Source organism: Myotis daubentonii, chromosome 1, assembly GCF_963259705.1.
Source record: "Myotis daubentonii chromosome 1, mMyoDau2.1, whole genome shotgun sequence".
Lineage (NCBI taxonomy): Eukaryota > Metazoa > Chordata > Mammalia > Chiroptera > Vespertilionidae > Myotis > Myotis daubentonii.
The window spans coordinates 193,437,895-193,582,073 of NC_081840.1; the positions used below are offsets into that span (position 1 = coordinate 193,437,895).

The 144,179-nt window shown below is 37.0% G+C and overlaps 1 protein-coding gene across 1 annotated transcript; it reads left to right on the forward strand.

Annotated features, from left to right (window-relative positions):
• Positions 1-25,587: 25,587 nt before the first annotated feature.
• Positions 25,588-107,919, forward strand: TECRL (trans-2,3-enoyl-CoA reductase like). Its single transcript, XM_059682382.1, has 12 exons — positions 25,588-25,821; positions 53,572-53,623; positions 69,024-69,068; positions 74,754-74,857; positions 83,494-83,609; positions 86,727-86,832; positions 88,233-88,305; positions 88,668-88,711; positions 103,277-103,334; positions 106,208-106,293; positions 106,827-106,872; positions 107,791-107,919. Exons 1-12 carry the CDS (start codon positions 25,588-25,590, stop codon positions 107,916-107,918), a joined length of 1,092 nt encoding a protein of 363 aa, XP_059538365.1. The 3' UTR covers position 107,919.
• The last annotated feature ends 36,260 nt before the right edge of the window (positions 107,920-144,179 follow it).

The window sequence follows — 144,179 nt, forward strand, 5'->3', positions numbered from 1 at the left end:
ATTTTTTGCCACTCCCTTCTGGCCTGCATAGTTTCTGTTGAGAAATCAGCTGACAGTCATAGGGGTACTCCCTTGTAGGTAACTAACTGTTTTTCTCTTGCTGCTTTTAATATTCTTTCTTTGTGTTTTGCCCTTGGCATTTTAATTATGATGTGTCTTGGTGTGATCCTTTTTGGATTCCTCTTTTTGGGGGTTCTCTGTTCTTCCTGGACTTCTAAGTCTATTTCTTTCACCAGGTAGGAAAGTTTTCTGTCATTATTTCTTCAAAGAGGTTTTCAGTATCTTGCTCTCTCTCTTCTTCTGGCACCCCCATAATTCAGATGTTGGTACGCCTGAAGTTGTCCCAGAGGATCCTTACACTGTATTCATATTTTTGGTTTCTTTTTTCTTTTTGGTCTTCTAGTTGGGTGTTTTTTGCTTTCTTGCATTTCAAATCATTAACTTGATTCTTGGGATCCTCTAGTCTACTATTGAATCCCTGTATATTATTCTTTATTTCAGTCAGTGTATGCTGAATTTCTGACTGCTCCTTTTCTATTTTTTTGGCATTCTCACTAAGATCCTTGAAGGTCTCACTAAGTTCCTCGGAGGTTTCTAGAAGATTCTTGAGTAACCTTATAACTGTGGTTTTGAACTTTATATTCAGTATTTTATTTTCATCCATTTCTTTCATTTGTGACATGTTTCTTTGTTTCTGCATTTTGACTGCTTCTCTGTGTTTGTTTCTATGTATTGGGTATCTGCTAAATCTCCTTGAGTTGATAGAGTAACCTTATATAGTAGATGTCCTATGGGGACCAGTGGCTCAGCCTCCCCAGTCACTGAGGTGGACACTCTTGGTGCATCCCTTTGTGGGCTGTGTGCACAGTTTTGTTGTAGTTGAGCCTTGATTGCAGTTGGTGTCACTGGGAGGAATTGACCTCCAGGCCAATTGGCCGTGGGGACCAGCTATGACTACAGTGGGAGAGCTGCTGTGCAGGAGACACCCGTATGGAGCAGGAGTTGCTTCAGTGGGGCTTTGGTGCTCACTGAGTCTGCCCCTTGAGTGTGTCACTTATGGATGTGAAGAGTTGTAATACGGTATGGTCTCACACTGACCTCTGGGTACACTGGCTCTTGGATCTCCAAGGAGGTGCGAAGTCAGCAACTGCCTGGGGCCACCCAGCAGGAGCTACAGAGAGATCTGCAGATTCCTCCTCTTTGTATCGGGTTTGGAAGTGCCCAGATGAGGCCCAGCTGTGAAGCAAGGCGGGCTGGTGCTAGTGCTCGCCTTGGGCCTTTTATTGATAGTTTTGGGTCTCCCTGACCCAGCTGCAGCTTGTTTGATAGGTTTTAGGTTGAGAAAGGACAGCCATTCATATGCAAAAGCCACTGCATATAGCTTGGCTGGGGTTATAAATTGGGTGGGGTGGGGTCTCAGGTAACCACCAGGGTGGAGCAAACAGAAATGGTTGCCATTCAGCCCTGCACTGGGGAGGTCCAAGCATGGGAACAAGCCCTGCACTGGGGAGGTCCCAGCATGGGAGCACCACTGTCTGGAAGGAAGCTGTCCGCCACACTCCTTCCCTGATGCCATACAGTCCAGTTTCTTCCCATATGTGTCTGGGTCCCCCAGAGCTTTGCCCTGCACTGGAGCTCAGAGGAAGTGGGAGCTTGTAAATTCAATTCACAGTGCCGGCCTTTTAAGAGGAGCAGCTGGGTCTCCAGTAGCCTCTCTGTCACTGACCCCCAATCCACACCAGTTTTTACAGTCCTTAGTTCTTACTGCCTACAGCGACTTCTTTCCCCAGCTCTGGGACCCTGGGCTGGGGGATCTGGTGTGGGTCTGGTACTCCTTGCTCCTCCAGTCGGCCTGCAAAGAGGTGATCACCCTCCTGATTAAAAAAGCAGCACATCCGGGTGCCAGCCCAGCCCATTCTGAGCCTCTGCACCTCCTACCAGTCTCAATGCGCTTTCTTCTTTACCTCTCTAGTTGTAGTACTTCCATTCAGCCAGCTTTCCCATGATTCTGGATGATAGTTGTTCTGTATTTTAGTTGTAATTTTGATGGGGTTGTGGGAGGCAGCAAGTACAGGTGTTTACCTATGCTGCTATCTTGGTTCATCCTCTGTTACCATTCTTAATGCAATGTTAATTTAAGGCATGACTGAAGCAATACTATTTTCCCCCCAATTGACTTTGCATATATGTAATTTTCCTAATTTAATTGATAGACTTTAGATCAATCTTAAGACTTTTCCTTCTGGCTTTATACAATAAAATTCCCAATCACTTCACTTTTAGTACAAAATAAAGTTATATTAGTGATTAAAACAGCTACCCATGTGTAATAATTAATTATATGGGTTAACTTTGGTTGGTCATGATACCCAGAAACTACCAATCTAGATGTTTTTTCTGTGAAGGTATTTTTAAGATAAGATTAACATTTAAACCCATGGACTTTGAGTAAAGCAGACTACCTCTGATTCTATGGGTGGGCGTCACACCAATCAGTTGAAGTCTTTAACACAAAAATGATAGTTCTCTGGAGGAAAAGAAACTGCAACTCTTCCTGGGGTCTACAGCCTACTGGCTTAGCCTGCAGATTTTGGATTTCTCAGCCCCATGATTACATGAGGTAATTTCTAAAAATCTCTCTCCTGATAGATAGATAGAAAGATAGATAGATAGATAGATAGATAGATAGATAGATAGATAGATGATAGATAGATAGATAGATTGATAGATAGATAGATAATAGTTAGAAATAAATATATATATACACATTACATACACATACATCCTATGCTCTGTTTCTCTAAAGAATTCTGGCTACTACATAATGAGCAAACTCTGAATTCCATTTCAAGTGAAATTTTCATTCTCTTTTTTCCCTTGCCTGTTCCATTCTGGACACCTGAAATGGGTATAATTGGTTTTTCCTCTAATTTCCACCACTCTTATGCTTTTTTTTTTCTCACAAGTTCTCCAGCTCGCTAAGCATGGCTAATGATTCTTTCAGTGTTGGAGCAGTGGCCTGGCCAGGTCCCGGTTGACCAGTACTGTCATGATCTGTCACTGATGTTCCCTAAATTTAGTAGGTAATCAGACTCTATCACTTGTGGAAAGATTTGTGAACTTTCAGAAGCTGTCCTCCACTGGGGATCCCTCACCTGTATTTCGCATAGGGAAGTTAATTTTTAACCTGATGGCCACTTAAAATTCCTCCCCTATCTCTTCTGATATGCTTCCTCAAGGGGGCATTTAAAAATAGCTCCCTCAGCAAAATCCTCTTTTTCACTCGTGAGATACGGCTGAAGCATTCTTTGTCCCAACACATTCTAGGAGCTGTCATCATGAATGTACCTTTTATGACACTCTCTTCAAGTCCTCATGACCCCTCCTGGTTCAGTAAGCAGACTGCAGCAGACGAATAGCAAGTTCTCTTTGTCTTTTCATAAAGCCCTTTGACTAGACTTGATGTTAAATTAAAAATAATTCTGTTCCTTTTCCCATTGTGAGAAAGATAATATATCACAGAGATGTGACATTTGCCAAAGAAATTCTAACATACAATTTACTAAGGTTTTAATTTACATAATTTTACATCCACAATATGAATGAGCCACTTGTGTTACAAAATATCATTGTTAAATTAAAATGAAGCAACATGTTTTCTTTTTATAATGTGTTTCTTCTGTGTACCTCAGAATTATAAATTCTAATTATAATGCTATAATATGTAATTTTAAATATAAATATTTATCTGATTCTTTGTATTCCAAATAAGAATACTGATTACAGAGTACTATTTGTTTTTTGGTGTGTATGTGTGTGTTTATTTCCACTTTTAAATTTGGTCATTTCTGGTTTAACATTATTCCCCTTTATTTCCTTAGAGTTTAATTATGTAATTCCATCAACCGTTTTGAAGAAAAGTACATAAATACATAATGAGAATAAACTTACATAATTTAGCAATTGTGTAAGGATCTTGGCAGTTTATGCATAGGACCTAAAATATGAATGAACAATGATGAGTGACTTTATGGCCACTCAAACTTAGAGAATGAAAGAGGGACTTGGGCATGAGGAAGTTTATATAAAGAATGAAGTTTTTGCCCTAGCCGGTTTGGCTCAGTGGATAGAATGTTGGCCATCGCTGAAGGGTCCCGAGTTTGATTCTCGTCAATGGCAGATGCCCAGTAGGGGGCATGCAAGAGACAGCCAATCAATGATTCTCTCTCATCATTAAAGTTTCTATCTCTCCCTCTCCCTTCCTCTCTGAAATCAATAAAAATATACACTTAAAAAAAGAATGAATTTTTGAGACATTAATAATAAGTGAAAAATGAATTTCTGTTAAAAACTAAAATATACATTTCTCTTTTTGAGTGCTAGAATAGATATTTCCTTTCTAAGAAGTTTTCATAAAACATTTTTGAAAGGACTTTGGAAGAGGGTGTTGTTGGTACCTACATTCACTTAATCATATTATCTTTATTTCTGTGTTAAGATTATGATGGAAACAATTCTCAACTGGAAAAAAATCATTAATATATGCATTATGAGCATGAGCGATCCTGTAAAAATATGCAATTAGTACTTCTCACAGCCTGTGTTTTCATCAGACTGTAATCAGATGCCTTGTCTTCTAAACTTAGCCAGAGGATAACCTGTTTGTCAAGGAGTAGAAGAAGGACAAGGGATAAATTTCTTAGTAAAATTGTACAAAGATAAAAAACATTTATATATAAAATTAGTGTATCGATTTATTTGGCTTAACTTTAAAGCAAAGGGTATTTTGCTGCCTATGCTACCATCATTACTGTTAAGATATAAACTGACAGTCTATTTTATTTTTCTTCAAAGTAATCTATCCCTCTCTCTTTTTCTTTCAGGTTGCTTTTATTTGGTTCTGAAGTTTCACTAAGATATATTTGGCTGTAAATTTTTTTTTTAATTCATCACTTTTGGGAATCTCTTGGTTAACAAACTGTGAGACCTGGTGTCATTCAGAACAGAAATAAATCAAATAGAAACTAGAAAGATAATAAAAAAGCTCAACAAAACTAAGAATTCTTTTCCTAAAAAAAGATAAAAGTGGCAAATCTTTAGCTAGGCCAAGAAAAAAAGAGAAGACTCAAAATAAAAATGAAAAGGGATACATTACAACTAATACAGAAATATAAAGGATCATAAGAGACTATTATGGGCAATTATACACCAACAAATTGAGTAACACCCCCCCCCCAAAAAAAACCTCCTAGACACATACAACTTACTAAAACTGAATCACAAATAAATAAATTTAAAAATCCAAACAGATCAATAATGAGTAGAGAGACTGAAAAAGCACAAAGAAATCTCCCAAAAACAAAAATTCAGGAATAGGTGGCTTCTAGAAACTAATGCCAATCCTTCACAAACTCTTCTAACAAATTGAATAGGAAAAAATAATTCCAAACTCATTTTACAAAGCCAGTTTTACCTTGATACCAAAACCATGTAAAGAACTACAAGAAAAGCAAACTATTGGCCAATATGCCTGATGAATATAAATGCAAAAATCTTCAGGCTGGCCCAAGATGCTGGTGCCTTGTGCTTTTCTAAATCCCTGCCTTTGTTCTTTGTGGGTCCTCAGAAGATCAGTGTGTGCAGAGTCCAGTCAGTGCCCCAAAGGAGGGGAAATCCAACATGCACACGCAGGCTCCCAGAGGACTAATCGCCTGCCCTGTCAGCTCCCAGACACAGGCTAATTGGAAGCCTGACTGTGAGGCAGCAACTGTGAAAATCCAGGACATCAGATATGCAGTCTAGCTTCTCTGAGGGAGGAGCAGGGGGCTGGGTGTTTTTGCCCACTAGCTCTCTGCTAAGCCTGGGGAATAGCCACTAGAAGTGCTTATGTGTCCATATAAAACCGCCTCTCTGTTTTCTGTGTCCTGGGGGACTCACAATTACAGAGCTCTGTCAGTTCCCAGAGTGGCGTGATTTGGTAGTCAGTCCCTTGGGTGGCAGCCTTATTAGTTGGGGCTCTTTGCATGTGGACATGTTCCTACCAGAGAGAAGCTGAAGACTGTTTTATTACTGGGGAGTGCTTAGAAGAGAAATAGGGGAAGTGTCCACAGCCCTTTCAGGCTCTCAAAGGATTTAAGTCAGCTCCCAGCTGAGGGCTGATGAGAACCTGAACACTGACAGCAGCTGGGAAAGTTTGCAGTCAAACCCCACCCTGCTTGCTCTTTTTTGCACTGGTGGTGGTGGTGGTGGTGGTGGTGAAGAATTTTGTATAAAACTGCCTCTTTGTTTAATGTGGTCCCTGAGTGCTTTGCAAGTGCAGAACCTAATCAGGTTGTTATCATCATAACTAGGTAGTTAATATTTAAATAGGAAGAAAGCAAAGAGGAAGCCGGACGTTATAAGCATGGTCATCTGGGCAGCTTCACCAGGAAGCCGCAACTTTACACTCCCCAGGGAATCACAGGCACTTTCCCTGCAAACCACTGGGGTAAGGAATATGAAGTTGGGTACACAAGGAAGGTGCTTGCCTGTAAGTCTAACCTGGGAAAAGATAATTGCTCAGAGTGGTGTAGCTGCAAGCAAATGAAACCCTGAAGGATTCATTGGTTAAACTCCTGGTGAAAATCCCCAGAAAAAAATCATCTCTTGTTCCTCTTGCTTGTTTGCTCCTGCATCCTTCCACCCCCTTGCCCTGTGAAAGGAGTGCATGGCCCATGGCCATGAAGACCCCACACGCGATGGACTACAGCTGGGAGCACAAGCTAAGCTGGCCAGATGCTGGACTGACATGGATTTTAATATGGAGCTAAGAGTCTGGGCAGTGGCTTTAATCCTAGCCCTGCTGAAGATAAGGTGGGACTTTTTCCATGGCAAGATGGAAGGAGATGGGACCTTGAAAGGGAACCCCCTTAATGTTACCCATCAATAAAGCTTTCTGCAGCACCTCATCCTCCCATGGGGCCTCCTGTGGCACCCCAAGAAGCCCACTTCCATCAGTGACAGTTGGGGACATAGAGGCTGCCCCATGATAACAAGGTGATTTGGGAGCCAGTTCTTCGAGTGGCAGTCATAAAAGTTGTGGCGCTAAATGTGTAGTCCAAACCCTTGTTCCCTCTGAGTGTGAGGCTCTTCATGGGGGGTGGGGATTATATTACTAGCCTGTCTCAGCTTTTCCTACTTTTTCCAACATGGGTATTTTCTTAGTCACCCAATGTGTAGAAGTCACCCAACTAGTTTTTTATTTTTCTCAGAGGGAATTGGTTTATTCATGTGTGGATGTTTATTTTCTGTGTCTATGAGAGAAAAGAAAGTCAGGAGCCTCCTACTCCACTTATTCCACTTTCTTGCTGGCATCTCTCTTACTGTTTATTTTTAAAAATGAGTTATGTCCAACTCAGCAAATTAAGGAAAAAAAAAAGAAAAGAAGAGCAATGTAAGAATTAAAAGTATTATGTGAAGACAATTCAGAAAAAACATATGAATTATAAGAAAATTATTAAAATGAATAAAATATTTTCTCCAAATTTTAATTATAACACAAGCCTATAGAATTTTTCAAAATATTGATAGCATAATTCAAAAATTAATATAAAAGAAAGAAGCCAAACATATACAGGGTATACCTACAGGACAACCAAAGAGAAGGATTTTTCCTAGTTCACATTATGACTACTTATATGGCGATGGTAATAAAAAATACTGTTATAATTGTGCAGGAATGTGTAATTTTTTAGTTCATAGAATCAGGTCATCATTTATTTATACAGAAAATTCATATATACAGAGCTGTTATTACAGTGGAATAGTGGAGTATTAAATAAATGGTGTTGGGTCCATTTGTTACCCATCTGGAAAAAACATGGATTTTTCATTATAACATAAAAATATCAATAACTAATGAATATCCATATCTGGAAGGCCAATTTAAAAAATCTTAGAAGGAAAGCTTTATTAATTCAGCCAATAGAAAGACTTACTAAAGATCCCAATATAATTAGGCAAATAAAAAAAGATTACTTTGAAATTAAAAATTTATGCCTAATAAACACACTATCAAGAGCAAGATGTGACAAGTCAAAAGACTAATGAAGATATTAACAGTACACATAATCAATAAAGGATTTAAATACAATAACTATAAAGAGTCACTACAAATTATTTGAAGGCGCATTCAAATCAACAGAAAATATTAATAAAATATTGAGCTTGTTTTAATAAAAAAGAAAAACACATAAAATTTTGTGAGAATATGCTTACCCTCATCAATAATCTCAGAAATGAAAACTCAGATCACAGTAAAAATTATTTTACACACACTGTGTTGAAAAAAAACCTGTATGATAACATTAAGTGCAGAAAAGGCTAGGCAACAAAGGCAATTTTTGACACCCCTGCTGAATGTTTAAATTCATGCAACAACTTTGGAAAACAATTTTCACTTCACAGTACAATTGAACATGCCTGAATTTATGACACAGCCATTGTATTTCTGGGTGTTCAATGTAGGAAAATATTTTCCTGTGCATACCAAGAGTCATGGACATGCATTTTAATTGCAAATTGTTTGCAAAAGAAAAGAATTCAAAACAAAAACCAAACCCTGACAAACATAATAAAAACAGTGTCACACTTAAGTAAATTTTACTACATACGAGAAATGAAATGATATGCTCTGACAATGGCAAAGTCTAATAATTGGTGGCCATTTTTTCTATTGGAGTCACTGCTGACAACATGTGTGAATATATCTAACTCTCAAAAATGGAATGTTTGTGAGAGCATTCAAATCACAAAAGAATAAACACTGTTCATATAAATATCAAAAAATGGCCCCCAAAACTCCACACAGTATGTTGTTTAGGGATAAATAATTAAAAATTAAGGAAAAATTAGCTGAGGGAGAGAGCAAGATGCTTTTGTGGAATAGCACAAAGAGATGTTAAAATGTACAGGGTGGGGCCAAAACAGATTTATAGTTGTGAGTACATGAAACACCGAGTTTATTCTTGATTTATTATTATTTAATTATTGTATTATTTTCTATATAAACAACTATAAACATAATTCCCCAAACCCTGCATTTTAAAAAATGTTGTGTCATGTGCTATGAGATAATTCTTGCTTTTAATATAGAAAGGAGTATAGCTATGTTCTTGCTTGATGATACTTGATGATACTTGTTTTATTAATACACTTTAAACTTTAAAGCAATGTTATACATTGTATTTCATATTTATAATATATTTCAGAAATAATTGAAAGCCACATATACAATCACATATCTAAATATGTATATCTATTTACACTATACCAATGTAAACAAACACAAACATAAATCCTTAACATATAGCTTCCATCATATAGGGAAATCTACATTTTGCTTATAACCATTTTTTACTTATTTGCTTAGTTTCTACTGAACAAAGTTTGGAGTTGAAATACTTTTTACCAGGAAGTCATTAATTTTTTCTGAGAAAACTTGGCGTACAGCTTAGCTGTGCCCTCTATATGTTTATTAACTTGCTTAACCATCCTGGTTGCAGTATCTAATTCTATTTAATAAAGATAAAACCAATTACACATGATTGCGTTGAGGGGCAATAAACATGATTGTTTGTTTGGGGTGTATATGAAATTGCACCACAATAAGTGTACAGATTTTATTTGCTATTTATTTTCCCACAATGGGACACCTCAGCAATATGTATTTCTCAGCAAGCTCTATCCTTTCCTGCAGTCCATTTTGAAATTGTATTAACGTATTCTGAAGCAAGAACATAGCTATTCTCCTTTCTATATTAAAAACAAGCATTATCTCATAGCACATGACTTAGTCATTTGCTAAAGTAATGATGACACAATCAAAATATCTCAATGTTCTGGGAGCATTTCCACACAGTGGATTTTTCAAAGTGCAACATGAGCTGCCACAGACAGTTGAAGATTATGATTAATGATAGTGCCTGAGAACTTATTAAAAAATGTCAGTTTATCTGTTTCATATTGGCAGTGGATCTTTAATCAAAATGTGTAGTTATAAAGTATAAAATCACTAAAAGTACGTATTTCAGTTTTTCAAAAACACAATCAGTGAAATAGAATGTACATTCAAGTATGATGTTTAAACAATATTTTTTTAAAAGGAGCTTAGTTTTTTCTAATTAAATTTCAACCAGAAGTATAAGATCCTATTTTTGATAGGACTTTTCTGAAATCTCTTCAGACTTAGAATTTATGAAAAACAATATAAATGAATATTAATTGTTCTACTAATCTAAAGAGTATATATCTTAAAAATATTAGCCAGACTTTAAAAAGTAGACAAAAAGTAGCATAGAATGAAATGATGATTTTGAACAGTATGCTTGTATAATGAATATGTTATTTTACTGATGTAGGACTTTAACACTTTAAGATAATACCATTATATACCATAAAACCACTAGAGATGAGCTCATAGGGGAAAGCAGTTTCAAAGAGAAAATTCTGAATCTTCTGAAGCAGCCTTTACTACTAGTTTTGACTCTAAAAATACATGGCCACTCTGAAAAGCCTAAGCAATCAATGTTTTAGTGCTGGGGGAATAGTTTCATGTCTCCATGTGTCCCTTACTGTGTCAGGCAGTATATTTATTTTTCTATATAGATTCTAAATTTTCATGTCAATATTTTATTCAATAAAATAACTGGATTAGAAGATAATTTAGTTTTGCCAATCCAATAAACACCAATGTTGAATATATAAAATACTGAAGAATGACTGAGGATGAGTTTTATGACAGCAAAATTAATGTTTAGAAATGTGGTGAAAGAACTGTTATATAATTACTAGGGGCCCGGTGCATGGAATTCGTGCACTGGGTGTGTGTGGGGGGGAGTGTCCCTCAGCCCAGCCTGCCCCCTCTCACATACTGGGAGCCCTCAGGCGTTGACCCCCATCACCCTCCAATCGCAGGATCGGCCCCTTGCCCAGGCCTGACGCCTCTGGTCTAGGCGTACGGCCCGGGCAGCAGGGACCTGCAGTGGCAGCAGGGGGTGCTGTGATCGCGCGGGCTCCGCCCCTGCCCCTGCAGGAAGCCTCTGGCTGAGGCGTCCGGCCCGGGCAGCGGGGGCCCACAGCTGCAGCAGCCCCACGATTGTGGGCTTCGCTTTAGGCCGAGGCAAGGGACCCCTAGCTCCTGGGACTGCCAGCTTCGACCATGCCCAGCTCCCATCGCTGGCTCCACCCCTACTTCCTGCTATCACTGGCCAGGGTGGAAAAGGCACCTGATTCTCCGATCATGGCTGGGGGGCAGGGCAAAGGCGGCCCCAGCTCTTAGCTCCCCCCTGGGTTTCCAATCACTGTCAGTGGCAGGGGGCTTCTTCCTGCTTTCCCTTTCGCCTCCCTGCATTGTGCCTACATATGCAAATTAACCGCCATCTTGTTGGCAGTTAACTGCCAATCTTAGTTGGCAGTTAATTTGCATATAGCCCTGATTAGCCAATGAAAAGGGTAGCTCGTACGCCAATTACCATTTTTCTCTTTTATTAGTGTTGATGATGTGGATTAGGGGAAATCGAGAGGCTGGGAGATGGTGCATTAACTAGAATATGCATTACATAATTTTTAAAACTGTTTTATAATTAGTAAAACTTTTTAAATGAATTGTGACATATGAACTTTTTTTAAAAAAATTTAAACTATTGCTTAATGCATTTGTGTTTGTTCTTAAAACCAGGAGGGCCTATATTCTTGTTTATCTCCCTTATTTTGGGGGGAAATTCAAGATATCTGCTTAGATTGATAATCAATAAATATTGTTATTGCATATTATTCTCTTGCATAATATAGTCTGCCAAAAAATCAAGAAAAATATTCTAGAAACTCTTTTAAAAACAGTCAAAGGTATGAGAAAAATAATAGTTTCTAGTCTAACAGTTTTTCTTTTCTGTCCATTCTGATAGCAGCAAAACAACTAATCTTAAGACTATTTTCAACCATAGTGATTTATAAATCATTTAAACTTGTCTGCTTTGCTTCTTATGTAATTCATTTATGCATTCAATACATATTCTTCAGATGGTTCTTATACCCCTGGTAATTATTCTTGGTGTTGAAGATGCAATTAAAAGATATACTAATTCCCTGTGGAGCTTACATTTGAGTGGAGGTGGGAGGGAGATTTTAAAAATCCATGTTTAATGTTTCAAATGGTGATATGTGATCACAAGAAATAAAGGAGGACAAGGACTCAGACTTGTGTCCAATAGAGATGGACAGGTGAGGAAATGCTTTCTCTGAAATAGTGATATTTAAGCAGAATCCTGAAACAAATATGTTTAAGTAGCCTTGCAATTCTCTGAGAACTGTACTCCAAGAAGAGTGAAGGCAATTACAAATCTGAGGGGAGACTTTTTTGGTGTTTTCTCCAGACAGGTAGGCCAGAGTGAAGGAGTGGAATGAGAAAAGGGAACAGTGGGGAACGACGGGAGATCAGGCGCCAGCAACACAGGACTCTGCAGGGGAGGGTGTCATTTTCATGTTTACTCCTCTGGGAGATGAGAAGAGCAATTGGATTACGCTGGGATTGGCTTTAGAGAAACAGGATTAGATCAAGGGGTAGTGGTTTGGAGACTAATGTCATATTCAAAGTGAGAGATGATGACGTTTTCTGAGAAGGTGGTGAAAATGCTGAGCCTCTACATATCCATCAGCATTTTCATATGGACTAGCACGTGGGTGTGGGAAAGCAGAGATTAGGTTAATGTATAAATTTTGGCCAGAAAAAATGAGAATAATTACCATTCTCTTAAATTTAAATAACTACAAGGAGAACATTTATTGAAGAAACTTAATTTAAAAAAAGTTTTATTTTTAGAATGTTGTATTTGACACGCCTCTTAGGTTAGCAATCCAAGCAAGGTCAGGGACAAAACAGAACCGGGGCAGATGGGATCCTAGAGAACAACAGATGAAGGTGCTTTGGGGGATGTGAGTTAACTTGGTTAAAGACTGCAGACTGGTTCAAAACTGAAGACTGAGGCTTGAAGATTTGATTTGCAAAAATGAACATCAGTGATGATCTTGTTAAAAAACAACTGGGTATCAGCAACAGGCATGTTACATGATGCCAAAAGGGAATAAGTGTAAAGGAAATGGGACAAGGATTCCAGATAAAACTTGCAAGAGTTTCTATATAAAAAAGAAAATAAAACTTAGGAGTAGCTAGCTGAAAGAAGATATGGGGTAAAGATAGTTTTAATGTAAGTGGTATTATGATTATATATATATATATATATATATATATATATATATATATATATATGCACACACACACACGTGTGTGTGTGTGTGTGTGTGTGTGTGTGTTGATATTAATGGTTGAGTAAAAATTAAATTATAATACAGTAAAGAAGGGTTAATCGTTGGAAAAATGTTTTCCAGGCAAGAGGAAATGGGATTCAGTGTACAACTTGGAGGTTTTGACTTCAGGTGGAAGAATGGACAGTCTTACAATGTGAATACAAAGAATTAGGAATATAGAGGCACAAAACTGGTTTATTGACAGGTATGGAACTTCTCTTACCACTGCTTCTATTTTCTTATTGATATGTGAAGAGAGGAGTGGAGTTAAAGAGTTGGAAGAACAAGAAATGAGAAAGTCTCAGACACTCAGATGTGTTCTGCAAAATACTGATGTGCAGGAAGTCAAGTGTGAAGTGTAAGGATTAACCTCCAAACAAAATTTCTTCCTATACATATTGGAGAGAATAGAAATTATTTTATAATACATAGGAACTTTCTGTTAACTTTGTAATTAAGAAATTATTTTGTATCTACACTTTGATAAATGTGAATATTTTACGTATGTAAACACAAATAATATTTTCTTTTAATTAGCATTTATCCTTCAAAGTTTTAATTTATTTTCATTGATTTATTTCAGTTTAAGTGATTTTTTCCTTATTAGTTGATATTCTAGTGTTAAAAAATATTCTTCCTTATTTATGTGATTGCAAAGACCAATAAGATAGCAGATACAGAAAGTGCTGGAATGATATGTCTTCCTGATACATGATTTTTAATTCATCTATTCTCAGACCATAAGACAGGCATGGCAGAGTTAGTTTGACTATTCTTGACTGGGCATTTCTTTTCTAATATAATGAAAGGAATATTCTGATCCCACATAAATTTTAGCCCAATATTGGTATTCACTGTGCTTATTAACATAAAACTACATTTTACCCATTCTTTCTATGATGTCTGAAGCATAATTATTATATTCCCATTTATTCATTAAACTTAATTGAGTGCCTGACATATTATACACTAAGTATTGTGCTGGATTCTTTCAAAAACAGATTAACTAAGATAAATCCAAAGATTTAAGGAAAATATATTTCCTTTACAAAAACTATATAATACATCAACTAAATAAATAAAGTTAATATTCAGAACAGGGCAGTTTCTTATATAGAAAACATAATGACCCTGTGGTGGCCTACTTCAGACCTTAAGAGAATTATGAAACTCTAGGGATCATTGTGGCCCAAGAAATCCCTGAATGACTGGGCCCTCTATGAATAGAGGAAAAGTGACTAATGGGGAAAAGTTATAGTGAACGATAGAGCAGCATGAACCTATGTATCAGTAATAGGTCTGTATTTTATTAAAAGCAAGCTCTCCAAAAAGCAATACACACACACACACACACACACACAAATACACACACATGCATTTGTACACAGAGACATATACATAGGTGTTGTGTGTGAAGCATCCCTAGGTTTTGAAATTTTGCCACTTCAAATGTGTTTGCGTTGTCTACCATTTTGCAGTCACCATTATATTTTGATATTACATACATATATCTTGTTGAATAATTTTAACTATGTAATGATGCATACTACACCTCTACATATATGTATTTAGCTATGTATGTGTATGCCTGACCAGAAAAGATGATACTGGGAAGTGAGTAAGTTTGTGAGCAATTGTGCAATTTTTTGACTATATCATTTTGGTCAAGTTTCTTAAACTCTCTGTGCCTGTTTCCACATCCATAGTATAAACCACCTTACGTAGTTGCTATGTGTATAAGCACCGAGTCCATTGACTGGAACATAATACACCTCAGGTGATCATTGGCTATTTTCTGTGAATACCAAGTACTTTAGTTTAAACATAACTTTGTTTTCTAAATAGATTAAATTATGCAAATTGTGGCATACGTGTATAAAAATAAAAACAACATGAAAATCCCAGAGAATTTTAAAATAAGTTGATATTTCAAATACTAAAAGTCAATCTCTCTGCCTCAAACTTTCATTTGAGGTGAAAATGTACCTCAAATATCTCAGTTCACCTTACTTCTTTAAAATGTGCATTGAAAATCTGAATAAAAATAATATTACTGAATTTTAAATTATGAGGCTGTACTGTTTTAGTCATACCTATTTGATGCATTTTAAGTTTTCTTGAAGACATATGAAACCAAAGAAATGAGCTGTCCTCAATCCCCAAGCCCCCCAACAAACAAATAAACAAAAATAAAACCCCAAACAAGTACATATAATAAAAAGTAAACAATGTTGTTAATTAACAAATTGAACCTTAACTTTTAATTTGATTATGATTTCCCCACAACTTACCAAAATACAGAGAAAACTGCAAAGAGGATGTTTAATTTTGTTTCTAAATAAATAGGTCCCAAATATTGGATTTCTTTTTCAAGTTCTTCTTTCAACCTTGGTAAAGGAGCTCAACAATCCACATTATTCAAGGTAAGAAATCCCTGAAAGGAGGAGAAATAGGCATGGTCTCAGCTCCCAAAATAAAGGGCAGTATGTGCCAACATGGCATCAGAGAATGACTGTGATCACAAGACAGGCCTTGATGAGGGGCAGGCCTGAAGGATCTGGAAACTCTCCAGGGATGATTTAGAGAACACAAGAGAGGGCAGAGCCAACCGCCCTAATGAAAGCATAGCATGCAATTAAGGACAATGAAGCAGGCAGAGCTGAGTTAAAGATTGAGATTAAATGGTGTTTTTGTGATTTATAATGGTAATTTTTTAAAATTTCATTAAATTTATTGGGTGACATAGGTTAATAAAATTATATAGTTTCCAAGTGCTCAATTTTATAACATATCTGTATATTGCATTGTGTGTTCACTACACAATAAGTTTGTAATTTGTATACGTGGTTCAAAGAAAACATTTTAGTAAATATTTAAAAAAAAGACAAGATAAACACAAATACATGGTCTGAAGTAAATTCTGTCATCTTTTTATTTTTTCTCTTCCATGGATATTTTAATTTTATAAGAAACTTGAACCTTATATACATACAAGATAAGACTATGTTTTCCCCAATTTTCTTGAGAAAGATTAAATCTCAATCCAATCATGTGCTTTTTAGGAAACCCTTTAATTTCACCATAGTCTTGCTGAAGTATAGACTTTCACCTCAGTCTGATTTGCTAATTCTATGTAATAAAAGCCTAATATGCTAAGTGTCCAGTTGACCAGTTGGCCGTTCAACCAATCAAAGTGTAATATGCTAATTATATGCTAAGGCCACTCAACCACTCACTATGGCATGCACTGACCACCAGGGGGCAGACACTCTGACCAGTAGATTAGCTTACTGCTGGGGTCCAGACGATGGGAACTGAGCAAGATGGGCCGGACACACCCTGGAGCCCTCCCGTGGTCCCTCCCCAGCTGACCAACCTTCTGCATCTCTCCCTGGTCCTGATCTTGCACAAGTGGGGTCCCTCGGCCTGGCCTGTGCCCTCTCACAATCTGGGACCCCTTGAGGGATGTTGGAGAAGCAAGCCAGGCTGAGGGACCCTACTGGTGCACGAATTTGTGTACTGGGCCTCTAGTTAATAACAATGTCATAGGATTTCACAATACATATGTACATATATTACTTTAACTGTACAATAACCCTGTGGAGAAGGATTGTTGTACAGAAATGACAGGTTTCATTTCTACTTATTTTTTATTATGGTTGATTTTAAACAGGAAATAAACTTAAATATTACTTGGAAATCATAGATACAAGAGTCATTAGATCATGTTAAGAATGTGCTCATTTCATGAATGATATAGCTAGTATTAAGAGAGGTTTCCTGGTTACGCAATATCACACAGCACATTTTGGTAGAGTTAGAACAAGCACCTCTAACTGTGACTTTAATTTCAAAGCACTTTCCCCTACATTTAGCTGTACTATGAAATCATATATATATTGATTTCAGAGAGAGAAAGGGAGACGGAGAGAGAGGTAGAAACATCATTGATGAGAGAGAATCATCAATCGGCTGCCTCCTGCACATCTTCTACTGGGGATCAAGCCCACAATCCAGGCATGTGCCCTGACCAGGAATGGAACTATAACCTCATGGTTCATGCGTCAGTGCTCAACAACTGATCCATACTGGCTGGGCTGTACTGTCTTTTAAAATAGAGCAGCTATCATCTATAATAATAAAAGGGTAAAATGCTAATTTGACTGGATGTCTTCCGGACATCATTCTGGATGTCCTTCCTGACGAAGCCAGGGCTGAGGGAAGCCAGCCTGGGTCTCAGGTGCCAGAGGGAAGCCAGTACTGGCATCCCAAGTCCTGGGTGCCAGAGGGAAGCTGGTGCTGGCAGCAGGGGAAGGAAGACCTACTCTTGCACAAATTTTTGTGCATCTGGCCTCTAGTTTATCTATAATGTGAGCTAATTTATTCATCATTATTTCATATTTATGATTATTTTAGATCAACTATTTTAATCTATTTTCCAAAAATGTAAAAGTGAAACTCTGTCATGGTAAGGATACCAGTTTGTACTTTTATCCTTTCACAAGTGATTTATTTTATGTAACCAAAATAATTTTTCAATTATTATGTATAATCTTTCAATTATTATGTTTTAGTTGAAATGCTAATATTAGTGGTTTTGACCAACTTGTAGTTTCAGGACTTTCTAAAGTTTGAGTAACAGTTCGGGCTATAAGGAAAGCACATATACTCTGGAGCAGGGGTCCTCAAACTACGGCCCACGGGCCACATGCAAATACAAATATTGTATTTGTTCCCGTTTTGTTTTTTTACTTCAAAATAAGATATGTGCAGTGTCCATAGGAATTTGTTCATAGTTTTTTTTTAAAATATAGTCCAGCCCTCCAACGGTCTGAGGGACAGTGAACTGGCCCCCTGTTTAAAAAGTTTGAGGACCCCTGTTCTGGAGACTCAGAGAATAATTAATTTTGTATTGTTAAGTCCTTTCTATAAACCTTAAGCCTGCTGTTTTACAGCCCATTTCATAGTTCATTGGTATCACTAAAATTGGGAAAATTGAAGAAAAACAATAAGACAATAAAACTTTATAGGGGAAGAGGATGTAATATACTTGCAAATATTTGGGGGAGTCAATTGAACTAGGTTAGGAGCATGTCTGCGCATCAATGTGGTTATTATGTAAATGTCACTTTCCTGTGAACTAGTATAACCATTTGGATTGAGAAAGGTAGAAAACAGGTATAATCTGAATGCTTGAATAGGGTGATAGGGTGAAGAAAGGCTTAGATTTAATTTGGGGAGGCATAAATCTGATTTTGGAGGCCAATGTTTAGGAAATACATTGTATGTACATATTGAATGGTCTCCTTTTTTTTTTTAAAGAAACTTATCTATTAGCTTTGTATGTATTCTATTAGATTTTCATAAAAGTCTTGTGAAAGTCATAATTTGATCAAAATGACAGATAATGAAAAGCTGAAGATTACATATATGTTTAATTAAAACAAAAAACTTCTTGAACTCATACTTTTTCCACTAAACAGTGCTATTTCCTAGACAAAATTACTGCTTATGTATTTGCCTAGGTCCAAATATAGTGTATCTTCATATATATGTTGACATTCTCCTCACACTTGAACTTCCTAAACTCCTATTCTTTGTACCTAACATATAAGATTTTTTTCATTTGCATTGAGAAAATAAGTACCTAGGACAATTGGTTTGTCTTTGGCTTTCTATTTTGCTTTCACTTTCACCCATCTAACCCCAAGTTTGGTGACCTCCAGAATTTACTGTGGTAACATTTAGCATAGATTAAAAGCATCATTTTTATTATGAGGTTTTTCCTACTATCAAAGATGTTCTTAAATTCTGTGGTCACCTTACTGTGATATCATTGATTAATATTTAAGAAAATCCATTCATGTGGTTGATCATTCAATAAACAATATTATGTACTTACTGTATACCAGGAATTATACTATTCCTTGAAGGTAGAAGGATGGGCAAAATTAGATACAGTCTCTGCCTCGTGAACCTTATGGTCTGGTGAGTGACAGAATCATTTGTTAAATGTCACAAACATGTGTGGATAATTAGAATTCCATTATTTGACTAGAATGTTGATAAAAAATGTAATTATAACCTGGCTGATGTGGCTCAGTTGGTTGAGCACCGGCTCATGCACCAAGAAGTCACCGGTTCTATTCCCAGTCAGGGCACATGCCTGGGTTTCCAGCTCAATCCTCAGTATGGGGCATTCCGGAGGCAGCCAGGTGATGATTCTCTCTCTCTCCCCGCCCCTCCCGCCCTCCCTCCCTCCTTTCCTCTCTCTATAGTCAATAATAACAACATTAAAAACTTAAGCTTAAAAAATAAATTACAAAAGTTCTGAACACATACCTCACCAAAGAAGATAGAGAGATGTAAAGTAAGCATAATAAAAGTTGCAAAAAAATAAAAATAGAAAACAAAAAAACAGATGCCTACTAGCTGGTTTTGCTCAATGTATAGAGCGTTGGACTGCAGACTGGAAGGTCCCGGGTTCGATTCCAGTCAAGGGCATATACTTGGGCTGCAGGCTAGATCCCCAGTAGGGGGCGTGCAGGAGGCAGCTGATTAATCATGGTCTCTCATCATTGATGTTTCTATCTCTCTGTCCCTCTCCCTTCCTTTTTTAAAACTATATTAAAAAAGAAAAAAAAAACAGATGCCTCCCATCATTTATTATTAGAGAATTGCATATTTAAAAAATTAAAATATCATATCACACCTATCAGAATGGTGCACATCTGGAATACCAACAACACCAATACTGGATAGGATGTAGAACAATAGAGTTCTCTTATTCACTGCTGATGGGAATGCCAAATGGTACAGCCACTTAGGAAGGCAGCCTGACAGTTTCTTGCAAAGCTACACATAGGTCTACCATTCATTCCAGCAATCACACTCCTAGTTATTTACTCAAATAAATTGAAATATATATCTACACAAAAACCTGAACCTGAATGTTTATAGCAGCAACCAAAATGTCTTTCAATGGATGAATGAATAAACTGTGAAATGGATATTATTTAGCAATAAATAAAAGAGTTTTTCAGTTATGATAAAGCATGGAGGAAACGTAAATGTACATTGCTAAATGAAAGAAGCCAGTATGAAAACACAACATATAGTATGATTCCAACTAGTGATATTCTGGGAGGCAAAACTATAAAGACAACAAGAAGATCAGTGATTGCTAGGGGTTCAGGAAGTTGATTCAATCCTATCAATCTCCATTACAAAGGTTAGGGCGTTTCCTATCTCCATTCCAGGGAGAAAAGATTATGTAGTTTAAGCATGATTGTTCGTAGTTAAAGGGATTAATTACCCGCCTGGCACTTAGTTGAGGGGTTTCATTCCCTCCACAACTCCAGGGGGAAAATCCCTACCTGGGGAAACAACCTTTCCCGGAGAGGTGACCCTGGTTAAAACACAGCGCCAAGAAGGCGAGCAAACATATTAAGAACAGTATTCCATATTTGCCAGGCCCTTGAAACAGCAAGGATGGACCGGCTCCCGGCAAATTCCCCCTTTTTTATTTTTTAAAAGCAGGCATTAAAAAGAAAAACCTCAAATGCTCTCTTATGTCCATTTTAAGAATAGGATTGGCGCTTTCCGCTATTATCTGAGTCCTGATCTATCACCCCAGGGAGAGCTTGCCAATCCTGCACTTTCCCGGGGTAGAAAGACTGCAATGGGGTTAAGGATAAGGCTCCTTGGGCCTACCTTCTCCCATGCCATTACATTTACCTTTCCTTCCTCAGAAAAGCATGGACATACTTCTTGTATAAAACGTTCTGTCTGACTGGGAGTAACCTTAATTCCTCTGCTAGCAAGCACATATGTTAAAAGATCAATACAGAGTCTTTTTTCTTTAGACTCAGTATGGCACATCTTCTTAATCTAAAGATCAATACAGAGTCTTCTTTCTTTGGACTCAGTATGGCACATCTTCTCAATCTAAGTTCTGTACTATCCACCTTCTTACCCTACTTATCCTCTATAGGGGGGTCTGTAGCACCCTGGTGGAGTCCTATCCGTCCCGAGTGTGGGGGTTCTCAATGGGGGGGGGGCTTACCTAAGGGAATCCTTTTCCAGGTGTTCCCAAAGGTGTGGACGGAGTCGGCGAAGACTATCCACCCTTTTCCTATGGTGGAGTCCTATCCGTCCCGAGTGCGGGGTGCTTACCTAGGGGTCCCTGTTCGGGCGCCATATGCCGGGGTCCAACCCCAGCGGGGTCCAGGGGTCCCCAAAGGTGTAGACGGAGTCGGCGAAGAAGGAAGGGTACGGAGACAGCGTTCAGTTGATCATCATAGCCAGGTTCCTCTAGCCAGGTTCAGTAGCCAGGTTCTAATCAGGTTCTCTTGCCATGTTCTATAATCAGGTTCAGTCCAGGGTCTATTGCCATGTTCTCCAGCTAGGCTCTGTCTCTCTTGGTCCTGTCTTCCAAGCCCTGTGTCCTTAGTTCTGTGTTCTAAATTCTGTGTGTTTCTGTCTTGTTACAACTGTATTTATACCAGTTGATTCAATCCTATCAATCTCCATTACAAAGGTTAGGGCGTTTCCTATCTCCATTCCAGGGAGAAAAGATTATGTAGTTTAAGCATGATTGTTCGTAGTTAAAGGGATTAATTACCTGCCTGGCACTTAGTTGAGGGGTTTCATTCCCTCCACAACTCCAGGGGAAAAATCCCTACCTGGGGAAACAACCTTTCCCGGAGAGGTGACCCTGGTTAAAACACAGCGCCAAGAAGGCGAGCAAACATATTAAGAACAGTATTCCATATTTGCCAGGCCCTTGAAACAGCAAGGATGGACCGGCTCCCGGCAGGAGGAGGGATGTTTCAGTGAATTGCAGTGTATTTTCAGGTCAAACTATTCTATATGATGTATTGTGGTGGATACATGACTTTATGCATTTGTCAAAACCAATAAAACTATACAATATAAAGTCTAAACTTTAAGATATAGGCTTTAGTTAATAAACATCAATGTCGGCTCATCAATTGCAACAAATATTCCATACCACTGCAAGATGTTAATAGTAATAGCAAAAATTGTGTATTACGGGAGGGAGGAGGGAGGGGGTTCTGTACTCTCAATAACTCAATTTTTCTGTAAATTACTTTAAATTAAAATTGTTCTACAATTAAGTCTATTAGTTATTTAAAATGATATAAGAAGAAGTAGCACTTCGAAAGGAAAATAAATTGAAATAGAATGCTTTCTGTCAAAAAGATATGAAAAATACAAGGATAAAAAGCAATGATAGTCTAATTCACCTTTTACATTTTACTACTGATAAATGCAATTAGAATAGAGATTCCCACTTGAAACTCTACCTTTTATAATAGTTTTTCATTTAAATATATTTTGATATTATAATCTAGTTTACAAAGTGATGTCCAATTGTAGTATTAAATAAACCTTAATTCAGGGTGTTATTTTCATTATGATCTAATAACCTTAGAAGAACACCTTAGAGAATATAAAACATTTTATTTTCACAACAACTTCAAAAATAATAATGAAATAATAAGTAGCATAATATCTGAAATAATATTTATTCTCCTCCAAAATGCTTTACCTTAGTTGACTGGTAGAGACTACAATTTCCCCCTGTTAAATAATGCCTTATACTCTCATTTTTTTTTCTCCTCAATTCTTTTGTGTGTGGGGAGTGGTAGTAGTGTTTATGTTATGCTTTTTATTTTGCAATAATTTTACAACAACACTGAAAAGAAAAACCAGAGGTTTTTTTGGGTGAACTTTCAACTCAGCTTCTTAATTTTAGCATCTTCCATAACCTTAGTATATCTATCAAAACTCATTACTTATCATTGATTCAGTATTGTCAATTAAACTATAGGTGTTACTCTTATTGTTTTTCCCTTAATTTATTTTCTTTTATTCCAGGAAAAAAATCAGAATACCACATTGCATTTTCTAGTCATGTATCCATATAGTCATTTTCCATCTGTCACAGTCTCTGAATTTTTCCACAATGGCAGATTTTTATTTGTTTATTTTTTTTACCACCCCAAGTCCAGCCTCCTTCCATCAGCATCCCAGTCAAGGCACATACCATCCCCTCTTTACCTCCTTCGACCTCCCCCCAACCTGCTCTCCCTCTGGTAGTCACCGTACTGTCATCTGTTTCTTTGAGTGTTTCTTAATCTGTTTTCTTTATTTTTTATATCCTTGACAGTTTTTAAGTGTTAGGTATTTTGTAGATTTCCTCCCAAGTAGTGTGTGCCTGATGTTTTCTCACGGTTAAGCTGAGGTCAGGAACATTTGGAAGAATATGACAGATGTGAAGTGTCCTCAGTTTATATCAGTGGGTACATGATATCAACATGACTTTTCATGGTGATATTAGACTTGGCCTCTTGGTTAAAATACTGCCTGTCTTCCAGTTTTCTCCACTATAAAGTTTCTATTTTCTTTTTCCATTAATTAATTTTTGTCAGTTTGTCATTAAGTGAACACTACACTCAAGGGGGAAGTATCTTTATATATTATTTGAAGTTCTTGTGTAAGAAAATTCCATTTCTTGTCCCTATTTATTTATTTATTTATTTATTTATTTATTTAATCAAGTATACTAATAAAAGGGTAATATGCTAATTAGACCGGGAGACCTTCTGGGAGACCTTTTGGACATCCTTCTGGACAAAGCCATGGTGGCGGGACTGAGACAGAGGTGATTAAGGGCGATCAGGCCGGCAGGGAGGGCCATTGGGGTGAGCAGGCCAACTGGGGGGGCAGTTAGGGGTGAGCAGGCCGGCAGGCAGAGGTGGTTAGGGGCAATCAGGTAGGCAGGCAGACAGGCAGGCAAGCAGTTAGGAGCCAGCAGTCCTGGATTGTGAGAGGAATCCGGCAGTCAGAAATCCCCTGAAGGGTCCCAGGTTGGAGAGGGTGCAGGCCGTGCTGAGGGACACCCAGCCTTTCATGCACGAATTTTGTGCACTGGGCCACTAGTGTATTTGTAATGGTATGGACTGTTATTATTTGAGTTTATATTGTTCTTTGAATTAGAATATGTTATCATCAGTATTTATTTTCTTACTTGAATTATTGCAGCTTTGTTAAGGAGAGATCTATAAGTTTGGCTCCTGTGTCCTTTTGACAATTCCCTTTTTTAAATAGAAACTATCTATAAAGATACATTATATGAGCTGTAGTTATGTCATTTTAATATAATGCAATAGTAGTTTACACAAGCCATACAATTAGCATCACATCTTTCTCCCTATACCCTTAATATACACTTATTAGTGATTGATTGATTTAGTACATGTTTATTGTGCACCTACTGTGTGCCAGACATGATTCTAGGCACTGGAGACAGCTTAGGGGATGAGATCAGAGATTTAACAAGGTGCTGATGAAGCAGATCCTTGTGGACCTTTGAAGAGAACTTTGGATTTTTTGTTACATAAGATAGAGAGCCCCTGCAGGGTGTTGAGCAAATCATTGCATCATCTGCTTTAATATAGACAGACATTGATCACTGTAGCTGCTGTGTTAAAAAGAGACCATAGGTGGGCCAATGTTGATGCAGGAAGACAAGTTTGGAAGAGCAATTATAATGCTTAGTACTGATATTGCATACAAGTTCAATGTTAAAATCAGGCTTAATTCCTTTTCATTAAGTTATAAAATTGCTTTCTGCATATTCTAATCTAATAGACAACTTGCCACCTTCTGATCCTTGTATGGAGGGAATAATTTATTCATTTTCTGTCAGATAGATGTACATTAAAAACATGCCACAGGACTTTATCTTAGGCAGCATATATAAAAATTATTATATAATAATGTATTACGTGTTTCTAAATTTAACTATGAGATTGCACTAAGCTAATTTCCAATACTTTTAAATATGAATATGTGCATAATAATATATGTGTTTGAAGATTAGTGCATCCAGAATTCAGAGATAATAAAAAAAATTGTCTAGCCCATTCTTGCTTTGGAATTTCAGATACCATTTTAAAAGCAGAGATAAAAGGAGAAAGCAAGGAACAACTTGAATGCTGGTAAAGTAAGCCTCTACATTGCAGCAGTTCACAACGGTGTGTTATATATAGAAAGAAGATCAGTCATTGGTTTTAATCCTGCTAAATAAAACGGAACTATTGGAATGGCATGCCACTTGACCTTTCGGATTTCAGAAGCAGTATATAACTGGTGTGAAGGAAAAACACTTGGAAAGTGTCTTCTCTGACATGACAGATTCTCCTGGAGGTTCACACAATGTTCAAAAGGCAGAAGTCCCTTGTTTCAGAAAGCAGGAGAGACCTTTCTTCCCCAGGAGCTACAAGGTCCACAGCGAAGAATGACATGAGAAAATTTCAGTCTTTTTCCCAACTTATACTTTCAGCGGGCCCTCTAAAGTCAGCTCCAGCAGTGAAACATTCAAAAGCAGCTCACTTTGAGATTGAAATACTTGATGCGCAAACAAGAAAGCAGATATGTATTGTGGATAAGGTGAGTTTGTTTATTTAAATGTCTCTTCTTTGCTACAATGATGATGAATCTCTAAAATGCTGACCAGACTGTAGTAAAACACATTCCTGGCTTTTAGTGCTTTTCTTTTTTAATGAGCAGGATAGATACTTTATACATAGTTTCAGTAGGAGAAATTTACTGCATTTCGCATAATCAATTTAAATGGTAGCTAATAAATATTAACTCGACCATTGTCAGGAGGCAAAATTTTCACTGTTCGCCTTCTCATTGTACATGAAAAAAATGCCTCCACATTTTTCTCTTCATGCACTTGAATATTCATATTATCAGAGAGTTGTAATAATATTTGTAGAAAATAGCAAGCAAAGGTCACTGAAATTACTAAAAATTCTATTTAACATATATGATGAAGTCTCTCCATTAAAAATTATTTAATATTGATTTAATTATTTGTCTTGAAAAACGAACATCTTGCTTTTTATAAAAGGTTTACTTATTTCAAAACCACAGTTTCTTGCTTTATGTTACCCACTTATATTCAGAGCACAGATGTTTCACTGAAGATAAAATATATACTTTCTAGCTTACATAATATTGTGTACATTGTAGATAACATATGCATGTATAATATTTCAAACACTTTTAGTCTTTCAGAAGTTTGAAAAGACATGAGTAGTTTAACTTATTATGAGAAATATTGATATTTTAAATAAAATGTTCATTTATTTTTCTTTACTGAAGTTTAGTTTTTGCTTTTGTTCTAAAAATAAAAGTGAATCACTGATTCCATTTAACTAATCTCTAGCCTTGTTTCTAGATAAAAAGGGAAGAGAAGTACTTGTTTACTGTTTTAATTGGCAAGAAAATAATATATATTCTCTTATTTAGTAATTATAACTTATTATTGGTTTATTTTGAGGTTATATTAACTTTTAATTATTGATGGAAATGAAAAATAAAGCACTTTTTCAAGTTCATAGAGGACATAAGTGCAACCTAGAATTAAAACCATTTTATGCAACTCTGAATCATATTATTTTTATTTAGTACCATTGGGGCCATATATGCATGATGAATATATATTTTATGTATAAACAATTATAACTTATTAATTTCATACACAGCATAAGCTATTCTGTCATTTCAGTAAAGATTTTATATTTTTGCATTATACAAAAGCAAGACAAAAATAATATAATCTGGAAGTTGCTGACACGTTTTGAATGCTCACCATTCAAAAAGCTTTAAAATAATACACTTAAATTAAGGGAAATATGGCAATCAATTTGATGCATGTTAAATTGGTCAAGGATTTACAAAGATGAAGATCCTAAAATGAGACTGGTTATTGTATGCGTTCTGATATGTATTTAAACCTTGACCAAAAATCGACATTAAAATACTGAAAAGCGGATGTGCTCCTAATTGTTTTCCTCACATTTATATCTCATGTTATTGTGATTTCATCTGAAGCTAAGACATGGTATTTTACATTCTAGCAATATTTAAATTGCAAAAAAATTAAGCATCCAGAAATCCAGCATTTTGTGGAGATATGTATTTGGCTCAGGAATCTCATATTTGAAATGTAAGATTCCTGGTATTTGCAATTCCAGTAGCAAACTTTTAGGGGAAACTCAGTAAGCTAGACAGGATATTAGTTTTGAATGCCTTACCAACCTTTATTAGACAATCAACACCATATGATATACAACTTACTACATACAAACCTTTGTCTTGCCAGTAGAATTGGATTTTATTTAATCTTATTTTAATTTTGTAATATGGTAAATTATCTCACAGTGATAGCATGACTTTTAAAAGAAAAAATCTTAATTTACTTTTTTGTTGTTGTTTCATGATTCTTACTAGTTCATTTTGTAACCATGAGAAAGATTTATTGCGTTTGCTCTTCAAAATATTGTTTTTCTTAGACAAATTAATAGTTATATTAACAGTAAGGTCATGTTAAGTGCCTTTCATTGCATTTAGCTCTATCCAGCATATAAGAGAAGTGTTGCTTATGACGTAGTCCTTATCTTTCAGTAAGTACTGTCTAATAAAGTTACAGGTCATGTACTTTGGAAGTATGCATAGCTGCACCGAATCCCTGCCACATCAATCACATTTATCAAGGTTCAGGAAAGTCACTGAGTTGCTGAACCCAGGACCATTATTTAGAATATAGGTTAATAAAAATCTATTTGTAAGTGCATAGTGAAGAGGAGGAAAATGATATTTAACAGGCTTAGCATAGTACCTTGCACAGAATAGGAAAAATATTTTTGTAGTTTTAATAATCATTTACAGAGATAAATTTAATGTATGTAAAAATCTAAGAAAAAATAGGTTCACCCTTGTCATACTGACACAGAATCAGAATTTCAATTTGACTTCTTAATGATTATACATTAACATGATTTATTAAATGTAAATGTTTAGGTATCTTGAATAGGATGTATGTTCTTAGTAATATATGCTGAGCTCTGTAGAAATTGTGTTTGTATCTAAATATTATAACATCAACCTCAGAATGGATAAAGAATGTACTAAGGATATTCATGAGACCAAGCCATTGAGAGAATTCCCTGGATTAAAGAAAATATATGGAATCGTGTTCTTCTACGCGTGCTCGCGCATGTGTACACACACACACACACACACACACACACACACACACACACACACACACTAAACACTTTCAATTGCCTTAAATATCTTCTTTAGCTTGTGCCCCATTTCCCTCACTATTTTCATTTCATCTTCCCATCATTTATCTTCTATTTTATCCTAACCACACTCCATTCAGGTATCTTCCTCTGTTACTTTCCAGGATATGAACTTGCTGAGGTCACCAGAGGCAGTGGTAAATACCTTGCTAAATCCAAAGGTCAATTCTCATACTTCATCTTACGCAGTATATGAGGAACTTATGAGCATTTGCCATTGTTAAGTACATCCTCTTTAAGACACTTTTGCTATTTGAGTTCCAGGATAATACTACACAGATGGTTTAAAATCAACTTTATGGGCTCCTCCCTTTTCTCTTGCTTCTTCTTTATCTGACTTATTAGGTGTGGACTGTCACCAACTCAGTCATCAGAACTTCTCATATTAGGTAATCATCTCTCTCTCTCTCTCTCTCTCTCTCTCTCTCTCTCTCTCTCTCTCTCTCTCTCTCTCCTATCTATCATCTCTCAGCAATCTATTTAATCTATCTACCTATCTATCTAAATGTTTACTAGGCATCTCATAGTTAGCATATCCAAAACTCAACATTTGATCATCTCAAAAACTGTTTCCACAAGATTTTTTAGGTCACTAAGTGGAATCACATTTTTCAAATAGCTCAAGGCAAGCACTTAGAGGCATCACAACTTATCTAATCTCACAACACATATGCAATCCATCTTCATGGTTGTGCCTTCACATATATCCAGACAATGAAAAATTTTAACCACCTCTCCTGCTAGAACTCCTGGTTTTTTCTTCTGTTTCAGCCCTTAGTACCTTCAAATATATTCCCTACACTGCAACAGAACAAGCCTGTTATATTGTATCAGATTATATCATTCACTACTCAAAACTAGTCAATGTTTTCCTTTAGGTCTTGACTCAACTGTCACTTCCTTTCTTGTGGCTTTTCCTTACTACTTACTTAAAATTTCAAAATCTGGCAATATATTCCATTACCATTCCTTGCTCTATTTCTTTAATAGCACTTATTTATTTTTTCATTTTGTTTATTATTTTGCCTACTTTTTTATGCCAGCTTCACAAAGTCAGGGATTTGGTTTTTATCACTCCTGTATATCCAACATTTAGAACAGTGTTTGGCACAAATAAAACATTTAACCAATATGTACTAACTAAAACAATTACCCTCTAAAAGATATGTGTTTTTTATAATGCACTCTTGTTTAGCACTGATAGTGTTAAGATAGAGAAATATAGTATTTAAAAATAGATTTTACTATTTTCTAAATCAAATTGTCAATGGAATAAATGTAAATATATTCCTAGAAAAAGCATTTAAATCATCCATTCTACTAAATGCCCAAATTCCTCTTGGCTTGCTACAAACAATGATGTATATGATTTAACTTTGAATTAGTGTATAACTTGCTAAACAGTTACATTATAATTACAAAATCTAACAAGATTTTCACAAAGGTGACAATACAGATGGGGATATTTAACTAATTTAGTTATTTCCCATGAATGATAAAAAAATGACTAACCAAGAATAAGGTAGAGAATAGATTTATATATTGTTAAATATCATTCTTAAATATTTATTGGAACATCAAAAATGTAATGAAAATATTAATTTTAAAAATTTAACAATGAATTATTTCTAGTTGCTAATTATCTCTGTCTCACTTCTATTTTGTAAAATGTCAGAAGCTTATCTTGAGATAAGTCAATGATTCAAGAGCATGGCTAGAACTCTAAAAGCTTGGGTTGATAAACGTTTCCAATATCATCCCATTCTTTTTTCTTTAATTTTTTTTCCAAGGAACTTGACCACAGGAGCCCTCTTTCTCCTATTGTTTAATTTGTTTTATGTCAAAACTCTCAAAAGCCTTTCAAAAACTCTTACAAATAAAATAAAGCCCCCAATAAATCTCCAATCCTTCTTACAGTAAAATACCAGCTCTTACCAGAAAATAGTAGAGAGAATTATAGTGCAGTAAGACTACATAAAAATTGCACTTTTAATACTTAGTTAGAAATTTTGAGAATCCTTAATTTCTGACATTACCACTTTATTATTGCCTCTTGGGCAAGCTACTTAGCACATCAGTGCTCCCAGTTGTTCATCTGAAAGGGGGAATGGCACCTGTTTTAAAATGGCCTCATGACAGTTTTCTGAATTTCACATATAAATTACATTATTTACTTTTATTTCTGTTCTTCTCCATCATCATCCTGCTCCTCTTTTTTCTTCCATATTTCCTACCCCACCCCTTTTTCCCATCCCTACCTCTTTTTCCCCCTCCTCCTCAGTGCCCTTTCTCCTACTTCTTACTATGTAGCATAATATACTAATAGTTGAAAGCTTATAAACTTCGGATTGAGTCATAGCAGAATTTATGTCTGACTGCTTTATCTTTTTCCATGGACATGATCCAATATCTCTGCACTTTATTACTATTTTCTATAAAATGATTTAAGTATCATTATTGCCCTTTATAGGAGAGAAATTATGGTGCAGAGAATTGAAATGAAGAACTTAATGTGTGTTAGAACCAAGTTATGAACCTGGCCAGTGCATGTTCTGTGCCTTGCTCTCAACTATTATACACCCACTTGACAGATAATGAGTTGTCATGAGCCAAAATTCCCATGCTCAGTTTGATCTCATGACTGAGCAGTCTGACTTCTGACACAGACATTGTGTTTCAGGATAAAGATGATGTTTTTAAGGGATGTCTTCTTGCCCTTTTATTTGAGACAAAAGAAAGTTCTTAAGCATTTTTCCTATCCACACTAATAATAGACAAATATGTAAATTGGCCATACCTCCACGATGCCCCACAGCCAATCAGGAAGGAATATAAAAATTAGTGGGACAAAGATGATGGTAGCCACAGAGCTAGTCAGAGTTGGGGGAGGCTTGGGTCACCCTCAGCGACGGAGGAAGCCAAGCTTCCCGCCTGCCTGGGCTGGCCACTGAAGGAGGTGCCTGTGGACAGTGGCCACAGAGCCTGCCTGAGCAAGTGGGAGGCTTGGGTTGCACAGGCAGGCAGATGAGGGAGGGGCCTGCAAACAGCCCTCAGCCCCTCATCCAGGCTGGCCACACCATCATCGGTGTGAGGGTCCCCAGTGGGGGGCATGGCCAGCCTTAAAACAGCCATCAGCCCCTCACCCAGGCTGGCCAGGCACCCCAGCAGGGACCCCCACATTGAAGGGGGTGTGGCCAGCCTGAAAATAGCCCTCAGCCCCTTACCCAGGCTGGCCATGCCCCCATGGGGTGAGGGTCCCCGCTGGGGGGCGTGGCCAGCCTGCAAACTGCCCCAACCCCTCACCTAGGCCGTCACTATCCCTGGTGGGGACCCCCACCCCAATGGGGGCATCGCTGGCCTGCAAACCACCACAGGCCCCTTGCCCAGGCTGCCCCACCCCGCAAGGGAAACCCCACCCTGATCTGGGATACCCTTCAGGCAAACCAGCCAGCCGCCACCTGTGTACCAGGCCTCTATCTATACTAAGAAAAGGGGAATATGCTAATTAGACTGGGAGACCTTCCAGGAGACCTTCTGGACATTCTTCTGGACAAAGCCATGGTGGCAGGGCCAAGGTAGAGGCAGTTAGGGGCCAAAAGGGGAGGGCAGTTGTGGGTGATCAGGCCAGTGAGAGGGCCATTAGAGGTGATCAGGCCAGCAGGGGGTCAGTTGTGGGTGAGCAGGCCATTAGTGGGGGTCAGTTGGGGGAGATCAGGCTGGCAGGGGGGCATTTGGGGATGAGCAGGCCAGTGGGGAGGGCAGGTGTTGGCAAACAGGCCACCTGAGGGAGTAGTTGAGGATGAGCAGGCCGGCAGTTGTGGGCAAGCAAGCCAGTAGGCAGAGTGGTTAGGGGCAATCAGGCAGGCAGACAGGTGAGCAGTTAAGAGCCAGCAGTCCCGGATTGTGAGAGGGATGTCTGACTGCCGGTTTAAGCCTGATCACACCAGTATCGGGCCTAAACTGGCAAGCAGACATCCACTGAGGGGTCCCAGATTGGAGAGGGTGCAGGTTGGGCTGAAGGACACACCCCACCAGCACGAATTTTGTGCATTGGGCCACTAGTTTTTTATATGTAGACATAAAATAACATTAGTTAACATTCAAACCTAGAAATTAAGAAATTTATTTAAAGTCCCTTTTAATAATAAGTTAAATACAAAATGTGCTATCAAGATTTGTATCATTAAAAGTTACAAAATTGAGATTTTTTACCAAAAGAGATGATGAAGAAAGTTGTTTTCTGTGAAACCAGGGGAGCTCCAACATCCACCCCTCTTTTTGGATGTACTTGGGAATTTCATAATACTGCAGGCAGTTCTAATTTTAAAAGAATTAGTGCTCTTAGATTTATCTCATAAAATGTAATTTTATTATATTAACAGTTATATGTCATGAGAGGAAATGTGGCACAGTGGTTTATGTTCTGAGTGCAGATATATTTGTGCCTTTATTAGACACAAATAATTTTTTGCAAAATATTATGTAAATTCTCAAATTATTGTTTTATTATCTATGTTACTGAACTACTCTGACTCTTGGTATTCCTTTATCAAAAGTAGGGCAAATATCTGTCTTCCAGGATTAAGTAAGGATTCTATATTTGTAACTAAAATGTAAAGCCATGTGTGCACATGGTTAGTTGTGCACAAATGAATGTAATATTTTAGATAATTCCAGCATATTACAAATATGATTATTCCACTGAAGTGAGGAAAATAATGGAATTAATGCATCTCTAATATGACTATAATATTTAAGCACTTTTAGAATGATAGTCATTATTAACATTTTTTGAAATGATTCAGAAGCATTTTAGAATTGGAAAGCATAGTCACAGAGTCAATCTTTGTAGTATCAATATCTATCTTTTTATAACCAACTCTCTTATCCCAAATAATATCAATCTGTTACTTATATTATGGTATACCATGAAAGATGCCAGTGAAGGTATAACCATTGCATACAATGTAACAGTAGGGAAAAAATAAACTCTAGAAAACAATGCATGAATAACATTTACAAAACAAATTTTAAAAAGCTATTTTTATTTATGCTTAAACTATAAAGAAGACATAATTTCTATCTACTAATACATGAGATACAATGATACTCCATTTAGGAAGTCTACATACATAAATAAGTTTTAGAGGATGCATCTAGAAGAGTTGAACTTTACCAGATTCAGTGGCTCTCAAACTCTCTGTTATGAGACTTTACAGGGGTCCTCAAACTTTTTAAACAGGGGGCCAGTTCACTGTCCCTCAGACCGTTGGAGGGCCGGACTATAGTTTTAAAAAAATCTATGAACAAATTCCTATGCACACTGCACATATCTTATTTTGAAGTAAAAAAAAAACAAAACGGGAACAAATGCAATATTTGTATTTGCATGTGGCCCGCGGGCCGTAGTTTGAGGACCCCTGCTTTAGAATATCACAATGAAGTATTTATTAATTCTTTAGATATTTGTGGAGTTACTTCTCTAGTGCTCTATTAGGTGTTTGAGATAAGGCATTCACTCATACAAATGCAGTTCATATCTTCATCGATTTTATTCTCTCCTGCAGAAGTCAAACAATGTAGATCTAATTCTAAGTGCAAAGATATCTCTATAGTGAGAGAAAAAACAAGGCAATTTTGAGTGGTAAACAGAGATAACTTTTTGGTGAAAGGAATATAATATTGCATTATCATTTTATTTTAGTTAAATTAAGTTTAAGTAGGACTTTACTGTTTGGATATATAATATATTAATAACTTCTACGTGTAAAACTGTTATGAAATTGTCAAAATAATAGTTGCTAAGTGGAGAACATGTTGCCAGAAGTTGAGCTGTGGTTCAACAATAGACAAGAGAAACTGAAATAGCCAAATTCTCACAGGTCCTGGAGGAAGTACACGCCCTACTCTGAGGGCTAAATGGAGGTCATGGCAGAGTGCAGACAGAGAGGAGGCAGGATCTGCGGCACATGCCTCTTTCAGGGTCCATGGATGGAATGCTTTCAGATTCCTGCGCTAAAACTGAATTGATCAATTCAAAGAGCAGGATTTTAGTAAACCCCAAAGGGTCTTATCTAAGGCGCACACAAGGACAATGGACTGGGAGGCAGAGGGGCTGTTGATCACAGTGCTGCTGGGAAAATTATATCAGGAATGTACATTTACTTGTGACTCTGGGGGCCACTATCTAGGGCAGGGTTGGGCAACCCCTGGCACGCGTGCCAAACATGGCACGCCAGTAACTTTTGCTGGCACGCGAAACACTCTCTTATAATCTTCCATTTACAATTTTTTTCTTAATATCGACTTTTTAATTTTTTCGATAAATTCAGTGTAGGTGCATCTTAGATAAATCAATAATTTTACATAACAAGTTATCTTAAAGACCATAGATATGGATTGATGAGAGAGGGGAAGAGCAATTTCTATGCCTCTGCCTTAACTCTCCCTGTCTTCCTAGATCTGACCAGTGTTTTGGTTTCATCCACATGCGCTTGTGAATCTTTGTTCTCAGTGATGAATTTTGTTAAGTCTCGTAATAGGAGTAGCCTGACGGATGAAAGTAGTAGCTCGTGCATATCTCTGAAGGTCACGAAATATAAACCTGATGTAAAATCTCTGTCATCAGTGATGCAGCAGCAAAAGTCCCACTGATGATATCAAACGGAGTCATAAAGTTTTCTGTCGGACTATCAGTGTACATGTATACATTAAAAAATAAATGTATTTTTCATCATCATATACTGTGTTTTTGTCGCTCGAATGAATTTTATTATTTCTTCAAGGTTCTTCACATATGTACAGCTTAAGAGATATCAAGTAGGCGTAACACGTTCTCAAAAAATTAGGGTTGGCACCCAGAAGAATTTTGAGTCAGAGATTTTGCTGGTTTTGGCACGCACTCACAAAAAGGTTGCCCACCCCTGATCTAGGCTGTGTGCTAGCATGAGGGGCTGGTGTCAGTTTAAAGTCACTGTAGGCTGTTGATACTAAGGTAGCAGTAGCATGGAGTAGCTTAGCTAAACTCTTGATAAAACATGAAGATGTGCATGCTGTACAATTATCAAAAAGTTGACGATGAAGGGATTCATAGTTCTTTTAATATCTAACAGCTCAAACAGAAAAGATAAAGACAGTGCCTACATAATACATTACTGGGAAATACTTTTGTTTTGACCTTCTGTTTGTTTTTTGTTTAGAAATTAAAGGCAAGTGATATATTATGCATCTACCATGTTAAGATTAACATTTTACTGGTACTTTTTGGAACCTTAACAAATAACTATCCAAATAATTACTTAATTTATTTCTGTGACCTTAGTGAATTCTTAACACATTTCTATTGTTCCTCTCATGCATCTTAGTGTTCAAAGTTATTACTGACAAAGTTATTACTTCCCTGTAACTATTCCTCATAAAATTAAGAGTTAAAAAATGAGCAATAACTTAAGGCAAAATGAAGAAACACAAATTCCATCCCTAGCCAGTTTGGCTGAGTGGATAGAATGTCGTCCTCTCACATTGATATTTCTCTCTGTCTTTTCCTTCCTCTTCCACTCTCTCTAAAAATCAATGGGGAAAAATCCTCGGGTGAGGATTAAAAAAAAAAAATTTCATTACTTTATATTTTAAACTAGATGCCTGGTGCACGAATTTGTGTATGGATGGGGTCTGGCCCGCCCTGATCTGGGGGTGGGGGGCACAGGAGGTTGGCCAGCTGGCCCCGCCCTCGATCAGAGTGGGGGGGGCTTAGGGGAGGGGCCATGGCAGTTTGGCCAGCTGCTCTGGAACCAGTTGGCCTGCCACAGTGCACATCATAGTGACCAGTCATTCTGGTCATTCCAGTCGCTTGGCTTTTATATATATATAGATTAAAGACTTCAGAGAGAGGTTTGAAGGGGCAATATTGCAGCAATTGGACACTAATATTTATACCACATTAAGACTTTTCATGCCCTCACACCTCATGTTTCTGGACACAAATGTGGCTCACTGAGGTCTTAAGTCTGCATTATCAAGAGTATAGGCATAATGATATATTTTTGCTAGAATTTGTATAATAACTGCATCTAAATTCAACATAGCCCTAAATTATACATAAACATAAGTGATCTTTGATTCATGTATATTAACATTTCATCTTACTTTCTGCTGTGAAAATTATGCTATTTGCATGACTACATTTCAAGAGCTCAAAAGTTTAGAGGGCAATCATTGTTTGAAGTTGGTACCCCTAAAATGTTTTCACAGTTGATTATGATTAAGTATAAACTACAAGAATATCTTACAGGAACATCATCCTAGAACACTGTAAATCCTTCATGTCTCCTTTGCTCTCTTTTTCTCTTCTTTCCTGATTGTTTTTTCCTTCATATCCATTAAAAAATACAAATTTTTCAGTTGTTAGGCACAGACACTGTGAGCACCAGGATGAAAAACAAATCAAACAAACCAAATACAGGGTGGGGAAAAGTAGGTTTACAGTTATGAGTACATAAAACAGAGTTTAGTTTTGTATTATTGTTTATTAATTATTATATTGTTTCCATATGAACAAGTGTAAACCTACTTTTGCCATATCCTGTATATTCCTTTCCCTTAGATGTTCACAGTATTGTGATTGGTAATAACATGTAAGTAGTCCCACACAAGATAGTATAACACAAACTAAAACAGGTATGAACAAAGTGGTGCTGAGCCCAGACAGATAATATTCTTTTCTTTTGACGACATTGAGAGTGGCTCTAGAAATCTCTTCCAGTCATAAACAGTCCCAGCACACTGGGGGACCATCGTGGGGATATTTCTAAGAGTAAAGTGTCATCTCTTAAAGGAAACACGATCTCCTCTCAATGCCTTCCATCCTGAGCCTCTCAGGCTTTGACTGAAGGCACATTGCTAGAGAGACCTCTATGGAGAATTTAGGAAGGGATGTGAAGATGAGTTCCCTACCCACTTAAGTTTTTCAAAGGTGCAAATGTGTCAGGCTCCATCCCATTAGTATATTATATTTTATTAGTGGATTTTTTATACTGACAATCATCAAATAATTTTCAATCCCTGTTGATCTACTGGGATTCAACTGAGTAATCTGAGCCCAGAAGTCTGTAGCCACATAAAGCCTATGAATGTCACACTCGTTTATTTCCCTATGAGAAGTTAATTCTCTTTGACAGATTTATTTTGAACTGCCTATTACATCTAGATAACAGATATTTTGAGAATTGATCTTAGTCTTATATCAAAGAAGGCTATACCTCTGCCTTCTTATAAACTCATCATTCTAACATCATTTTGTGAAAAGAGTAAATCCATTATTACCTGTCCTTTTTTTTTCTTATTGCAGTTTAAGTGTTCTCCTTCCACACTTTTACTGCCTCCAAACACTTAATATTGCTTCATGTTTGGGTGTTTCTAACTTTGCCATTATTGGTTATTTGATTTTAAAAAATCAAAGTGTAATATAATTTGTAATTTATTTTAGCAAAACACTGGATGAGTTACTGGCTGCCTAATTGAGTCCTTTCATGGTCAACACTGGTCTCCCTGCCATTGAATATAGATTTATTACCTGCTTCTCATAAACTTCATTTAATAAGATTATGTTATAATCCAAATTTAATTTAATCAGGAGTTTAACACAGAACCCTGAGGCCTTTATTTAGATGACAGGCTCCTCATTTTTATAGATAGGCAATTTCAAAAAGCTCTCACTCTAAAATTTTTCATAAATTACTTTGATTTTAAGAGATATCTTATGTAGAAAAAAATTTAACTCTTGATATGGTAAGAAAAACATAAACAACAGAATAGCCACAACTGAGCTGTTCATTGCTGAAATAAAATCTGCTTTATTTTAAAATGGTAACAAAACATTTGAATACTTTTTTATAATTAAAAATAGATTAATAAATACACTTATTTGCTTTTATTTTATTTTTAATTGATTCTTAGAGAGAGGAAAGGAAAGGGAGAAGGGAGAGACAGAAACATCAATGATGAGAGAGAATCTTTGATCGGCTGCATTCTACACACCCCCTACTGGGGATCAAGCCTGCAACCCGGCTTGTGCCCTGACCTTTTTCATCTCATGGCACACAAACTAATTACTACAATTCTGGGGCACACCAAAATATATATTTTTTTGCCAATTTGACAAAAAAAAATGCTGTAATTTTGATTTGTTCACACCAGATGGCTACTGTTGTGTTGGCTGTTGCCATGCTTTTACCTGAGAATCTAAGGGAAAAAAGGTCAGTGCCCCTGACTAAATAGTCAGTATTGCATGCTTTTAACATTTTTGTGTTACACCAGTCAGTTGTGGCACACTGATTAAAAATCATTGATTTAGAGGAGAAAAGTAAAAGTAAAACGTAAGTAAAAATGCTGTATAGAGACATTTCACTTGATAATGACCTGAATTAATCAATCTTAAAATATGATTCTCTAGGCTAGTTTAGTTCTATTTCCTGTGTCCCCAAACTGAGACATCAAGAGCTCTTGCCAGGTAGAAGCTGTACACTGGATATTATGTGTGTATGTGTGTGTGTATTTTCACACCTCTGCAGCTAATTATTTCTATTCAATTTATCTTATATTTTATTTCTCTCTGTGTCTTCATTGTTGAACACATTCCTTTTCTTCGCAAAGTTTACTGACAATTTTTGTATTGCACTTTGCCATTTTTCTGTAGAGTGAATTTCATGTGGTGGTTGTTTATTTTCCCTTACTAATTAAATTTCATTTCTCTAAGTAGGGTAAACAATATTCTGGAGACATCTGCTCATTTCAAGAAGTTCCTGAAGAAGTTTTAAAAGCAGCAATAGTACAAATTTTTATTTTTTATGTGTGAACTGTTGCCTTTGCCTAATTATGTCTTTTCTAATTACTCACATATTTTGCATCAGTCCTAAAATGAGTAGACAATGTGCCCAGCTCTAAAATACATAATGTATAGGTGATGGAATGAGCAATGTTTTAAGATATGCCCATGCTGTAGCCTCATGACTATTTATCTATGAGGTTGAAGAGGCCAAGACACAGCAAGTGATTGCAAGACCAAAGTCTCCCCTCCAATGGAGAATCACCTATGGGACTAATTATTTAATGAGCTATAGAAAGAGTCCAGCCTTAGTTTATCAAGCTGCCAACTCTCTAAAATCTCTTCCTGTTTGGACCATATCCAATTAAGCAATAAATCATTTTATTCTATATCTCCTCACTGAACTGTTACCATCCTAGTCACCATCACCTCTATAAGGTGGACTGATCTAAATGAGTCTTCACTGGACACCCACAGTGTATGTAGGAACACAAATACATACGCTATAGTTTCTATCAGATGTAGTTACAGCCCATCAGGTTCTACATTATCACCAGGTAAAATGCCATTTGGAATTCATCAGTGCATGATCATTTTAATTGTCACCTAGATTCTGTTTAATTTACAGAAGCCAGATTGATTCTTTTGTAAACCTAAGGTATCATGTCATTCCTCTGAAAAAAACCCTCCACCAAGTACACAATTCACTCATATCTCATATTCTAAAAGGTTAGATCTTTGCACCCTATCTCTCTGGTCATATCTTTATTCTATCTCTAAGTCACTCTACTGCAAACCCACTGGCCTGCTTGCCATTTCTCAGACACTCTTAGCATGGCGATCCCTTTGAGAAGTGGAGATGAGGAATACAACAAACATTTGCCAAAATAATCTATTTTGCTATAGAGCTTCAGTTTCCAAGAACCATTTAAATTATTCTTCTCTTGTTAGGACAAGAAATATATTTTAGAAAAAGGAGTGTTCTAATTAGATGGATTATAATATTATTTTTAAAGAGGTAGGTAAAAATCTTACTTTTTGAGAAAACCGGCTACCCATATTAGCTCATTTCCCAAAATATACTCTGTCTTAGTGTGAGCATTTCCTTGAATCACCAGTGGAATAAACGACACATTTTAATATTTTATGCATGATAAGTTTGTGTGTGTGTTTTTGCTGAAATTCAGTTTTACTGTTTCGTGAACTTTTTCAAAAGCAAATATAAAGTATCTTGAATACTTATGTAAATGTCAAATATTTGTGAATCAGAAGTAGTTACAAAATGAAATGCATGGCATGTTTGTTTCACAGTGATGCCATTTTTGTACATAAAATTTAAATTTTTAAGTGCCTTTTTAAAAGTTACATTTAATCAACATGTCTCTTAAAATGCCATCAGTAGAACAAAAAATAAACAAATTAATTAAACAACAGAGTTTTAAACTTATAGTTGATTTACAAACCTGATGTAAATTTTTGAAAGGTGAAAGTCACCCTCCTGAATTTGTTTGCAGCTTTTACAATGAAATAACCAAGCTACAGTCATGAACCACTTAAGTACAGGGATACCTTCTGACTAATGCATCATTAGGTGATTTAGTGAACATCATAGAGTGTGCTTACACAAACCTAGATGGTGAAGCTGACTACACACCCAGGCCATATGGGATAGCCCAGTGGTCAGCAAACTGCGGCTCATGAGCCACATGCGGCTCTTTGGCCCCTTGAGTGTGGCTCTTCCACAAAATACCACGTGCAGGAGCACACATACAGGGAACGTTGTGGAGTGAAAGAAGATGTAGTGTCAAGGATTGAGAAAGGTATGTTGAGATGGTTTGGTCATATAGAGAGGATGAACGAAAGGAGATAGACGAAACAAGTATACAAGACGAGTGTGGATGGGAGAGTTGGAAGGGGTCCACCTCAGCGAATGTACCTCAATCAGATTGAGGACGTTTTTAGCAAAGGCCAGCTTAGGAGTACCCTAATTAAGTTAATAACAATGTACTTACCTATATAGTTTAAGTTTAAAAAATTTGGCTCTCAAAAGAAATTTCAATCGTTGTACTGTTGATATTTGGCCCTCTTGACTAGTGAGTTTGCCGACCACTGGTATAGCCTATTGCTTCTATGCTTCCAGCCTGTTAGGCATATTACTGTACATGGTAACATGAGATTATATTAAGCACAAGAGAAAATTGTGCAGTCTAGAGACGAGATGGACACAAGATGTATGAGGCATACCATTTTACAGCAAACTTTTTAATATGTAGAAAAAATACACTCTAAAATAATGATAAAATGTATAGTATAGTAAATACACACACCAGTAACAAAGTCATTTATCATCAAGTATTATGTACTGGTGCACAATTGTATGTGCTATACTTTCATTTGCCTAACAGGTTTGTTTACAGCAGCATGATCACAAACACACGACTAATGTGTTGTGCTATGTCGTTAGAAGCCTACGATGTGTCACTGGGCAATAAGAATTTTTCAGCTCCATTACAATTTTGTGGAGATCATCATCCTATAAGCAGATCATTATCAATTGAAATGTCTCTATACAGCATTTTTACTTATGTTTTACTTTGACTTTTCTCCTCTAAATCAATGATTTTCAATCAGTGTGCCACAACTGACTGGTGTACCACAAAAATATTAAAAGCATGCAATACTGACTATTTAGTCAGGGGCACTGACCGTTTTTCCCCCTTAGATTGTCAAGTAAAAGCATAACAACAGCCAACACAACAGTAGCCATCTGGTGTGAACAAATCAAAATTACAGCATTTTTTTGTCAAATCAGCAAAAATATATATATATATTGGTGTGCCCCAGAATTGTAGTAATTAGTTTGTGTGCCATGAGATGAAAAAGGTTGAAAAATGCTGCTCAAAATGATTAATTTTTAATAGTTCTTTAGTTTTTGATAGCAAACTACTGAAAAACTGAGTATCTTAAAACAAAGACCATTTATTTATATCATTATTCTGTCATTTTATGATTTAGTTCTCTGCTGGGCTCACTCAAGTATGTGCAGTCAGTTGCCTAGTAGCTGGGTGACCCTCATCAGGGTGTTAGCTGGGAAGCTAGGTCAGGCTTCTCCACATGGTGCTGATCGAGGGTGTGATCAGAAAGAGTAGAAATATATGTATGGCCTCTTGTGTCTTTGATTTCCAACTTGGACAGCCTCACTTCAACACATGTTAGTAATCAAAATACATCAGAAGTCAAGATAAATTTAAGGTCTGAGAAAAAATTCTACCTCTTTGATGGGGGAATCTGCAAAATCCTGTGGCTATTTTTCCACTCACCACAAAGTATAATATAGTATAGTATAGTATAGTATAGTACAGTACAGTACAGTACAGTATAGTATAGTATACATTTATTACTAATAAATAGTATATATACATATACACAAAACTGATTGATAGATAATACTGTGACAATTATTTTACTCTTCCTCCCAAATCCTACTAAAACTGAGCGAATTATTACTTATCACACTCATTATTTTCACTATATTTGTGCCTTTACTCAAAGTATAATTCATGGCAATACAATTGAAGGCATGTATAAATGCTATATTTTCCTTTTAAAACTGAAGCAAAAGTGACTTAGCAAATGTCCCTGTCATTTTTACTGCAAATCATCAAGTACAAACTAATTATGCTTTAATCCATAAGTTTTCAACAGACTTACCATTTCTTATTCAAAAAAAAAGCCTTTTTTATCCTGGTCATCATTAGGCAATTATATCAGTTAAAATGAACCCTGAGATATTTTACAGATTATAATTAAGGAAATTCAAACTAGATTTAAAATTTACCACTTAGAGATTTTCTCCCTCCAGTTTCATCTGCATTTACATTTTAATAAACTAAATTATATGTAGAATTTTTCTAGTTAAGAAATATCACTTTTTCAACAAAATAAATGTAAATTAACTTGGAGTATGCACACATACATTTTGTCCTTTTCCTATTATCATGATGCTAAATAACTAATCCATGGGTAATAGACCCAGTCATTTGTTACTGTCTTCATACTGCAGTTAACTTTCTTATAATAATACCTATGAGCATTTGGGGCGGAAAAAATGACTGCCATTTGATTACTAGCGTTTTTTTAAAAACATATTTTTATGATTATTTCTTAGTTTCACAGAGGTAATACTATTTTATTTGAGATGGTCCTTCAGGGTTTATACAGAAACCATTTCATTTAAATATGGCTTGGGTTTACTTATTTATTCCAGTAATACCATGTCGCACATAAACTTTCCTGCGTGCAAGCACTATTTTCTTGGTTTCACAAGTTGCAATAGAAAAACATAATAAAAGTCATCTGAGAAGTAATTATAAATTTTAATTCCAGTAGGCTTTTATTTTATTCTTAAACATATCCTCTCAATTCTGTGGTCTTTATAAACTCATCCAGTCCTAAAGTATTCCAGTAGGTTTCAAAACATATATACTAAAAATATTCACAAAGAGAATTCACCATGAAAAATTTTGTGTTCTCAAAATCTGAATTAGTTTCTAATTTGTAAAACATTTCTCCTTTTTATATTTTGTTAGGATCTCAAAATCTAATATCAATTAAATTTTTAAAAAATATTTTAAATATGTTATAATTATATATATATGTGTGTGTGTGTGTGTGTGTGTGTGTGTGTGTGTGTGTGTATTTATTACAGTATCAATAATGTCTGGCCTACATACCTAAATAAAATTTACATGTAATTTATTGTAAATAAAAGTATTTATATAACTGAAATTTATTTAGATAAATATATTTTTAAATATATGGTGAATATTTTAAGGAAATTAATTTATAGGAGGAGCCAAGATGGCAGCATAGGTAAATACCTGTACTTGCTGCCTCTCACAGCCACAACAAAATTACGACTAAATGACTAGAACAACTATCATCCAGAACTGCAGAAAAGCTGGCTGAGTGGAAGTTCTACAACCAGAGATAAAGAAGAAAGCACATTGAGACTGGTAGGAGGTGCAGAGCCCTGGAACGGGCTGGCACCCCGGAGTGCCGCTTTTTAATCAGGAGGGAAATACAAGCTCCTGCTTGCTCGGAGTTCCAGTGCCAGGTGAGACGCTGGGGGACCCAGACACATACAGGGAGAAACTGTAGTGTATGGCATCAGGACAGGAACGGGAGGGCAGCTTTCTTTCACACAGAGATGCCGGCAGCGGTCATTTTTCCTGCGTTGGGACTTCTCTGATGCAGGGCTGACTGGCAGTCATTGCTGCTTGCTCTGCCCAGGAGATTCCCTGAGAATCCGCCCCACCCAATTTACCACCCCACCCAAGCTGTCACAGCGGCTTTTGCATATGAATGTCCTGTCATTTCTCAGAGTAAAATTTGTTAAACAGGCAGCAGCAGCAGGAGCCTGCCTTGCTACTAAGCTGGGCCTACTCTGGGCACTTTCAAACAAAGAGGACAAATCTGCAGATCTCTCTGTATCTTCTGCTGGGTGGCCCTAAGCAGTGGCTGACTTTGCACCTCCTTGGAGATCCAAGAAGCAGTGTACCTAGTATTCAGTGTGATACCATACCAGATTACAACTCTTCACATCCATAAGTGACACACTCAGTGAGCAACAAAGCCCCACTGAAGCCACTCCTGCTCCATAGGGTTGTCTCCTGCACAGCAGCTCTTCCATTGTAGATACAGCTGGTCCCCACAGCCAATTGGCCTGGAGGTCAATTCCTCCCAGTGATAACAACAGCAATCAAGGCTTAACTACAACAAGACTGTGCACACAGCCCACAAAGGGGTGCACCAAGTGTGTCCACCTCAGGTGACTGGGGAGGCTGAGCCACTGGGCCCTATAGGAGACCTACCACACTAGGCCACTCTATCAACTCAAGGAGACTTATCAACTACCCACTACATAGAAACAAACACAGGGAAGCATCCAAAATACAGAGACAAAGAAACATGTCACAAATGAAAGAAATGGATGAAAGCAAAATACTGGATATAGAGTTCAAAACCACAGTTATAAGGTTATTCAAGAATCTTCTAGAAACCTCTGAGGAACTTAGTGAGACCTTCAAGGATCTTAGTGAAAATGCCAAAAAATAAAAATAAAAATGGAAAGGGACCAGTCAGAAATTAAGCATACACTGACTGAAATAAAGAATAATATACAGAGATTCAACAGTAGATTAGAGGATCCCAAGAATTAAGTCAATGATTTGAAATGCATGGAAGTAAAAAAAAAAAAACAAAAAAACCCCCAAAAACACCCAACAGGAAGAGCTAAAAGAAAAAAGAATCCAAATATATGAAGATAGTGAAAGGAGCCTCTGGGACAACTTCAAACACACCAACATCTGAATTATGGGGGTGCCAGAAGAAAAGAGAGAGCAAAATATTGAAAACCTATTTGAAGAAATAATGACAGAAAACTTCCCCTACCTATTGCAAGAAATAGACTTACAAGTCCAAGAAGTGCAGAGAACCCCGAACAAGAGGAATCCAAAGAGAACCACACCAAGACACATCATAATTAAAATGCCAAGGACAATAGACAAAGAGGGAATCTTAAAAGCAACAAGAGAAAAACAGTTAGTTACCTACAAGGGAATACCCATTCAATTGTCAACTGATTTCTGAACAGAAAATTTGCAGGCCAGAAGGGAGTGGCAAGAAATATTCAAAGTGATGAATAGCAAGAACCTACAACCAAGTATACTCTACCCAGCAAAGCTATCATTCAGAATTGAAGGTCAGATTAAGAGCTTCACAGACAAGAAAAAGCTAAAGGAGTTCATCATCACCGAAGCAGTATTATATGAAATGCTGAAGGGTATTCTTTAAGAAGAGGAAGAAGAAGAAAAAGGTAAAGATAAAAAATTATGAACACCCCAAGCCAGTTTGGCTCAGTGGATAGAGCATTGGCCTGAGGACTGATCAAGGGCACATGTCCGGGTTGTGGGCTCAATCCCCAGTGTGGGACTTGCAGGAGGCAGCCAGCCAATCAATGATTCTCTCTCATCATGGATGTTTCTATCTCTCTCTCCCTCTTCCTTCTTCTCTGAAATCAATAAAAATATATTAAAAAAATTTATACACAACAGGCCGCCCTTACCCGCCCCTCCCCCAGGCCCTGCGCCCGGGAGGGGCCCCTGCATCCCAAAGCCGCCCCTCCCCTGTGGGGCAGAGGGACCCCAGGCCTGCCCTTCCCCTGCCAAGACCAGGTGCAGCCCCTCCCCCAGGCCTCCGGGGAGGACTTGTGCCCCCATCCAGCCCCTTCTCCACCTGAGGGACTCTGAGTCCTGGCCCAGTCCCCCACCCCAAGCTCCCCATGCCCCCCCCCACCCTGTCTAGGCAGGGTGAGGGGATCGGACATCCCACTCCTCGCTCTGAGCCCTGTCCCTTCCTGTGGCCTCCAGGGAGGTTGGAAGGGAACACTGGCCCACCCGCACCCCGTCCCAAATGCAGCCTTTACACTGCTGCCCGGGGGGACGGGGGGGACCCGGTCCAAGCCCCCACCCCAAGGTGTCCCTAGGAGAGGGGAACCCGGGCCCGTCCTGGAGAGTTCCCCTACCCCACCTCAAAGGGAAAAAAAATTATAAACAACAAAGTGACAACAAATACATATCTATCAACAAGTGAATCTAAAAACCAAATGAATAAAAAAATCTGCTGAACTGAATAAACTGGTGAATCAGGGGCATGGAAAGGGAGTGGACTGACAATTCTCGGAGGGAAGGGGGTGTGGAGGGTGTGGGAAGAGATTGGATAAAGAGCTTACACCTATGGATGCAGACAGCGGGGGCGCGAAGGCCTGGGGTGGAGTGGAACTGGCTGGAGGGGAGCTATGGGGAGGAAAAAGAGGGACATCTGTAATAATCTGAACAATAAATATTTAAAAATAAATAACTAATAAAAGCAAAAAAAGAAATTAATTTATATACTAATGCTATTTTCTTTTTGAACTGAAAGGACAATAACCAAATGTGTTATCTATAATAATAAAAGCATAATATGCAAATTGACCCAAAGGCCGAACAGCAGAATAACCATCTGGATGACCACGCTATGACAACCACTGGAGCCAGGCCAGCCAAGGCGAGTGTGATGTGACTGGTCAGGGGCCCAGTCATCACCCCGTTATCACCCTGCAGAGGGAGGCCCAGGTCAACAGCCAGCAGGGCAATCGATCAATCAGGGGGCTTCAAGATCGCCCCAAAGAGGGAGGCCCAGGCCACCGACCAGCGGGCTGTGGCAGGTGGGCTGGGCCTCCCTCTGTGGGGCGCAATCAATCACTCCAAAGAGGGAGTCCCACGCTACCCTGTGGCAGCATGGTGGCAGGTGGTCAGGGCCTACCTTTTTGGGGCTATCCATTGCAGGGCTCCCGGACTATGAAAGGGCACAGGCCAGGCTGAGGGACCAACCCCCCCTGTCGAGTGCATGAATTTTGTGCACTGGGCCTCTAGTCTATATATATAAAAGTCTAAGTGACTGGCCAACTGGCTGATGATTCGACCGGCCAACCAGTAGGTATGATGTGCACTGACTACCATGGGGCAGACACTCAATGTAGAAGTGGAAACCACAAGCATGGGAACATGGAACAGACTGATGAATCTCAGCGGGAAGGGGGGAAGGAGAGGGCAGAAAGAGATTAACCAAAGCTCTTATATGCATACTAGAGACCCAGATTTGTGCACCAGTGGGGTCCCTCAGCCTGGCCTGCACCCTCTCACAATCCAGGACCCCTGGGGGGATGTCAGAGAGCCGGTTTGGGCCTGATCCCTACAGGCCAGGCTGAGGGACCCCACTGGTGCACGAATCTGTATACCAGGCCTCTAGTTGCTATATATAAAGAAACATTTGCTATGATTAAAAAAATCTAAAATCTACTAGTATATCTGAGTGTGTGTGTATATATATATATATAATTTTAAATAAACAAAGAACTCATTTAAATAATCCATTGTGATATGTAAATAAATACAATTTATATGACATAATGTTCCAATTTCTTATAATTATAAACAAAATCCAGTTTAAAATATTTAAACCCATTAATACTGATTTTTTTTTTTGCACAATCATACTGTGGTATCAATTTTATTTATATTGAAAATCCTTGGTATTCCATAAAATACCATACATATTCTGAGTTTATAAACAAATTATATAGGCAGCTTACTTATATTTTAGTTACAATCTGAAAATTATTATAAAATAACATTTGCTTACTCAGAAAACTCCCTACCATTCTCAGTTAAACTCGGGTAACTACATATCCTATTTACTAATATAAAATATTCTAATGGAAATTCTCAGGGATATTTTTCCCACTTTCCTGAATTAATCAATCTTAAAATATGATTCTCTAGGCTAGTTTAGTTCTATTTCCTGTGTCCAAAATGAGAAAGCAAGAGCTCTTGCCAGGTAACAGCTGTGCACTGGATATTATGTGTGTGTGTGTGTATGTATTTTCACACCTCTGCAGCTAATTATTTCTATTCAATTTATCTTATATTTTATTTCTCTCTGTGTCTTCATTGTTGAACACATTCCTTTTCTTCGCAAAGTTTACTGACAATTTTTGTATTGCACTTTGCCATTTTTCTGTAGAGTGAATTTCATGTGGTGGTTGTTTATTTTCCCTTACCAATTAAATTTCATTTCTCTAAGTAGGGTAAACAATATTCTGGAGACATCTGCTCATTTCAAGAAGTTCCTGAGAAAGTTTTAAAAGCAGCAATAGTACTAAATTTTATCCTTTATGTGTGAAATATTGCAGGACCTGTGGATGGGGGAAATTCAAGCAGAATCTAGTTTGTGAAAAATTTTTACTATATCCATCAACTTAAATGTTGGGTAAAGGAACGATGATGAACCAAACCTCAAATACGACCAGTTAAAATTTACAAGTACACTTTTTATTCAACTAAGAAGTATAATTTACTTGTCTACTTAACATTGTAAGATGATTTTTTTTCTGACGAGAAAAATGTTAATGAGAATTTCAGGATTTCAAATTTCTTCCCTCAGCACAATTAATAGTGATATGCAAAAATGATAGTTTGTCCTGTCTAAGTGGTTGTAAAACTGGCTAAAAAGTAAAAGTTATTATGAATAAACTTTCTGATGATGCTACTGAGACATGAATCTAGTAATCATAAAGCCTTACATGCTCTATTAATTGTCATGCTTTCCTCTCTTTCTGCTCTAAATACAACTAAAGCCGTGAAAGAGTTGATCAAGCAGTCTTGTGGTTAATTAAGCTTAGTTGTCTAAAGCATTTAGTGGTTAATTATTACATTTTTTTCTGCTGTATTTGACTAAAATTGCTACAGAAAGGGCAGTTTTCAAAGGTTTATTCAAAATCAGCACTTTTCTAACATATGAAACTAAAATGTAATTAAAAATGAAGAAAATTTAAAACTTTGTTAAAAGCTTGCAATTAACAACCCTCTTTCACATGTAGGTTTCTTTCAGAAGTACATACTCTTAGTCTTGAAAGCTGGCAAATTCAGAGAAAAATGCATATGTCAATTAGAAGATTATAATTTAAATTATTCTAGTTTTAAGAAAAGCATACAGCTTTCCTACAGAAATCTATTTTTGAAAGAAATTTCATATGAGATTAAGGAACTTATATCTGTTTTCATTTGACTTTGCACTCTCAGCTTTACTTTTCACTTCAAAATAAGTTACTTTAAAATTATTTTCTAACTTTATTTTTACTGTTTACATTATTGCAGATATCCCCATCCCCCCAACCCTAATCCCACCTCCACTGAGCCCTCCCCACCCCTGTCCTTTGTCCTACACCACACTGTTGTTTGTGTCTATGGGTTATGGTGCCATTAATTTTGAAAGGCAAACTCATGAATTTTTCAATATAGATAAAGAAACATTTTTAAATTTCTTTTATTTTAATATTAGAAATGGTTAATTCTAGTAAATTAGGTCCAAATAATTGTTCAGATCCCTATGCACATAAAAGAATCCAAATAATATATCTAACATGGATTTTGTGAACCAACAGTAATTTTGGATGGGAGTTTTAACAACACAGCTAAATATAGGGTTTAGATAGGTCTTTTTTCTCATGATATTCTCAAGTAAAATTTCCCTTTTTGTCCATATACATTAATTTCAAATTCTCAGGCTTCTCTGTTATATACAGAGTGGGGCAAAAGTAGATTTACAGTTGTGAGTATGCAAAACAGTGTTTACTTTTGTATTATTATTTATTGTATTATTTTCCTTATGAGCAACTATAAACCTACTTTTGCCCCACCCTGTACACACTCTTTATCTTCTATTTGCTTGGTGTGCTTACTTATCTTTTAACAGATAATCTTACTTATTTGAAAACCAGAAACTGAATATTATGCACAGAGAAAATTCAAAAATTCATTTTAGAGATATAGATTAGGATGAACTCATATAATAATAATACCATTATTACTATATTTAAATTAAAAATTTGGATATATGCTAATATGCTGTGTCCCTCTGACCATCCAACCGGTAGCTATCATGCACACTGATCACCAGGGGGGAGACACTCAATCCACCAGGGGGCAGATGCTCAACACAGGAGCTGCTCTGACATGCACTGCTCATTTACAAAGAAATGGCATCGCAAACCTGGTGGATAAAGCAAGACTCAGCTTCCCGCAAGTGGAACACAGGCCCCACCAACACCCTGGAGCAACATCCCACCAAATCGCAGCCAACGCCGCCAAGGCCTCATGGCACAAAATGCGTCCCATAGTCCAGCTCAGTCAGGAAATGGTCGCTGTGGGCTCCCCGTAATAACGTTACGTAGCAACGCCCGGCTTCCTCTCTAGCTGCTATAGAGTCTGGCAACTAGCCTCCTTGGAGTTTCTTCAGCCCAAGAACACAACTTGCTTTATAGCCAGGTGCAAACATTTTACACTTTAAGCAAATGTCTGTTAAGTGTTTTCCTGTGGCTCATCTCATTTGATCCTCTCAGAAGTCCTGGAGTAAGGAGATAGGAGACTCGGTAGAATCCTATTTTCTTTTCATTATCCAGATAATGGAGATTTAGAAAGCTCAGAAACTTGACCCAACTGAAAAGAAGTAAGAAATGGTGGACCTTGAAAATGACTTCAGGTTTTCTCACTGTGCAGAATATAGTCAAACACTGCTGTAGTTAAATATGTTACCCTTTGTTCTCCCTGAGTGATCTACAATAATAATCTACTTCATGTTGATATTTACTGCTGTGTTGCTGACAATTACCTGAAAGAGAAGTTGGGGTGCTTTACTGGGCTGGGAAAATGTTTAGCTAAATTAGAAAGCAGGTCTCATTAAGCAAGTTTATTCCATTTGTATAAAGGGTTAAGTTGACTCACGCATTCGCAATACATATAAAGCTCTTGCTGGCAGTAATCACATGCGTGTGTTTCAATCTGTCATTATTGATCATGAATTTGGTTGAAACTTCTATTATAGAGAAAGGGCAAATAGCTATATTAAAATATTTCTTATAATTAATTTCCTTTCAATCTTCACGAATCCGTGCACCAGGGCACTAGTGTGTGTATATATATATATATATATATATATACTAGAGGCCCGGTGCACAAAAATTTGTGCACTCGGGAGGGTCCCTCAGCCCGGCCTGTGCCCTCTCGCGGTCTGGGACCCCTCGGAAGATAATGACCTGCTGGCTTAGGCCTGCTACCGGGTGGCAGAGGGCAGGCCCAATCCCTAGGTGCAGCCCCTGGTCGGGTTCGGAGCAGGGCCGATTGGGGAGTTGGGGTGCCGCCCCCTGTCATGCACATAGCAGGGCGGATTGGGAGGTTGTGATGCCACCCTCAGTCACACTCAAGGCAGGGTCGATTGGGGGGTTGGGGCACCATCCCCTGTCACACCCAAGGCAGTTTCGATGGGGAGGTTGCAGTGCCACCCTCAGTCACACGCAGAGCAGGGCCAATCAGGGGGTTGGGGCTCTGTACCCTGTCACACACAGAGCAGGGCCCATTAGGGGGTTGGGGCACCACCCTCTATCACCCACAGAGCAGGGCCGATCAGGGGATTGGGGTGCCGCCACTCTCACACTCAGGGCAGGGCCGATGGGGAGGTTATGTCTCTACCCCGTCACACACAGAGCAGGGCCCATGGGGGGGGAGGGGTTGGGGAGCTCCCCCCATCAGGCACAGAGCAGGGCTGATAGGGGGTTGGGGCGCCTTCCCCTGTCACGAACAGAGCAGGGTGGATAGGGAGGTTGTGGCCCCATCCCCTGTCACACACAGAGCCACAGGGTGATCAGGGGGTTTGGGCGCTGCCCCCTGTCACGCTTATCCCGGTGCCGGGAGGCCTCATGGCTCCGCTGATCCCGGTGCTGGGAGGCATATTACCCTTTTACTATGTAGGGTAGAGGCCTGGTGCATGGGTGGGGCCGGCTGATTTGCCCTGAAGGGTGTCCTGGATCAGGGTGGGGGTCCCCACTGGGGTGCCTGTCCAGCCTGGGTGAGGGGATGATGGCTGTTTGCAGCTGGTCAGACACCCTTCAGGGTGGGGATCCCCACTGGTGTGCCTGGCCAGTCTGGGTGAGGGGCTGAGGGCTGTTTTCAGGCTGGGGGTGACTGAACCTCCCAACTGCTCCTTTTTTTCTTTTTTTCTTTTTTATTCTGGGCCAGCTTTAGCTTTGAGGCTTGGCTCCAGCTCTTAGGCCTCCGCGGCTGAAAGTATGTTTCTGGCCTTTGCTTACAATGTTGCGATTCTGCTGGCTGAAGTCCGGTGGTATTTGTTACAGAGTTTCTTAAACTGCCTGCTCAGAGGCCTGCAGCTGCAGGCGGGGAACGTTGGTTTCCTCCGTCAGTGAGGCAACCAAGCCTCATGTTAGTTTCAAGCTGCCTGGCTGCCAGCCGCCATCTTGGCTGACAGTTAATTTGCATATCTCGCTGATTAGCCAATGAAAAGGGTAGCGGTTGTACGCCAATTACCATGTTTCTCTTTTATTAGTGTATATATATATATATATATATATATATATATATATATATATATTATATTTCAAGTTGTCAAAGCAACAATGACTAAAAAGTTAAACAAAACGAATAGACTATTTTGTAATAACTTTACACTTCAAACATATTGTGTTTTCTTACTAAATATACAGCAAACAGATAAACACCTTTTCCTTACAGTAATTTTTTTCTATTTTCTTTTCCTTTGCAGATGATGCAAACATCTACTATTCATGATATTAAACAAAAGTTTCATAAAACATGTAAGTTTTATATATACATTCGAATTTATATTATAGACTTATTTTTATCAAAGTGGTTCAAAATTATCTGTAAGAATAAGTTCTATATTATGATGGAAAGAATGTGTGGAGACCATATCTTAGCATGGAACTCAGAAATAATATTATGCTAAACTCGAGGTTCGATGCATGAAATTTGTGCAAGGAGCTTGGCTCTCGCAACCCCAGCTTTGTCCAGAAGGTCGTCTGGAAAGTCGTTTAGCTGTCCGATGTAATTAGCATATTGCACTTTTATTATTATAGATTTCTCTTGACCATGAACATTCTTGCATCTTAATCTTATTCTTTTTTTTCACAAAACTGTTTTCCAGCTAATATTTGAACAATTTTTGTTCTAACAGCATTAATCAATACAAAGTATAAAAAGCATTAATCAATGCTAAATATTCCTTTATATTTAATCAACATTTCAATCAAAGTTTTTTACTTTGTTTTATATTTATTGTTGTCAAATTGCTTCCACATAAGAATTATTTATACATTTAAATTATATTATTTAATTTTAATTATAGATAAACATTAAGAGAGTTCATTATCTACTTGAAATATTTATATGAAGTTTGTATAAATTTGAATTTTATTTTTAAAACATTTTAACAAAGTTTACTCATAAGCATACTGAAACTGTAATTGCTAGGAAGAATTTTTCGATAAGCATTTTTAGAACAATTTGATAGGTTCATAGGAAAATTGACAGAAATGTAGATATAATTACAAATTACAGCTTCTATCTCCAACTCTCTTACTGTAGGAATTATTATGATCCCTGACAAGACAGAGCTTTGCACCTTCCATCTGAAGTTTGTTAAGAATAGTTGTCAATAATGTAGATATTTAAATTTTGCAACCATAAGTAAGCATACATGATTCAATAAATTCACATCAGAATTTTATGACTGTTACTAGATTGTTGATTACATATAATATTAAAAAGAAATCTTATAGTTCACACTTAATCTAATCAATGCTCTAATAGCTTTTTAAATAATTGCCTAGAATAATACTTTTTCTAGCCCCAAATAAAAATGTTCAGTGTTTGTAAAACACTACGTTTTATCTCACACATATTTCTTCACACATTTCTTATTGTTTTTTCAAAAAAAATTTAATATATATATGTTATTGATTTCAGGGAGGAAGGGAGGGGAGAGAAAGATAGAAACATCAATGATGAGAGAGAATCATTGGCTGGCTGCCTCCTGCATGGCCCCTACTGGAGCCCACAACCTGGGCACGTGCACTTGACCAGAATCAAACCTAGGACCCTTCAGTTTGCAGGCTGATGCTCTATCTATCCACTGAGCCAAACTAGCAAGCATTGACATTTTTTATTAAAAGTAGCTGGAGAAGGGAAAAATATCAAAAGAAAAAGGTGGATTCGACTTCCAAAATGGTGACCAGCAGGAAGGTAGGGAGGGAGAGAGTGTGAGAGCACAAGGAAGTGATAGAGGAGTGTGTGGACGCCTGTGGTGTGTGTGTATGAGCTAGGGACAGTTAGATTCTGCAGGTCTTCTAAGGGGCTGCTAAACCGGGCAGTCTTAGGCTGCGGAGTCCCGCTCCCTGCGCGGACACTCCTGGGCGGCCAGCACAGGCACGGCTACCGCGCCATCTTGGGAAACAGAGCTGCTTGAGACTAGGATCCTGGCCTCAGCACCACCCAGTCTGATCTCAGATGCAAACCAGGACCCTGCAGCCACTGGGGACAGAGACCTGTGACCACAGCTACAAACCTGAGGACACCAAAGGTTCAGAAATTCGTGAGTAACAGAGCCCATCCCCCCTTCCCGCAGGCTTGTGGACAGCGCCAGAGTAACTAACTGATAGACCCACCCCTTGCCAGGGCCTCAGCGCTCCAGGAACTTTAGCCTGGAAGTGCGCGAGCACCTTGGAACTGATCCCGCATAGGGCCGGGTTCAGGAGTCCTGGGCTGGGAGCAGCGCACGAACCCCAGGAACTGAGCCTAGGCGCACTGCCGGCTTCGGAGCCCTGGGCTGGGAGCAATCGCGCCAAGACCGGGAATTTGTCCCGTGTATCACAGGCCCAGGGACCCCGATTCTCTGGGAAGGAGGCAGCACCAAGCACCAGTGACTTGACTGTGTTTCTTTTCACCTGCGCCTGAGATCCTGATTTCCTGTGCATTCATACTAAGAGCCAGTGACTCCAATTCCTGGTGCAAGGGCACACAGGGACCCTGATTCTCAAGGCAAGGGCACATGAAGCAACAGAGACTCTGATACTGGATTCTTGGGGAACTCTGACTCCTGGCGCACGCTAGGGGGTTCTGGTTTTCAACACGCTTCAGGGGGGTCTCTGTTTCAGCACAGTGCAGGCAGGGTCCCTGATTCTAAGGGCGCGTACCAGGCCACATTGAGCGCTGACAACACTGACTCTGAGCGAGCCTGGTTCCCACCAACCCACCACAACCACACATCTTAGTGTCAGAGATCTTCAGTGACACTAGGGTGGTGGGAGACTCCCACTGCACACGGCCCAGGCCCACGCAACTCGACGTTTGAACCATCGGGAGATAATCAGAATGAAGAGACGAAACAACACCCAGAGGAAAGACAATGAGGAGTCACTAAGAAAGGACATTAATGAAGTTGAAGCATGCAACATGACAGAAAAAGAATTCAGAATAATGGTTGTACAATTCATTCACCGGATGGATGAGAAAATCAACAACCTATGCAAGAATCAGGAAGAAATGAAAAGTGATATAGCTACAATCAAAAACACCATGGAAAGTTTCAACAGCAGACTAGAAGAGGCAGAGGACCGAATTAGTGAATTAGAAGATAAGGCAGAGAAACAAGCTCAATCTGAACAGCAACTGGAGAAAAGAATTAAAAAGCAGGAGGAGAGCCTAAGGGAGCTTCGGGACAAAATGAAACGAAGTAACACACGCATAATAGGGCAGCAGGAAGGACAAGAAGAGCAGCAAGGATTAGAAAATCTATTTGAAGAAATAATGTCAGAAAACTTCCCAGATATGGGGAAGAAAAAAGTTACACAAGTACAGAGAGTCCCAGGCAAGATGAACCCCAAAAGACCCACACCAAGACACGTCATAATAACGATGGCAAATGTACAAGACAAAGACAGAATCTTAAAGGCTGCAAGAGAGAGACAGAGAGTTACCTACAAAGGATCCCCCATCAGATTATCAAATGATTTCTCAACAGAAACACATCAGGCCAGAAAAGAATGGACAGAAATTTACAAAGTGATGCAAAGCAAAGGACTGAATCCAAGAATACTCTATCCAGCAAGGCTATCATTCAAAATTGAAGGGGAAATAAGAAGCTTCACAGACAAAAAAAGACTAAGGGAGTTTATCACCACCAAGCCAGCAATGCAAGAAATGCTAAAGGGACTGGTGTAAAAAGAAGAACTAAAAAGCCCAGAAAGAAAACAGCCACACACACACAAAAAAATAGAAATGGCTACAAACAAGTACCTTTCAATAATAACTTTAAACGTAAATGGACTAAATGCTCCAATCAAAAGACATCGAGTGGCTGAATGGATAAAAAAAACATGACCCATATATTTGCTGTCTACAAGAGACCCACCTCATTAGAAGGGACTCACACAGACTGAAAGTGAAGGGATGGAAAAATATCTTTCAGGCAAATAGAAATGAAAAAAAAGCTGGGGTAGCAATACTTATATCAGACAAAATAGACCTCAAAGTGAAGGCCATAACAAGAGACAAGAAAGGCCACTTAATAATACTAAAGGGATCAATACACCAAGAGGATATAACCCTGATAAACATATATGTACCCAATGCAGGAGCACCCACATACATAAGAAAACTCCTGAAAGATATCAGGGGAGAGATCGACAACAATACAATCATAGTAGGGGATTTTAATACACCACTGACATCACTGGATAAATCCGCTAGACAAAAACTCAGCAAAGAAACAGCAATCCTAAATGACTCACTAGATCAGATGGACTTAATTGACATCTTCAGAACACTTCACCCCAAAGCCACAAAATATACGTTCTTCTCAAGTGCTCATGGGACATCTTCGAAAATAGAACACATATTGGGTCACAAACAATGTCTCCCCAAATTCAAGAAGATTGAAATCATACCAAGCATCTTCTCAGACCACAAGGCCATAATATTAGAAATAAACTACAATAAAAACAACTCAAAATACTAAAACCACAGTTTTAGCCCTGAATTGTATGACTCAGTAGGTTGGAGCTCCATTCCATATACCAAAACTCTAGGGTTTGATTCCCAGTGAGGGCATATACTCAGGTTACAAGTTCGAGCTCTGGTTGGGGTATATATGTGAGGCAAGCAATCGATGTTTCTCTCACATCAATGAACATGTTCTTGGGTGAAAATTTAAAAACAAATAATGCAAATATGACTAGAAAGTGCTAATGAAATTTCTCTTGTGAGACTAATCTGAGAATAGTGTATGAACTTAAGTTAAAAAAGAATGACAATCAGCTAAAGTGTAATTTGTGCGTTAACTGTCATAAAAGTTTCTGAAAGAAAAGAAAAATCATTTTGCCTGTGGCTTGTGTGTTGCCTATTGGTTGACAACACCATAAAGCATTTCAATGTTTATAATCTCCTGGAGTACTTGTCTCTGCAGTTCCCAGGAAAGCCTTGGGAAGAAAGCAAGAGAAAGAACAATGAAATTAGCAGAGCGAATGTAGTTTTAGCCACATGAAGGTATATATAATTTATTGTGACAGTTGAAATGCATATAAATCTTGCCAAAAAGCCAGTAAAAATATAAACAATGGTAAACTTTGAAAGGTTCCAGGAGAGTAACTCAAAACAAAGATAACAGACTAGAAGGATTTATCACATATAGTATAGAATAATGACTATTCTGTAGTCAATTTAAAAGGAGCCTCCTGGACCAGGCTGCAGAATTTCCTGATCTCTCAACAAAAGAAGCTCAAAAAATGATAAATGCAACCACAGAAAGAAGTGGCAAAATGATTTTCTTAGAAAAAGCCCTTTGTTTGTAACTCAGGAAGTAGCTAACATTCTCTAATAGTTCATCTGGCAAAAGGAATTATGAGCTTTGTCAATAATTTACAGGGAAATGTCATTATAATGCAGTGTTCATGACATAGTATTGTACTATATTTCATTAGTGTTTGCTATTTTGAAATTTAGCTAAAGATGTATAGAATAATATAATTTTTTTCCAAGTATTCTTAACTGCCTTAATTATATCCCTTAAATTTCTTACTTAAGCCAGTGTTTTCTTTATGCCTTTAATCTAAATCACAATATAAACCACTGGCACATATTAGTATCCCAGTGTTGAAAATGTACTTCCTTTCACTGTGACGACTTTAGAATATTGCTCATATTTACATTGCTGTATATTTAATATCATTGGATACTCAGAGAAGTGTTGAGGATTCTATTTACCTATATGTTATATGATATATGATTGTTTACAGAATCTTATGAGATCAAACTGTTAGGAAGGGTCAGTTGTTTTGATAGTCAAGGTTCATGTAATAAAACTGTCATAACTAATAGCCATTCCTAAAATGCATGAGGTGTTATCCTGTCTGTAAATTATTTTGTCCCTCATGGCACAAAGCATTTAAACCTGTGAATTGCTGTGCAATGTCAGGGTTATTTTGATCATCTTTTATGACATTGTAATGTTACCCAAGCCTGATTCTATAAAATAATTTTGTTTCATAATCCTCAAGCATCAAAATGGTTGGGTTAGCAACATTTAAACTTGAACAAATATGTACATTATACATGTTTCAAATATTAGAGCAGATAGTCTATCTATAGCAAATAATTGATTTCCATTTTATATTTGAGTATGTGACTGTATGACAACATTTAAATTTCCAGGGGAGATAGATGACTGGAGAGTGAGAAGGACTGGCTATCATATTGTAAAAAGGAATCTATATATATAAAAACCTAAGCGACCATTACAACTGAACGACCTGAACAAACAGATTGACCAGTCTACCAGTCACTATGACAAGCACTGACCACCAGGGGGTAGACGCTCAATGCAGGAGCTTCCCCCTGGTAGTCAGTGCACTCCCACAGCCAACCTCCTGCAGCTGGACAACCACCTGTGGCCTCTCCCCCTGGCCGGCCAACCCCCGATAGGCCTCAATCATCGGCCAGGCTGAGGGACCCCATCTGTGCATAAATTCATGCACCAAGCCTCTAGTAGTCTCAATAATATGATTTCAGGAAGCACACAGAGCACTAAAACCACTGGTACAAAGATTATATATCAAACTTTAATAAATATTCAATTTTTTTCTTTTTTATATATTTTTATTTTGGCAGCTACTGTTTCTGATTTAAGTTCATTCATTAACAGGATTATGGACAGGATGTATGATGAGTAATATAAAAAGGCAAGAAAGCCTATTGAGATGTAGCTTGAAGCAGCATTAGTCTCCTCTCTTCTCTGAGATTTTCTTCCTTAAGGAAATTTTCAGAAAGACACAAAATGCATCACAGTGCAATTCTAAGTAAACAATATAAAAGCAAGCACATGAGCTTTTAAAATGCTTTAATGACTGCATTATTGTAAGAAGATGTCATAAAGAAGGTTATCTGTTTTCACATTTACCTAGTAAGTAAAAAACATCATTTTTATATTTTACAAAAAAGTTTATATTCAAATAGTTACTCAGATCCTATTATAAATTTCTTGAAAATGCAAATAGTATCATTGCTAAATCCAGACATGCTTAATTATATCACACTATTTTCTATAATTCCAAAAGATAGTAGTGTGCCAATGCCCCATTTTCATGTATGATTTTTTTGACTTGTATATAAGTTGTTGGCACAACATTAGATTAAATAAATTATTCTTTTTGCAAGATAATAACCTCACTCTTTATTATAATAAAATACAAGATAAATTTCTATTTTCAGTTTTTACTTTTTGATTTTTAAAGAGGGGGGAGAGAGAGAGAGAGAGAATGGCATCAATGTATTTTTCTACTTATTCATTTGTTGCTTATTATATGTGCCCTGTTCAGGAATTGAACTGTAATCTCGGAATATTGGAACAACGCTCTAATAACAGCCACCTGGCCAGGGCTCAAGATAAATTTCTAGAATGCAAAAACTGATAAAAAATAAAACATTATCCACCAATTATTAACATTTTCACCAATGTGGAAATACCTCTGGAGATACCTCTGTGTTCCTATATACACAATTTTAAATATTTTGATAATTATTCTCTAATAGATTTCCCTATAAACATATTTTCTTGATGTATTTTTGTGTAAAAATGCATTTATCTACATGATAAATATTAATGGAAATATAGTATACTTTTGCTTGGGTTTGTAATACACATTCTCTGGACACATACTTTAATTGCTTTTATCATAAAGTACTATATGCTTATTTATTCAACAATATTTGGTGAATATTAAAAAAATACTTATGGAACATTTACTATGTACTATGCATTGTGGTATTCACCAGAAAAATATATGTTTGTGAACTTATTTAACTGTATTTGTAAGAATATTTTTTTAAAAAAAGCTTTTATTAAGAGCTAGAGGCCCAGTGCATAAAATTTGTGCACTGGGGGGGGGGGAGGTGTCCCTCAGCCCAGCTTGCACCCTCTCTAATCTGGGACCCCTCAGGGGATGTCCAACTGCCAGTTTAGGCTGGCCTGCCTGCCTGCCTGCCTGCCTGATTGCCTCTAACTGCTTCTGCCAGCCTGATCACCCCCTAAGCACTCCCCTGCTAGCCTGATCAATGCCTAACTGCTCCCTTGCCAGCCCGATTTCCCCCAACTACCCTCCCCTGCCAACCCAGTCACCCCCAACTGCCCTCCCCTGCAGGCCTGGTTGCCCCCAACTGCCCTCCCCTGAAGGCCCAGTCACCTCCAACTGCCCTCCCCTGCTGGCCTGGTCACCCCTAACTGCCCTCCCCTGCTGGCTTGATCACCCACAACTGCCCTCCCCTGCTGGCCATCTTTGACCACATGGGGGCAGCCATCTTGTGTGAGGGTGTGATGGTCAATTTGCATATTACCTGTTTATTATATAGGATAAGCCCATTTGAAATCCTAACATGTATTGCTAAATTTCTTCCAAGTTTACTTCAGGATGTCTTTTTATTCCTTTTCTTCAATAACACTCAATATAACAACTTAATTTTTATAATGATGAGTGGAAAAAAGATTTCATTTAGTATTAGATTCAATTTATTACATCACTGGTGAATTACTTTTTTCATACTCTTAATTATAACTTATAAGTATATTTCTGGAAATTGCCTGTTCATTGTCTTTACCCACATATTTCTCCATTTAGTTGTTTTCATTGTTATATGAATAAAGTCTTTATAAATTAATGTACACATCACAGACACACTTTCCCAATTTGGCTGGAAAACTAAATTTTATAGATCTAAATTAATTAATTATTCATTTTGTATTTTCTTTAGCCTATATAAAAGTATTTTTATCTAATCTTTAAAAATGTTGATTTATGTTTTATTCTCACTTTTTTTCCTCTGTGTGTGCTCTCAATAATTTTCATGATTTAGAAACTATCACTAATGAATGAAAAATCAAAACTGTTTCCTTCCAAAAATTTGTGACTGTATATTAAACAGCCAATGTGGCATCTCAATATCTGATAGATCTTCCAGACACTTTTGCAGAATTCATTAGGATTTGACTCACAAAGCTGCAGTAATAGATTCATTGTGAAAACATTCCAGTTTCTTTTCCAAATTCTAAGCATTGGTGAAAATTGAAATGAAGTAACTCTTGAGAAAATAAATAGGAAAATGTATTTCACAATGAATTATCTTGCAATGTGCAAGTACCATTAAAATTCCTGAGGGTTGCCGTAGCCAGCCTGTGCACTGAAGTGTCCCTGGTTAGATTCAAAACTATGCCTGAGGGTTCACGTGGAAGATTTTCAATATCAGAACTGTTTATCTGCCTTCCCTGAAAATTGTGTTTGGATTTATTAGTATTTAAAGTATTGTGATAGTGAGAAACCATATTCACCCCGACATCTTGTTTTGCATTGAAGCTGTTGGGTTTGGAAAATGAAAAATTAATATAAACTTGTCTAATCCTAGAATAAATGAAATATCTTATTTATAAGAACAAGTAATTGTGTATGTATATGGCTGTGTAAGTATGTATATATGGTAGCCATATTATAAGTATTTTTATTAAAATTCTTAGTGTGTCACAATATTGTTATTTGAAATGGGTCTCTGGCTATTAACTAAATGACTATTAAAAATATTACCAATTCTATAAAATTGGTAATCTGAAATCTCACAACCACACTTTAAATATGTGAAATTTTAAATACTTATAATAGTCTCCTGTTTGATACATTTTCTCATATAGCGACCTGCTCTATATCCTATCCCTATCTCCCTACTACCTCCAGTATCACGCTCAAGTTCCTTATGGCACATATGGTCCTCATAATGTGTGTATGTGGGTATTTATTCTGGTGGGAGCATAAAAGAAACACAAAAAAACCCCAAACTATTCAGTGATAATTGATATAGAAGTTCCTGCTGTAAAGTGCATTCGGGGAGCCTTAGAAAGCATGGAAATTTGGACAGTTAAGTATAAATAATGTTCAAAGTAATATTGGGAGAAGTGTCTTGGTGATGATGGATGGTCTGGGAGACTTGGACAGCTAATGGTGTCCTATGTAAATGGCAATACAAGCATTAATATCAATCCCGGTAGTTCCCTAGGACTATGGTGGGCAATTAGATGAGCAACCTGATTATAAACTTAAGCCAGTGAAGATAAAGACATAGTGAGGTTATACTCTGTATGCTCTTCTTTTTGTTCCTCATTATTTTTGCTTTGTGTCTTGTATTTTACTAAATATATTTGTGAAATTGGCTTGTTACTTTATGCCTCTCATTTTCATACTTTTTTGAATATTGGTTCATACAGCTTTAAAATTTTCCATTTTTAGAACCACGTCTGTTTTCCTGCAGAAGCCTTGCTGCGGTCGCTGATTATACAGTGCTATAGCACTCTGTTTTTCTTGCTTGAGTGCTTTGTAAGAGTAAACTCTAGCAGATGCATTTTCTTCCCAAGGTCAGCAAAATTACACATGTTGGGTGCTGCTTTGAGTGTTAAAACTTTTGTTGTTGTTGTTGTTGGGTATGGTATTGGAAACCGTTCTGATTTTTCAGATACATAAACACTATCATACATATCATGCCTTACTGGCTTCCTTGAATTCATCTTAGCTAGATCACTTAATTATATGTAGGTGGCATTTTTAAAACTGCAGAGAAATGGTTTACAGAGAATAAAATGGTTCATTTAGTTTCAGTGAAGTAATGTGGTAAGTGAATCATTTCTAACAAATAAAACAACTGATTTAACAATATTAAATCACCGGCAATTATTTTAGTACATTAAGGCAGAGTTTTGTATAATAATATTTGATGTTTATTTCTTAAGATAATAGAAACAGAATTCATGTGCCTGCCCTTTTGTTAAGACTTTTAGGCTTTTAATATTTGGAAACACTAAAACAATACTGTAGTAACTAATGAAGCAATATAACCAAAGTGCTACTGCAAAGTGCACAGGCAGTCTGTCATGCCATTATGTTCCTGTCTACCATCCCTTCACCTGGTGAATACTTCCTGCCCCTTAATTTTGTTTGTACACATGAGAACTTCCTATTGGAGCAAGTCCTTCCCTGAAAGAAAAGGAGAAAGTTGTATACAACTTAGGATAACAGAGCAAGGAAATTGGTGGAAGCTATTAAGAAAAGTTTCATACTTCATAGAATTATGTAATTTTATTAATAAAACTGTGTAATTTAACATCCTGTTTATCAAAAATCTAAGATTCATCCTTATTTCTATATTCTTCCTACTTACAGAAATATTCTTTCTACATTCAGAATACTTTAAATCCAAACACCTTCCAGTGTACGTTATTGTTGTCCAGCATCTTATTTATTTGTGTATATTAATACAAATTACCTGGTGTCATTATTATCTGCATTATTATTTTATATAAAATTATCCACATATACAGATGTTTCTTTGCTTAACATTGTTTTGTTTATCTCATCTGCTAGGACCATAATCAATTTGTTTTTCTCAAAATCGATCCATTAGAAGGATGTTCATCTACGAATAGAAAAGGTCTACTGGGTATAAGATTTGGCACTTTAAATAATAATGTGCTTCCTTTACATGTTCCTTCAAGGACACCACATGGCGCTTATTTCTCCTACATGAATTTCTGGAATCTTGAGAAATTGAACTAAGCCATGTAGAAACGTATAGAACATTGTTTTGTGTTTTTTCTACTAAACTCTTGAATAGAGCCAGCTCTGCATAGCATACTTTTCAGAATTATATTCTGTTTCTATTTACACTTCATCCCATCTTACCACACCAGCTACAGAGAGCTCAGATTGTAAATAATAAAAATTGGTCGCCAATTTCTTTCTCTATGGTTCATTATAAATATTCCATCATTTAAATTAAGTAATGTCTTTTGTTTAATTTTTTTTAAATTACAGGTGACATGTAATATTATATTAGTTTCAAGGGTACAACATAGTGATTAGACATTTATATAACTTATGATCACCCTGATAAGTCTAGTACCCATCTGATATAATTCATAGTAATTGCAATATTACTGACTATATTTCCTATGATCTACTTTATATCCTCATGACTACTTTTTATAACTGACTCTTAACAGCTCTTAGTACTTATCCTTCCTAGTAGAATTGGTGATACCAAGAAAGGGTAGGGACAAGGGAGCAAGTTTTACATAGAGTCTTAAGTGAGGAATTCAAGGTTCTAGGTAATCAAGGTTATTAATTATTTCTGAAAATGCTTCCACTATTTTTATGTCTCTATTTCAGTAATATGAAGCATAGATTTCATATTATAATCAAGAATTATCAATTATCTTACAAATTATATCCTCACTAAGTTACTTCATCTTTATAAATATTGGTCTGTATTTTTTGATTACTAATAGGGTCTATATCTGCATGCCACCATTAAGTCAAGAATACAATATTTCACTTGTCTATTGCCAACTTTTATCATGTCTAAAATTGGACCTATGAAAATACAAGTTGTGCATTTAAGTTAAAATATGTACTGTTGACCAACTTCCTATAGAAGAAGCACTAATCATAATAAAAATGATAGCCTTAACATGCTCTTAGGTTAAAAGAAAACAAGGGCAGGCATCTAGCCTATGTACTTAAGCAAATCTGGCTTATAACATAATTTAGATGATTTAAATCTAATATAATTTATATCATTGCCCTCTTCCTTAATAATTCAAAATTTTAAATCTTTTTGAAGAAGTAAAATATTTAAACCCTTTAAATCTATTTTATGTTAGAGGATTTCATTAAATCACTGAGGATAATTTTTTTATGTAAAAGCTGTATAATAAATAGCTTCAGGACATTTTAAAAATGTATTTTTAGATCCATGGAATTAAAATATTTTTATTCTGATCGAGAGTATTAATCTTATAAAAACAAAATATTGAAACTATTGAAACAAAAGTTCAAAAAACAATGCTTAACCTATCTAAACAGAATTTATTCTAATGTGTTGCATCCAGTGCTATGACACTATGACAATCTATTTCTACTCCAGCCTTCCCATGCCCTCCCCTCCCCTCCATCCCCTCCCCTCCCCTCCCCCCTCCCCTCCCTTTCTCTCTATAATGTTGAGAATAACATACTGATTACATTTTTTAACTTACTAAAGAGTCACAACCAATAGTTTGGAAAATGCCACCTTTTTAAAATAAATATATTTGAATTACATGGATACATTACATATTTAGAAAGTTATTACATAGTGATATGAACAATTCCACTTATTAAGGAAAAAAAACTCTAAAGCTTGGCTAAAATATGATAAGAGTTATACAAATCAAGTTCAGCATCTTAGATAATTTAAGATCCTGGACAATTAGGTCTACTACATAATCATAATTCAGCTGTCAGACAGTTTTTCAAGTTCTATAAACTCAGCATTATAAATAATATTCTACTCATGCTGCTAAAAATCCTTTTTTAACCTATGTCTTTTAACCTTTATAGTCTTTTTCCCCACCATTCTTCTAGCCTATGCTATCTCACTCCAACAAGTACAGAACTTTTCAGATAATGTATATTTTGTTCTTTTAAAAGATAACTGAGGGAATTAAAAATAACTGAAATGAATCTAAAGGCTGACATAGGCAGTTAATAACTCTCTTTCACTAGCATACAGTGTTCAAAGATTACAACCTATAAATGCCAAGTGTATTTCATAAGTAGTTTTATAGTTTAGCCATGTTGAAAGAATTGGAAAGACATGCATTTTCCTGAATGTGTTTAGAGCTTCTAAGTTCTAATTATTCATCATCATTGTGGATTCTGTCAGTATTCACTTATGTGGTTCATAGACATATATATTTGCTTAGAATTAGAGATTTAGTTTTACATTGACATTTCCACCATTAAAGGCATCATAAAGTGGTACTGAAAATGATGTCTTACATGAATATTATTGGAATGGTCAGAATATGATAGCTTATGTACATTAATCACAGGTGCTCAATGACTATTTGTCCAATATAACTGGATTCTCATAAGCTTTGTATTTCTTCCAATATCCAAGATGGGAAACTCAATTAAAACTATAGAAGTCTTTCTTGAATTTATTTGCATTATATGTTTTTTGGAAATAGATATTCACTATGAGTAATAAGGTAGCTATTTTTAAATATTTTTCAACAAATAATATTAGCATATATTCCAGGACAGCAAGTGGTTATATAAATAATAACAATTGTATTAGTAAATAAAAATAAAAATAATGTGCCTTTATCTGCATATTTTCTAATTTAAAAAAATGAAATGCCAGAGTTAAACATGTACGCCTTCTTCATTTGCCATTCTATTACATATTATATGTAAATTTTGTTTACATATAATCCTAAATAGCTTTTTACTAGTGCTTATAATTTTTGACTTATGAGTTATTTTATCATTAGTACTTCCATTTATAAATTGTCTTTTTGCAGTAAATTTAGAGAGAATTGATTGTAATAGTCTAGTTATGTCACATTATCATCATTCTTACTGGACACTTTAAAAAGTAATGTTTTAAAAACAAAATAATTGTGGGATATTTCTTTAGTAATACTCTTACTTTGTTATTTATCAAGTTTCTTTGTTTAAAAGTGGATCACATAGTCAAGAATTAAGTTTTCAATAGACTTTAAAATAACTTAGAATTCATTTTAGAAGAAAATAATTATATTCTGGTAATTTTAGTATGGCAGTATATAATGAAGATTTTTATTTTCTTATCCAGATAGAATTCTTTAGTAATCTATTTATTCTTAATGGTAGTATAAGTAGGAGACACTAAAGTGATGTCTCTACTACGATCAATATGCCCATAATATTAAAAGTCAATAATACATATTATTCAGATAAAGTGCCTTACTCTTACTAGAGACAGTAACCCACTTTCACATGCCAATATTAAATACATTTTACATGAGCTCAAAGTCCTCCATTTTTTTTTATCTTCACCCAGGGATATGTTTATTAATTTTAAAAAGAGAGTGGAAGCCAAATAGCTGGTTTGGCTCAGAGGATAAACGTTGGCCTGAGGACCAGAGGGTCTCAAGTTAGATTCCAGCCAAGGGCAAGTACCTTGGTTGCAAGCTCTTCCCTGGGCCGGGCCCTGGACCAGGCTCCTTCTCTCTTCCACTCTCCCTAAAAATCAATGGAAAAATATCCTCAGGTGAGGATTAACGAGAGAGAGAGAGAGAGAGAGAGAGAGAGAGAGAGAGAGAAACATTGATCAGTTGCCTCCTCTACTAGCCTTGGCCAGGGATTGAACCCACAACTTAGGTGTTCCCTTACCGGGAATAAAACCCACAACCTTTTTGGTGTATGGGATGACACTCCAACCAACTGATCCACCAGGCTGGGGCAAGTCTTCCAGTTTTAAATGAAGATGTTTAGGCTATTTACTGGAGAATAACTTGTACAAAGTGCGCAAGGCATACATAGATCACATACCTTGGTACATGTTCACAGAATGGATGCATCTACATCCCAGTCCCTAGATCTAAAAGCAGAAAATCACTACCCCTTAAGCTTTCGTCTTGCTTTCTTCTCAGCACCCTGCAAGGGTAACCACTATTTCCATTTCTGACAATAGGTAACCATTTTACTCACAATCTAAAATCTAATCTGTCTTCCAATGAAAATTTCTAGATTTTAAAATGTGTTTTACATTTGTACTGACCGTTAAATGTTATTTTTCATTTAATAGATCCTAAGTGGTGCCCTTCCCGAATTGGCCTGCAGCTAGAACATGGTAAGAGCCAACTTTCACTTATGTATTCATTTAATCTGGAATCCTTTTTTTGTCATCAATAGCTCATATTTATCACTCTTTAAATGGCAAGCATTGTAGTAAATGCCATAAATATATTATTACATATGATCCTTCCAACATGCCAGTGCTCAACTTTTATGAATGAGGAATTTTAGTCTCAAGGAGATAACTTTGCTACTCACTGTCAGTAGTGTATTGGAGGCAGGATCTGAACTAATATCTTTCTGTCCCTAAAGCTTTTATTGATCTAATAGAGGTCCTGGTGCATGGATGTGTGCACTTTGAAAGAAAATTAATTCGAAGAAATATTTTAATATTGCTATTCACCCTTTCTCTATAATAGAAGTGTCAACCAAATTCATGATCGACAATGACAAATGGAAACACAGGTGTGCAATTGGTGCCAGTGAGAGCTTTATATATATAGATAAACTTGCTTAATTAGACCTGCTTTCTAATTTAGCTAAACTTTTTCCAGCACAATGGAGCACCCCAACTTCTCTTTCAGGTAATTGTCAGCAACACATCAGTAAAGATCAACACAAAGCAGATTATTATTGTAGATCACGCAGGGAGAACAAAGGGTAACATATTTAACTGCAGCAGTGTTTGACTATATTCTGCACAGTGAGAAAACCTGAAGTCATTTTCAAGTCTACCATTTCTTACTTCTTTTCAGTTGGGTCAAGTTTCTAAGCTTTCTAAATCTCCGTTTTCTGGCTAATGAAAAGAATATAGGATTCTACCAAGTCTCCTATCTACCTACTCTAGGACTTCTGTGAGGACCAAATGAAATGAGCCACAGGAAAACACTTCATAGACATTTGCTTAAAGTGTAAAATGTTTGCACTTGGCCATAAAGCAAGTCGTGTTCCTGGGCTGAAGAAACTGCAAGGAGGCTAGTCACTAGGGAGAGGACGCTGGGCGTTGCTATGTGACATCATTACCCAGCACCCACAGTGACCATTTCTGGGCTGGGCTGGGCTGTGGGCCGCATTTTGAGCCATGGGTCTCAGCAACATTGGCTGTGAGTTGGTGGGGTGTTGCTCCAGGGTGGTGGCAGGGCCTGTGCCCCACTTGGGGGAAGCTGAGTGTTGCTTTGTCAGCGCCAGGTCTGTGATGTCATTTCCTTGTAAATGGCCAGTGTACATTACGACAGCTCCTGCATTGAGTGTCTGCCCCCTGGTGGTTAGTGCATATCATAGTGACCAGTCGGACAGTTAGAGGGACACTTAGAATATTAGCCTTTTATATATATAGATGCTTCTGCCTTCTATTATGTTCTCAGGAATTATCTCTTTTTTTTTTCCAGTTTTTGCTATATTAAACCATGATAAGTGAACTAAACAGGAGCAGAACCAATTAAATTACAGAGGGGATTATTATATCCATTATTAAGCTTTAAGTTTTAATTCCTATTCTCTATTTTAAAAATTTACAAAAATATAATAGTTAAAAATGAATCCTGCTAAGAATTACTGTTATTGACATTGGACTAACAAGCCCTTGAAATTTGATTTGTTAAATAAAAGTTGTGGATAGATTGTAAATTTTAGAGGAATACTTAATCAAAGTCCACAATAACAAGGAGCATCTATTAAGAAATTCCAATCTCTAAATTTTTCAATACAATGGTGAACTGCATATTTTTCTGGTGCTTTTTAAGTATTTGGACTACCATTTTTCAGATAACATATTCACATTTGGAGACATAATAACTTCCTTGCATCTCTCTCAGATGTTGCAGTTGTTCTCATTGCTATGGTAGACATTCTTCCTTTGCCTGAGACCTCTATCTTGAAAACAAAGAAATCCATGTTAGAATCACATGTTCTTGATAGTCTCGAATTCTTCCAAGTTCAAATGTTCAAGACAAATTCTCTTCTGGCTAGAGTTTAAAAGGGAAATCATTGCCTTGCTTATTTTTGTCTTTGCGGGGCCCAGTATGTGCCAGGCACATAAATGCCTTTCAACACATGGATTGTGAAATAACAGAAAATGAAATAGGAGTAGTATTTTCTGAAATTGACTCATATAAAGAAGACTCTAAGAATGTCACAGACATCAATGTCAAATGTAATTGCAATTTGAAGGGCACTATAAGGGACTGGGAAATATGTGTCAGTTCAAACTTCCTGGTGAATGTGAACTTTTTACTTTCCCCACACATTTATTTACCTAGTTGAGTGTACCAGTATGTGATCTGAATGAAATTCAGCCAAGTGTCCTTGGATATGAATGTGATGATGTATATTAAAAAAGAAAAAAAGCCTCAATTAACTTAGTAAGATAAGTATACTATGGTTCAAAGAAGAGTTTATTTGGGGTAACTAAGAATTTTAAAGCTGACTCTCTGCTTACCTATCTACAGAGTCTTTTTTGTAAAGTGGAGCTGATAAAGAACCTAACTTATTTTTTGTAAGATTTTATTTATAAAACACTGTTGTTATGATTTGCACATGGTAGATGCTTTAACAATCATAGTTATAACTATAAACACAGTTATAATATTAAGAAAAAAAACTTAACAACAAAATTATTCAAGGCTTGAATATTTATGTATATATTTACATATATAACAGAATATATTTGCCAGAATGATTATACTACAAACAATGATATCATGTGAATTTAGTCTTTTACAGTTTCCCCACACAAAACTCTTCACTAAAACATAAATAAATTGCAAGCATTGATTTTTATGGGGTAAACAACAAACATTTATTGAGTTCAATGGCTCTGCTAAGCTTGGGTAGATGGAGTTGGCCTTACTTGGCTAGGCTTACTAGTAGTCATGCAGCTGTAATCAGTTGATTACTTGTTGGGGACTGATTGTTCTAGGATAGTCACAATTGCAACCACTGCTCTAGTTCTATGTGGTCTCTCATGCTTCAGGAGAGTATTATGAAGTTGTTGTCATGGTGGAGTCAGGGGTATAAACAAATAAGCACAAGCACTCAAGAATTCCTGGGGCCCAAGTTTGGAACTGGCATCTGATTCCTTGCCTTGCATTCTGTGTGCTAAAGCAAGTCACTAGCCTAGCCCATATTCAAAGGGTGAGGAAATAGACACCAATTCTTATTAGGAGGAATTAAAAGCCATATTGTAAGTTGATGGATATGGAAATTGTGAAGAATCACAGCCATGGTTGCAATAAATCTGTCATACAAACTGAACTCAAATGTGTGCTCCCTTCTCACTTCATTAATTATCAGGACTTCATAATGTCCTGGAAGTAGAGGGTTGAATTTCTGATTCCAGGAATCATTGGCTTTCGACAATAGAAGGGTAAAGCATGGGTAAAGTTGGCCCATGTCTTCCTATCACTGCTCCAACCATCCACACCCTTTATACAACAGCTTTGACAAACCCTTAGGCTCAGAGGTATACACGTTAGTATCTGGACCAGCCGTGGGCAAACTACGGCCCGCGGGCCGGATCCGGCCCGTTTGAAATGAATAAAACTATTGAAAAAAAAGACCGTACCCTTTTATGTAATGATGTTTACTTTGAATTTATATTAGTTCACACAAACACTCCATCCATGCTTTTGTTCCGGCCCTCCGGTCCAGTTTAAGAACCCATTGTGGCCCTCGAGTCAAAAAGTTTGCCCACCCCTGATTCTGGACCCTTATTGAGAGGAAATGCCTGTGGAAGATGTATTGCTTGAGTTAACTTATGCAGAAAACGCAAGCGCCTTAATTGGCCAAATTGACATAGGAAATAATGGTATGGGCTCACATTAGACATGCTCTCTTGACCCCACATATTCCTCTCCCTTTGGAAAAGGACATAGGCATAGAACACCAAAGACAGGAGTCCCTGATAACTGAGTCTAAGAGTGGTATAATCTATCTATCTATCTATCATCTATCATCTATCATCTATCTATCTATTTATCTATCTATCTATCTATCTATCTATCTATCTATCTATCTATCTATCATCTCTCATCTATCATTTATCTATCTATCATCTATCTATAAAAGCCTACATGACCATTATGACCTGATGACCGGATGACCAGCCTATAGCTAAAACATGCACTGACCACCAGGGGGCAGATACTCAACACAGGAGCTGCCCCCTGGTGATCAGTGCACTCCCACAGCCAATCTCCCGTGGCTGGCCAACCTCCTGCGGCCCCTCCCCCTGCCTGGCCTGCCTGATCGGCCCTGATCAGGACTGCGTAAGATGGTCTCTATCAGCCCCCATCACTGGCCAGGCCAAGGGACCCCACCTGTGCATGAGTTCATGCACCAGGCCTCTAGTTAATGATATGTCTGGATTCTATCAGGTTGTTTTATTCACATATCATATTGATGGAACCACATTTTAAAACATAATGAAAGCACTCTGTTCCTTGAAGTTAGCAAAAAATAGATCAAAGAGTAGAAACTGATCGCCTCCCCAAGGATGTCCATAGGGCCATGTTGGAAAGATGTTTTCAGTACACTTTCAAGGAATGAAATGCCATCAGAATTCTTTTTTTTTTTTTCATTATTAACATATCATGTTGTTATACATGATTGTCACACCAACATTGCTGACCATTTGGATATCAAAGTCTTTACCTTGATACATACTTCCCATTGATGTGCAACAAATTATCACAAATTTAGCAGCTTAAAATAACATTTATTAGCTTGAAGACACAATGTGGCTGGATTCTCTGCTCAATAATCTTTGCTGTATATTTCTCTACTTTGAAATTCTGGAGTGCTAGAAAGTTCTGTCTTTGTTTCCATTGTCTTCTTTTAAAACTGAATACATAAATAACCTCATCAAGCCTCATGATTTTAAATTTTAATGATTTTCAAGTATCTATAGAAACATCTACCCAACTGCCTACTGAACAGCTCCCACTTACTAGTAAATGTCTGACTGTTACCACACACTTACCACACCCTAGCTAAAATCTTAATTTTCACCCACAAATCCTGCTCCTTTCTCAATCTTTTTCATGTCAGTTAATGAGGTTGCAATGCACCTAAGTGCTCAGGCCAAATATCTAAGGCCAGTATCTCACTGAATCCTTTCTTCTCAAGTTAAATCTACTCTATGTTTAAAATACATCTGTGACTGGTGAATTTTTAACATTTACACAACTGCCACTTTAATCCAAACAAACATTATTCACCTCTTGACAAATTCTAAGTTCCTCCTAAATAATCTCCTTGCTCTTTTCCTCCCTTTTTCACACAGTATCCACTGTGGTCTTTTAAAAAGGTAAACCCTGCCACTCCGCTGCTGCTTTGCAATAACCACTGAAATCATTTACCCCAAATAATTTATCCTAGAATAAAATCATTTAGAGAACAATTGAGATGTTTATGTACTGACACCCAAAATTATACTTTAAAAGTACCTTATATCATATTTTATCATGACATTGTCTGATGTTACATTTTCTTAGAACACAATAGAATATTAGCTATTGGCAGTCTACTATGTTTAGATAGCATTGGAAAATTACTGTGCATTTGCAAATTTGCTAGGTATATTTTATAAGATGGGTATATTCACATTTTATTTCACTTCAAAAATGTACTATACATCATGATTTCTGTGTTAAATTCATCTTAGATTTTGTTGGTTGCTCATAAAATTTATTTATCACTTTGCTTTGAAATTGAATTAAAATAATATTTCTTATTATTTAAGGTGGGCCTTTTCTGAAGGACTACATAACCATTCAAAGTGTTGCAGCATCCTCCATTGTCACACTCTATTTTACAGACCTCGGTCGGCAGGTCAGATGGACTACAGTAAGTATTAGTTTAAAATGCAATGTAAATGCCCCCACATTATGATGCGAAATATTTGCTGATGTGAAATATTTCTGTCAAATAATTTATATTGAAACAAAATATTGTACTGAATGGTGTGTTAAATTGTCCGCATTTACCATGAGCAGTGGCTAACATTCCATACAAGAATTGGAACAATGGAAGAAGGAACAATTGAAAGAAGGAAGATAAATTTCTTTTTATATGTTAGTCTATCCAGTGACTGATGGCCTCATTTCTGCTCCCTCTATGTCTTGTCAGTTTAAATGGTATTTATTCAGCTTTCTTTCTAGGAGCCTGGTGATAAAAAAGATCTTTTTTGACATTGGAAAGAAGGGAGATAAAATATTCAGTAGAAATGGTCTAATAGGGAACAGGCATTTTGGAAACTAAGAGTAAAGTAGTAAGACCTCTTTGGATGTTGTTTGGGCTCTACTTGGAGGAGAAGCTATCGAAGTGGTAGTGATTATATCCAAGTCATTAAAAGAATGCAGACTACACTAAAAGACTTGGAGGACTCAGAAACAGAGAAAATACTTGACACCAGTTCACAAGTTTTGTGCTATTTATGAGTAATGGAATATATTCAGTAACAAGAAATACTATGTGATCTTTAGAAACAGAGGCAATGAAATGTTTAATCTAATAAATACTTTTGACACTGATATACAAAGAATAATGCAATCATTATATTTTTCAGTTAAATAAAACTTATTTATATTGTTTAGACTTTAAAGATTTTTTCTGATTGTATTCTGTTAGATATCTGCGATGTGATTACACTTTTAATAATTTCTATTCAAAATGGCTTTCCATTTTGCCAGCATTAGCAATCAAGGCTATCATCTATACTGCTTTGAGTTTTCCTTTTATATAACAGCAATCAGTTTTTAAATTATTACAAACAAGATTTTTTTGCATTATTATTTAATTCTCAAAAAGGGAAATTCAAGTTTGTGTTCATTCATTAAAATACTGTCGTCTCATTCTCTATTTTTCTAACAATTTCTCCTTTAACATATATAATCTTCCTGCATATTATATATGTTACATATACATTCATTTTTTTGTTACTTTAATTTCCAAAGTTTTTTGAGCTTTTGCATATTAGTTTGATGCACTAAAAACTGAGTTTATAATCTTTATGAAGTGTATTATAATTTTTATAAAACAATCTATTGACAAAGGCATTGGGTAAGCAAAGGGTTTAATACTTAAATGTGATATCCACAGATGTTTGCTAAAAGAGATTTTTGAAAAGCAGATTTTGATCTGCAAAGGTTAAAATATTCAGAGTCTTTGTCTACATTTATGATGAAAAGGGAATTCTGTCTACAGAAGTTGTCGAAAGAGTAAGTGGCATTAACTGTGAGTTCATTAGAAACCCCAGCTGCACCTTTGGATAAGCACTGAGGAGAAAAAGTGCTAAGGTGGAATTCTATGAAAATGCTACTAGAAAATTATAGCCTATCTGAGAGGAGAGTCATTTAGGTGACAGAGAGAACTCTGGAAATAGACTAGATATTTTTAAATCAATCCTATCGTTCACATAACCTTTTCCTCCAAGTGAGTCACTCCTATTAAATGCTAAAAATATGCACATTACCCCCTCTTTATATCAACTAAATTATAAATAAAAGAAATACTTTATCGCACATAACATTCTTGCTTATTTATAAAATATTAACATGCACTCTTAGAAGAGAAGCATTATCATAGTGAAGTTTTTTGTTTTGTTTTTGTTTTTTAGAAACAATCTCTTTAATTTAGCAAGGTCAATAACAACACTTAATATTTTTTATCAAGTAAGAGTGTGTTGTCACAGGATTATTGAGAAAATTACACTTATTGAAATACTTAGGAGAACAGGTTAATATTATAAACTTCACTGTATAAATGCTAATAACTAAACTAGACTAGACTAAATATCTTACAGTTTTCATCATTGTACATTCATTCATATTGCTCTGTGCAATTTATCTGTTGCATAGATTCATGTATATACCAGCAATACCAGATACAGAATTTGTCCTTGCCCACAGAGGACTCCCGCATGTCACCCAATGTATGTTCACACACTCTCTTCCCTACCCTGGAGCAACCACCAATCTGCATCTCTATATTTTTGTCATGTGGTGAAAGCTATATAAACAGAATCAGTTTTTTGAGGTTGATGTTTATTTTTCTAGAAGTATATACCTTTGGGATCCATCTGGTTGTTTTTAAGTATCAATACTCAGCTCTTTTTTATTTAATAGTATTCTGTTGTATGGATGTAGCAGAGTTTGTTTAACCATTCAGGCATTGACAGACATTTGGGTGGCTTTCAGTATTTTGCTATTACAAATATAGGTATTATATTTCAGTGTATATAGGTATTTCTGTAAACATAAGTTTTTATTATCTGGGACACAGTGTTGAGTTTCAAGAGTACTTTTTCTATTCTAGATACAAATTCTCTATCTGACATGTGGTTTATGAATATTTTCTCTCACTTTTTAACTTGTTTTTCATCATGTTAACAAAATTTTGTTGTTACTGTTATTGTGCAAAATGTTTTCAACTTTAATGCATTCTAATTTATTGATGTTTTTTCTTAAGGATCTTGCCTTCCTTGTCATATATAAAAATGTTGCCTAGTGCTGAATCTGGCAGTTTTGCTCCTATATTTTCTTCCAGTAGTTTAATAGCTTTATATTTTACATTTTAATCATAGTTTCTTTTTATCATAAAGGATTACCTATTTTTTATTGCCAAAATTAACATTTTCTTTTAATTTGCCTCATGTGTTTCATAATATATTTTCTCTTTTTTTTTCCTTGCCCAATTTTTGATTTATTCTGGAACTTTCTTTTCTTTTAGATTCCCTATTATTTTTGTAGTTATAGCTTCTTTTTTAGTAACTCTAGTGGTTACCCACATCAGTACAATATGAATCTTAAAATAGTAAATACTAATATAATTTGCTTGATATAAGTTTACTAATGGGAAGAGACTTCATAGATAGTTGAACAACTTTTAACATATTTGAGCTCCTCCTGGCTTATGTCCTATTGTTGTGATATAGTCTAATTTTTCTAATTCTTTATATTTAAAGCAACATTATATGGCCAGATTTTATTTAGATTTATCTTTTTATGACATTTCAGTTCTTCTTAATGGTGAGCTTACATGTAGAAAAATTATTCTTCCTGAGTAACATCTTTAGTGTTTATTTTAGTTCTGCCACTAATGAATTCTCTCAATTCTTGTTCATGTTAAAATGTGTTAATTTAACTTTTATTCTTGAAGAATATTTTTGTAGAAAATAATTTCATATTGGCAGTAATTTTTGTCTTTATTCACAAAATTTCATTATTTTGATTTTTGATATCCATTGTTTCTGTTAAAAAGTCTACTATATGTCTCTGAAATTAATGTGTCTGACTTTATAATTTTCTTTTGATTGATTATCAGTATTAGACTATGGTGCTCACAGTTATGTTTATGTTTCTATTTGTCCTACTTTGGTTTTAGAGTGTAATCCTGAGTCTATGGTTTTGCATATATATTTAACCTAAAAAATAGTAAGGATATTCTCTTTATCTTTTGATTCTTTATTATTCTCTTTGTAATCTCCTTCTGGGGTTCATATTACATTTCAATATACCTTGTTTAATAGTTTTCAAATACCTGCTAAAATTCTCAACTTTGTCTTTTATTTCTTTTTTAAAAAAATATATTTTTATTGATTTCAGAGAGGAGGGGAGGAGAGAGAGATAGAAATATCAATGATGACAGAGAATCATTGACAGGCTGTCTCTTGCAGACCCCCTACTGGGGATTGAGCCAGCAACCTGGGCATATGTTCTTGATCAGAATCGAATCTAGGACCCTTCAGTCTACAGGCAAATGCTCTATCCACTGAGCTTAATCGTCTAGGGCTGCCTTTTGTTCTTTTAAACATATAAAAGACAAGTTTCTTTTTCTTAGTATATCTCTGATAATTCTGTTAGGTGAATCTTCGGTTCATTTATTTTGAATTTCTGCTTTTTCTCTTGGTTTTGGTCACAATACCTACACTTCTTGTATAACTGCATATTTCAGCCTTAGTGAAGAAAAATTTGCAAAAAAAAATTAAAGATAGCATGAGGCTGAGAGTAATGTTATCTTCTTTCAAAGGTAATTTATCATCCTACAGATGGACCAATGGCACTATTGGGTCCCGGTTATTTTATTTTATTTTATTTTATTTTATTTTATTTTATTTATTTTATTTTTTTTATTAGTTAAGGTATTACAAATGTGTCCTCATCCCCCCCCAGGGTCCCGGTCATTTTAACCCAATCAGTGATTCCAGCTGAGCTTCCGTCCCTGCAAAGATAGATCTATTTCAGATTTATCTTCACTCCTATGTACGCCCCTACCCAACATTATGTAGATTATATAAGGCCACCTTTACCTTTAAAAGATAACAAGCAACAGTTTTAAATCCTTGCATTCTCAGATACCTTCAAAAGATTTGGTGGTCTTATCAGACTATGATTAGGCTTCAAGTCCCAGGTCAATCATTACAATAAGGCTCTGTTTAAAGAGTCTTTTAACTTTCTCATTTTTCAATGAGTTAGTAACTCTTTGAAGCCTAAAAAATATTTTGCTCAGTTTTTCTCACTGATCTCATTGGAATGCTTTGTTTGAATAGCCTTGAATAAAAGTCTGCATTATATGTTATTCATATAGTGGTTCAATTAAACACACAAACAAAAACCTTCTTCTAATATCACAGTAGCTTCAATAGTACTCATGAGTACAATGTGATATTACTATTGGGAAATGCTCTCATAATTTTAGTTTGTAGGTCTATCTTCAGAAGATTACAGTTGGCATTACTTTATTTTCAACACTTGCAATTCATTTTTTTTTCTCCACTATAAATTTCAATTTTAGAAGATAAGTAAATCCAGCAGCTAATAATTAAAAAGTTTTTTTTCAAGAGAGAATGAAATGCATTAAGTACAGCTTACACATAGGGATTCTGTTATTGCCTATTTCCTTTTTCAACTTAGACACATAGCCACTTGAATGTTCCATAGAAGTTCCAAGAAATCACAATTATCTACTTTTCCCAGTAGAAGTAGTGAATTTAATGTTTAAAGCAAGACATTAGTCTAAGACACATAACTTTCTATAATGGAGAAACGTGGATGTAATTCGATATTGGAAATAAATTGGAATTTACAAGTGAAGATCTTCAGAGAATAAAGCAAGTGCATCTGCTTTTTCTGATTATAGAAACTCTATTACATTTTTGAATTATACTAGAGTTTCTAGGCCTTGTAAATTTGTCTGACTTGCATGGGCTTATACCTCGCATATTTGCTTATTATTTTGGTTTTGGTTTTTCTCCTTTTTTAGAGGAAGAACAATTTCTTTTTCAGAAGGCTATCATTAATATTTGTCTATTTAGTCCTTCTTTTTATTTATTCTGAAACTATTTTCTGATTACATTTCGTGTTTATTAAAGCATATCTTCTCTCTTTTATTTGGGCCAAATAGACTTTTTCTTGAAAGATGCATTGTCCAAATGTTAGTTCTGGTCATTTCCAAGTGCTTTTTTCTTGAGTACTGTTTTAACCCCATGTTTTAGCGTGAACAGTACTTTTGATAGGATATCAGGCCTTCTAGAACATATTATTATAAGCTAGCTGTCTCTCTCAATTTATTTTTAGGAGATGATGGAGAGAAGATTGAAGTTTAATTTCCTCTGATCTAAAAAAAAACTTCACGTTTGTGATGGCATTTTGATTAAACTAATAGAGAGTGGTGTTTGGTCCAGGTTGACTGTTGTTCACAACATTTTTCATATCCGATGTATTAGCAAGAGCATTTGCTCAAAATTGTTTTGATTAGATGGTGTTGAAATAAATATTTTAAACTTTTTCTTATAATAAACAATCACTTTCCTCATTATTTTAGAGTATTAACTAGACTCTATTTAGTAGACATTCAAAAGTGGTAAATATTTTTCTTCATATCTGAATAATCAGGCATGTTGCATGCCATAAATTAATATTATCTTTCATTAAAAAGGTTGCTTTTATACTGAACTTATTAGATGTTGCATCATTTTACATTTTTTATTTATTGATTTTAGATATAGATAGATACAGGTAGAGAGAAACATCAAGTTGTTGTTTCACTTATTCATGCATTCTTTGCTTGATGCTCACATGTACCCTGACTGTGGGATTGAACCCACAACCTTGGTGTATCAGGACTATGCTATAACCAACCGAGCTATCTTGCTAGGGCCTGTTGAGTAAGACTCCCTCCACGTTCTGCGTGGAGTAGGGTTCGGTATCTGAAAGAAGAGCCGCACAACAAATGAGAGAAAAAGACACGAGATAATTTTGCAATATTGGGGGACCAGGCGGCAAGTCCCGAAGGACTTCCCCGGTGCTCAGGCCTCACCAAGCTTTTATTGATCTGGGATGCACCTATAGCATAGCCCTTAGGCAGGTGACGCCCTAGTAACAAGCAGACTAGCCCATCAGCAAGGATTTACATAATAATAAATGGGGGAGTAGTTTCAGCTACCACTGTCTGGACAAACAGAGGTGGTGCCTAGCTCCGAGCTTTGCTAGGGCTTCAAAGGCACCCAGCCTTGGGGGGGTGGGGGGGGTTCGGTGAGTTCTCTGTCTATGCTTATCAGATAGTGAAGGCAATAAACAGTTTCCCACAAGGGCCCTTAGATGTTACATTGTTTTTACCCTCATGTACAAGTCTTCCTTGTCTTCTGAGATGATAAATATTATTAAAAGGGATAATTATAACTAGAAACACCAACATATATAAATAGCTATTTATATGTGTATGCATATATACATATAATTACATATATGTATGTGCACACATATAACATATATATCATCAACACTAATAAAAGAGAAAAATGGTAATTGGCGTACGAGCTACCCTTTTCATTGGCTAATCAGGGCTATATGCAAATTAACTGCCAACTAAGATTGACAGTTAACTGCCAACTAAGATTGGCAGTCAACTGACAACAAGATGGCGGTTAATTTGCATATGTAGGCACAATGCAGGGAGGCGAAAGGGAAAGCAGGAAGAAGCCCCCTGCCACTGACAGTGATCTGAAACCCAGGGGGGAGCTAAGAGCTGGGGGGCAGGGCAAAGGAGGCCCTGGGGCTGCCTTTGCCCTGCCCCCCAGCCATGATCAGAGAATCAGGCGCCTTTTCTGCCCTGGCCAGTGATAGCAGGAAGTAGGGGTGGAGCCAGCGACGGGAGCTGGGCACGGTCGAAGCTGGCAGTCCCGGGAGCTAGGGGTCCCTTGCCTGGGCCTAAATCGGAGCCCACGATCACGGGGCCGCTGCAGCTGCGGGTCCCCGCTGCCCAGGCCGGACGCCTAGGCCAGAGGTGTCCGGCCTGGGCAAGGGGCCGATCCTGCGATTAGAGGGTGATGGGGGTCAACGCCTGAGGGCTTCCCAGTATGTGAGAGGGGGCAGGCTGGGCTGAGGGACACTCCCCCACACACACACCCAGTGCACGAATTTCGTGCACCGGGCCCCTAGTATATTATAACCATATAACTATACAAAATATTCACCAACTACTGATAAAAAATACAAGTTGTACTTAATGTTCACAGTTGCATATTTGAGAAAAACATGCACAAGTCTTCTTTCTTGGAAATTAATAAAATTGGCAAAGACAAGGTAGGAATGGCAGTCAAATTTATCATTGCCATGTGTGTCTCCTTTCTCCTCCCCATGAATGCATGCAGGTAAATTACTTTCCCTTCTTTGAAAATTCCAGGGAGTAGCTTTAACCTGGCTTTAGCATAGGAACCAAACTGAATAATGGACAGTTACTGGATTGAAAAAACTATCAGAAAGCAGTTAGCTGGATAATTTTTTGCAGTAATATGGTGTGGTTTCTAATAATATTTTCAAATCTTCTGATTGTCTCTCCATAGGTGAGATATTTGTCACTACATATAGAGTTGTCCTCAGCTCCAGAATCAGAGAGAAACCCTTTAAATTACCCATTCAGACTCAGAATTAAAGTCTAAAACTTTCAAAAGAGAGAACTGTATTATATAAATTTGAATCAGGGTAGAATCAATTGTGTTCAACATTACATTGTCATAAAAAGACTAAAAAAAAACAAAAAAGATAAGTCAGGAAGGCACAGTAGCCTATACCATTCAGTGACAGGGACAGTTCCCATAGAAAATGGAGTATATATGTGTCTGGGAGACATGAAGAAATGTATTTATAACAGTTTGGTTATTTAAACAAAAACTCCCTGCACTACTTATGAAGAAATCATTACATTAGGTTTAATATTTATTTTTATTTAAAATTTACTATGTATATTTGTCCACTTTATTTCTTGGCTATTTCTTCCAAGGGAGAATTCTTGTTATTTGCATCGCCAACTCATGCAGTAGGCTAAATCTGTAAATATACCTATGGACAGAGCAATCCTTAATAACATCTATAAACATTTATTGTTTATTCTAAATTACTTTCTTATTTTCAGGTATAATATCTAAACCTTAATAAAATCTATAAAAATGAGTTATTTAATCCAAATCACCTTCTTACTTTCAGGTATTTTTGGCTGAGTACACAGGACCCCTGTTATTATATCTCCTCTTTTATTTGAGGATCCCATATATATATGACGTGAAAGAGAGCTCTAGAAGGTCCCGCCACCTAGTGGTACAGTAAGTAATACATATGGCACATATAAATTAATGCGTTGAACAAGGATACAGATATTATGTTAATAAGTGTTGTTTGTACAATCAATTACCATGCATTCAATTTTAGGGAAATATATTTAGGTAATCACGAATAATGTTTACATACCAACTTGCAAATTTATAAGCAAGGAATTCAATGCAATTTAAAATAGAGGTAATTTAAGTTATTAATACAATTAGCAAGAGAAATCTGGAAATTTAGAAATATTAAAAAAAGCTTAAAATTATAAAGTGGAAAGGACTTGTATAGAGCATAAAATATAAAATATTTCTCTAAAAATATGGACAACATTGCATAGGAAATACATGATTACCTAAGTCATAAACAGGGGGGAGGGAGGATTTTTACAAGTTTCCTTTAGTAAGTAAAAATCCAAAGTAAAATTTTACTTTGAAATAAGACATACAGGAAAAAAAAAAGAATGGGACAGTCATAAAAACAAAATAAGCAGAACATACAACTATGGCATTTTGTGGAAATAATTTGCCTCTCTCTCTCTCTCTCTCTCTCTCTCTCTCTCTCTCTCTCTCTCTCTTTCTCTCTTTCTCTATACCAAATTAAAGAGAAACATTTTTCAAGATACTACATTGAGATGTAAAAATGTAGGATTAGCAATTTAACACAAAGAACCTGATTAAATGAAAGCATTCTAAGTGAGTTAAGCAGATTTTAGGTCTTAGGGATGCTCGAAGACAGAGAATGACTTGACTGTGAATTTGTCATCTCAAATCAGGCTTTTCCTTGCCCCTAATGTCTGTACTCCAGCCGCGCTGACCTCCCTCCTTGTCCTTATACCTCTCATGTTCCCCTTCACATCAGGCATTTACACATGCCATCTCTATTCCTCTATCCGCATCTCCTCCCTCTTCCTTATCTCTCACTCAAACTTCAAATAGAAGCTCAATATTTCTTACTTTAGGGTAGCCATTGCGATTCCTTCCATGACAAATATGCTACTAAAGTGCTTTTCCTTTATACATTTTAACTTTAAAATTATATGTTCACGATCATTTGTCTTTCCCTCTATAGAGTTAAAGTTTTATCATGATATACTTTGATGTTCCATCTATCTTCACTGTTTAACACATTGTCTGATTTACAGGGAATATACAATAAAAATGTTTTGAATGGTAAGGTAGATAAACGAATTGTATACATATTTATTTTACAATGCACTCTTTTAGAGTATAAAAGAGAAAAACCTGACATTGATGGGAGCTCTGAGATAACTTTTCTAAGAAAGTTACATTTGAAATTTTTTCTTTGTTTTCTGGAAAGATGCTCAGGTCAGTATAGAACAGGTTGCTCAGCGGTCTTCGGACAATAACATATGTCTTTCTTTTTGTTAAGTGAAGAGAATAACCAATTCGTTTGGAAAGATTATGGGGTGAAGAGTTCATAAGGAGAATGCAATTACACTCAATTTTTAGACCAAAGATCTAACATGTACCAGATTTATAGCACAGCATGGAAAAGGGACACCCCCTCACACCCGCCTGGTAGTCTCAAAGCAGTTGGATGACTGTTGGTTACTATTCTTAAACACAAACACATCATATTTTATAACCTCTTAATAATAAATGTATTTTTGCAACGTAGCTCAAAATAGCAAATATGTTGACTTTATATGAAATCATTCCAGAGCAGAAACACACAAATACACAAACTACTTCTGAAACTTAAGCGTCTAGTAGATCTCTATAAAATAATCACAAGGCTTCTAAGGCAAACTAATTTCAGAATGGATGATATACTTTCTTATGGTTAAAAAGATCAAATTTCAGATGCTATATTCACTTGCCACATACTCTAATGTTAATTCTCCCAAAACACTTTGAATCAAATCACAGTCAAAGTATTTTTTAGGTAGGTTTAGATTTATATGTGACTCAACAGCCACACAATTCTTAGAAGCCTCTACACACTACGGCTAAGGCCAAATTACTTGCAGGCTCTTTCTTTCCATCGGCAGTGAAGGGTGGTCCACAGCTTGGTGTAACGGTTATTCTTCAATTCAATCAGTAGTACTTAAGATAGAGGCTACATACTCAAAATTACCACGGCCCCTCCCACCAGAGGTGTTGAGTAAACCAGCTGCACTGTGTCTAAAACCACACCTCCTTACAACTTCTTGCTGCATCATCAGGAATGGAAAAAGACACCAGAGAACCTTTTCTGCACTCAGCATTCATAGTTTGATTATCTGCCTTAAATGCAAGAGGATACATTAAATATTTAGATACATTAGCCCTGTTTAGTTCACCCACCTCATTAGACTGTGTATTTTCAGATCATCCCTCAGACACACCACCATGTATGTAGAATTTCTCCTTAACTAACCCCATACTAAATTTCATGTACACTCTCCATGTCAATAAACTCTATTGTCCTCTATTTGTTACTTTCTCCTAGTCCTCCCCAACTCTTGGAATTCTTCCACTGTGACCCGAAAATTATTAGCAAAATCTCTTCTCTCTTCAGCATTTGTCTGATTATTGCTTTCATATTCTTCCTCAAGATTACCTGATACACTGCCTCCCTTGAAGCTCTGTAAAGTTGAGACGTACTTTGTGGATAAAATAAAAAAACACAAGTTGCATTGGCTCCATAGAAAATGAAATTCAAACATAATTTATGGCACTTGCTAAAGGACAACCAGACAATGAAAAAGTTACTCTGAATATTATAAAATGTCATATGCATTCTAAGTAGGTTTTGGATATTTTTAAAACTTGTAAATTATCTGCTTCAATTTAGAGTCATTTTGATATGAGCACATTTGCAATTATTATATTCTGGAGCAGGTGTGAATATATAGCCTATGATGGGTATATAATATATTTCTAGTGTCATCAGAAGTAAATTTATAGAGTGTTTTAACAGTACTTTCATTTTAAATAAGTTTTTAAATTTCTAGAATAAAAGTATTAAAAAAAACAACTGTGTTTTGATTACTGGAAATACTATTTCCTAATATAGAATATCAGAGTGAACTAAAAAAGAAATGCATAAGGAAAACCATATTTTTAGAAGGGAATTTAATGTGTTCATGTTTTTGTTTTTGTTTTTGTTTCTAGCTTGGCCTGCTTCTGTCATTGTATACACTATATTCGATATCTTTTGGAAACCTTATTTGTTCACAAAGTTTCTGCAGGGCATACACCTTTGAAAAATTTGATAAAGGTCAGGATTAATATGTTTTACAATTTTAATTATTATTGAGATATTTTGTGTATTGAACTATTTGTAAAATAATGCAAACATGTTTATTTTCGTCAAGTCTAGGGTTTTTCTTATTGTGTTTTTGTTGTTTTGTTTTTGTCTATTCAATTTATCAGCATATCTTAAACAATCTGTTCTGAAATACCATTCCTTGGAGCTGCCTTCATCCAGTAACAGTACATAGAAACCTTTTAATTTGGAAATACTTAGCATTGAATTCAGATTCTTTGAAGAGAAAGAATCTCATATATGAACCCTCCTATAAATATACATTTGTGTGATTAAAATAACGATACTGCATCCATTTTTATGATGTTTGTGTTCTTTTAATAAAAGGTAAATGCATCAAAACTCAGAGGGAAAGCAGGGGAGGGGAGGGGTGAAGGGGAAAGATCAACCAAAGGACTTGTATGCATGCATATAAGCATAAGTGATGGATGTGGACAACAGGGGGTGAGGGTGAGGCAGGATTGGGGGGATGAGGGGACATTGGGGGGGATAAGGACACATTTGTAATATCTTATTCAATAAATGGGAAAAAATAAATAAAAGGCAAATGCATCAGTTACTAACTGTTAAATAACTATCAAGAAAATAGGAAATTTTCTGAAACATTGATATGGAAATATACATTAGATAACATGCCACAATTCAAATGTCCAATTCAAATTTATTTTCCAATTCAAAATTTACTTTCAATATTAATATACCCTTACTAAAATCTTCCTTTTCCCTCCAAATATCTGTTTTCTAAAAATTTGAACAAGGCAGCCATTTAATTGTTGTCATTTTAAAGAAATACTGAATTCTATAATTCTTAGAAACCTCAAAAATCATTTAGACTAGCTTCTCTTTTGACAGAAGGTATTAAAATGTATTATACAGGGCAAGATCGGTGTTATAGCCTAGGACTTCTAAAATTAGCCGATTGCCCTTTCTAATCAATCAACATGTATTACTACTAATGGTTCAAAAATTCATTCTTTTGTTCATTTACATTTGGGAAATGATTATTGATATATCTTATCTAATATATAATTTATTATTTTATTACTTCGTATTTCTTCCTGGATGGACAAAATTATTCTTGCAAAATATACTTACATTTACTCTATATCATGAATACCCATTTATATTAATAAGGGTTGAGCAAAGAAATGCATTACTTGAATGATATTAAATAGGTACTTTTAAAATGTTAATTTACTGGGTGAAGAAGCATTTCATTTATCCAACTTAGAAAAGGTATACCATTTTTCATGTAAATCTATTGTAGTGTGACATATAAATGTATGAAATGGTTTAAAATGATGGGCTATATATACATACACATTCTAAATCTTATCTTGTGTTATTTGTAGGGTTGTGCCTTTTATTGGGGATTCACTTCCTGGATTGCCTACTACATTAATCACCCACGGTATACACCACCATGTATGTAGAATTTCTCCTTAACTATCTCCATACTAAATTTCATGTATACACACTCACATAAAACTAAAAGAAAGAAGTGGAATTGTTAAAACAAATGGTGAGCTTATCAGATAATTATATGTTTTAGTACTTTTGTATATTCCAACTTCCCCACCATGAACAAGATGACATTGGGACACTGTATTAAGTTCCATTTTAAATGTTTTTAGATTGAAAAGATATCATTCCAAAAAGTCAATTATATAACCTTTAATACTTTTGATTAGAGGGTAGTGATATCCAATGAACCTTACCTGAATTATGTGTGTAATGTGACAATCCAAAATATGAGTGTTTACCTAACATCTTCTCCTCTTTTCTAGCATTTGGAAACAGGCAAGTCACAGTATCAGCTATTAATTTTCTGGTATGTATGTATATATGTATGTATGTATTATTATTATTAGCTAGTCATGCTCCAATTGTAATATTATTAAAATGCAAAACAGAATATATTTGAGTATTTGTCTATTAGATAATGTGACCTATTTTTATATAAAGTGCCTAATGGTATTAAATGAAGTATATAATATGACTTTCCATTATTAAGTCATTAATTCTCTAAATCTTTTAACCAAAATGTTCTACTCATCTATGAAGGATAATTAGAATTATTTTGAGGATAGTAATTCTTATTGTCTGCAAATTTACCAACTTATATTTAAGAGCAAAAAGTTTTACAAGTTTAACATATGAACATCCAAAACTATTTTAGCGTAATTGTTAAAACATAATTATGAAAACATAGTCAGCTTTTTTTTAATGAAACATGGAATATTTCCTAGCTGTTCTCGGTTTAGTGCTTCAGATCATTTTATTTAACTTACCAAGTGATCAACCTGGTAAGTCTAGTACCATTTGGCACTGTGCATAATTATTACAATATATTATTGACTATATGCCCTATACTATATTTTACATCACTGTGAGCTTTTGTACCCCCTTCCCTTATATTGGATTTATTGGAGTGACACTAGTTAACTAAATTATATAGGTTTCAAGTAACAATTCTAAAGCATATCATTTGTACACTGTATTGTGTGTTCACCACCCCAACTCATGTTTCCATCCATCACCATTTATCCCCCATACCCTTTTCCACTTCCATCTACCTTCCCTCCTCCCAGCTCTCATCATTAAATAATTCATGTTGATGCTTTTATTGCTAACCTATGCTGTACCAAGTCTAATGCTCTCTGTGGAGTAACTACTTAGTAAATTTGAGCAAATGGAAGAATGAATTAATGGATAATCAAAACAAAAAGCACATATTTGATCTTTATTTAGATGTGTTTTTATATCACATCTGACTGTTTCTCTCATCCTCATCTTCCTTATGATTTCATTATTTTTATTTTTTGTAATTTCTTTACTGTTATTTATTCCTGTGTAAATATTTATACACCTCCCATTCTCTTGATTTCTTCCATTTCTCCAACAAAGTATGACTATGAATACATGGCTCTAGTATAAAATAATTTTTTAAAAGTTATAGCTTTTTAAAACATTGTGTCATTATTGTTATAATATTTTTCTTAAAAAGTTAAGCAAAATAAGTCAGACATGGAAAAGTCAAGAAGCATTTGATTTCACTCAGTGCGGTATATAAAACTGAAAGCAACAAGTGAAAACACACAAGAAAAAACAAACAAAAGTTCATAGACACACACAACAGTATCGTGATTGCCAAAGGGAAGGGGGTGAGGGTAATAAAGAGTAAATGGGGTCAAGTGTGTGGTGACAAAAGACTTGACTTTGGGTGGTGAGCACACAATGCAATACACAGATGTATCATAGAACTATACACTTGAAACCTGTCATTTTATTAACCAATGTCAGTCCAATGAATTTAATTTTAAAAAGTTAAAAGAGACATATTTTAAAACAAGCAAAACTCTAGTAGTTTGCATTATACATCCCCCCCACCAAAGACTTTAAAAAATCCTAATTTCTTAAGTTACTAATGCTTATTTTTCACACATGCCTTTGTTAATCAATATTCTTTTATACATTTCCCATGTAAAAATTAATAATATAATAATAAATAGAAGAATTAGGCAAAGAGTAAACTTTTATCACAGTTGCTATCTTCTAAAGGCCAAGATGCCAAACTACATAAATATTGATACAGAGAAGCATATATTATGTCCAATACAGATGTACTGATAACTTTAACTCCACATTTCTAGCATAACAAGCATTGTCTGTTTCAATCATAGACTTAAAATAAGACAAAAAAGAATAACCTCTGCTTTTAATTATATGTAGCTTCAAGGGTATGGGAAAACCTTAATTAAAAGTCAAAATTTTGAATGTAATTGTATTTCATTGCAAATAGAAATTTAGAAATTATACAAAAGGTCCATTGTGACTCTTAAAATTGTCAATCGTGATGACAAGTTATAAAGACCTTCTAGCTCTGGGATTTCTTAATCATTATCAATGTAGAGGAGACACTTAATTTTCATAAGTAAAATATGGTATTATGAAAAGAGTTTTATGAAACTGATTCTAATATTCTAATAGAGGATGTAACAACTAATGAATTGATCTAACAACTAATGAATGCATGTATAATCAACATCATATAGTTCAAGGTTTATCTTATAGTTTTTTCATTCATAATAACCAAATCCAAAAGTGTGTACCTTTGAGATTTATCACAAAGAACATATGTGAAAATAATTGGAAAGAATAAGTAACCTGTTTTTAAGCACAATGCATTGTAAATTATTTTATATTAAAAGCATCAGTATATAGGAGACTCAATTGTTATATATAAGGAACTAAGGGGAAATTCCTGGGTCAGTCTTCCATAATTTAAAATTCAGGCAGACAAAATGGTTATCTTAATTGCAAGTGCTAACTTTCTGATAATAAAATGTTATGTTTTCAAAATTTCCTATTCTTCATTTACTGATCTCTGTACTCTCAACACAAGGGGCCAGGGAACACCATTCATTAAAAGCTGGTTTTACTCAGCAATTACTGAGAAGAAGAAAGAAAAAAAAACAGCAACAGTTTCACAAGGATGATATAGATAGTGCCACACCTTGGACTTTAAAGGGAGTGAGACTTTCCATTTCCGTTTGGGGGTGGGATGGAGAAGAAAGCTTTCCAGAGATTGTACATACACAGTGGACCTGAAAGGATGCACTGGATCATCCTCCCAAAATAAAATGGTATACAAATTTTAAATAATGCAAAATTACATTCTTACAGCCAACCATAGTTAACAATTCAGTCAACATTCATAGAAATGTAAATGTAGTCCATAAACTAAAATCAAAGTAATCTTTAGAGGCCCTTGTTAAATGAGGAAATTCAGTGTTAAGTAACAACAAATATCCCTCTGTTTTCTCATCACTTCTAAGTGACACCAGGTGCACTAAAAGCACTTTGAGGAAACCCGTGTGGGGTGATTTGATGCATATATCTTGTACAAAGGACATCTCATTTCCTTCGAAAATAATAAGTGAACTCCAGAAAGAGTGCACCTCTCAAGTTACAGAGAACAAACTGTGTTTTGTTGTACCTGGCATTAAATCCAACTACCAGACCCAATGGGCATGAGTTTATGTAAACTGAGATGAGTGGTAACTAAACATTTCAACCTCAGACTTGAGTGTTTTGGTGTAACATATAAAATGCACTCAGGTGGGACCTTAACTGAAGTATTCTGCCCCTGCCCTTGGTTTATGTTTAGTACTTTGTTAGAAAGTTTCCTTTTCATTAAAAAAAGAGAGAGAGAGGAGAAAAAAATAGATAACTACACAAAAACCACACTCCATGAAGTATCTCTGTCTTTCAGTAAAAAAATATAGGGAGTTGGAAGGAACACTATTCCCACTCTTGAAATAAAAAACTGACCTAACTGCCAAAAAAAAAAAAAAAAAAAGGCAGATTATCACCTGGTAAGAAGATGATATATTAGAGCACTGCTAAATATGATTGTAGTGAATTCTTAATTACTCATATGTGAATCATCCATTTTGTGAACTAACCATTAAGAATTATAATTTTCTTTTGTGCTCACTCTGTGTTTTTTTTTCTATTGCTATTCTGAGGTTTCTGATATACTAAACAGAATACACTGTAAGCACACAAAAATAAAACCCCTTTTCAATGGATTCCTAATGCATTCAAAAGTTAAATAATAATAATACCTTGTGGAAAATCTTTTATTTTGATGAGTTTTGCCATGTTTACACAATATTATGAGAACTATACCATTACCTTCTCCCTTTGTGTTAATTCTTTCAATATAACCTTTTCCTTCACATGTGTGTGCTATTACAAAATCTACAAGGAAAAAAAATCAAACACGTAGAATGAAATACATTATTTATAAAGACATCAGAATATCTTTCCCTCCAACTTTTACTAGTAGATGTTACTTTGTTTTTCTGCTGAATATTCTGTGAATATTGTGGAGACACTGTAATCCAGCCTCTTCATATTTCTATGACCCCTTTTCATCCTCTGAACCCAACTCCACTCACCAAACAACCAATAAAAGCACCAAATTCACAAATGCAAAACAAAACAAGTTTTATAATTTTTAAGATTCTGTTATTGTATAACTAATAATTCTATTTTCTTTATCTTCTCTTCCTCTCAACTTTATTCTGACTCTCTAGAAGCAATTTTGTTCTGCTGATTCTTTGTACATTAAACATTTCACCAGAAAAATAAATGTTTCTTCCCTTACTGTCTCTTCAACAATGTAGGCTATGGGAGGAGTAGTTAATAACATACAGGTTTGTAAAGTACAGAACTAACTCCTCTCCCTGGTTTGCCTCTGTCTTCAGTCTCATCATTAGTTATCCACTCACTTAGGTTAAGTTTTTTTATTAAAATGCAAATATTCTCAGAGAGTAATAAATAATCCTCTCGCAAGTAGTCATACCTTCTCCTGTAACATTAGCTGGGAAGGACCTTGGACATAGGACAGGCTTTTTTATTAGAGGAACAATGTATCATCGCTTTTAATTAAAGTAAGGGAGACTGTGGCCTGGTTGTGGAAAGCACAGAAAGGCTAGGAAACTGCTTATGAATATTTGGTGTTTGTGGATGAGATGAGAGAGAGAGAAGTAAAGTATGCCAATGTTAAGTGCTTTTATTCTCAGCCCTCTCGTTAAATTTGGTTGTGGCGATTTTTCTGATAACTATTATTAATAAAAGTTTACATTTACTTTTTATTAAAGACAAAAAAATCCAAGACTCTGTTTTTTCCCAACATTTGTCAGTTTAGTTTCCTCTCAAATCCTGAGGGAGATAATCCTATCTAATAAAAGAGAAACATGGTAATTAGCGTACGACCGCTACCCTCCCCATTGGCTAATCAGGGAGATATGCAAATTAACTGCCAGCCAAGATGGCGGCTGGCAGCCAGGCAGCTTGAAACTAACATGAGGCTTGCTTGCTTCAGTGACGGAGGAAACCAACGTTCCCTGCCTGCCTTGCCTGCCTAGGAGCCTGCAGTTTGAAACATTGTAACAAATATAGAAGCTAAACAAAACCCCAGAAACCGGCTTTCAGCGAGCCAGGATCTCAGAGCTGGAGTTATACATTGTTTCGATTATAGAACCCAAACAAACCAGATACCTGCTTTCAGCAGCAGAGGCCTCAGAGCTGGAGCCAGAGCTAAAGCTGGCCCAGAATAAAAAGAAAAAAGAAAAAAAGGAGCAGTTGGGAGCTTCAGTCCCAGCCTGAAAACAGCCCTCAGCCCCTCAACCAGACTGGCCAGGCACCCCAGTGGGGACCCCCACCCTGAAGGGTGTGTGACCAGCTTCAAACAGCCATCATCCCCTCACCCAGGCTGGCCAGGCACCTCAGTGGGGACCCCCATCCTGATCCAGGACACCCTTGCGGGCAAACCAGCCAGCCCCATCCATGCACCAGGCCTCTATCCTCTATAGTAAAAGGGTAATATGCCTCCCAGCACCGGGATCAGCAGAGCCACAAGGACTCCCAGCACCGGGATCAGTGGAGCTGAGACGCCTCCCAGCACCGGGATCAGCGTGACAGGGGGCAGCGACCAAACCCCCTGATCGCCCTGCAGCTCTGTGTGTGACAGGGGGTGGGACCACAACCTCCCTATCCACCCTGCTTTGTTTGTGACAGGGGAAGGCGCCCCAACCTCCTGATCAGCCCTGCTCTGTGCCTGATAGGGGGGAGCTCCCCAACCCCCTGATTCACCCTGCTCTGTGCGTGACAGGGTAAGGAGCCCCAACCCCCCTGATTGGCCCTGCTCTGTGCGTGACAGGGGGCAGCGCCCCAACCCCCTGATTGGCCTTGCTCTGTGCGTGACAGGGGGTGGCGCCACAACCTACCCATCGACCCTGCCATGAGTGTGACAGGGGGCGGTGCCCCAACCCCCCAATAGGCCCTACCCTGAGCATGACTGAGGGTGGCATCGCAACCTCCCAATCCGCCCTGCTCTGTGCATGACAGGGGGCGGCACCCCAACTCCCCAATTGACCCTGCTCTGAGCCTGACCAGGGGCTGCACCTAGGGATTGGGCCTGCCCTCTGCCACCTGGGAGCGGGCCTAAGCCAGCAGGTCGTTATCTCCCGAGGGGTCCCAGACTGCGAGAGGGCACAGGCCGGGCTGAAGGACCTCCTCTCCCCGAGAGTGCACAAATTTTTGTGCACTGGTCCTCTAGTTTTATTATAATTGGTTATAATCATACTTGTTTTTCAGCTAAAACTGAGTTACTCCTAACTAAACTCATTATCTCAATTAAAATCAGCAGGTACTTTAACCAGAAAAATAATTTTTGCTAGAACAGATATCAAAACCAATGTAAAAATAATTCCTGAAAAAAATAATTATCTTAAGTGTATTTTAGTAATAATTAACTACAGAGTTAGCATACATAAGGTATCTCTTTTAATTTTTTAAAAAATGTGTTGTATGATGACATTCTTATACGATATTCTTATTCTGGGTGCGCACATTCTTGTGTTACGCAACAGTTCACGAAAAATAAACTTTAGGATTCACTAAGATGGCGGCATAGGAAACACCTGAACTTGCTGCCTCGCACAACCACATTAAAACTACAACTAAAAGAGAAAATGGATATCATCCAGAACCACAGGAAGGCTGGCTGAGTGGAAGTCTGACAACTCCAGGGAAAGAGAAAAGCTCATCTAGACTGGTAGGAGGTGCAGAGGTGCGGAAGAGCTGAGGTACAGAAGTACATGAAATGGGCTGGCAACTAGGTATGCTATGGTCTTTTTCAATCGGGAGGGAGATCCAAACTACTAACTGCTCTGAACTCCAGTTCCAGGGGAGACTCTGGGGACCCAGACTCATACAGGGAAAAACTGGACTGTCTGGCATCAGGCCGGAACACAAGGGGGGCTTTCTTGCAGAGGTGCTTGCAGCGTTCATTGTTCCTGAACGGGGTCATGGGACACAGAGACCCAGGGTCCTATCCGGGACAGGGCCGAGGGGCAACCATTGCTGTTTGCACCACCCTGTGATGCAGAGACCCCACCCCACCCAATTTAAAACCCCACCCAAGCTATGCCAGAAGGCTTTTGCATATGAATTGTCTGGCCTTTTGCAATCAAAAACTGACATACTGCAGCTGGGTCAGAGAGCCCCAGAGCTTCCAAAAGAAGGCCTAAGGCTCATTAGTAGCCTGCATTACTTCACAGCCTCACCTCATCTGGGCACCTCCAAACCCCAAACAAATAGGAGGAATCTGCAGACCTCTCTGTAGCTCCTGCTGGGCGGCCTCAGGCAGTGGCTGACTTTGCACTTCCTTGGAGAGCCAAGGGTCAGTGTACCCAGTGGTCAGAGTGAGACCATCCAGATTACAACTCTTCAGATCCATAAGAGACACAAGCAGGGGTCAGTCTCAGTGAGCACCAAAGCCCCACTGAAGCAAGTACTGCTCCATCAGGGTGTCTCCAGCACAGCAGTTCCCCCTTTTAGACACAGCTGGTCCTCACAGCCAATTGGCCTGGAGGTCAATTCCCAGTGATACCAACAGCAATCAAGGCTTAACTACAACGAGCCTGTGCACACAGCCCACAAGGGGGTGCTCCAAGAGTGTCCACCTCAGGTAACTGGGGAGGCTGAGCCACTGGGCCCTATAGGACACCTAGCACACAAGGCCACTCTATCAACACAGGGAAGCAGCCAAAATGCAGAGACAAAGAAACATGTCACAAATGAAAGAAATAGAGGAAAGCAAAGTACTAGATATAGAGTTCAAAAACACGGTTATAAGGTTACTCAAGAATCTTCTAGAAACCTCCAAGAAATTTAGTGAAACCTGCAAGGATATGAAAAAGGACCAATTAGAAATTAAGCATACACTGACTGAAATAAAGAATAATATACAGAGATCCAACAGCAGACTAGAGGATCCCAAGAATCAAGTCAAAGATTTGAAATATGAAGAAGCAAAAAACAACCAACTGGAAAAGCAAAAAGAAAAAAGAATCCAAAAATATGAAGCTAGTGTAAGGATCCTCTGGGACAACTTCAAACATACCAACATCCAAATTATGGGGTTGCCAGAAGAAGAGAGAGAGCAAGATATTGAAAACCTATTTAAAGAAATTATGACAGAAAACTTCCCCTACCTGGTGAAGAAATAGACTTACAAGTCCAGGAAGTTCAGAGAACCCCAAACAAAAGGAATCCAAAGAGGACCACACCAAGACACATCATAATTAAAATGCCAAGGGTAAAAGACAAAGAGAGAATCTTAAAAGCAGCAAGAGAAAAACAGTTAGTTACCTACAAGGGAGCACTCAGATGACTGTCAGCTGATTTCTCAACAAAAACTTTGCAGGCCAGAAGGGAGTGGCAAGAAATATTGAAAGTGATGAATACCAAGAACCTACAACCAAAATTACTTTACCCAACAAAGCTATCATTTAGAATTGAAGGTCAGATAAAGAGCTTCACAGATAAGAACAAGCTAAAGGAGTTCATCACTGCCAAACCAGTATTATATGAAATGCTGAAGGGTATTCTTTAAGTAGAGGAAGAAGAAGAAAAAGATAAAAATAAAAATTATGAACAACAAAGTGACAACAAATACATATGTATCAACAAGTGAATCTAAAAATCAAGTGAATAAAAAATATGATGAGCAGAATAAACTGGTGAATATAATAGAATCAGGGGTATAGAAAGGGAGCGAACTGACAATTTTCAGGGGAAAGGGAATGTGGTGGTGCAGGAAGAGACTGGACAATAATTGAACACCTATGGACAAGGACAATGGGGGGGTAAGGACATGAGTGGGGTGGGAACAAGCTAGAGAGGAGCTATGGGGAGAAAAAAGAGGAACAATGGTAATAAACTGAACAATAAAGAATTATTTAAAAATTAAAAATAAATAAACTTTAAGTATTCCCAGAATGTGCTAATAAGTCAGAACAAGTAAAATAAAGATAAATTATTTTAAGCAATAAATTAATTCCATAATAAAATATTTTATTTTATAAATAAAAAATGCCATCTCTTAGAACAAAGTTTATACAATAAAATATTAATTTCATACAAGTAAAATCATAAAATAACATTTAGTCTTCATATTATACAATTACTAGGGGCCCGGTGCACGAAATTCGTGCACTGGGGGGGGGGGTGCAGGGGGGAGAGTGTCCCTCAGCCCAGCCTGCCCCCTCTCACATACTGGGAGCCCTCAGGCGTTGACCCCCATCACCCTCCGATCGCCTGATCGGCCCCTTGCCCAGGCCTAACGCCTCCGCCAGAGGTGTCAGGCTTGGACAGGGGACCCCCATCTCCCCCCAATCACTGGCTCTGGCCCCCGCCCAGGCCTGAGGCCTCTGGCCCAGGAATCATGCCTGGGCAGGGGACCCCCATCTCCCTCTGATCGCTTACTCCACCCCCCGCCCAAGCCTGACGCCTCTGACCCAGGCTTCAGGCCTGGGCAAGGGGACCAGCATATCCCCCCAACCCCCGGCTCCGCCCCCCACCCAGGCCTGATGCCTCGGCCAGAGGAGTTGACCCTCATCACCCTCCGATCACCAATCACCGATCGGCCCCTTGACCAGGCCTGAGGCCTCCGGCAGAGGTGTCAGGCCTGGGCAGGGGACCCCCAGCTCCCCGCGGTTGCAGGCTCCGCCCCTGCCCAGGCCTAACGCCTCTGGCTGAGGCGTCCTGCCCAGGCAGCGGGGACCCGCAGCTGCAGCGGCCCCGCGATTGTGGGCTCTGCTTTAGGCCCAGGCAAGGGACCCCTAGCTCCCGGGACTGCCAGCTTCGACCGTGCCCAGCTCCCATCGCTGGCTCCACCCCTACTTCCTGCTATCACTGGCCAGGGCGGCAAAGGCTCCTGATTCTCCGATCATGGCTGGGGGGCAGGGCAAAGGCAGCCCCAGGGCCGCCTTTGCCCTGCCCCCCAGCTCTTAGCTCCCCCCTGGGTTTCGGATCACTGTCAGTGGCAGGGGGCTTCTTCCTGCTTCCCCTTTCGCCTCCCTGCATTGTGCCTACATATGCAAATTAGCCGCCATCTTGTTGGCAGTTAACTGCCAATCTTAGTTGGCAGTTAATTTGCATATAGCCCTGATTAGCCAATGAAAACGGTATCGCCATATGCCAATTACCATTTTTCTCTTTTATTAGTGTAGATATAAATGAACTATTTGAACTTTTACCTAAAATCTTACAATCATTCATTTTCAAAAGTAAAACATATTGGATAAAGCAAAGAAAATAAAATGGAGCAAAGGAAGGCATAATAAGTAGTGCTGGTACAACCAGACATACACATTTTAAAAAATGAATCTATACGCAGACCTTATACCCTTCACATAAATTAACTTAAAATAGATCTTAGATCTAAATGAAAAATACAAAACTATAAAACTCTTAGGAGGTAACATAGGAGAAATCCCAGATGGCTTTAGGCACGGCAATGACTTTTTATATACAATACCAAAGATACATCCAAGAAAGTAGTAATTGCAAAGCTACTTCATTGAAATTAATAGCTGCTCTGTGTAAGATAATGTCAAGAGAATAAAAAAGCAAGCATAGACGGGAGAAAAATATTTGCAAAAGACACATTTGATAAAGAACTGTTATACAAAATATATAGAGAACCCTTAAAATTCAACAATAAGATGACAAATAACTAAATTTAAAAATGGGCCAAGACTGTATCAGACATGCTACTAAAGAAGATATACAGGTGGCAAAATGTATATCAAAATATGCTCTGCACCAACTGTCATCGGGTAAATGCAAACTAAAACAACAATGAGATATCACTATTTTTCTATTAGAATAGTGCCCCTGAAGTTTTAATCAGGAATAGAACCATTTATTAAGTTTGTGGCAGTGGCTGAATTTTCTAATCTTACTCCTGAACCAGGAGATGATTATATCAACCACTTTTATCTAAATCAATTAGCATTGCAGACAGTATTGGACTCATTCCCAATACTTATGGTGAAAATTACAAATGGTCACAATTGCTCTTAAAAATCCACTAGGGAGTTAAATTGATAATAAACTAAGTATCTCTAAGTACATAGATCTAGTTTTTTTTCTCCCACCTCCAGAATGTAGATACACATTTCAGCACTATAAGTACTGATTAGGTTAGTGAAAGAGCATCTAATGATAAATTATGACATTAGTATGTGGGTACTCTACTGGAGTAACTGAACCCAAAATGCTATTTTATTCATTGCTCATACTTTGGGTAGAAGACTAATTTTTTTAAATATGTAGTTTTGTTGAGGAAAGTAGGAAGAATAAAATATTTTGATGGTTGAATGAGTTTAAAATATTGATAATCACAAAGTAAATATGTTTTACCAGAAGGAAAACCATATTTTCTAAACCATAATTTACTACCAAAGATGTGGTAGATTAATTTTCTTATTAATAAATATTTTATCATATATCCCATTTTATGATGTCACTGACAGTGATGAAAAATAAGTATGACAGCGTGTATGGACTGAGAGATGAGCAAAATATATGAAGACCATACATATAAAAATTAATTTGGTATTTGTTTGCAGTATTGACAATGTATGAAATAGAAATTTAATGAAGTGAAATGAATGTAGAATAATTCTCTGGAGAAGTTTCTATTGATGATGTTGGTAACTAAAATTATCATAATAATTTGTTGAACAATTTCTAACAATACATGATTTTATTCAATCATCATAAAATACCTATGAGACAGGAAATAATATTGCCATTTAGATGAAAAAATGAAATTTCAAATATCTAAATCACTTGAGTCTCTAACAGAGTATGTGAAAGAAAGTGCATTCCAACACAAGTGCATCCAACTGAAAGCCCACACTCTTAACCACATTAACACATAAATAATTTCAACTATAAAATTATTATCTGAAAAAGCAAAATTCAGCTTAATACTTTGATAACTTGAGAAACTAGGAGCATCTTCTGCAATGATAGTAATAATGCTATATGTGAAGAAATGTATACAAAAAATGCAGAAGCAAAAAAGAACAAATTCAGTTATATTTTAAGAGGTTAAAAGCATTAAAGGCACTAAGTAAAAATGGATATATTATAGTGAAAATTGAATGACTCTAAACAATAAATATTTTGGATAACATAACCATTATTAATACCATAGTGGATATATATATATATATATATATATATATATATATATATATATATACATACTAGGGGCCCGGTGCACAAAAATTTGTGCACTCGGGGTTGGGAGAGGAGGTCCCTCAGCCTGGCCTGTGCTCTCTCACAGTCTGGGACCCATCAGGAGATAAGGACCTGCTGGTTTAGGCCTGCTCCCGGGTGGCAGAGGGCAGGCCTAATCCTAGGTGTAACCCCTGGTCGGGCTCAGAGCAGGGCCCATTGGGGAGTTGGGGCCCCGCCTCCTGTCATGCACAGAGCAGGGCGGATTGGGAGGTTGCGATGCCACCCTCAGTCATGCTCAGGGTAGGGCCGATTGGGGGGTTGGGGCACCACCCCCTGTCACACTCAAGGCAGGGTCCATAGGGAGGTTGCAGCGCCACTCCTGTCATGCACAGAGCAGGGCCAATCAGAGGGTTGGGGCTCCGCACCCTGTCACACTGATCCCGGTGCTGGGAAGCCTCGCTGCTCTGCTGATCCCAGGGCCAGGACGCCTCTCGGCTCCCCTGATCCCTGGCCCGGAGGCCTCTCGGCTCCGCTGATCACGGGGCCGGGAGGCCTCTGGACTCCGCTGATCACTGGGGCCGGGAGGCCTCTAGGCTCCGCTGATCGCGGGGCCTCCGACTCCACTGATCACCGGGGCTGGGAGGCCTCTCGGCTCCGCTGATCACCGGGGCCGGGAGGCCTCTCGGCTCCGCTGATCACCGGGGCCGGGAGGCCTCTCGGCTCCGCTGATCACTGGGGCCGGGAGGCCTCTCGGATCCGCTGATCACTGTGGCCGGGAGGCCTCTGGGCTCCGCTGATCACCAGGCCGGGAGGCCTCTGGACTCCGCTGAACACCGGGGCTGGGAGGCCTCTCGGCTGATCACTGGGCCAGGAGGCCTCTGGACTCTGCTGATCACCGGGGCCGGGAGGCCTCTCGGCTCCGCTGATCTCGGGGCTGGGTGGCCTCTCTGCTCCGCTGATCATGGGGCCTCCGTCTCCGCTGATCACGGGGCCGGGAGGCCTCTGGACTCCGCTGATCACCGGGGCCGGGAGGCCTCTCGGCTCCGCTGATCACCGGGGCCGGGAGGCCTCTCGGCTCCGCTGATCACCGGGGCCGGGAGGCCTCTCGGCTCCGCTGATCACTGTGGCCGGGAGGCCTCTGGGCTCCGCTGATCACCGGGGCTGGGAGGCCTCTTGGCTCCGCTGATCACTGGGGCCGGGAGGCCTCTCGACTCCGCTGATCACCGGGGCCGGGAGGCCTCTCGACTCTGCTGATCCCAGGCCCTGAGGCCTCTCTGCCCTGCTGCTTCAGGGCTGTTTGGCTTCGCTCTGCTTGGAGCCTGAGTATGCAAATTAACCGCCATCTTTTAGCTTCTATAATTAAAACATTGTATCTTTTGGAGTTGTTGCTTCAGGAGCTCAGAGCCCTGCAGCTGCGAGGATCCTTGACTTTCTCCATCGCTGGGGCAACCAAGCCTCCTATTCTCAGCTGCCTGGCTGCCAGCCGCCATCTTGGCTGACAGTTAATTTGCATATCTTGCTGATTAGCCAATGAAAAAGGTATCGGTTGTACGCCAATTACCATTTTTCTCTTTTATTAGTATAGGATATATATATATATATATATATATATATATATATATATATATATATAAATTTTTTTTAATACATACTTCGTGTTAAATAGGATAAGGTGTGTATGACAGCCAGAGAAAAGGGTTATGCATTCCTAGGATTGTATGTTGCGATTTTGGATCATTAGCCCCAGGAGATGTTGGTAAGGCTTCAGTTTCTTGGAGGGTCATGGTGCCTCGTAACACGGACTAAGTCGAGTATACATGACAAAGGAGTCAGATGGCAGACAGCAGCCAGTAGTACTTACAAAATTTTTCTAAATTGACATGAAACCAGCAGGAATCAAACTGGATTGCTACTGTGTTAACCAATTTAGAAAATGGAAACCCATGTCAAGTCTATCTTTAGCAGCATGACTTGTTTCTTCAGGACATAAAAGTGTACGCCTGTAACAAGTACAAACCAGATAATCAGCACAACATGATTCATCAGGCAATTTGAACCTACTTGACAAACAGTCAAGAATATCTTCAGAATTTCTAACTCAATGTGACATTATTTTGATCCTATATATCACCATAAACAATTTCTTTTATTGTGATGATGCAAAATCTCCTCTCCTTACACCATTAGAGTAATAAGATATCTATTGAATCTTTAGGGTTAATATATTGTCTGGATAGTTATCTATCTATAGAATATATTTTTAAGAGGCACAAATATTTTACAGATTTGTGAAGCTGGAAATCATTTCATCAATGTAGTATTGGCTCATCCCAATCACACAGGTGAGTGCCTTTTTATTTTAATCTCCTCTAGAGTTAATTATTTTGTTATTTTTTAAAAAAGCCGTAAGTAGAAAGACAAACACTGGATGGTTTCACTTATATGTGGAAGAAAACAAACAAAATAAAACAAAAACAGATTCACAGAAACAGAGATGGGATGGTTACCAGAAGGGAGGGAATGGGGTATAAGTGAAAAGGGAAAGGAGAATATATTCTATAATATATGGATGAGTTTATATGAAGGCAGATAATTACTAGGATTAGCAGGGAGATCACATTGTAAGGTATAAAAATGTCGAATCACTTTATTATACATCTGAAACTAATATAACCAACATAAGATTATATACTATGTGTAATTAAAAAACACACACACAATTTTTGAATGGCAAATAACAATAGTTGAAAACCTTTAAGATATGCCCTAATCCTTAACCTTTAATGCCTAAGTTTTTCAAATATTTAAATTACATCATATGCCCTAATAGTGGATTCTCTAAAATAAAGTTTGTATGGGAATCAGCAGTCAGGAGATGTGTTAGAGAGTGTTTTTATACATGGGGGGAAAAACATCATATTTGGGTAGGAAATTGAGAGCAATATAGTACCAATGAGAGTCTCAGATGAAACTATGGACCATTATAAAGTTGGAATAAAATAACAATGTTACTTGTAAGATTGAGACATCAATTTGATATATTGATCAAATATTGAATATGCATTTTTACATAACCCATGGGCAAAGACAGTAGTGTGGTGAAGGCCTAAGGGAGGAGTGAGGAGGAAGGGATCAATGGGGAGATAAAAGAGGGGCATCTGTAATACTTTAAACAATAAAGAGAAATTAAAAAGAGAAGAAAAAAAAGGACAAAACCAAAAAGGAGTGTAATCTTGGGTGAGGTTGCTCCTTTCAACCACATATCCTTCACAGGGAGTGCCAAGTGTTAAAGGTTCCCTGTCAGCAGTATTCCCTGAAGTGGTGGAGTAAACCCTTTATGCTTAAAAAATTTAGGTGGTGAGGCATTGTAATGTAAAAAAATCTTCAGACATTAATTTAAAAGAAGCTTTATTATAAACTAGAGGCCCAGTGCACAAATTCGTGCATGGGTGGGGTCTGGCCAGCTGGGCCCCAATCAGGGAGGATCAGGGCTGGGCCTGTTGGGAGGAGATGGTGGGAGGTTGGCCAGCTAGCCCCACCTTTGATTGGTGTGAGGGTGGCCAACTGGGGCAGAGCTCGCTGGGGTAAAGGGCCGTGGGCCGATCTGGGTGGTGGGGGCCCATTGGGGGTGGGGCTGGCCAGAGGAAGGAGCTGCAGGAGGTTGGCCGGCCTGCCCCCCTGATCGGGGTGGGGTGGTCGATCTGGGGTGGGACTGGCTGAAGGTAGGGGCTGTGGGAAGTTGGCTGGCTTGCCCCACCCCCAGATCTGGCCAGTTGTCTGGCCACAGTGGGCATCATAGCCACTGGTCGTTCCGGTCGTTCTGGGGTTCTGGGCGTTCGCTGTATATATATATATATAGAATGGTAAGTATAGGTTGAGAAAACATGATGGGAAAGAATTAAATTAGTAATACCTAAACTAAGCTATTATTACAATTAACAGCAACTATGTACACTTAAGACAATATCTATATAGATGTTTCTGTGTCACAACACACATATTGGTTATTTAATCTACAAACTACACCTGGAAGAAATTTGTATTTGTGGACCCCTGAGCAGCCACTACCTCCAGGGGTGATGAGTCATAAAGTAGAGGTTTTAACCCAGATTACCTTGTATGCAACTTTCACCTCTGAAATTCAGTTACTATGACTTGAATAGCTTTTTCAATTATATTTCTTTTGATGTACATATGGGCACTACACAAATATGTTTATATAAATGTTACTAAGAAAATCTGTAATATTAAATGGCATGCATATTCATTCTTATCTTTAAATGAGTAGTGTATGAAATCTGCCCAGAACCAAATATATTTATTACTTTGGTGTTTCAACAATAGCTACAATTTTGAAAACATACTGACATTTCATTATGACTTTAGAATTAAAACTAAAGAGATTAGTTTATGTGTTTATCTGATTAAATCCTGCTAGGGAGAATAAACAATAATATAATTCACATTTACTTTTTACAAATGTCACTACTCAAAGTTCAACTTGAAATTATTATAAAATTGTTATCTAAAATTGTTCCTGAAAAAATTTGAAAGGTGAAATATAACTAACAACAATCAAGTGACAATATGCTAAAGATAATGAGAGCTGTAAATAACAATCATGATTGCTGAATGGATATGTTATGTGGTATTTCTGAATATTAACTATATGGATAGTTACTGTAATCCTCTTATGATACATTTTTACAATTTTCTCATATACATGACATCCTTATAAAATTCCCTTTAGATTTTCACTAATTTAATAGAAAAGAACATTTGAGGTATTTAATAATCTCAACCAAAATTATCTTCTTTGACACTAAAAGAGTACAGAAAGAGGCATGCAAATATAAGAATGAATTTATTAATTTCAGTATCCAATGCCACTGCAACTATCATGCTATTTAAAGTAACATTTATATTTTGTTTTATTTAAACTCTTAGAGAAGTAATTATCATGGTTTATTCTGTGATTTTACAGCAACATAACTATAGACATGGTCAGAAAATGACAATTATTCTATTTGAGTCAAAAGGTCATAACATTTGAAAATGGTTCTCTTCTGAGTAATTTGTGAAATAGGTTTCTATAAATACATGATGACATTTTATCTGGTATATAGTTGTTCTAGGGAGTTAGAATTATATAACAAATGTATGTTCAAATTTGTAATATATAGCATAATTGACATTTTACTCTTTTTGATAAAAGGAACTAATGCCTGTTTTCCAAGTCCAAATTACAACCCCTTCACATGGATGTTTTTCCTGGTTTCATGTCCTAACTATACCTATGAGGTATGCTATTATGTGTTTATATAATGGATCTTTATTTGATGATATAATAAATATATACATTTATGTATTTGCCTGAGTTGTGGATTAATATATGATAATATATGGCATATCTGTAGATATAATGTAGTCAGAGTTATAAATTATGATATGATTTAAATTAATGTATATACACAGAAAATTGGAACATTTCAACCACAATTTTCCCTGGGAAAAAAAGAATATTTGTGCATATATTTACCTATATTTAAATAAAATTTTATAGTCTTCATGTACAATGTATTGAGATGTTTTAACATTTTATTTTTTGTGAGAGTTTTTGGAACAATGTCTTCCATTTTCTTATGAATATGATGCTGTTTTATAGAATTTCTTATGATTTAATCATATTTAACACAAATTATTTTAGGGAAATTTATTTCTATCTATAATTTTTCTAACGTATTTGAAGCTTTGGATTACCTATTTAATGTTTCAAGTGAACAAATTAGTAGATAACTCAGAGATAAACGTTAATTTATGTTTTCATCTAACAGATTGGATCATGGATTAGTTTCACAGTAATGACACAAACACTGCCAGGTAAGACCTAGGGTTATTGACAATTGAAGTGAATGTATCTTTAGAAGTGATTTCTGAGAATAAGTTACTATATAGTACTAAAAGTTTGTCATATTTGCAAAAGGATTTTATGCTTTCATTTTTATTTTGGATTTCTAAGCAGTTTTAAAACATAACAGTGGTGGCCAAAGGGAAGAGGGAACGAGGGGGAAGGAATAGGGACATTTGCAATAGTGTCAACAATAAAAACACATATATAATGGAACATTATTTACTATGTATTGCTATGTACTGTGGCCTAATCCATGCCAGGAAATGTAGATAAAAGTAGTGGTGATAATGCATCTAACATGAAACTTACTCTTGTGCATGGGCACAGGCGTGCATGTGCTCTTCAGTTCCCCATGAGTGTCTGTGAAGGGAAGGCTGAGAGCGTGAATGCATAATCTTGCATACTGGGCATTTTAACACATGCAAGAAAGACACATTTCAATTAAGTGCATGTATTAGAAGGGATATTGGTAATATCCATTACATCCATTTTTTATTTCACTGCACAAAATTTTTGAATCATAGTTAATATGGTTTGTCATATGTATTTGTATGTATGTGTGCAGAGGTATATTACATGCATATGAAAATTTTATTACAATTCAGAGATAAATAAATTTTATTTTGTAATATTTTTTGGCAATGGGATATGAAAATGTGGATTTATTTTGACCTGTGCTATGTACTTTCTCTGCTTATGAAACCATGCAATAAATATTGATTGAACATATATAACCTAGGCAATTAACTTGAGTAAATAAAATTGATAGAAAACTATGAAACATTTGAGAAATACTTTAAGAGTAATATATGGTAGTTTTTTATAATATAACTTACTACATCCATCACAGAAATAAGAAAGGATAATTGTTTCTTTTTTTCTTCTAGTTGGAATTTTTACACTTCTGATGAGTATCCAAATGTCTTTGTGGGCACAAAAGAAACATAAGATTTATTTGAAGAAATTTAATTCTTATATGCATAGAAAATCAGCAATGATCCCATTCATATTGTAAGAAAAAATAATTGATCTAATCTCTGATATAGAAAAATATAATTTAGACTCCGTCCAGGATGGTTGACTATTATGTTTCAGAAATTCACAAATAACAGTATTTTTACTGAATAAAAATGATATAATTTAGCTAAATTTAGAGTAATAGATTTGAGGCAATTGAAAAACATAAATTAAAGACATAAGTAATGAAAAATAGCATCCAGTATATTTGCAAGGAATTGATCCTTAGACAATAATTTCTTTTTCATTAAATATTCCATAATACGGTTGGTTTAAAACAATTAGAATATCTGAACCCTAAAGTAAATATTTTTTAAAGTTGTGACATTTAAATCACTTGAATTTTACACATTATTTTGATAGCAATTAATTTTTCCTTATTGTTCAAAATGTTATTGACACGTATATAATGTCTTATGTTAGTTCAATTTGTTGTGAAAAATGTACCTATATTAAAAGTGAAGTACTTGTAATTAGTCATGTATTTTATTTATTTCTATACATACATTGTATGCTATCATTCTAAAATTATAACAATTAAAATATCTTCTAGATACTATTTAAATTTAATATATAATATATACTAATTTATATATGCATCATGTTTACATGTAAATATACATATATATTTATAAAAATATACATTTGAAATGAATTATATGGAATGATGAAGAGAGTGCACTGGAGAATTTTTTGAGATGTACAGTGAAAGATTTTTGCTTTACTTTTACAATTTTAAATTCTGATGCCTTCTCAAGATTTGTGCATGTATGTGTGTGTGTGTGTGTGAATATGCACATGTATTTTGACAAGGAAATGGCTGATATTGCAAAAATTAGAACACATTTGTTAAATATTTCAAAGAAATTCTCAGTGTCATCATTTTAAAATTGAGGTTCTTTACATTGGTTAACTTCAGAAGCTTTCCAATTCTTAGATATATACTATAGATAGAGATATATACATGACAAAATATCTTAATTAAAGCTTGCTAGTATATTATATATGTATTTGACAAAATATACTTGGTAAAGCTAAGTTGGTATGCATTCTGTAATTATTATTGAAATATGTAGTCGATTATTAACAAATAATAAAAATAATCCTTTAAAAGCATTATCATCCCCAAATATAATTAAAATATCACAGGGGGAGACAGCAACAAACTTGAACTCCCTCATACCCATTCAGCAAAATAGCATGGAATCATGCAAATCTACAGGAAGTACTAATGCATTAAGCCACAAATATCTAATACGTCTGTGTAATTAACTACCTGGGAGAAATATACCTTAGTAAAAAGACAAAGAGTAGTTTCTGTTTTCTTAACTGGATCCTGACTGATGCCACACTCGGAAGTTCGCACATCATTGTGAGACTAGAAGATCTTTGATGCAGCAAGGATGGATGTGATACATATACTCTTCCAAACAAAGGCTGGGAATAATTTTAAGCAGGAGTGCAAAGATACAATTACAAATTACAGCTTCTATCTCCAACTCTCTTACTGTAGGAATTATTATGACCCCTGACAAGACAGAGCTTTGCACCTTCCATCTGAAGTTTGTTAAGAATAGTTGTCAAAAACGTAGATATTTAAATTTTGCAACCATAAGTAAGCATACATGATTCAATAAATTCACATCAGAATTTTATGACTGTTACTAGATTTTTGATTACATATAATATTAAAAAGAAATCTTATAGTTCACACTTAATCTAATCAATGCTCTAATAGCTTTTTAAATAATTGCCTAGAATAATACTTTTTCTAGCCCCGAATAAAAATGTTCAGTGTTTGTAAAACACTACTTTTTTATCTCACACATATTTCTTCACACATTTCTTATTTTTTTTTCAAAAAAAAATTTAATATATATATATGTTATTGATTTCAGGGAGGAAGGGAGAGGGAGAAAGATAGAAACATCAATGATGAGAGAGAATCATTGGCTGGCTGCCTCCTGCATGGCCCCTACTGGAGCCCACAACCTGGGCACGTGCACTTGACCAGAATCAAACCTAGGACCCTTCAGTTTGCAGGCTGATGCTCTATCCACTGAGCCAAATCTGCTAGTGTTCACATTTTTTATTAAAAGTAGCTGGAGAAGGAAAAAATATCAAAAGAAAAAGATGAATCAGCTGCCATGCCACCCTATATTATCACAGAATACCGTTTCTCTTCCCACCCCGTCCATCCTTTCTACCTCAAGCTGATGCTTTAAAGGTGTGTTTGTATTGTTTGCAAGTGTTTTCTAAAAGTCGTTTGGCTAAGGTTGAATAAAAATAGACCTGTAGTACTTTTGTCTTTTAGCAAAGTTTTGTCTCTGACTCATTTGCAGACACACACAGCAATTTTAAGCAATGTGATTTTTTTTAAAGGAGATAATAGAAATATCATAGCATGCCCGGTCTGTGTGGTTCAGTGGTTGAGTGTCTACCTATGAACCAAGAGGTCACTGTTCAATTCCTGGTTGGGGCACACGCCCTGGTTGTGGGCTTGGCTGACAGTAGGGGCCATACAAAGGTTGAAGAATGTCTCACAGAGATTGAAGAATGAAGTCGCAGACAAAACAGTTAATGGAACCGAAGTTTATTGGGAGAAGCCAGCCCTGGAAAAGGTGCAGCTGGGGCTCCAGGAGCAGGTCAGTGTCCGGAGCTTCCTTTCCATGTTACAGTCGGGAATAGTTTAGTATCCAAGTTAATTAAGTCTAACAGCCCATGTGTGGGGCCCACATGGCCATAAGCCACGAGGGCACAGGGGATGTGCTCCCCACCACAGGAACATCAGGTATCCATTGCGTGCTGCACCGAGGGAGAAGGGTCGGGAGCCTGTGCTATTTGTGTATATGTTTGCCTCACTGCCTTGTGATTGGTAATCTGCACACTATCTTAGCAATAACCATACATTTAAAGTTCATGCCTCTCGCCTGTACCCTTCCTTCCCACCCCAGTTGGGATGTCTTAGCAACTCCACCTAGCAGGGTTCCTGGTTTCACTTCTGCCTCCCATGGTCTGGCCCTTAACTATCTAGCTTTGTTTCTGACTCATTAGCATCAAATAATTTTTAAATAAATAAAACATTCCTATTTTTAAAACGTTTATGTTCAATCATACTTCTCTATAAAAATGTTATGCCCATTACCTAAGCTGAATCTAATCATGAAATTCAATATTAGAGTTGAATATTTTGTACCTTGACCTTTAATCTTCCAGTAATTAAACTTATTTTCAAGGTCTTTAAATTTAATTTTAAATAACTACTATTCAATACATGTTAAATTTTAGCAGTCTGTGTATTTCAATTATAACATTTGTGCTTATAAAATAAACTAAAATGGTCTGTGAATCAATAAGAAGGGTTTCATCTATTTTTATTTTAATAATAAAAAAATAAAACCTTTTTGGTTGCTCCAGGATATTAGAAGTGATTATAGCAAATGTTACTTTATAAGTACAATTAAAGGCATTTATACAGTTTTTGCATAATGATAATAATTAAAAACCATTTATTTTAAAGGCTGCTTAAAAGTTAATTTTCACACAGGTGCATATTGAAGCCTGTAATTAGCCTTCCTTCAGAGGAGGTTTGGTGGTGGAAATGTACAAAAGCATTCCCAGAGGCAGAAGTTCCCTGCTGAAGTGAGATTTTGTTTTTTACCTGTAGTTTGATAAAGTTGCTTAAAACATGTGAGGGAAAAAAATTGCTCAAAATTATTTAAAAACACAAAACCTAGGTTATTATACTAAGTGAAATAAGTCAGACAAAGGCAAAATATGCCATGATTTCACTTAAATGTGGGATGTAAAAAATACAGCAAAAAACAACAAATAAATGAAACAAAACAGAAACAGATTTACAGAGGTCAAAGAAAAGATATGCTGTAGTTATTGCTATCTCTTACATTTGAAATTATTTTTCCTAATAATTTTTATTATATTTATACTAGAGGCCCGGTGCATGAAATTCATGCACAGATAGGGTCCCTAGGCCTGGCTGGCGATCAGGGCCGATTGGGGCCTTCTGGCTACCAGCCAGGGCCTTCCTTCATTCTGTGCTGCCTCCTGCTGGTCAGTGCCCATCATAGTGAGCACTCAAATTCTGGTCTCCTGGCTGAACTCCCGAGGGGACACTTTGCATATTAGCCTTTTATATATATAGATTTCTTAATCTTAATTGCTCATGTTCATTTTTAAATATATTTTAATGGGGGCAACTTTCTCATTAGCATACTTGAACTTATTTTAATAATGTTGACAGTTGTAGCTGAATATTATATTCCTAAAATGAGCTATTATTTATGTCATTTCACTGAAAAAGGAGGGTCACTTCTTCTATGAGTCATATAAGCAAAAGGAAAATAAATTTCTATAACTGAACTAACAACACATTTTAATATTGAATACATAGCCAAGTGTTTCAATATAGTTTTTTAAAAAATAAAAGAAGTCATGTTATTCTTTTTCAGCTGACCTTCTCACTTTGAAAGCTCTCACATATTTATTTCACTTAAGAAGATTCATGTTTCTGATACTCTTCTACTGGAGCCTATTGTTCCTCTTGCTCTATGGCACTGAAAAGTAGATTCTCCTTCCAATTATAACATTTAATAAGTACTGTTCTTAGGTCAACTCAAGCAGCTGGAGGAAACAATGGGTTGCCTGCATCATTAGTGTAAGACACTATACCTAAGTGTATTTCTTCTACAACTATATTGATTTAAGTCCATAAGCCCAGATTCTGCTCAAATTCATTTACCTGGTATCTGAAATGAAAATATCTGAGTAGCTGGTGGCTGTAATGGACCTTTGCTGTTTAATAGCCAGATTCTTCTAAGATGGAATCACTGATACTCATTACATCTCATTCAACTCATTACCCTGATCAATGCAGTATTGTTTTTATGGTTCATTTACCAAACTTTCTTGAAGCTGAAATCATACCATTTTTGAGCTAGAAAAGATTTTACAAATGATGAGATTAAATTTACAGGAAGTTAAGTGTCTTTTATTTTATTCATTCTTCTGAAACTGGACTCTTTTATTTTTAACTTAAATGTTACATGAGGATAATTAGAAATATGCCCTATTATCTCTCTTCTAGACTACCCAGACCTATTTGTTAGATGAACATACTCGAAGCGCTGGATTTTGTGGTTTTAAAATACTTTGAAGGACAAAACCATCCAAACAACAAAATCAATCAAGCAGCCAACAAAAACTTGTTTGAGCTTTTACAAAAGACATAAAGTAAAAATCAGTTGGTGCCCTGGCGCAGATATTTGAAAATCTTGATTCCATGACAACCCTAAAAAGAACTTCTTATAGCTGCCCTGTTCACGGGTCACAGGTTGCTATTGGAAGCATAAAGAAAAATTCTTACAATATTCATGTGTCACTATGTTATTTATTGATTTTAGCAAAAGGCAGGGTTCTGCTGTCATTTCTCTTAAATCATAACCAATACTTTCCTGCATGTGATATGAAAATTGTCTTTAAATGCTAACTTAAAAACTTTTCATCCAGAAATAAAATAATTTTAGAGTCTATGTTACCACAGTCACATTAAAACATGTTATTATTTATTTATTATTATAGGAAGTGAGAGAAAAACAGAAAAAAAGTTATATTTTCAATCCTAATGTCATAGCAACAATCATTTTGCTATTAATGATTATTTTGGTTCATGGTTCCATTTTTTAAACTACTGGTATATATAGATCTTTTCCGCAAAAAAAAAAAAAAAAATCATATGCCCAATTGTGCATACAATCTCAGTGGATTTAAGGATGCTAAAATACATCCATGTATGTCAGTGAATCACAGATTAAAAAATACCTGCCTGAATTAAATTCATAGATGAAAATATCATTATTTACTTAGGAAGAGAATGACATTCACTTTAAATACCCATGATTGCACCTCACTGTAATTGAACAATCAACAGCTGCAGTTGATTGATAGGGCTTTAAAATTTTTAATAATGCTATGTCTCAATGAGGACAACACCAAATCCACTATTCAAAGTCAATAAATAGTGATATAAATAGTCAATATTATTTTAAGTCTTTTGTATTGTCAAGAATGGATTTTATGATTTTTGAAATATAATTCTGTCAGAGAAGTCATATTACTCAAAATTTACATTTGGAATATTTGGAGATAAATATATTTATAGTTTGAGCAGCATAAATAATGTGTGTGGATTTAAGCCAACCAGCAATCTATTCTGAGCAGTTTGGTGATGGTATAAGGAAGGAATGGCTGGTTGTGAGCAGTGTTTACTGTGATTCTAACAGACAACAGCAGCTATGAAATGCAACGTCTTAATGAAGAGGCAGCTCTATAGCTGCCTGTGGATACAATTACAAATGTTTTGGGAAAGTCACAGTAATTTGTTTTCTTCTAAGGGAAAACAAATAAATCTGAGATTTCATTGCCTAAAAGAAGTGAAGTCCACAAAGTGTGAATATTAAAACATTCTTCAGGCTCTTTGTAATACTAGTTCCATTTATTCTTTCTATTTTTCATTCCTTAAGCACTGTATTATTAGCACAGAGCAAAGGGAATAAATCCTCACATTTGTTTGACAAGCTAAAGTTCAGTACTGTGAGCCTCCATCAATTTGAATTTCATGTACCACAATTTTCCTTGCTATTTTACATAAGGGGACCCCACACATTTACCAGGTTTCCATAACAAATATGGGAGAATATTTAGAGCATATAATGAGTCGATACACAAGAGATTGTGAGAGCGTAAGTCAAGGTAATTTGCCAATTATATGTAAAATTAGACTTTAATTGAAAATGGGCTGAGCATTTCAAAAGCAGAAGTGTAGTATCGAAGTTATTTCCAGTTAGAAGGAAGATGCATGTGTGACAGAAATTATAAGTAATGAATCATTGAAGCAAGGAAATATAATCAAATGTTTTTGTACATAGCAATCTTTAAGTTAAAATTGAGTAGAATCCAAAGTCAAATAGCTTCTCAGTTTCTTCTCTTTTTAATTTCTTCAACATGATTCTGTGAACCATGGTTCAACAAACTGTGGTCCATGGACCAATTCTGAACTACTAACAGCTTCTGTGTAAATAATTTTATTGGAACACAGTGACTATCACTGTGGCAGGGTTGAGTAGCTGCAACAGAGACTTATAAGGCCTTCAAAGTAAAGCATTCATTATCTGACCCTTTACAAAAAAATGTGCATCAACCCCATTCCAGATGTCTGAAAATCAATGAAGGTTACATTTATGTTTTTCCTTTTGCAGATTTCTTATGTTCATGATCACGTATCCAATGATATAGTCCTAATATTAACCTTGAAAGTTAAAAACAGCTTTATATTAGCCACAGATATTTTAATATAAAAAGTGATAAATTTGTAAATGTATGAGTCAAAGTTTTATGAGGTAGGTAGAACAACTAAAGCAGTGATAGGGCTAAAGAGTTTATTGTAGAAATTGGGATCTACATAACTATGAAAGGAATTGGCTAAGAAAAAGTCACAAAGAATTGTGAGAGGTAAGGTGCAATAATTGTCAACAATAGGCTGAGTCACTGACGTAGTTGGGCAGATGTGAGTTTTAAGGAAAATCCTAGAAGTTGTGCATGTCTGCCTGTCAAAGTGAAACCATGAAAGGAAAACTGGTGGAATTTGCTGCCTTTGAAGCAACTTCAGGAAAGGACCTGGCAGAGAAACGTGAGTTCATTATTGGCTGCCGAGGCCAGTAGTATGAAACACCATCTCTATTCTTTTTTTTTAATGTTTGTTTTGTACAGATTATTTAGCTTATCAACAGTAAATATGGATTTCATATATTTTTCTCTTATAAATATACTTCAAAATCTTATTTGCTATTTATAGATTAAATTAAGTAAATATAGTTTAAAATATTTAAGAATGGATATAGTTTTATATTAAAAATTTAATAAAAATAAAGTGTATATATAATTTTTTTAAAAAGTCTATCCAAGTTAAAATCTTACCTAAGTGGGTAATTAATTTTTACATTAATTAATGACATTTTTTAAAAAGCACACTTTTTAAAAGTAAAGTGTAGGTGGGAATGATAATGAGAATAATCTCATTTTTGTATTGTAAGCCTGAAAAGATTGCATTTTATTTTTAGACCTTGGGATATACTGATTGCTTTAAATCTGTTTGTTAGAGGAGAGGGGTGTAAAAGAGGAAAGAAGAAAGTTCAGAATGAACAGCAAATGAAACTAAGTTGCTAAGTTGAATCAATGGAGAAAATGCCACAGGCCAGTATTCGACTAATCAGGGATAACATGAATGTCCTCATTCTGTCAGAAAATATGTACAACTTGACCTCTCCTTTTATCAGGAACAGCAGGATACACAGCTTGGCCATTACTTATGTACAAATAAGGAGGACATTTCTTTCAGGCAATGACATTCTTAAAGCGTGCTCTTATCATGTAGTATTCTTCATGCCAAAAACATTTACAATAAAATATTAATAAAAATTATAGAAGCATTTATTTTATTGTACATTTTTCCACTAATAGGTTTTTACATTGGATTTTAAGGCAATAAAAAGGCATAAAACTTCCTGTTTTAAAGCAAACATAAGTTTATACAATTGCTAAGCCTTACTGTTATAACTATCCACACTTAGCCTGTGCTGGGAGAACATGTAAATCTAGCATTTCCAGCTATGGTAGAATCATCATTGTTTTACACAGTTGATGTACAGTATTAATAAAACAAACAAAAAGTAATCTTCATTTATATCAGAGTATGTAAAATATAAAATTACAAAATAACTTTATAGAGTAGAATAAAATGATTTATTTTAAAATATTTATTTAACTTAAATAGAAAGTAAGAAAGAAACCAAGATGGCGACATAGGTTAACGCCGGAGTTTGCTGCCTCGAACAACCACTTCAAAAATACAACTAAAAGACGGAAGAGACATCATCCAGAACCACAGGAAGGCTGGCTGAGTGGAAATTCTACAACTAGAAGGAAAGAGAAAAGCATACCGAGACTCAGAGGAGGCGCAGTGCTGAAGTCAAACACTAAGGTGTGGAGTGCATGTGGAGCAGGCTGGCGGCTGAGGGCACGGTTGCCTGTTTCAATTGGGAGGGAGTCTCAGACTCTGAGCTCCAGATCCGGGCGAGTCTCTAGGGACCCAGACTCAAACAGGAGAAGCCGGACTGTCTGGCTTCAGTCAGAACTCGAAGGCAGCTTTCTCTCCGAGGTTTGCAGTGGTTGCTGGGACTCTGAGAGGCAGAGCCCCTGGGGACAGGACTGAGAGCAGCCATAACTGCTCGCTCAGCCCGCCCTGTAGATCACCTGCCCCGCCCAAGCCCTGCACAGAGGCATTTGCCGGATAGCCTCAGGCAAAGGGTAGACTAGCACCTCCCTAGGGGACAGAAGTTCTCTCACTGCTGACACAGCTGATTCTCATAGCCACTTGGCCTGGAGGTCAAATCACCCCCGGTATTGCCGACAACAATCAAGGCTTAACTACAACAAGACCGCAAACAAAGACCACTAGGGGGTGTACCAAGAAAGCATAAAAAATGCGGAGACAAAGAAACAGGACAAAACTGTCAATGGAGGATATTGAGTTCAGAACCACACTTCTAAGGTCTCTTAAGAACTGTCTAGACGCCGCCGATAAATGTAGTGAGATCCTCAAGAAAACTAATGAGACCCTTGATGTTATGATAAAGAACCAACTAGAAATTAAGCATACACGGACTGAAATAATGAATACTATACAGACTCCCAACAGCAGACCAGAGGAGCGCAAGAATCAAGGCAAAGATTTGAAATGCGAAGAAGCAAAAAACACCCAACCAGAAAAGCAAAATGAAAAAAGAATCCGAAAATACAAAGATAGTGTAAGGAGCCTCTGGGACAGCTTCAAGAGTACCAACATCAGAATTATAGGGGTGTCAGAAGTTGAGAGAGAGCAAGATATTGAAAACCTATTTGAAGAAATAATGACAGAAAACTTCCCCTACCTGGTAAACGAAATAGACTTACAGGTCCAGGAAGCGCAGAGAACCCCAAACAAAAGGAATCCAAAGAGGACCACACCAAGACACATCATCATTAAAATGCCAAGAGCAAAAGACAAAGAGAGAATCTTAAAAGCAGCAAGAGAAAGAAAGTCAGTTACCTACAAGGGAATACCCATACGACTGTCAGCTGATTTCTCAACATAAACCATGCAGGCCAGAAGGGAGTGGCAAGAAATATCCAAAGTGATAAATACCAAGAACCTACAACCAAGATTACTTTATCCAGCAAAGCTATCATTCAGAATTGAAGGTCAGATAAAGAGCTTCACAGATAAGGAAAAGCTAAAAGAGTTCATCACCACCAAACCAGTATTATATGAAATGCTGAAAGGTATCCTTTAAGAAGAGGAAGAGGAAGAAAAAGGTAAAGATACAAATTATGAACAACAAACATGCACCTATCAACAAGTGAATCTAAGAATCAAGTGAATAAATAATCGGATGAACAGAATGAACTGGTGATTATAATAGAATCAGGGACATAGAAAGGGAATGGACTGACTGTTCTTGGGGGGGAAAGGGGTGTGGGAGATGTGGGAAGAGACTGGACAAAAATCGTGCACCTATGGATGAGGACAGTGGGTGGGGAGTGAGGGCAGAGGGTGGGGCGGGAACTGGGAGGAGGGGAGTTATGGGAGGAAAAAAGAGGAACAAATGTAATAATCTGAACAATAAAGATTTAATTTTTTAAAAAAAGAAAGTAAGTGGTTTTAGAGAGGTTTCTTAAAATTTTCTGCAGGACTGTGGCTTCTTTTTGACAAAAAGGAGAAATGAAAACTAGGTCACTCTCTGCATAAAAATTTCCTTACTGATTGGGAAAGCCACAACTAAAAATTACGTGTTATTTCTTTTATTTTAATAATATAATGTAGGCCTCTGAATTCCTTATTAAAAAAAAAAAAACTTCACTTATTGATAGTTACCAACCAAAAGAATGGCAATACATAGTTTTGTACAATTTATATCCTTTAGTTTATTATTTAAATGTCAGCAGTTAGATTAAAATAATTTGCAAACTTGGTAACATGATGATTATAACACCATCATAATAGTATCTTCAATATTTTTTCTTGCATAATTTTCTAACTTCATAATACAATGGTGCTTGCTTATTTTCTCTAGCACCTTTTTATAAAGTAGTTCTAAAATACCTTATTATATGTATTTAACATTGTTTACACACGAAAATTTACTCATGTTTAAGGTGTTAAATAATACTGCATTAAAAATTTCTAGTTCAGGTTATTATCACATAAATTCTTAATTATTATCTCTTCCTAGCCAGTTTTCAATCTTCCAGTTCCTTCATCTTCCAGACTATCCAACACATAAGATTCACATCAAAGTTCTTTTTCCTGAACCACAGTATAGAATTAAGTGCTTCTACTTTGGGGAAGGCAGATCAGAGTTTAAGCCAATCAATACATCAATTATCTATATCTCAAATTTCTGGTCTGCAATATGAACTAATTACCTTTATATCATAAGAGTTTATTAAATATTAAACAACTTGATATATGTAAAATAGTTAATAAGACATTTAACATTAATAAGGCATTTAGTAGTAGTTATTGTCAGAATATTTCTGCAGGACTGTGGTTTCTCTAGCACTCAATTATTAAACTAAAATCAAATTCTAAAGGCTATAAATTTAAATTTTAACTAATTATTACTTTTTTCAAGTACCTATACTCCTGAAAAATTAAACCCTGTGTCATTTTTTGGACTAGATCTCAAAAACTGGTGATTTAGTGCATCCATCATTTAACATGATCAAAATTTTAGCTTATCTTCAAAAAATTGGAAACATTTTGCTTTAAACTTTAGTGACTGTGTCAATCAAATGTAATTACTTTTTCATCTGTGTTCTGCACAATTTTGTCTACAATGCTTATTAATGTAGTAGACCTATATTAAGTAACATGCCATAGGATAAAGACAAAATTTCTTTCACATTGATGTTTATATTATAGAATGACATTTTCTTGGTTCAGGAGAGATATTTAGAGAATGAGGAGGCACATAGTGTTAACCTACTCAGTTAAATTAAATTAATTGTCCAGGGGAGCAACCAACTTAGGCCTAAATCTATTACATTCAAACAATTTTATGTATTTGTCACCTACTATAATAAATTTAATTCAAAATGCCTCTACTTGAATATGTTTCATCTCTGATAACATTATAAGCTGTTTAATAGCAGAAATGCTTTCTTATTTCACACATTTTACATTGCTTCTCAGTCTAGAGTCTTTAAAAAAAATTGTTAAAGAATAAATAATAAAAATAAACACCAGACTTTTAGAAATATTTAGTTATCAGAAAAACATGTCAAGTCTCTCAAAAAATTGGTATATATATTTATTTATATTTATATTATTTATATTTTATATTTATATTTATATTTATATTTATATTTATACTTAATTTGTTTTCTGCTCTCTCTGGAGAAAGATGATTATATCCCACCCATTTTTGGGTGACTTGCAATGCCTCACTAAGGGAGAAGTATACTTCTACACACTATTGAAGAAGGCATGACCATCTTTGGCCATTTGTGTGAACCAAAAGAAATGAGGAAAATTGATCTGTGCTATTTTGCAGCAGAAACTTCAAAGCCTTCCCTTGGTTTCACCATGCACTTTTCCCCCTGCTTCACAAATGAGATAGAAATTCCATTTCATTAATGTGGTTCCAGAATACCTAACAAACAGAACATGGCCAAAGCATATGTATATGGTATGGACACATGGGTGAGATTTGGGGATTGTTATAGACTGAATGTTTGTGTATCCCCACCCCCACCCCAAATTAATATGCTAAAATTGAATCCCCAGTGTGATGGTATTGGAGGTGGGCATTTGGGAGATAATTAGGTCGTGAGAGAAGAGCCCCCATGAATGGAATCGGTACCTATATAAAAAGCTAGACAGCTAGCAGGGACAGACACTCACAAGACCCCAGGTCTACCAACACCTTGATCTTAGACTTCATTGCCTCTACAAGCATGTCAAACTCGTGACCAGAGGGCCACATGCCTAGTTTAAATATCTTTTGGAAAGATAAATGTTTTCTGTTCAAGCTAGCCTGACAATTTGTTATTGCAGCCTGAACTAAGGCGGAGGTTGGTACCAAGAGCTGCTGTAAACAATACTCCAAAATATGAAAGCACCTTTAGAAATGAATATTGAGTAGAGGCTGGAAGAGTGGTGAAGTATAAGAAAGAAAAAAAACCTGATATTTCTGTGAAGGGTATTTGAAAGGTGGTTCAGGTTAGGTCTCAAAGGAAAAAAGAAGAGCTCTGGAGAGTGCTTCCATCTTTCTAGAGGATATGTAGATAATCCAGAGCAGAATGTTGGTAGGACTTAAGTACGTTAACAGAGATTCTTCTTAGGTCTTAGATGTAAATGAGGAGCAGCTACTAAAAACTGAAGGAAGGTGAAGCTTGTTATAAAGAACTTGGCTGAACTGTGTCAGAGTTCCAGTGTTTTGTGGAAGGTAGAACTTGTGAGCCATGAAATTAGATATTTAGCTCAAGAGATTTCTAAACAGAAGTGTTGCAGGAACAGCGTGGTTTCTCCTGTCTGCTTATAGGAAAATGTGAGAAGAGAGCAGTAACTTGGAGGCAGAATTATTAAGCAGAAATGAACCAGAACTTAAATTTGGGAATTCTCAACCTATCCATATTGGGAAACATGAGAAAGCATGTTCACAAGATGACATTAGGAGTGGGGCTAAGCAACCACGTGATAAGATCAGTGTGTGAACCAGGGAATAAATCAGTTCCGCAGGAGGCAAACAGCCAGTTTAAACTGGATACAAAGGAAATTGAAAGGAATAAAGGAAGGTTATCAGACTGTTTGGAATATACAGGGCGGGACCATAATGCTGTTTGGCTATATATGCACTCTATTCTTCTAGGCAAGGAAAGAATGACACCCTCCTTCCCCTCCCAAAAACAATTCAGAGATTTCCGAGATCATCAGGGCTACCTCCTCAGTTTCAAAAGGAGCCGTTGCCTGGCTTTCAGCAGACCTCTTCCCAAAGCTGGAGGGGGCCTACCCTGTCCCACAGAAGAAAAGAGCCCTCACCCGGCCACATCACAAGGCTAACCCACAGCCCTAGTGGGATTGGAGGGCAGAGTGCAAAGCCAGAGGATTTTACAGTAACCAAAATATGTTCTAAGCCACGCAAATAAGCATTTCATTTCATCCTTAAAATTTTCATTATATAAAATTTCATTTATTTTCTGAGAACTCATATTCCTTACAGAGAGGTACAGAGAAGGGCTATAAAAGTTATAGTTGCCTATTTTTTATTTAGATATAGGTGGTTATTATTATTCAGGAACTATCCAAAAATGAAAGTTTCTTTATTTTTTTTCATTTCTTAATTTCCATATTTAACACATTCCTGTAAATTTTCAAGAAGATCATCACTTTATTTAAATCTTAAAAGGTGTTTCAAAATAAAAATGAGAATATATAGCAGCTGTAAAATTTATTTAAATTAAGTCATTGTGAAATATGCTTTTTGGTAAGCATTGTACAAGAACACATTTGCCTCAAATTGAAAAACAAACCTTTACAGAGACAGGCATATTTCAGCCAACGTTTTACATAGTTGTTCTTTATGTATTCTATTTTCATACAAATGCATGTTACAGTATTAGTTGTCCAGTCCACTAAATTAACTCTCTTGCAAACTAGAATTTAAACAAAAGCAGGTGTTATTTCTTAATGGAGCACTGTGAGCCTATTTCTATAATGAGCTTTCTGCATTTCATCAGAGTTGTCTGCTACAAAAACCTTCAAGAGAACCACACATTTTAAATTGGTTCTTAATGTGAGGACCTTTGAACACTTAGATTATGAAAAGACGGTTTTAAATTCCATGACATTTCTGTTGAAGCAGCAGGGTCAGTCAAACATGTTTATTACCAAAGGAAAAAATATCATTATATTACATGATTAACTCAGTAACCATCCTTGAAGGCATGGAATCATCCAAATAGAGTGCATGGGAATTTCTCATTCAACTGACTTGGAGGATAGGAATAGACATTGCAAAGAATTTTCATAGACAGTTTTAAATATCAGTTTATTTTATGTTGAAGACTTCTTACTATGGGCATGTTAGCATTTAGTGATATTTGGATTATTCCACCACTACTTTTGTAAAACAAAGACACAATTAACAGAGACACAACTATTAATGTCTAAGTTACGTCAACATGCTAAATCTGGACAACTGTAACCTCAGTTCTTATCCTTTACCTCTAACTAGAGGCCTGGTGCACAAAATATGAGCATGGGTAGGGTCCCTAGGCCTGGTCTGCAATGAGGGCCGATCTGTGGGGCGACTGGCGGTTTGATTGGAGGGCCTCTGCTGGCACCTGACTTGGCTGGCCTGGGGCCTGAGGGCTGGGGGAAGATCCTGCATTGAGCATCTGGCCCCTAGTGGTCAGTGTATGTTATAGTGACTGGTCATTCACCAGTCATTCCGCCGTTCAGTTGATGTGCATATTAGGCTTTTATTATATAGGACTAGAGGCCCGGTGCACAAAAATTTGTGCACTCGGGGGGGGGGGGGAGGGGGGGTCCCTCAGCCCAGCCTGTGCCCTCTAGCAGTCTGAGACCCCTCGGGAGATAATGACCTGCTGGCTTAGGCCTGCTCCCAGGTGGCAGAGGGCAGGCCCAATCCCTAGGTGCAGCCCCTGGTCGGGCTCAGAGCAGGGCCGATTGGGGGGTTGCGGCGCCACTCCCTGTCACACACAGAGCAGGGCCCATCAGGGGGTTGGGGAGCTCCCTCCTGTCACGCACAGAGCAGGACCCATTAGGGGGTTGAGGAGCTCCCCCCTGTCACTCACAGAGTAGGTCCGATAGGGGAGTTGGGGCAACATCCCCTGTCACACACAGAGCAGGGCGGATCAGTGGGTTGGGCCACCGCCCTCTATCACCCACAGAGCAGGGCCGATCAGGGGGTTGGGGCACCGCCACTCTCACACTCAGGGCAGGGCCGATGGGGAGGTTATGGCTCTACCCCGTCACACACAGAGCAGGGCTGATCAGGGTGTTTGGGCGCTGCCCCCTGTCACGCTGATCCCGGTGCCGGGAGGCCTCTCCGCTCCGCTGATCCCGGTGACTGGAGGCATATTACCCCTTTACTATATAGGGTAGAGGCCTGGTGCACGGGTGGGGGCCGGCTGGTTTGCCCTGAAGGGTGTCCTGGATCAGGGTGGGTGTCCCCACTGGGATGCCTGGCCAGCCTGGGTGAGGGGATGATGGCTGTTTGCAGCTGGTCACACCCCCTTCAGGGTGGGGGTCCCCACTGGGGTGCCTGGCCAGTCTGGGTGAGGGGCTGAGGGCTGTTTTCAGGCTGGGGGTTACTGAACTCCCAAACGCTCCTTTTTTCCTTTTTTTTTTTTTTATTCTGGGCCAGCTTTAGGCCTCCGCTGCTGAAAGTAGGTTTCTGGCCTTTGCATACAATGTTGCGAATCTGCTGGCTGAAGTCCCAAGGTATTTGTTACAGAGTTTCAGACTGCAGGCTCATAGGCCTGCAGCCGCAGGCGGGGAACGTTGGTTTCCTCCGTCACTGAGGCAAGCAAGCCTCATGTTAGTTTCAAGCTGCCTGGCTGCCGGCCGCCATCTTGGCTGACAGTTAATTTGCATATCTCGCTGATTAGCCAATGAAAAGGGTAGCGGTCATACGCCAATTACCATGTTTCTCTTTTATTAGTGTAGATAAGTATTGTAAAAGTAGTAACGCAAGTGAAAAGGGCTCATATTTAACCTCTAGGAGAAATGGGAAGAAGTGAGTCAAAGGGAAATAGCCAGTATCTGGTAATGCCGAAGGGAAGCAATGTCCACATAAGAGAGATAAAAGGCAAAAGAGTAAAAGGAACTTGTAGAGAAGAGGTTTAGGCTATGAGTGGATGCTTGAATAAATTTGAGTGACAAAGTAGTCATGTTTAGCAGGATTATTCAGAAATGTTTGGAAGAAAGGGTTGCATAAGAACATGATAGGAGACATTTTGGGGCCTCATATTCTAAGATCTGTAGGCCAACTTCATGGATTACCTATTGAGAAGATAGACGAGGGCCAGGCAAGTCAGGGACAGGACCATGGGGCGGGGGGCAGGGGGCTGGTGGCGGGAATGGAGCATTGCAGATGCAGGCAGAATGCAGGTTGCTGACTGTGTCCTGCACCAAGCAAAAACAAACTAAAGGACAAACAAAAGGACCCAGACTGAATCTAGCACTAGCTGGGAACAGCGGCGTCACCTAGGACCTAAAGTAGGAGTCCTCATGGTCACCCTGCTGGTTGGAACTAGAGCTTTAAAATGGATGTTGCTAAGGCAGAATTCCTTGAAACAGGAGCTAGCAAAGCATGTATCTACCCCTTAAAGAAGAGGACTACTGGCCTGTGTCTTAGCATTATAATACATAAAAGGTTGGTTAAAAGTAACATCAGATTTCCTGGGATATACTAGTATTCCTAGAGATTGGATCACTGGGTCAAATGGGAGTTCCATTTTTAATTTTTTGAGGAAACTCTAAACTTTTCCACAGAGGCTGCACCAGTTTGTATTCCCACCAGCAGTGTTCTGGGGTTCCCTTTTCTCCACATCCTCGTCAGCCCTTGTCAGTTGTTGATTTGTTGATGATAGTCATTCTGCTAGATATGAGGTGATATCTCATTGTTGTTTTGATTTGCATCTCTCGGATGATTAGTGACTTTGAGCATTTTTTTCATATGCCTCTTGAACTTCTCTATGTCCACTTTTGCGAAGTGTCTATTTAGGTCATTTGCCCATTTTATAAATTGGATTGTTTATCTTCCTTTTGTTAAGCTGTATGAGTTCCCTATAAATGGAACTCAGAAACTCCAATCAGAAAGAATATATGCACCCCTATATTCACAGCAGTGCAACTTACAATAGCTAAGATTTGGAAACAGCCTAAGTGCCTATCAACAGATAAGTGGATTAAAAGATGAGCTACATCTACACAATGGAATACTATGCTGTTGTAAAAAATAAAGAACTCTTACCATTTGCAACAGCATGGATGGACCTGGAGAGTATTATGCTAAGCAAAATAAGCCAGTCAGAGAAAGATCAGAACTACATGATCTCATTAATTTGTGGAATATAATAAGCAACATAAACTAATGAACAAAAATTGATCCACAGATATAGAAGCATTGAACAGACTGTCAAACTTCAGAGGAAAGGTCAGGGAGGGTAGGCAGGGGGGTAGAGATCAACCAATGAACTTTTATGCATATAAGCATAACCAATGGACATAGACAATAGGGGGGTGAAGGCCTGAGCTGGGGGGTGGTTAGGCTGGGAGAGGTCAATGGGGGATAAAGGGTATAGGGAGCAGCTACAGGGTTAAGCCTCGGACTGACCTGTTGGCAAAGCCACACACAAGTCCCAGCTTAGAGGGCACAGCCCTCTTAGCATAATTAGGCTTGACCTTATGACCCTCCCTAGATCTTATCTGGGTAGCTAATGGAGGTGCGGCAAGCCCTGCCAAAACAAGTGAAACTCACAAGAACATTGTAACTATGGTAACCACTACCTTGTTTACCTCTGGCTATAAAATAAAGGCTCAGCTTGCAGTCTGGTCTCTTTCTGTGGCCTCAACCAGGCACAGGAGATCCACCAGACCCAGCTTATTCTCTTTGCCTGTCTTTTCCATATCCTTTGCTGCCCTCCCCCTCAGGCTCACCGAATTCTTGGCTGTGCTGGCACGGCACAAAAGGGGACATATGTAATACTTTCATTTAAGAGAGGGAAAAATAAAAAGAAAAGTAAATAGAAGTAGCATCAGGAAAAACAGTGAAGGGTAAAAAAAAGAACTTAAGCTGGTGTATACTGTACATAAGAAGAGCAATTATTATAAACTATGCTGGGTGATGGATGAGTGGGGGTGTCTATTAAGTCTCCCTCTAGTGGTGAATTCTACAATATATAAAACAAGGCAGAAATTTTCAACAGTATGGGCATAAAGGGTAAAAGATATTCAGAGGGTGAGAAAAGTAATAGGTGAAGAGTGTCTGAATGCGGTGAACAGTTGAGATGAGAATGGAAATTTTGCAGGATAGAGAATTAAATATTGTTAAGGAGGAGATAAAAAATAAAACTATAATTGTATAGAGAAAATTTATATTATATTTATATATTCTTGCTAATTTTAGTTAAAAATTGAGAAGTCAGAAGGAAAGAAACAATAGAGTAATAAGAGGAAGAAATTTAAATAGAAAAATAAGGTTGAGTTTTTTATTTGAGGTTTTGAAGCAAGAAAATGAAACAACGAAACTATAAGTGTAAAGATCAGTATGATTGCATTAATTAACAAAATACAGAAATTTAAAAAAAATAGGGAGCTAAAGGACCAGGTAGGAAGCCAGCAAAATTCCAATGGAATAGGATCAGTATAATTGAAAGTGAAAAACCCTGTGTGATAATCAGCCTTCACTAGTATTAGCGACCAACATTTAGTAATAGCATTTAGTGACCAAATAGTTATGAGAAATAAGTGAGGGTTTGTGATTTTTTGGTCTGAATACAAAGAAACATGTCAATAAACTTAAAAAATAAAACAAGAAAACACAAAAGAAAACTTATTCTAGAGGCAGATGTTCATATCCATGCTCATTTTGGAGGTGTCAGAAGTTAACAGGGAAAACATTAAGGTAAAGTTAGGTGCAATAATTGTACAAAAAAGGAGATCAAAAGCAGGAATATGCATTTGGGTATCATCTCTGAGTGATGATAAATGAGATGAGAAAGGACAGAACTATAAACGGTGAACTTTGGAGGATAATAAAATTTTTATAATATCTAGACTTTTAGAAAAAAATCAACTTAAACAATTTATAACAACAATTATATGTCAGTGTTCTTGGAGGGAATAGGTAAGGTAGCAACAATTTGAAAATAAATTTATAATGCTTTGTGGTACACTGTCAAAAATCCTGAAAATTCAGATGTTAGATTAGACATTTTGAAAAAAACAGTCTTTCTTTAGCATTTAAATTATATCTAAAAGTATATACAGGGATGGGCAAAGTAAGTTCACAGTTGTTTGTATGGAAAAATACAATAATTAATAAATAGTAATATAAGAGTAAACTGTGTGTTTCACGTACTCACAACTGTAAACCTACTTTTATCCACCCCTGTATTCAACCTATACATAATCTCTTTGGAGCTATGCATTTGTAAAACAGATGTGACAGCAGATGGTAGTAAACAATACATTTTTTTTATAACTGATTAACAACTTTTGCCAAATGCCAGTGGTAATAAAAGAATCCATTTTATCTTGGACTATGAGGAATTAAATATTCAGTGATAATAAAAACAGCTATTTTAGTTTACCTGAATATCGCTCATTTGTTGGTGTAATGTTAAATAATAGCAACTTGGTCTAAACTTAACTCTGCTTTTACATTGCCATTTTTTAACTGGTAAGGCATGTATTGTATTTCACAAAAACCAGATAAATCTTTAATCAATTTTGTCATGCCTTGAATATTTAGAAAGCAGGATGACAGACAGAGAAAAAAGAAGTAAAATCTGCCCAGCGTAAAGCAAAATTTATTGCTATAATTTTACAGAAGAGTCCCTTTGATGTCATAAACTCCAAGGGAAAAGCATGAGCAGTTTATTATAAAAACATAAGAATAGTGAGATGAGATTGCAGCCTTTATAGTGTTCCACACTTTATAGTGGATAATTCATTCTCACCCCTCTGTAGAAAATAGTAAATTGATTTTGATTTCACATGTAGCGGTCCCATTAATTTTCAAAGCATTACCTTATGAAGATCAAAGTAGTTGAATTCGCTGACATCAGCTTTACCAGTGAGAGTTTATCACTCCCTAAAGCGAAAAATGTACTATTATCAAGAAACACATCTGCAAGTCCGACTATTGTCAAAAGAATTGTGACATATAAATTATCTATGTTGATGTATCCACTTCACTAAAACTGTTAACAAAATAGTTCAAAACTCAGAAAATGAGAGCCTTTCCTTTAATGATACTATCAGCTTCATAGCTTTTTTTATTGATGGGAGTTTTTATATTTTCTATCATAACATATGCATGTTCACTAGTTGTGTGCCACTTTTGTCTACTGACAAAAGCTATTTTGGAGATATTAGTGGAGATTCAAATTACTAAGTCATCTATTTTACAATAAAATAATTTTCTATTTGATTTTGATGCATTTGTTTGGGTCAGAAAATGTGCCCCAATGTGTATGAAATTTAAAAATAGTTAAGACATTTTGGTATTAAAATGGATCTATATATGAAATTTAAAAAATAACATTCACTTAATGTATTAAATCTGTAGTAAGAGCATGTGCCCTAATATAGTGGAGGTGTTAGTTTATATGCCTCTCAGATTTTCTTCATCTAAACTTATGAAATGTGGGGTTCAGGGTGCAGACTTTTCTTTCTGTGGGTTCTTGTCCTCATGAAGTGTGAAGAATAAATTTGTGGACAAAAAGACTACTTTAATAAAAAATGCAGAAGTTTATTGGAAGCAGATAAAAACTCTATCTGGGCAAGAGTGTCCCCAAAAGGGACCCCATGGGGAGGGGCCCCACAATGGGAACAGCCTGCTCTCTCTCTCTCTAATCTATGATAATAAAAGCATTATATGCAAATTGACCAAACGGCTGAACTGCCGAACTTCCAGACTCCCTCCAGGATGAAGCTTGGGCTGCAAGGGCCAAGGCAGCTGGGCCTGCAAAGGCCTACTCTTGCACGAATTTTGTGCATCGGGCCTCTAGCGGGAAAATAAATAAATCCTGCTCCATAGGCCTTTGTCTCTGGTTTATATATGCTGCAGTTCTTTGTCTGTACCTGACCCTTTCTTATTGGTCCCTTTCCTTAATTTTGGCCCCATGTTTTCCTCGTTGGTCACTCTGCTACATGGTATTAGTTTCTTAGCTTAAAGTCCATATGGTGTACCCTCTCTTCCTCTCCCCTTATCTTGCTGGTTGGAGTTGCCTTTGATCTCCTCGCTCCTTGGTTTATGGTTGTTTTAATTGCTCAGGGCAGAAATGTTTCCATCTGCCTGGACCCCCTCTTCTTGAGGCATTTCTCTATCCTTTGTATAAGTAAGATAAACATGCTGGCATCTCAAGTCTCCATCTACACATTCCTCTCTCATGGAACCTCCTCATTGCCTAAACCTTCCGAATTAAGCTAGCTAGCTAATCTTTTCACTTATACTCAAGGAAAAGTAAAATGGACTTAACACTTCAATCAATTATTATCATCTCATGTAAAGTCCAGAAAAATACTCATAACCTTTAGGACACAATAAAAGTGCTTTTTATCCCAGTTTTATTTATAAATACTTATCTAAAAGTTTCACAATTGAAACTGAGAAGACATGGTATATTCTTCTATTTGTTCATGTCTTCTTCTATCTCTTTTTTCAGAGTCCTGAAATTTTCTTAGTACAGGTCCTTTATCTCCTTGGTTAAGTTCATGGATTGGTAGAATCAACATCATTAAAATATCCATACTACCCAAAGAAATCTATAAATACAATGCAATCCCCATTAAAATACTAATAGCATACTTCAAGGACCTAGAACAAGCTCTCCAAAAAACTCATCTGGAATAAAAAAAGACCTCAAATAGCTGCAGTAATCTTGAGAAAGAAGAACAAAGTTGGAAGGATCACAATACCAGATATCAAGCTATATTACAAAGCCACTGTTCTCAAAACTGCCTGGTACTGGCACAAGAACAGACATATAGACCACTGGAACAGAACAGAAAACCCAGAAATTGACACAAGTCATTATGCTCAATTAATATTTGACAAAGGAGGCAAGGCCATACAATGGAGTCAAGACAGTCTCTTCAATAAATGGTGTTGAGAAAATTGGACTGATACATGCAAGAAAATGAAACTAGACCACCAACTTATATCAGACAAAAAATAAACTCAAAATGGATAAAGTACTTAAATGTAAGATGGGAAGCCATAAAAATCTTAAAAGAAGCCATAGGCACCAAAATAGCAGACATCTGTCATAGCAATATCTTTATCGATACAGCTCCTAGGGCAATGGAAACTAAGAAGAAAATAAATAAATGGGACTACATCAAAATACAAAGCTTCTGCAAAGCAAAAGAAACCATCAACAAAACAACAAGAAAGCCCACTGCATGGGGGAACATATTTGCCAAAGTTATCTCTGATAAGGATTTAATCTCCAAGATTTACAGGGAACTCATACAATTTAAAAAAAGGAAGATAAACAATCCAATCAAAAAATGGGCAAAGGACCTAAATAGACAGTTTTCGAAACAGGACATTCAGAAAGCCAAGAGACATATGAAAACATGCTCAAAGTCACTAATCATCAGAGAGATGCAAATCAAAACAACAATGAGGTACCATCTCACATCTGTCAGAATGGCTATCATAAGCAATCAACAAGCGACAAGTGCTAATGAGGATGTGGAGAAAAGGGAACCCTAGAACACTGCTGGTTGGAATGCAGACTGGTGTAGCCTCTGTGGAAAGCAGTATGGAGTTTCCTCAAAAAATTAAAAATGGAACTCCCATTTGACCCAGTGATCCCACTTCTAGGAATATATCCCAAGAAGCCAGAAACACCAATCAGAAAGGATATATGCACCCCTATGTTCATAGCAGCACAATTTACCATAGCTAAGATTTGGAAACAGCCTAAGTCAGTGGTTCTCAACCTTCCTAATGCCATGACCCTTTAATACTCAGGGTACTTGTATGTGGGTGTATCTACATGTGGGCGGACCCGCCTGGAGATGGATAGAGGAGCGATGTCTCAGTTCCTAAGACCATCGGAAATATGTGTTTTCCGATAGTCTTCGGCAACCCCTGTGAAAGGGTTGTTCAACCCCCAAAGGGATCGTGACCCACAGGTTGAGAACCCCTGGCCTAAGTGCCCATCAGCAGATGAGTGGATTAAAAAACAGTGGTACATCTACACAATGGAATACTACGCTTCGATAAAAAAGAAGGAATTCTTACCATTTGCAACAACATGGATGGAATTGGAGATCATTATGCTAAGCAAAATAAGCCAGTCAGAGAAAGATAAATATCACATGATCTCACTCATTTGTGGAACATAAGGAACAACATAAACTGATGAACAAAAACAGATCCAGAGAAGCATCGATCAGACCATCAAACCTCAGAGGGAAGATAGGGGAGGGTGGAGGTAAGGAGGAGAGATCAACCGAAGGACTTGTATAAATGCATATAAGCCTAACCAATGAACAGAGGCAACAGGGGGATGAGGTCATGAGTGGGGGGATGGAGAGTATTGGGAGGATAGGACACATAAGTAATACTTTAATCAATAAACTAAATATAATAAAAGAAAAAAATAAATGTATGCATTTTTAATATTTTTCCTTACTTTTTTTGTATATTATCCTTATCCATTCTGGAATGCATTGTTTCCATCAAACAATTGGAGAAAGATATAATTTCCATGAAATATATTCTCATGTCATTAACATTTAGCACAATATGAATCATGCCTTTTCCTTCCTTTGTTTATAAAAAAAACAAAGACTGAATGCAGTGGAAATGAATTAATAGTGTGTAAACAACAATGGTATTTGTCACATATATTCTAAATAGTGGCAGATAATTTATCTTCATGATACCAAAACAGGAGAGATGAATAAATTATAGATATCAGAGTCATTAGTTATGCTATCATAATTTGCATTATTAGAGTAAAGAAAAATTTTTAAAATAACATGTTTTGGGGATGATTTATTTGTATTAAAAAGGAGGATCTTATCTGAACAGATTGCTTGACAAAACTAAGCATGAACTAACAATAATATATAAGGGATATTTTATGTTAATTAACTCACATTCAAACACCTGTGTGCTTCTGAAAATAGTAACTCAACCAAGAATTTGCAGTAATTCAAATTGCAGAACAAGACCATTGGTTGAAATATTTTTTACTTACTTTAAATTTCCAACCAAAACAATGCAAAGCTTTATTTGAAGTCAACTGTGAAAAGAGCCCATTTACCACTATATTGAATTATTACTACTCAACTGGAGAAACTTTTGTATATTATAGTTATTGAGATTCTTCTTACACAAATGTTATGGAAGAAAATAAAAATATCGATATTGTAAGCATATGGATATCTGCATCCAATTATTGCGTCAGTGATGTCCCTGTGATGTCAGTCTGTCTTTATTGTTATACTTATTCATGTGTGGTTTCAATCTTGCTAATGGATGACATTGTCATATTGGGAGGAAAATGATATTCTCATTTATCCTTCACACAATATAATGAGAACTCGAGAAAGAAATGGCTAAATAACAAGCAGCAGACACAAAAGTAGAGAGCAACACCAGCAGAAAATAACTTCAAGCAATGGTGTGATCACACAGTCACTATCAACTCCATATTTCTATTGTTATTGTTACTATTATATTTTAAAAATCAATCTTTGGAAGAGTTGCTTTCTTTGGATTAGAAAAATATTGCAAAACATACAGTGACATCCTTCTGAAAGGAAAAAATGAAATATCTCCCTTAAGTTTAGATTTTTCTTTTGTCTGTCCTTGTTCTTGTTCACTTCTTCTTAATGAAATCTGAACTGAAATATTTTCAGTGGCAAGAAGAAATGCAATTGGACATATTATGACTAAATTATTTACAATTATATAAATATTGAAATGAAAAAAATGTGATATAAGTGACAAATGGTCAACTAATTACCAGATCTGTAATATATCATCAAGAAAAAAAAAAAGCAATGTGCTATAAAAATGTAGACATGGAAGCATACATGACTACGTTCTATGTATCTAAAGCAAACACCCCACCCAAGTATTCATTTCTTTACCAATAAAATTACTACAGAGCTTAATATCTTATAGCTATTATTATAAATTAATTTATACTATGTAATTACTTAGACATGAATGATACATGATTATTAAATTATTTTAAACATTGGATGAAACAAAACCATAGCTATGACTACAAAGCTCATAATTGAATATACTTTTTCACAAGTATCTTTAACAGAAATTTAAAACATATATAGGGTGTCCCAGAAACATATATACACACTTTAATAGCTGAAAACTCACTTAATTTTCATGTTTAACTGATTTGAAACCTAACTAAGCTCTGAATTAAAAAAAAAAAAATTATCCTAAAGTGCCACTAGACTTTTTTTTAATGGTGATGTATAAAAGCTAAAGTTTATGGTACAAAACCGGCAATAGTCAACGAATGAAGGGCTTACAAATACCGAATGAAATGATTCTTGATGTTTCTAATTCCATTGCTTCACGTTATCAGCAGTGCCTGGACCAGAATAGTCATCAGTTTGAAAACAGGGATTGAAAAAATATTATTCATTTCTGTAGATTCTTCTAAATATTGAAAATGAAATGTATGTTAATAAGCACTGCCTTTATAATCATTCAAAGCATTTGTACATTAATTTAGGACACCCTGTATATTGAGGTATCAAAAACAGCTAGAGAAATCTGCTGTAATCACTACAAAAGAATCTGAAAATATATGCATAACATATCTAACTGTGAATTTGGATAATTTTAATTGAGGGGAGGAATTGTTTTTAAAGAATAACAGTATTTGTTATCTAAAAATGTAAATCATTGTATATTCTAATAGGATAAGGGAAAATGGAGTCTTAGGGTTAAATTAACTTCTAAACATTAACAAGTCACACAGGGATGCTCGCCCAATTGTCATGCACTTGGAAAGTTTTTACAGTCTGTCTACAACATACATTATTTATTATTGTTATTATAGGTGAGCTTGGTGAATAAATATATATTTTCCATCCTTAACTTTTTCTTGGCTGTACACAAATAAATACTTAAAGTATTAAATATTTAAAAGTTAAGGTTGCTACAGTCCACAGCATAAAATAAACTGCAAAATACTTTTCTGTCCCTGAACACCTAGTTTTTATGTCCATAAAAATTCATTGTTTATTTATCTTAGCAATTTTTATGTATATACTCTTGACTTATATTAAGGAAGAATAATAAAAAGAAATTCATTTTTAGAAAATCTAAATTACAAATCTATTTTATATTTACTTTTATAAAGGAAAGAGTTTATAAGTAAATCTGTGTAATCATTGAGCAGCATAGCAGCATTTAATATAGTTACTTTATACAGTATTTGTACTATGAAATTACACTTTTGGATAAGTTTAATACCTCCCAGGATAAAATGTGGGGGTGAATATTTCTTAAAGAACACACCCATCTTTGCATTTTGAAATGGCAACTTGATGAAACACACACACACACACACACACATATATATATATATGAGTTCCTGAACTTCTTCTATCTCATTAAATTTTCAAATTTAGTGATAATTATATCTGACTGTTTTTCCAAGTACACTTCTCTTTTTATCCTCACTTGAGATATGTTTTTATTGATTTTTGAGAGCTAGAGACAGAAAGATGGGTGTGAGAGAGAAACATCAATTGGTTGCCTACCACAGGCTCCCAGACTGGGGATCGAACCAGCAACCTAGGTATCTGCCCTGACTAGGAATTAAACTCACAACTTTTTGGTGTATGGGAAGATGCTCTAACCAACTGAGTCACCGGGCAGTGCTTCAAGTACACTTTTGTAATACAATTGAGCAGATGATTCTGGTGCCCTGTGTTCCATTCCCATCCTGTGTTCCCATTCTCCAAGCAGAAAATAAGCAGTTCTGTAGGTATCTTAAGCTGTCCTACAGGTATCAAGCTTACATAAACCACAACCACCTTGAAAATGGAGACACAGATTAGCTTTTCCTCCTTGTCTGGTTCTTTTCCCCCTTTCTCTCTGCCTTGCTTCCTGAACTTGCCTTCCCAATAAAATACTAGGAATCAAGTCCTTGTCTTAGGTCCCTTTGTATAGGGAACCCCAAAGAAAACACTTGTCTCCCTAAAGAAACTAACAAATCCACAGATTTAAGGCTTAGTTCAATATAATTAAAACCAAGTCTGCAGAGAGAGAAAGCATGAAGCGAGAGAATTCTCCCTACGGAACCTCCAAAAGCTCAGGAATTTGAGGCATTGCACTTATCTCAACTTGTTTTCCTGGTGAGGCAGAAAAACAAACAAACAGGTAGACTGGATAAAATCTGACTAAGAATTTGCTTGACTCACCTTCATTCCATTGTCTCCAAACTGATTTGTTCAGAAGGTTCTCCAAATCACCTCTCCCCCTCCACACCCCCTGGCCCCCAACACACATGCACACACAATTTCACACTACCTGACTATTACAGGTTTCTGGAATGATTGAATCAAGAGAATCTCTGGTTTCTAGGCAAGCTGCAAGTAGAGACGCTACTTAAAAACAGAAAGAATAAAAGAAAATATATACCAAACATATGTCTAGGTAGTCATTTGAAACTAGCGGTAGCCAGGCTTTTACCGGCTAGGAAGGAGTTTGAAAGATTCCTTTCTACTCTTGGAGAAGTGGCCAATGCAAGAAAAAAGATAAGCAGATTCCAATCATTGGCCAGCTGCATCAACCACAGAGGGAAGCCTACACCTTGGCAACCGAATTCTATGCACATAACATCTCCAGTCAACCTTTTCCTCTCTGACTAAAACTAATTAAGGCTCGGACCAATATAACCACATATTCTAAGGAAGCCTTTGATTAAACATTGAAAAATAAATCTAAAAACATAAAACTCAAGACATAAACAACTCAGGGAGAATAAAAAAGTAGAATTTCAATAAAACTGTTCTAATTTCATAAATAAAATCAGAAACACACACACATCCTACTTAAGAAATAATACAAGGGAAAAAATGGAAAAACAATAAAACAAAAGTAAGGCTCTGGTTAATTGGTTTCCCCTAATGTTAGGCAGGCCTTGAGGTATATCTCAAGGATTTAAAACATGGGAGAAAATTTTAAAATAATAGAAGTGTTGAAATATTCAATTGAGAACTCAGAGACAATGTAATCAAAAGATAAAAAACTTCTGGTTTCTGGTACTACAGGCAAGGAGCTTAGAAATCACCAGTCCATTATAACACATAAAAAGCTGGACAGACTGAAAGATACTCTTCCTAAATCCTTAAGAGAAGGAAGGACACAGGGCAAATGGCTACCCCAATACTAGAGAGACAGACAAATGAATAGAGGAAGTCATGACTCACCTGGGCAGACTCAAAAGCTGAAAACACCAAAAGAACAGTGCTGGGGTAAGAAAGTCTGGACTGCAGGTGATGAATTGCTGGAGGCTCAAGGCAGACAAATTTGAGACTTAAAGACTCCGGGAGGACCCAGTCTTAGGGGGCCTCCACAATATGCTGCACTTGACCTCCAGGAGCTTCACCAGTTTGCCACAATAAATATCCCAGGAAAAACCCTCCTCCTTCCTGCAGGGGGGCAGCGGAAGGAGTCACCTTGAATTACACTAGAGCACTCTGTTTTTCTTTTTCTTTTTTTAAATATATTTTATTGATTTTTTACAGGGAGGAAGGGAGAGGAAGAGGGATACAGAGTTAGAAACAGCTGCTTCTTGCACGCCCCCTACTGGGGATGTGCCCGCAACCCAGGTACATACCCTTGACCGGAATCGAACCTGGGACCCTTCAGTCCGTAGGCCAACGCTCTATCCGCTGAGCCAAACCGGTTAGGGCGCAGTCTGTTTTTCTTAACAAGGCCTGCCTAACATCAAGGAAACGAATTAACCAGAGCCTAACCTGGTGGCTATTATCAGAGCATAATTGACCTGGGGAAGAGAATTAAGCAACTCCAATAGGCTCTAGCCACCCTGTTCCACCTAAGGGCAGAGGAAAATAAAGAGAAGCTCTTGCAAAGTTCACAGTCCTGAGGCATAAGCTCACGAAATGACTGAGACATAATCACAGACTACTCTCCGCCACCCCTCCCCCCCACCTTACCACTACATTAGTAAAGATCTATTTACAGTTTTGTTTGTTTTGTTTTTTAATCAGTATATTAGGTTGGCTATCAAGAAAAACATTACAAGGCATGCTAAAAGGCAAAACACAAAATTTGAAGAAACAGAGTGAAACGCAGAAATTAAACTGGAACCCGTTGTTTTCCTCTGGGCAGGATGCAAAGGTGACTTCCTGGGTCCTTGTCCAGGTGGATTTGAAGAATGAAGCCATGGACAAAACCTGGTATAGGAAAAGGTGGAAATTTATTGGGAAACAAGCTCAGACTCCCACATGGGGAGGGAGAGACCCACCAAGTCCCTCTTTCTTAAGGTTTATAAAGGCTGCAGTTCTTGGTGTCCTGATATCCCCTCTGACTGGTCACTATAGCAGCTCCAGAGTTCAAACCTCATGCGGGGCTCCCCTCCTCTTATCCCTTTTGTTTTTCTATTCCCTGTGGCTTTCCCCTTGATCTGTGAATGAGTGGCTTCCTCTTCTTTATTCTGGAAATGAATGGGTATTTTTTCTCTTTTATTCTGTGCATGTGTACCTTTTGACAACTCCCAGCTACTTTATTCTGTGAATGTATGCCTTCTGGCAGCTCAGGACTTTGCTGCCCCATGGTTCTCCCCCATAGACACCCTAATTCCTAAATCTACCAAAACCTGCCTATTTTACCCCTAAAAACTCCTTTCAAGAACATTCTTCAGAATCAGACATGGCAGAAACGTTGACATTTTTAGACCAGAAATTTAAAACAATTACCCTTAATATGCTAAAGATATAATGGTAAAAGTAGACCAATTCTGGGTATTTCTCCTAAGGAAATGAAATTGCAACCTGTATATATCTCCCCTCCAAGGTTGATTGCAGCATTATTCACAATAGCCAAGATATGGAAAGAAGCTAAGTTTCCATTGACAGATAAATGTGTTAACGTAAAAAAACCATTGAAACCTGTAAAGAATTATTATGAGTTTATTTGAGCCAAACTGTCGACATATGCCGGGAAGCAGAACCTCAACAAATTGAGATAGTGCTCCAGAGAATGGCAGGGTTACATCCGTATTTATACATGAAATTCATTGGTGACACATTTAAGGAGGTGGGATTAAGCGAAGTGGGGGAAACCTCTGTGATAGGATAAAAAGTAAAATGATGGACATATACTTAAGTGGGTGCAGGAACAATTAACATGATAAATGAAAGAATCTGCTGCATCTGTCCTGGGCTCAGCACACCTGGCCTTGCCCCAGGGGCTCCAGATACAGGGAAATCACAAGTTACCCAGACATTTCAAGGGAATGTTATCTTAGAGGCAAAAAGGCAAATGGGCTCAGTAAGGATCAAAGTTGATCTTGTCAGTGAAGATACTGGCTTAGGACATAACTGCCCACCATAACTGCTTTTAGTTAAAGTTTAATTTCAGACCATCCTTTGTGGTTATTTTAGGTCTCTGAGTCTGCTAGGCTGCCACGCAGGCCTTCCCTGAGCTTGTCAGGTCAGCGTGTGGCCCCTTTCGTCCACAAATGGAAATACATATTTCTATTGGTGACAACATGGATGGACCTTGAGGGCATTATGCTAAGTGAAATTAGGGAGAGAAAGACAGACACTGTATTATCTCACTTATATGTGAAACCTAAAAAAGCTGAATTCATAGAAACAGCAGAATGATTAAAAAGCAAATGTAAATCCTCTACTATTTTGTTATCATTATTTCCTTGTCAAGGTCTATTGCCATACAAATCAAACTAGAAATAGAGAAAAATTCTCTAATTCTCATAGGATGCATACATGAAGACAATCAAGAGCTGAGTAATAAATAAATCTGAAAAATGAAAATCATTTATTTCGTAAACAATGAACATACTGTATTACATGAGAAATTCAGGTTTATTTTTGCTACTAAATAACTAGCAACACCATGTGCATCCCCCTAAAATTCCTGCTTCAATATGACTAAGGGAAATGCAGTTAAATCACAGCATTTCTTTTATTAGTTTAAACATTCACAATAGACCACAGATGGTTTAAAAATATTGATATCAAATTTTTTGGACTGGAACCCGGATTTTTCGTCTGCAGGAATCGAAGAATGAATCCTCGGACAGAAAGTGGTATAGCAAAGATGGAGATTTATTGATGAACAAGCACAGACTCCCACAGAAGGACGGGGAAGAGTCCCACTGGGTTCCTTTCCCTATGGCTTATAAAGGCTGCAGATCCTGGTGCCTGATGTCCCCTCTGGTCAATATTCCCCTTTGAGCTGGGCTCAAAGTTTGAACCTCACATGGGACTTGTGGGGTTCTCGCCCCTCCTTCCCTCTGGGCTTTCTTCTTTTCCATCTGAATGAAGGGCTTCCTTCTCTTTATTTTGTAAATATAGACCTTTCCTGGCTACTTCCAGTTCCCTTGTCTTATGTAAATGCAACTGTTGCTGCTCCCTTGCCTTATGGAGATGTAACTGAACCTGGCTCCTTGTGTTAGGGAAATATATCTTCTTCCAGTCTGTGGCCCTGTGTTTTTTCCATGGACCCCAATTCTAAAAAATCCCTAAGCCTGCCTGCATCCCCCTAAAATTCCTGCTTCAATATGACTATGCCATTCAGGTCATGTACAATTGTTCTGTGTTAACTAACCAGTTAACCAGAAAAAATTATGTTTGAAAGGGCAAGGACTACGCCCTCCACCTTGCCCCAGGGTAAGGGCTATGCCCTCCATCTTACCTTGGCCATGTGCTCAGCAAGCCTCTGCTAGCCACACCCAGGACTTCTTTAAACTAACCAATGACAATCAAGGGAAGTCGCCATAGATATGACCACATCCTGTGTAACAAGACACCGACTGGCGCCTGGCCAATCAGCAGGGCCCACAGTCCTTTCTCCTCCCCTTACCCCAACCCCCTATAAAACCTCTCTCCACACAGAGTTTTCCCTCTCCCGGCCACTGGGCTACCATTGCATCGGTGAGTGTGGTCGGGGAGCCGAACTAGTTCGTAATGAAGGACTCTTTGCTTTTGCATCGGACTCACTGGCTCCCTGTGGGTTCTTGGGAATCTTGAAATCTGGGCACGACAATGTTTAGTTACCATTACATTTGTCAATTCAGAAAACTTGTTTCTTTCTAATTTAGAGGAGAAAAAATAACATTCTTATGATTATTATAAATTAATACTTCTTAAATATAAATTATATGTAATTAGCAATATGTTACAAGTTTTATTAAGCTGAAGTCTGCATAATTTATGATATAATATATAATTTGGGCAGAAGTTAAAGTTTAAGATTTCATTGAATTATTTATGAAGAAAAAGTTAAGTGAAATATTGGGAATTATTGACATGGAGAGTGAATGAAATGCTTCCATTATTATCACATTCTGTTTAAAAAAGTTTTTAATGAGAAATTATAGGAAAACATAACTCATTCTTTGTAAAAAAATTGCAGTACAATTAATCCATAAAAACTGTACCCATGATTTTTTTTTAATTCTTTATTAGTTAAGGTATTACAAATGTGTCCTCATCCCCCCCATTAAACCCCCATCCTCCCCCCACCACCTCATGCTCTCATCCCCCTGTTGTCCATGTCCATTGGTTTGGCTTATATGCATGCATACAAGTCCTTTGGTTGATCTCTTCCCCTTGCCCCCTCCCTCCCCTACTTTCCCATGTTTAATGTTAATATTTCTTTGGTATTTTTAGTTTATATCTCACTGTTTTTACAAATATTGCCCAAACACAACTACAGTAGACATGCAGAAGTGCAGGAACATAAAGCATATTAATAAATATGCCAAGGGACATTTACTATTTACAAAAGAAGATAGCAGATATAAGATATTAATGTAAAAAACCATTGAAACCTGTAAAGAATTTTTGTGAGTTTATTTGAGCCAAACTGTTGACATATGCCAGGAAGCAGAATCTCAATGAATTGAGATAGTGCTCCGGAAAATGGTGGGGTTACATTTGTATTTATACACTAGAGGCCCGGTGCATGAAATTAATGCATTGGGGGTGGGGGTGGGGGGCCGGTCAGCCCAGACTGCACCCTCTCCAATCTGGGATCCCTCCTGCAATCTGGAACCACTGATTCCTAACCACTCATCTGACTGCCTGCGTGATGCCCCTAACTGCTCTCCCCTCCTGGCCTGATCGCCCTAACTGCCTAACTGCTCCCCGTACCAGCCTGATCCCCCTATCTGCTCCCCCTCCTGGCCTGATCCCCCTAACTGCCTATCTGCTCTCCCTCTTCATGCCCTTTGGACCCTGGTGCAGAATTGCTGAGAGCTCTCTGCTGCTGCCCCACCCCTGTCCTGATGGGTCCTTACCTGACAGCATCCTGGCCAATTTGCATATTCCTCTATTATTAGTATAGATTTGCAATCAAAGGAGGGATGTAGGTGGGTTACATGAAATTCATTGGTGATAGATTAAGGAGGAGGGATAAAGCAAAGCCGGGGAAGCCCCTGGGATTGGATAAAAAGTAAAATGATGGACACATACTTAGGTGGGTGCAGGATCAATTAACATGATAATGAAGGAATTTGTGGTATCTGTCCTGGTGTCCAGCACATTTGGTTGTGCCCCAGGTGCTCCAGAAAAAGGGAAATTGCAAGTTACCCAGACTTCAAGGGTATGTTATCATAGATAGAAAAAGATAGATAGGCTCAGTTAAGGTAAAGGTTGACCTGTCAGTGAAGATACCGGCCTAGGACATAACTGTCCACTATAACTGCTTTTAGTTAAAGTTTAATTTCAGACCATCCTTTGAGGTTACTTTAGGTCTCTGAGTTTGCAAGACTTCCATGCAGGCCTCCCCTGAGCTTGTCAGGTCAGCATATGGCCCCTTTTGTCCACAAAGAGTTAAAATATGTAGAGAGATGGTGGAGGAGTGAGTGAATATTGGTTGAAGGGTAATCTGATCGACCACATTCTACCCTGTTATTCATAATACTGTCTTCTCTCTCACCTAAATATACATTTACTTTCATCCAACACTTTATCTCAAGTGTCTCAACTAATCACTACCTAAAATCAAATACCAGGATTTTACAATCTACATTTTATAATCCAGATGTGGTTGCACATTACCTAGAGACCTATAAATAAAAATAAAAAAACAAATATTTTCCCTCCACCCCTCCACTCTTGTCCCCTTATACCTCACACATACACACACATTCCTGTAATCAGGACTATAATAGAATAATTACAATAAATACTTCCATTAATAAAGGGAAATAGATTTTGACCCTAGTTATTGCTTGTGTAGCTCTCCAGACCATTGTTCTGCCCTTCTTTTTCTATCGATCTCATTTGCAATTTAGTAAGTGAGCATGGAAGATATGCCTTTCTTTGGGGCACAGAAACAAACTGGTCACCCGATTTCTAGTTGTGAAAACTTGGGTGCCCAGATACATATTTTATTTTCAATTGCAGTCTACTTTCAATACCAGGTCAATACCAGGCAAATGTACAGCATAGTGACCAGAAAATCATATAGTTGATAAAGTGGTTCCCTCAATGCTTCAAGCACCCACTTGGCCCCATGCATAGCTATTATGAGATTATTGACTATACTCCCTATGCTGTAATCCACATTCCAGAGATATGACGGCCAAGCAAAGTCAATCTCTTTTATAGACTGGCAGCACTTTTGCCAATATTGGTCTCTGAAATATATGGGTTTTCTGAGCGGAGTTATTTCCATGAATTCCATATGCTGCAAGTCTGACCCTAGAACAACATTTGCATTAAAGAGCTGCCCCTCTGTCAGTTAGTTGAAGATCATTTGGTGCTCTACAGACTTACAGACTACAGATTTGATTTTTACATTTACTTAAATGGATTGTGTTCAACACTCAATTTTTCTCGTAATCTTCCTAGTGTGATCTTTAAAATATTAAGTGGCTTAAAACTGATAGTATTTTGGTTTAAATATTAGTCATTTATAAATTATTTTATGTAATACTAGAGGCCCGGTGCACAAAAATTTGTGCACTCAGGGGGGAGGGGGGGAGGGTCCTTCAGCCTGGCCTGTGCCCTCTGGCAGTCTGGGACCCCTCAAGAGATAACGACCTGCTGGCTTAGGCCTGCTCCCGGGTGGCAGAGGGCAGGCCCAATCCCTAGGTGCAGCCCCTGGTCGGGCTCAGAGCAGGGCTGATTGGGGAGTTGGGGCGCCGCCCTGTCATGCAC

What these genes read in the sequence shown, in the direction of transcription:
- TECRL (XM_059682382.1), top strand. Translation starts at nt 25,588, where the DNA reads ATGTTCAAAAGGCAGAAGTCCCTTGTTTCAGAAAGCAGGAGAGACCTT. An exon ending in AGATATGTATTGTGGATAAG is followed by an intron (nt 25,822 to 53,571) that starts GTGAGTTTGTTT and finishes TTTCCTTTGCAG; the next exon opens with ATGATGCAAACATCTACTAT. An exon ending in TGGCCTGCAGCTAGAACATG is followed by an intron (nt 69,069 to 74,753) that starts GTAAGAGCCAAC and finishes TTATTATTTAAG; the next exon opens with GTGGGCCTTTTCTGAAGGAC.